Here is a 137,286-nt window from a genome sequence, read left to right as displayed (position 1 = left end):
TGCTTCGGTTTTCTCATTTGTAAAATAGGGATGATAATAATAGAACAGTGCCTGGCACATAATAAGCACTATACAAGTGCTGGCTGCTGTTGCTATTATTATTTTTTTTCATTTCTTGCCTCCTTTTGGCTGTTTCTGGCAGTCAGTGAGTCTTAGTAAAGGAGGCCCTTCTGTAGCAGTGTCCTGGGGTCTGGCCTCCAGTGTTCTGGAAGCAGGATTCCAGCTTCCTGCTGGCCCAGAGACATCAGTAGTGGTGAAAGTGTTGGAAACAGCTTCTGAAGTGCAGCTTCTTGATGCCTGGACTGAAGCCTCAGGGACATGTCAATCCTCACATTCACAGCTACAGAGGCAGTAGTCCCCTTGCTGGTCAGTCCCATACAGTCTGGAGGTATGAATCTATAGCTCTGAATCATATACACCAATATTACCTCAATAACAAATAAATAAAATAAAAAATAAAGGCCTCCCTGGTGGTGCAGTGGGGAAAGACTCAGCACATCAGGCTATCACCAGCCACTGCAGCGCAGGTCCAATCCCCGGCCAGGGAGCTACCCACATGGCGCAGCAGACCCTTCCTGTCTCGCCCGCTGCTCCCCTCAGAAGTGCATTTCAGTCAGTCTGCCTGTTCTGTCCCCACTCTGTCTCTGCTGAATCTTCTCACTCTCCCCACCCGCTCCTGCTCCACTGGCCTACACCCCAGTTTTATATTCATAAATAAATCTTAAAATAAAATAAAAAATAAAAACACCAAGAGGGCTTTCTGTTTCCTGCACTGGACCCTGACAGACACAGTTTGTAGCCTGAGGGGCGTTAAGCTGTTGATGCTGGAGGTAAGAAAAAAGGCGGCAGGAATGGCGATGGAGTCTGGTGAGCATGGTGGGGCTAACTGCATGGGTGTTGGATCTTGGAGTTGATGGAAATGGTGATAACGACCATGTCTGGTGGTGGAGGTAGGTGGCAACAAGAGTTCTTGGGTACAAGTAATAGAATCTAACTCTAGCTGATATAAGAAAACAAGGAAGATATTGAGGCACGCCCAGACAGACACAGACTGTAGATTCAGGCTCAGAAAAAAGGACAAAGGCCCAGGCAGTGACATCTTGGCACAGACCAAGCCCCATCACAAGGCACCCAGACCAGACTGGCACATCAGACCCGCACTGCCCTGGCTGCTGAAGGCCCCTTTCTCACTGAGTCGGCGCCCTCCAGTCTTTGCATCACTCACTCAAGATTCAAAGCCGTGGGCTGACGTCTGCCAGGCCGTGTCCAGGCCATGTCCAGGCCCAACCTTCCTCTTCTTCACGAGGCATCTGTGGCCCCTCCAGCTTCTATAATAGTGAGGGGGCCACGATGTCCACCCAGCATCCCCTGTGGGGGCTTCCCCATAAAGAGAAAGGAGGTTTGACAGCAGGGCAGCTCAAAAATAACGAGTCCACTCAGTAAGGAAGCCTGGTGGGTGGGGTGGAACTAAGAAGCTGAGGGGAGATGCTGCCTTCTTTATTAAAACCAAACCAAGGTTGGGAATCCCCGGTGGCGCAGCGGTTGAGCGCTGGGTTGCGAAGCTGCCCGCGGCCTCTGCAGCACCGGTTCGATCCCCGGCTGCTCCCCGGCCACCGGAGGAGGATCCCACATGGCGCGCAGACCTCTCCTGCCGCCCGCTGCTCCCCTCAGCAGTGTACTTCGGTCCTTCTGCCTGCTCTGCTCCCTGCTCTGGCTCTGGTGAATTCTCTCACCCTCCTGCGCTTCTGACTGTACCCAGTGCATGTATAAATAAATAAATAAATAAATAAATAAATAAATAAATAATAAAAAAAAAACAAACCAAGGTTGGGCCTCCCCGGTGGCACAGCGGTTGAGCGGTTGAGCGGTTGAGCGCTGGGTTGCGAAACTGCCCGCAGCCTCTGCAGCGCCGGTTCGATCCCCGGCTGCTCCCCGGCTGCTCCCACATGGCACGCAGACCTCTCCTGCCGCCCGCTGCTCCCCTCAGCAGTGTACTTCGGTCCTTCTGCCTGCTCTGCTCCCCGCTCTGGCTCTGGTGAATTCTCTCACCCTCCCGCGCTTCTGACTGTACCCAGTGCTTGTATAAATAAATAAATAAATCTTAAAAAAAAAAAAAAACAAGGTTAGAGGCAGCTAGAACTTCCAATCTGGGCCACACCCAAGTCCCTCACAGTCACCCACTAAGTTCTGCTGCCATCACACCAGGCACCCCCGTGGGGCACTGGGCCATCCTTCATACCCTGGCGAAGTGCAGGCGGGACATGGCCCCCTCCCTTTACAGCTTGATGTGGAGAGGAAACCAGTCCGCCACATGCAAACAAGGGTCGGTGGCGGCCCAGGGAGAGCAAAGGGGATATAACATAGACACTTAGTATTTATTCCATATCACTTCTTTGGCACCAACCAGGTACCAGAGACTGCAGGGAATGAGGTCCCTACCCCATGGAGCTCACAGTCAAGGGGGAAGACAGTCTAATGTGTAACACTGAGTAGACAAAGGGCTGCAGGAGGAGATGGAGAGGAATTGGGGTCCCCTCTAAGGGGAAGATCAGGGAAGATCCCTTGGAGCTAAAGTTGGGAGGATGAGCAACCAGACATGAGGCGATGGGGGCAATTGTGGGCCCCAAGATCCAGAGGCAGGAACAAGTTTGTGTGCTTGGAAATAAGCTGGGAGGAGGAGGTGAGGCTAAATCAGCAGATAAAGTCCTTTGATAAGAGGCCACTCATCCCCAGGAATGAATCAGGAAGAAGATGTGAGGGCTCCTATTTCCTCAGTGAGGTACAGGGGGAGGAGAGGTGGCAGGACAGATGTGCAGTGGGCTACCATGGCAGGTTTTCAGAATCCTGGAGAGAAGCACTATACAGGCCCCAGGGCATCCAGATCCTAATGGCACCTCCTGGCCATTTCCTTAAGGGGACAGAGGCAATCCCTTGACCGGCCCCTCCCCTGTCACTGACAATCACAACACCAGCTACAGCCACCAGCCAAATCACAGTCACCTTCACACTAACAGGCACCGGGAGAGGACAGGAAGCCCTTGAGATCACCCTGACCTTGCAAGCCAGCCGCTTCGGGGTCCTGTGGAAGATGAGGACACTGTCCCGGGACAGAGTCACTGGCTTGCTCCTCCAGGCTTAAGAGACTACTCGGAGTCAGTCCCCATCTCTGCACACACTGACATCACAGGGGTAGCTTGAATCAGCCATGGTAGAGGACTTTTGGATATTTTTCCCAGCAAGTCAGTTTACTGTCATAACCTCTCGACAGGGTCCTGAGGACAGTTAGAGACCATGACACCCACCACTTGCCTCTGTAAACTCCTGAGCCTGGAGCGGGACCAGCCGTAGGCGGCCACCCATGTCCACAGTCCCACCAGGGAGTCTGGAAGACTTGTGGGTAGAGATGGGAGGGTCACTTCTGCTTAAGACACACCCGATGGTGGGCCGAGACCCTGGGCATTAGCTCAGGAACATCACCTTCTCCCAGAGCTGCTGCTCCAGTCCAGGAGCCTGAGGCCTGTGGGCTCCCAGCCGCGCTGCCTGACTCAGAATGTTAGGCTGGGTCTGGGGAGGAACCTAGGGCTGCTTCTCCCTGTTCCCCATCCCAGGACAAGCCCTGACCTTGGTCATAAACTGGGCCTGCGCCAGGTGACAAAGATCTCCACCCAGGCCCAGACAGAGCCCCACCCTGGTTCCTGCCAAGGCCACAGAAAACTACCTCCATGTGCACCTGACAGGCCTGCTCAGTCCCAGAATTTTCAGGAAGCCTGGCACTGGAGGCCAGCGGGGAGCAGCCCTGGAATGGGGATGGCTCAGCACCTTTCACCTGTGCTATCTAGACTTCAGCCTCCTGCCTGGGAAGCAAAATTGTGAAAAACCAAATTAAAACCCACCACCATCTCCTTACTGTATAACACACCTTTGTCTTAGTAATTAAAGCCTAAAGGCAAATGATATTTTCTAAGACCCCACCCCCAATCCCTCTTGCCCCTACTGGGCTCCCTCTTTGATTTGGAGGACTCTTGCCCTAAACCCTTCCTTCCCACGGTCCCCAAACACAGGCCTCAGGTCCCCAGGAGGAGAGGGAGCTAGAACCTTCATCGGAGAACCTAGGAGGTAGAAGCGTGTCTTCACCTGCCTTCTGAGAAGACCACCCCCTTCTCTGGGCTCAGTTTCCCCACGGAAGAGTGATGGATTGAGCCTTCCAGCTCTAATATTCAAAGCTCAGGACCCTGGGGGGAGAGGAGCCAATGGACTATGGCTGAGGATTATGGGGGTTTTACTGGTAGGTATGTGAACCTAAATCATATACAGTATCACCTTAATAAAAACATTACCTTAAAAACATTACCAACATTACCTTAATGAAAAATAATACAATTAAAAGAGAAAAAAAAAAAACAAAGTTAAGGATCCTTATAGGAACTTAGGGTCCCCTGTTTAAGGACCGGCAGGCCCAGGAGATCCAGGAAACTTCCTAAAACACTTACGGGAGAACAGGTTCAAGTCCTAGGTGTCTTCTTCACCTGGTACCTTGCTCTAGTGATTTGGTCTGAGTCTCAGTTTTCTCATTTTGTCAAATGACAATAATACCAAGTTTGTGAGGATCAAGTGAAAAGGAAACCAGAAGGCCACTTGCTATTGCTGTTAAGGGTTAATGGTTTGCCTTCCAGCAGAACAGAACCCAGGGGCTGGGTCAGGCCCACCTAGCTCTAGGTAGGAGCTCTCAGAGGCTCCCCAGGACCCACAACCCCGCTCTGCAGAACCATCTGAGCCCTACATTCCCCTGTGCCTGGCCTCCGCGGGTGGCCCTTGCCGCCACAGGGTTGGAAAATCTCCCTCACCTGCCATTTCAGAATGGCTGGCTTTAGAGCAGAAACAGCCTTGGGGACCCCGGGATCCTATCCCTGTATGGTGGCCCAGACAGGAAAAAGGTTTGCCCCAGGGGGGCCCAAAGCTGGACCTCAAACCAGAGCCTCCCCTTTCTACCTGGGGCCTCTAGCATGTCAGCAGGCCCTGGCCAGGAGTCCGGGTGACAGGCACCCTGCAGGGCGTCCCTCCACATCCTCACCCTCCCGAGGCAGGGCCCCAGACCAGCACCCGCAGGCCAGCGCCCCTCGACTCCAGCTACGACAGGAGGCCGTCTTAGTGCCTAAAGGTGCCTGTCGGCCTGTCGGCCGGCCCCCAACTAAGAGGGTTTCTCCAGGGCAGGGAACAGCGGGGACTCTCCGGGGCCCCCAACATAGGGCAGGGTAGGAGGAGGAGCCGGAGAAAGGGAGGTGCGGGCGGGCGCGCGGGAGAGGCCGGCGCTGGGATTCACCAGACCGCGCGGCGCGAGGGAGGGTGGGGCCGCCAGGGAGGGGCCCGCAGGCCCCGCCCCTCCCGGGAATTGACGTGCGAGGGGCGGGGCCTCCCTCCCTCCCCTCCCCTCCCCTCCCCTGCCCTGCCCTCCCCTCCCCTCCCCTCCCCCGCGGCCCGCTGCCCCCGACGGGCTGGCTCCTCCCGTGGGAACTGCTGCCTCCGCAGTGGGCGCCCGGCCACGTGGGTGCCAGGAATGGGGCCGGGCGGCAGCCGGCGCTGTGCCGGGCCGCGGTGCCGGCGGGCGGGGACAGGGCTGCCCCTTGCTTGGGCCTGAGGAGGTGGCTCTGGGCCAAGGGCCCCACGGGGAGGGCAGGTCGTGGGCCAGGAGCTGACGCCTTCTCCCGCCTGCGGAGCAGCCGAGGGCTACACCGGGGAGCCGGTTAGAGCAGCAGACTCGGGGATCCTTCCCCGGACCTGCTGATTCAGAATCTGAGGTTCCCAAGTGACCCCTGGGCACCTTCCAATTCAAGAAGCAGTTCTGTTAGGTCGGGGTGTGTATTTACAGGTTTGAAAAGAAAGAGCTAGATTGATTACCTTCCTCACATTTCTTCTTTACGTTTCAGTCAGGACATTGTCTTGATTTTTTTTCCAGCTAGGTGTGTATAAATAGGATATATTATCAATGAATTGTTTCAAGGAAGAGGCATTGCAAGATATTTGCTAATAAAAGGGGGCTGGGACAGCAGTGTACTTAGGTCCATCTGCCTGTTCTACTCCCCCTCTGGCTCTGGTGAATTCTCTCACCCTCCAGCGCTTCTGACTGTACCCAGTGCTTGTGTAAATAAATAAATAAATAAATAAAACTTTTTTTTTTTAAAGGGGGGGGGCTGGTAGGGCAGGCAACTAATTCCAGTTTTCAGTCAGCAGCATCAGCCCTGTGAAGACAAATGGGAGTGGCAGCCCTTGAACACAGCAGAGACACGCCTCCCGCCTTTCTGAGCCTCGGTTTACTCACCCGCAAAATGGGCATCATCATCAGTGGTCCTTCCCCACCGGATTGGACAGGGTGAAATGAGCTGCCAGGCACCTGAGGCAGTGAGGTAGAGTGCCCTGCCCACAGCCCTGCCTTCTGGTGCCTCTCCCTGCCCTTCCAGACCCAGCTCTCAGCCTCCTGGTTCTCTTTCAGGGCCTGGTCTTCCTCTATGATCTCACTCTTCTTCCCCCTCCCCCAAAGGAAGAACTCTGTTCCTAATTAGCACTGTTCCTGGGGAGACCAAGCACACCCTGAGTGCTGCCCACACTTGGGCTTCTTTGCCAGCCCAAAGAGGAGGTGATATTGCCCCAATGAACAGATGAGCAAATGGAGGCCCAGCGAAGGGTGCTGAGCCAATGAGAAGAGCACACAGCCAATAAGAGGCCAAAACATAGTCATACTTTTGGCTCTCACTACACTGGCTTCCTTGGCTGGGGCAACAGGAACCAACTTTCAGTGACCTTGGGGAGAACTCAGTTCAAAGTTCCACCTGGGAGATCTGGCTGTGGCCACTGGGCACCACTCCCTGCAAGCTGGATTCTAGAAGAGTGCCCCCCCTTCCCTTCCTCAAGCACCCCGTCACTGAGTCCATGAATATTATTGAGCACTGAATAATTTTCAGCATGGTTCTGGAGCTGGGGTGCACAAAAAAACAAAAATAGACAAAAATTCCTGCTTTTTTGACTACTGTTCCAACAGGTATCACATAAATTAATAAATACATACACAGCAGGACATATGGGTGGTGTCTGTACTCTGCAGATAGAGGCTACAGGACTCGTGACAAATTGGATGTGGGGTGTGAGAGGAAAAGGAGTGAAAAATGGCTCCAGGTTTTCAGCCAAAGAACTGGAAGTTGCCACGTGCTGTAGGGAGAACAACTCAGCTCAAGGGCTCAGCTTTGGACCCGTGAATTGAGAAGACTACAGACACAAGACACATAGTAGCAGTGCAGCATAAACTAGATGTAGGGTTCCGGCAAGAGCTCTGGAGTGGAATCATAAATGTGGGGTTTGCCAGATGGTGTTTAAAGCTTGAATCTGGCTGAGTTCACCAAAGAAGTGAAAAGGGAAGCAGAACAGGGAGTGAGTCCTGGGCATGTCACTCTTTAGAGATCGAGCATCTGGAGAAGAGATCACAAAACAGCAGTCAGTGACAGAGAAGAAAAATCAGGACAGTAAATTATCTTAGAGTCATGTGAAGAAAGGATTTCAAGGAGAAGGGAATGCTCAGGCAATTTACATATCTAGTAAAATATGAGGATTAAGAATTGACCATTAGAATGAGAGAAAATTTTGCAAATTATACATCCCATAAGGTACTTGTATCTGGAATATATAAAGTATTCTTAGAATTCAACAATAACTTAGAAAACAACAAAATGTTTGAATATGGGCCTCCATGGTGGTGCAGGGGTTATGTCTCAGCACTATAAAGCACTGCAGCACGAGTTTGATCCCTGGCTGGCCAGGGAGGTGACCCACATGGCGCAGCAGACCTCTCCTGTCTTGCCTACTGTTTCCCTCAGCAGTGTATTTCAGTAGATCCACCTGTTCTGCTCCCCGCTCTGCCTCTGGTGAATCCCCTCACCCCCTGCACCACTGGCCTACACCCCAACACTTACATAAATAAATCTTAAAAAAAAACAAAATGTTTAAATAGGCAAAAGATTTGAATAGACATTTCTCCATAGATACAGATGGCCAATAAGCTCACGCAAAGATGTTCACCATCATTAGCCATCAGAGAAATCCAAATCAAACCACAATGTGATACCACTTCAGACCCACAAAGATAGCTACAATAAAAAGACTGATAATAATAAGTGTTGATGATGATGTGGAGAAACTGCTAGTAAGAATGTAAAACAGAGGGCCTCCCCTGGTGGCGTAGGCGGTTGAGTACTGAAGCAGCGCTGTGAAGCTGTCCGCAGCCTCTGCAGCTCGGGTTCGTTTCCAGTCAGCCAGGGAGATTCCCACATGGTGCGGCAGACCTCTCCTGTCTCACCCACTGCTCCCCTCAGCAGTGTATTTCGTCAGTCTGCTTGTTCTGCTCCCAGCTCTTTCTCTGGTGGATCCTCTCACCCTCCCGTGCATCTGGCCTGTACCCTGGTTCTTGTATGCATGAATAAATAAATCTTAAAAAAAAAAAAGGAATGTAAAATGGTGCTAATAAGAATGAAAAGCAGTCTGAGATTTCCTCAAAATTATTATATGACCGACAATTCACGTGTAAGTATAAGGCCAAGAGAAATGCAAACATATGTGTAGAGAAAAACATACAATTCCAAGAGTGAGCCCTAATGAACTCTGGGTGATTATGACATGCCATAATTATATGGATTATATTGATAATGGGAAAGACTATTCATTTGTGGGGGCAGAGAGCATGTGGGAAATATCTGTATCTTCCCTCCATTTATGCTATGAGCCTAAACAGCTCTTAAAAAGTAAAAAAAAAAAAAAAAAAAAAAAAAACTTTTACATGACTATTCATAGCAGCATTCATAATAACCAAAAAATAGAAACAACCAAATGTTTATCAACTGATGAGTGGACAAATAAAAAGCTGCTATATCTACATAGTATTATTAGGAAATAAAGAAAAAATGAAATGCTAATACAGGCTGAACATAGATGAACCTTGAAAACGTTATGCTAAAAGAAGGCAGTCACGGAAGACCACCTACTATATGATTCCATCTCTATGAGCGGTCCAGAATGGGCTGGGATTTGGTGCAGGAGGTGTTGGGAGGTTATGGAAGCTTCTAGTTTGCTTTTATCTTCTTAGTGAAGTAGGAGGAAGGTCCATCAGCTGAGAAGGGGATGGGGAGGAGCTGTCAGGGAGGGAGGAGAGAGGAGAGGGCATGAAGTGGTCCTCTGGACTGTCGGAAGCAAAAGTACTGGGCCTCTGGTAGGTTGCCAGACAGCACTGAGGGCCCCCTGGAGCGGGGTGGGAGTGCCCTTCAAGTGAGACCAGTCAGCAGGGCTGGGTCTCTCCTCCAGCTTCGTCAAGTGTGTGGGTGCAAGCACTGAGTTGGATTAACCAGGGTGTGGTTTGTCCAGGCGAATGCAATTTAACAAGAGGAGCAAGGGGGTTGAGGGTGTTTGCAAGAAAGTAATTACCAGGATGGTCCTGGGAATCTGAGCTGGTTAAGGAGGAAAGTCAGGACATGAAGAAGGTAAGGAACATTCGGAGGTAGGGGTCAGTGGAGTGAAGGCCCTGATGGGAGACAGGCTTCCAGAAGGAGTGAGCAGGAAGACAGGAGGTGGATCAGGAGGATGGGACACTTGATGTCGAAATTACTGAGGGTAGGGGTACAATTATTGGTAATGACAAGGTCCGGGAAATTACCTCGTCCTGAGGGGCTGAGGCAGGGTGGAGGACAAGAAGCTCAGGAGGAGGGGATGGGCGAGTCTCCGTCCTGGAGAGTAATCTGTGTGTAATTGAACAAATCAAGTCATCTTCAGAGGCAGAGCCTGAGTAGAGCGTGGGCCTGAGATTCAGCCAGACTGGGTGTGAAACCCCTTTCCCAGCTGGGGGGCCTCGGTACCAATTCGTTTACTTCTCTGAATCTCAGTTTCTTCTGGTGCAAAGTGAGAGATCACTTCTGTGTCAAAAGATGATGTTCTGAAATTTGAACGAGAAAGAATGGTTCCAGGCACAGGGTGTGCGGGAGGCAGGCAGTTCCCAGAAGGCTCTTTTCTGGAATGCCAGACCTGAGGAGGGGCCAGATAGGAATCAAGACTCTCCCCAGGACCCTTTTCCCTACCCACCACCTCAGATTATAGAAGGTGTAAACTGAAGAGCCTGACTCCTATTTTACTCCCATTTTACAGACAAGGTAACTGAGGCCCAGCTAGGGGAAGTGACTTATGTATGTCACAAGGACCCAATTATCATAGAAAGTTCCCTTTTAAAATCAACTGGAATTAAAATTAAGGTGGGGGATTTGACAGGGAAAAGGCTCATCAACAATATTTGAAAGTTGGTTGTACTCTTCAGGATATACCCCAGCTTGTCATTCCCCTCCATTTACTGGGACAATTAAAAGTTGGACTTTGTGAAATGAAAACCCTAAGTACACCTTGCTCTCTCTTTTCCTCTTCTTACACCCCCAAATCACACACACACACACCCCATTATCATCACAGTGATGTTCAGGTCCTGGGAGTGGGCAAATACTGGATCACGTGACAACAGAAGGGTGATTCATAAGGCATGCATTTGCTAATTGTTCTTCCCAACCCAGACAGAAGAAAGGAGAGAGGAAAGATCTTTAAGTTTCCTTTCCTAGAGAAATTGATTCAAGTGTGTGGGATGGGCACAGCACCAGGCTACCCCACAAGTCCTACCCCATATAGTTCCAGCCCTAGCCAGTTCCTTGGGGGTAAATCCCTCTTGCTATCTAGACCCCCATGTTCCCATCAATAAAGTGGAAGAAAGGTAAACAAAGGCCTTCAGGGCTCTAGGAATTCATGACCTGGCATCTTCTCTGTTGCCCTGGCTATTTAGGCACCAGAGAGGGAGAGAGCACAGAAGTGGATCCAGCAGATATGTTACCTCCTCAGGGAGGCCATCCATGATCACATCCATCTCTCCAGTCCCCATGCCCCGCCCACACAAATTCACACACACACACACACACACACTGCACGTTCTCTCATTACCCTGTTTGATTTTCTTCTTAACACTATCTGAAATGACTTATTTTCTTACTTGACCACTGTCTTCCTACACTAGAATGTCAGTTTTAGAAGGATAGGAACCTTGGGCCTCCCTGGTGGCGAAAGGGGTTAAGCACCGCACTATGAAGCAATCTGCAGTCTCTGCAGCACGAGTTCGATCCCCAGCTGGCCAGAGAGAAACCCACATGGCGCAGCAGACCTTTCCTGTCTCTCCCGCTGCTGCCCTCAGCAGTGTATTTCAGTCAGTCTGCCTGTTCTGCTCCCCGCTCTGTCTCTGGTGAATCCGCTCACCGCCCCCTCCCCTACATCTCTAGCCTGTACCCCAGCTCTTGTATGCATAAATAAATAAATCTTTAGAAAAAAAAAAAAGGGCAGGAACCTTGCCTATCCTCTCTCAGGGCCTAACCCAGCACCTGTACACACTACAGGTACTTGGTATCTGTGTGTTAATTGAAGAGTGACTGGGTCTTACAGATGGTGCCAGGGCAATGCCAGAGATGACTCGCTGATCTGATCCAACTCTTCTAAGAAGAGCAGCTGAAAAATCAGGCTCTGGAGTCAGGGATGTGTATCGAGTCCCATGCTGCCAATTAGTGATTGTATGACTGTAGGCATATCACTTGACCTTCATCTATAAATTGAAGATAATGATCTCACATCTTGATGTATATTTTTAGGAGTTAGAGGTCATGCATGTAAAGTAATCTGGTGCAAAGCAGGTATTCAGAAAATGTTGGTTTCCCTTTTTTTCCACCCTCTGCTGGGGCATGGAGGTAGTAGGTAAAGAGTTTGGAGATTCTGCCTAACCCAAAGGACATTTCTTATCTATTTCTTATCTTTCACAGTGCAACTGTGCAAGGGCAGTGCAAGGGACTTGCCCAAAGTCACACAGCCAGGCAGTGGAGTGCGCAGCTTTTCTGCTCCCCAGGGGCCAGAGGAAACCCACAGCCCCAGACAAGATGGAGGGATGGCACACTGGCAGGGTTGGCCTTCAGAATAAGGACAGGATTGTGCTTGATTTGGCCTCCAGAAAGAGGAAGTGACTTCTGGTCTGAGAGTGAGTCCTGGCTCTGTCAGAAGCAAGCCGTGACCTTGGAATGTAATTTACCACTTCTAAGTCTTGGTTTCCCCTTCTGCACGTTGGGCATATTACTCCTGGCCCAGCCTACCTGGGGGAAGGGGGGTAAGAGAATGAAGCCCAATTTGATATCTAGTTAGGAGAATGCTATTTAAGATAAAATATTGCAGTAATGAATCAGACTCCATTTCTAAAATTTTGCCACAAGCACATTAATTTAAAATCAGCAAAAACAAAAAACAAAAAGCCAGTAGGCTTCACCCTCTGGTTCTGTAAAGTAAAAGAGAAAAAAATATGTAAACATATTTTAAAAAAACAAAAATATTTTGCAAATTATGAATAATCAAATCAAATTTTTAAAATATTTATTGAGCATCTTCTGGGGAGGTGAGGAAACCAGCTCAGAGAGATCCAGTGATTGCCTGAGGGCACACAGGCCCTGAGCAGAGACTGGCAGGAGAGACTCAGGACAGATGCGCACGAAGCCCCCACCCGAACCCCCCAGGCCCCCCAGGGGCTGCGGAAGGGCCCCCGACGCCGGGGTCTACATTCTCCAGATCTAGGTTCCTTTCATCCTGTCCTTGTTCTGGAGGCCAGTCCTGCCTGTGGCCACCCCTCCATCCCTCCCCCGGCCTCATAAGGACCCCGGGCCCGAGCAAGCGCAGCGGAAGAAATCGCGTGACAGACCCACGGGCCAAGTTCGGCCCCGGGGCCCGCACGCAGCTCTCCCGCCGTGGGACCTCGAGGGCGTCACGCTCCCCGCCCCAAACGGGAACATCGGCGCTGGCCAGGCTGTACCCCGCCGCGGCCGACGGAGGGGCGCCCTGGAACGCGTTCCCTGCGGTGCGCACGGAGTTCGTACCGTCCTCGGGAGACCGCCGGGCGCGAGCGGGCGGCCGCGTGGGCTGGAGCAGGGGCGCGAGCTCTGGGGCTTCTGGAAAGAGCCGGAGGCCGGGCGAGCCTCGTGATCTTCGGGGCCAAAAGAAGAGGGGGGATCCTACACCTGCTTCGCGGGCCGACTCCGCTACAAAGTGCAGGTTGTTTCCTTCCGTCCTCCCTCCGGGGGGCGCCGGCCCTAGAGGTGCGCGGCCTCGGCCCGCGCGGGTCACGGAGAAGAGCGGCTCTTTGAAGGGCCCGGGAGGGAATTCCGTCTAAGGAGGTGGGCGGGGCAGGGGCGCGCCCCTCAGCCAATCAGAACTTCTCCGGCGACCCGTGTTGCACGTTCATGACTCTACTGACCAATGACAGGCGCGTCGGGCGGGCTCCCGCTGCGTGACAGCCGCCGAGACCAATGGGCAAGTCGCCCGCGGCCTATAAGAGTCCCCCGGGCCCGCGGCGCCCGGCTCTGGGGTCGGCCGGTCGTCGCGGGCGGAGGCGCGCCCTGGGTCCGCCGAGCCGTAGCTGCCGCCCCGTCGCTGCAGCCGTGCCCCGCGCCTCGGCCCCAGCCCCGGCGCTCTCCCTGCCCTCTTTCCCCTACCCACCCCCCGGTTTCTGCCGTCGGGGCCCCGGGGCCAGGCCAATGATGCCGTCGGAGAGCGGAGCGGAGAGGCCGGACCGCGCGGCTGTGCAGATGGGGAGCGCGGCAGCCTCGGCGGGGGCCACGGCGGCCCCGGCCGGCGGCGGCCCCGACCCAGAGGCCGCATCGGCATCCCCCGGACGGCACCTCAGTAGGCTGGGATGGCCACAGGTGAAGCGGCTGGACGCGCTCCTGAGCGAGCCCATTCCCATTCACGGGCGCGGCAACTTCCCCACCCTAAGCGTGCAGCCCCGGCAAATCGTGCAGGTGAGAAAGCGCCTGGCGCGGGTACAGGGCCCTTGTACTCTGAGCTTCTGGCTGGAAGGCGCTCGTATTCTGTTCGATTTGCTGGACAGCTAGGGACGACGGGGCTCGGGAATGGCACGCCCCGAAGGCGCACGCACATCGACGTGCGTTCCTCTACTCGAGGAGGAAGAGCAGAGCCCCTGCTCCCTGCACTGCAGTATCCCGCTCCACTGGGTTTTCCCATCCCTCGCCCCTGGGGGACCCTGATTCCACCCCCTCCGACCACTGGGGGGAGGGACAGAACTGGCTGCCTGTGAGAACTAAAGATGCCAGGCAGCCCTGGATGGGTAGGTGCGCATGTTTGGGTCCAAAATGGAAATTCAGAGAAATCCTGGCAAGATTCCTTCCCTCTCAGCTGGGAGGAGATTCATGAAGCCCCAGGCCAGAGCTCATGCTTGCACCCCAGAGGGCAACATCGGTGTCCAGTTTAGGTGTTTTTCTCCCGGAGACTGGAAATGAGGGCCAGCCAGGTCTCAGGCTCCAAGCCCCATCTCTCTCTACTTCGAAAACAAAGGAGTTCTGGCAGCCTCTCCCCTTCTCAGACTCTTTCCCTTTACCTGGCCCTCAGCCACCCTAAAATTACTCTTTCACGAGTGTAATCCAGGCACTGTCTGAAATACTAGAATATGGCATTTACTGTACCCGTATTATAGCTGGGAAAGTCGAGGCCCCGACAGGGACTGTGGGCTGTCTGAGAGGTAAAAATCAAACCTAGAAAATCTTGGGTCTGCAGGAGCGTGCTGCTGCAGGTTCAAGGTTCCCCACCCCTTACCCAGCTCCCAAGACTCAGCTACTAGTTCTTAAGGGAATCCTCTGATAGAAGAAGCAGAAAATTCAGTCACAACCCCTGTGCCTTCCCACCTGCTGATGGCCTTTCTGGGAAGGGGCCAGCCCAGCTATATGCAGCAGGCACTCTCCTGCCTCCTGCTGCCTTCTCTTCCAGCTTCCACACAGCGGGGAGGGGTGCTTGCTGGGGGATTATCTGGCCCTTCCTTCCAAGGAATGGGAGGAGGTGGGGGCAGATTCTCTAGCGCTGACTCACCCACAGCCCCAGTACTGCTCCATGAGGCATTCCTGGCCTGCTGCTGTCATGTAGTAATTAGGAAGCCAGTTGAGGCTTTTCTCCCCAAGACAGTCATGTCAACCTCAGGGCTCCACTTGCTGTACCTCCAAGACTGTGGTTCCTGGCATGGTCAAAGGGGTGGGGGGGACCAGTGGGAGAGTCCCCTGTGCAGGTACAAGGGGTGCCCTGGAAGGGAAGTTCCTGCCCGTCAGTAGGGTCCAAACTGCCTTTCTTGCCCCCCTGGGCCAAGCCCTGCTCAGGACACTAGGGGCACAGATGTGACATTTCGTCCCCCTGCCTTCCAGGTGCTTCCAGCCAGCAGGGAGACTGCCTGTCGATAGGAACTGACTTTATAATTTACCAGTAGTACAATGTCCCTCTAGACTAGGGTCAGAGATAATCCAGAACTGAAAGCCATGGATAGTGAGGGTGGGGGGTATGAGGGGCAGCAGAAGCTCCAGAGTTGGACTGGGAAGTGGGACATCTCGCTTTAGGGCCTGTTGTCAATGCCATTTGATGGGTCCAGGGTCCCCATCTGTTCAATAGACTGCTCTCTAACCCCTTTCTAGTTCTAGAATCTAAAGGAAACATGTATCTTCACCTGGCCTAGACAGTTGTCTGCACAGGGAAGAAAGTCTGTCCCCTGGCAGGATCTGCAGCAGGCAGCTTCACAGGCTTTGGGCTGTGTGTGTGAGTGTGCTTATGTGTGTGTGTGTGTGTGTGTGTGTGTGTGTGTGTTGGGGGGCAGAGATGGAAGCTGCTGGGACACTGGCTGTTAACTTTGGGCCTTTTGCCTGTGCAGAGTTGTCCCATAATTCAAGAATTGGAAATGTTCTCCTTTACCCCCACAGATCTAAGCTGCTAGAGATGCTGTTAGCTCTTGTTTCTGGGCCAGAGGGACCTAGTCTCCTACAGGTGGCTCCCCAGCCCATGGTTCCGGAAGACGTGGTTCTTACTAAGCCTGGCCACTTAGTGGCTATGTGATCCTGGACAAGTCCTTTGCTTTCTCTGCATCCAGAGAATTGAATCAGGCGATGTGGTCTCTCCAGCGGCAGCCAGTGTCACTGGCTGCACCCACAGTCTCCCTGCAGGTCTCAGCAGCAGCCTGGAGCAGAATGGTTCTGGGGAGGGACCTTAACACAGGGGTACAGCCACTGCCCCCTCCGTGGCTGGAAAGTCTGATTCAGGAGGCACCAAGTGGCTCTGCAGTCCTTGGGTGTGGCAGTATCTGGGGACTGCCTGCCAAGCTGGCTGTAGTCATACCTGGGAAAGAGACAACAGCCTCTGGCTGCCTGACACAGCTGGTCCTATGGCCTGACGCAGGCAGTTTAATGAGGGTACTGATTCCTACTCACCAAGCCAGATGCCATGCCCTGGGGTGGGCACTGAGTAAGGATCCATCAGCTCTAATGGGACTCGGAGAGGGGGTTAGTCTGCTCCGCAGGTCTGGCAGGGTCCTAGGGACAAGGTCTTGGGCTCACTTCTCTCCTGAGCTACCCAGGACCAGCGCAGCTGTTCAGGGTGTGGGTTAGAAGTCCCAGAGGCTGCACTGAAGCAACTGGCCCCTCACCTAGCACCTCCCCTGTCTGTCTGGCCAAGGCGTCCCCTAACCGCCACCTTCAGTTCTCCAACTACTCCCGTTCTGGGTGTCACTGACTGAAACTGTACAAGGAGAGAGGATTAAAACCTTGATTTCTTGTCTCTGCGACATTACCCTGGGACAATAATATGGTAGAAAGAAAAGAGATTTTGGAGTCAGCCATACCTAGATCTGAAACGCTGTCCCTCTGTACCCCCACACATCTAAGCTGCTAGAGAGGCTGTTGATTCTCCTTTCTGGGCCACAGGGACCCAGTCTCCTGTAGGCGGCCCCCCAGCCCATGGTTCTGGAAGACTTGGTTCTTACTAAGCCTGCCCACTTATTGGCCTTGTGAGCCTCAGTTTCCCCTTCTGTAACTTGGAGATCATAAAGAGGTAGCCACCATAGAGTCCGGTGAGACGGTCCTAAGAGGTGCCTGACCAAAATTCCTCTCCCCCCTAACAGTCCCCTTGTTCCTGATGGCCAGTTGCTTTCCCCCTGTTAGCCAGACCCTATCTTCCCCTAGTCAGGAGCCTCCTCCAGGAAGCCTTCCTTGAGGGAGCCGCCCGCCTCAGATTGCCCCACTGCGGCTTGCCTCCTCAGCACTTGGGTGCATTCTTTGCAGTAATTCCCCAGCAGGCGAGGAGGGCAGCCTGGCAGGGCGCTGACTTGGCAGCGAGGCGGGGCTGCAGAATCACCCAGGGGGAGGAATGCTGCCTGGGCACTTTCAGGGATGGTGTGGGGAGCACCAGGCTGGCTGGAAAAACCAAGTGTCCAGCCCAGCTCCTCACTTCTTCTCACCCCGGAGTGTCCTGGGCACAGGAAGATGCCTCTGGCTAAGGGAACAAGTTCCAGATAACTTACAGGCTTGCTGCCACTTTGCCTGTGTCGTCAGATGGAATCTGCCACATCTCTTCCCACTTGGCTTGGGAGGCGTCCTGGCATCCCGGCTCCTCCCTCACCCCAGCAGAAAGGGTCTGGGTTTAATGTGCAGCCCTGCTGTTTCCGAATGTCTTCCCCCCTGAAACCTGGGTGTTTTCCCACTGTAAACCCCAGTTTCCTCCTTTGTAAAATGATTGATATTTTCCTCCCCGGGTAATTGCAAAGATGAATGAAGAGGAATGTGTCATGCCTAGTCAAAAGAGCGTGCGTAGACTTGAGAATCCAGCTGACTTGGTTCTGCTCACAGTCTTGCTGCCCTCTGACCTTGGACATGTGTCCTAACCTCTGTGTGCCTCAAGTCCCCTGTGTTTAAATTAGATGATGGTACTCAGCACAGGGTGACTGTGAAGGTTAGCGTGGAATGCATGTGAACAGCCAGTTCCATTCCCAACACACTAAGCATCACGCCTGGCACAGACTGTCTCACTTACAGATTTTGAGAGGTGGAAGAGCCTAGTAGTAAAGACATGGACCCTGTCTGGGTTCAATTCTCTACATTTACCAGCAGTGTGACCTTGGGCTAGTCAGCTGGCCCTTCTCCACTTCTATTTCCCCATCTGTAAAGTGGGACCAATAGAACTTAGCCTCATAGGGTTATTGTGAGAATTATGTGAGTTTATATCTTAATGTCTCCAGTGCTTGCTTCAGGGCCTGGCCTTTAGTGAATTCTTTGTGTGTGTGTGTGTGTTTACTATCGTGTTTGTTTGTTTGTTTTAAGATTTATCTTATTTATGCATACAAGATCTGGGGTACAGGCCAGAGGTGTGGGGGGTGAGAGGATTCACCAGAGACAGAGTGGGGAACAGAACAGGCAGACTGACTGAAGTACACTGCTGAGGGGAGCAGCAGGCGAGAGAGGAGAGGTCTGTTGCGCCATGTGGGTAGCTCCCTGGCAGGCCGGGATCGAACTGGTGCTGCAGTGGCTGCCAGCAGCTTGCTAGCGCTGTCTTTAAGCCCTGCGCCACCAGGAAGGCCCCTGCTATGGTCATTGCTGATCCTTTGAGTCATTCCTCCACAAGGGCCATTCTCCAGATTAGGGGATGAGGCTTCTTTACAGAATTAAGTGACTTTCGAAAGTCCTTACTTATCCTCAACAGCCAGGAAGTGGTCCAAAGCCGTCCCCTCAACACCCTCAATCATAATGACCACCGTGACTCTTCCACGGAAGGGCGGGCCACCCGGGACCCAGACTGCTGACCCCTCTCCCTCCCGCCCGCAGGTGGTCCGCAGCAGCCTGGAGGAGCAGGGACTCCAAGTGCACGGGGTGCGGCTGCACGGCTCAGCTGCCAGCCACGTGCTGCACCCCGAGAGTGGCCTGGGCTACAAGGACCTGGATCTGGTGTTCCGGGTGGACCTGCGCAGCGAGGCGTCCTTCCAGCTGATCAAGGAGGTGGTGCTGGCCTGTCTGCTGGACTTCCTGCCCGCCGGGGTGAGGCGGGCCAAGATCACGCCGCTGACGCTCAAGGAGGCCTATGTGCAGAAGCTGGTCAAAGTGTGCACGGACACTGACCGCTGGAGCCTCATCTCGCTGTCCAACAAGAGCGGCAAGAACGTGGAGCTCAAGTTTGTGGACTCGGTCAGGCGCCAGTTCGAGTTCAGCGTAGACTCCTTCCAGATCCTGCTGGACTCCCTGCTGCTCTTTAACCACTGCTCGTCCACGCCCATGTCCGAGACCTTCCACCCCTCCGTGATCGGCGAGAGCCTGTACGGGGACTTCCACGAGGCCCTGCAGCACCTGCGCCACCGAGTCATCGCCACGCGCAGCCCCGAGGAGATCCGGGGCGGGGGTCTGCTCAAGTACTGCCACCTGCTCGTGCGGGGCTTCCGGCCGCGCGCGGGCACCGACGTGAGCGCCCTGCAGCGCTACATGTGCTCGCGCTTCTTCATCGACTTCCCGGACCTGGCGGAGCAGCGGCGCACGCTGGAGCGCTACCTGGAGGCCCACTTCAGCGGGGCCGACGCCGCCCGCCGCTACGCCTGCCTCGTGACGCTGCACCGGGTGGTCAACGAGAGCACCGTGTGCCTCATGAACCACGAGCGCCGCCAGACCCTGGACCTCATCGCCGCGCTGGCGCTCCAGGCGCTGGCCGAGCAGGGCCCGGCCGCCACCGCCGCCCTAGCCTGGCGCCCGCCCGACGGGGTGGTGCCTGCCACGGTCAGTTACTACGTGACCCCCGTGCAGCCTCTGCTGGCCCGGGCCCACTCCGCCTACCCCACCTGGCTGCCGTGCAACTGACTCGGACCCTGGCCAGTAGGGGCTGGGCCGCCCCAGAGCCTGTGGAGGTCTTGACAGGAGACAGCAGCCTGTGCGGGGTGGCCCAGCATGCCGCGAGCTGGGCCTCTGACTCAGACCCTGAGTGAGAGCCCTGCGGGCTCAAGGCCGAACTGGGTTCCTGACAGATGGACCCTTCACACATTTGGACTAGCATGATTGGGGGGGCGGGGGGCAGGGGCTATTTCTCTTGAGGGTCAGTTGCCTTCAGGAGGTAAAGCATTTTGGGGTGGTAGCCTCCATGCCTATGGTCTTGGTTGATTCCTGTGGCCTGAAAAGGCTCTTTTTGGCTAGGACCAACCTGTAGTGATCCCAGCCGCTCTGGGGGCCTGCAGGCCACACAGCCGCTAAGGTGTGGTTTGTTAAGGGAGCTACCCACTTTCAGTCTGGTTGGTCTGACCTGGCTAATCACTGAGAAGAGGGAAACTGAGGTATGACGCCGCTACCAGGACTGGGAGAGAGAAAAGTTGAATTCAGTCCCTGACTCCCTACTCGGAGCTGTCCGACCAGCAAGGGCAGGAGCCAAGCAGCCTGGGGCAGGTTCCGGACCATGCGCCTCCCTGTGTGTTGCTTCCTGCTGCCGGAAAGCTTGCTCTTCAGGGGATGCAGGCCTGATATGGGACCTCACTTGGACCAGGGGAGCCCTGACCCGTCTCCTTTTCCGTCCTAGATTTGTTACTATTTTGCACTCTTAGCACCTGCCAATAAAGATTGTCCACACTGAGTCGAGCACCAAGTTTTCTCCCTGGAGGACCTTCCCTGCCGTGGCAGCCGGCTGCCTCCCCAGCCTGAGTGTGGCTTGCACTATGGGAGGGGGGTTCTGGCTGCGGGGGTTGGGGAGAGGAGGTCTGAGTCCTTGACTGTGGCTGGGGGAAATCCCTCTCCTTCCCTCACTGTCAGTCCCAGCCTGAAATTGTGCTAAGAGCTCAGGTGCACACGTGTGACTCACACCTGCACGTCGCGTCCCTGGTTAAAGAGTATGTCAACTTTTTTTTAACCTGGAATCCTAATGACTGTGTACTTAGCCTCACATTTCAATGCTCAGGGCTGCTTGACCCCCAGCTCTGCCCAGCGTACCCCACGCATTCTCAGGAAGCAGGTACAGAACAAGCTGGGCTGGAGACCCCTCCAGGCAGGGGTCCGGGAGGGCCTCCCTCCCTCACCACCAAGTGCTGAGGGCACACTGGCTTGTTCTGAGCAGGTTCCCTAGAGGGCCAAAGGGTCTCCTTTCCCAGCCCGGCCGGGGGGAGGGCATGCCAGCTGTCTGGGAGTGAATGTCAGGGAGCTGTTCCCTCCGGGCATCAGCCAGTCATGGTCTTGGACGCTGCCCACTGTTTACCCAGCCTCTTTGATCCAAGGATTGCATAGCCCTTAACATATTCATCCTCATTAGGGGCCTCTGAAGTGGTAGCTTTGATGGGTCCAGCCAGGGTGGAAAAAACAAGGCCGCAGAGGAGGCCCCAGGTCGCCAGGTGAGTCCTACCACCTTACCTGCTCAGTGGGTCCCTGTGGGTGTCCCAGCCGCTACTGCTGCTGGCTTCAAAGTGACCAGAAGGTAAGTAGAAAGGCTTATCTTTGCCTGATGACCTAACACAGACCACCCAGGCCGTGCACACCCACCTAGGGTTCTGGAAAGGAACTAAGCTTGTCCCAGCTCCTGATTCAGACATGACGCAGTGCTCACCACATAAGCACACAGGCTTAGCTGGTTGGGTGAGGAGTGGGGTTCACCTGAAGGTGAGTGTTTAGAGGGTACGAATGTCAGAGGCCTGTGTGGGACATGTGTACACGCTGCCTCAGCCTGTGCCAGCTGCCCCTCTAAGAGCTGGGGAGACACCAGCAAACAGAAGACCAAGACAGCTGTCCTCATGAAGATTACATTCTAGTGGGACAGAGAAAAAATCAACCAGATAGCTCTTAGGTCAGCAATGCTGAAAAAGGTGTAGCAAAGGAGTCTAAGTGCTGGAGATTGCAGGACGTCAGGGTGGACTTCATTGAAAGGGCAACACTGGAACCAAGACTGCAAGGCAAGGAAAGCGAGGCACGTGGGTGTCTGAGGACAAAGCATCTGGCAGAGGGGAGGCGTCTTGCCGGGCACGGGTGCTGCAGCCAGCACCCACGGGCAGCAGAGGTGGAGACTGGGGGCAAGGATTTCCAAGACAGTAACCATTTCCGGAGTGCTCTGCTCTAGGCCAGGCGCTAAGTGCTTCCCTATCTGCATGTCTCATTTCATCCTCACCTGCCAGGAAGAGCAAAATTTTTTAATATTTTATATAATTCTTACATCATTTTTCATTTGGAGCAAGATATTTTAGACAAGGAAACAGAAGCCAGGAAAGTCAGAGGTTTGTCTGAGTCCAGAACCGTTGCTGTTAGCCCCGCACCATCCTGCCCCTACACGGTCACTGACTTCACATGGATGACACTCGACCGTCCTGTACATGTGTGACGGGGCAGGTGACAACTTGTCGTCTTGTGACATTTGCCACTGGGTATGGCCATGGCAGCATCGGGCAGGGTGCCAAGATGTACATTTTCTTGACGCGCACACGTCAGGAAAGCCATGGCTTGTGGGGACCGTGCCAGAGGCCTGTGGCAGCAGGCATGCCTGTGGGCGTGTGGGAGGGGGTGCAGGGTTTCCGGGCGTGAGAGAAACACTCAGTGGCTGGCATTGTTCCTCTGCTGGATAATTCCCGCAGCCATCTGAGAGGGCTAGCGAGGCAGGAATCAAGAACTGGGAATCCGAGCCAGACAGGGGAAGGCTAAGGGAGGAAAGCCCCAGTCCCACCCTTACGGGTGGGGGAGCCGAGAGGGAAGATGCATTGCTCTGATCTTCTGGGAACAAGATGCACCCCTGGGTTGTCCACTCCCATCCCACTCTCCACCCTTCTCCCAGCCCTGTGCCCTGGAGTGGCTGACTTTCATGGACTGGGCATCAATAGCACCCTTGTTCCCTGCCTTCCCTGTTGGGTTAGGCCAATGAGAGTCCCCAGAAGGTTGGAGAGAGGAGAATGGGGTGTTTATTCCCCTGCTCCCTCCCCACCAGGTTGCCATGGTTGGCTACATGTCTCAGAGGCCACGGATGCGTCAGGGGGCCCCTCCACTGCACTCTGAACTCCGAGTCACCAGCCCTGCTCGTTGTAAAAGCTCCTCACTGTGGCGAGCCCCTAGAACGGAACACCTCTTGTTAGTTTCTGCAGCCCAGCCCACAGCTTTGGAAACAGCCCCTTTCTGAAACTTCCCAGTGTGTCCTGTCTCCTGCCAGGGCCCGGACTGACAAACAGGCCCCTGCACACGGTGGACAGTGTCGGCGTAGTCCCCAACCTTCCTCCAGGGATCAGTTGTCATAACGAGCTCACCACCTCCTTGGGGGTGTCATCCAATCCCATCCCCTAGCTTCCTTATCACATCCTGAATCAGGAGGACTTCCTGGAGAGGGTGGGCTTGGAACCAGGTGAAGGGAGAAATCAGCCTGAAAATCGGTCAACAGGCCCGCAGTGCCAAAGAAAACTGCTCAAGGAACTGGCAACTTAAGAGTCTGACAGACACCAAGGAAGGGCAGCGAGGACACCTGCAAAGTAAACCTCAGAGCCGCACACAAGTATCTCACGTTGCTGAAATTTATTCCTCCTGAATGTACAATCCGGGGACTGACTCAGTGCACGTTCGTTTTGCGGAATTCTACAAGTTCTGGGCTGCGTGAGTAAATGTGCCCCCTTCCCTCTAGCGTCAGGATAGTTGAATAAATGTGCATCCTTTTTTCATTGAAAACTTAGCTTAGACTATGTTGCCACCACCTCTTCTCAAGAAAGGGGTCCCCCCAAAAGCTGGTCATCTTCCGGAGAGGCCACAGGCGCGCTCCCACACAGACGGCAAGGACAGCGCGCGAGGGACACGAGGGATTTCTCAGACCAGCGTTTTGCCCTCAAAGAGGACTCCCAGCGCTGTCAGACTGAGGGGATCCGGCTACCAAATGGGGGCGCCTGATGATGCTGTGATCGTGTAAGAATGATGGCTACATTTTTAGAAGAAATCCTTTGTTTTCACGTCGGCAAAGTAGGCTGCACCCCTAGATGATCTGACCGTCTCAGAACCTGCTGTGACACCGCACTTGAGAGCCAAAGTCCAATGTGACACATAGGAAGAAATTCATAGTACAGGCAGCTCCCCCAGAATCCAGGCCCCTGCCCCTGTAAAGCCAGGGGCTCCTGGGAAGTGAGGAGAGCGCCCAGTTGGTGCAGGGGCGACTGCAGAAATCTTCCTGAAAGGGGAACCCAGGGAAGAATCCAGGAGCGCAGGTCCGGGTAGAGGCTCCAGAAGCCGGAGAGGAGAAGCTGGAAAGGATCATTTCAAGAGCTTTAATCACCTCCTTCCCGCAGCCGCCCAGCCCCACCCAACTCTTCAATATCTCCCTCCTTAAGAGGGGCCTTGGAGGGGGTGGCGGCTCTCGGGGGAGCCAGAGGTTCCCTGGGGCCTCGGTGCTTGGCTGGGATCCCCACTGGTCTGAGCAGCTGGAATGGAATGTTCCTGGGATGAAAGGCCAGTCCCCTCCTCCACCTCTCTCCTTATGGGGCGCCCCAGGGCCTAGGGCAGGGGGAGAAGAGGGACGGGTTCTGGGACTCCTGATATGGTGATGCTTTGGAGGAGAAGGGAAGGCCCCTCGCTGGGGGCTCTGTCCCAGCAGTCCCTCCCAGAAACATGAGAAGTCTGCACTAGGTGCTCGGTACTTAGTGTGACTTCACATTTACTATTCGGAAGTTACCTCCCGCCTAGCTCCCTTAATACAAGAATTGGCTCAGAGAAAGGAAGCCGTTTGCCCCCCTCTCTCGGCTAAGAAGTCCAGGCCAGAACTGAGTCCCAGGAGTCTCCAAACCTGGGGCACTTGCTGCCCCATGACAGAGCCTGCCACCCTCCTCCTCCGCCACCCCAAGCAGGCCAGCTCAGGGGTGCAGGGAGGGGAGGCAGCCCTCTAGAGCAAGCCCAGGCCCGAAGCCGCCTTGGACTGCCCTTACAAGGCCAGGTGTGCTGACTCAGCCTGACTCATCCCCAAGAGCCCAGACAACCCAGATGGGGAGCCAGCCCCTGGGGTTGTGCCGACATTTTGGGGTGCTATCCCTCCAGCATCTCATTACATCCCTCCCCAGAACTAACAACCAACCAGGAGTCACTGTACCTAGACTTAAAGATGAGAGCCCAGAAATACCAGCACATGGAGCCTCATTAGCCCGATGAATGAAAAGCTACATACATAGTCTAAAGTCTACGAGATCCCCTCTGGCTGGTTCTATGTCCTTGGGCAGGATCCCTGCCCTCCCTGACCCTCGCTTTCCTCATCCCTGGGCATGGGGATACTAACGCTGGCTGTGCAGAGCAGCTGGGAGCACTGAAACAGATTATGGATGTAAAGTGTTTATTTAGTCCAGTGCCTGGTATAGAGGAGGTGGCTCGTATATTATTCCAGAGCCACTGATTCTCTCCCCCTATCACTCCTGGTCAGGGTGTATAAGAAATAGGTTGGGGAGGGCCACCCTGGTGGCGCAGGGGTTAAGTCCCAGGGCTATTGCCAGCCACTGTGGCACAGGTTTGCTCCCCCTGCCAGGGATGGTGCAGCAGGCCTCTCCTGACTCACCCGCTGCTCCCCTCAGCAGTGGATTTCAGTGGATCTGCTTGTTCTGTTCCCCACTCTGTCTCTGGTGAATCCTCTCACCCCCGGCACCTCTGGCCCACACCCCAGTTCTTGTATGCATAAATGCTCAAAAAAGATATATAGGCTGGGGATCTCACAGCTTTCTCAAACACCTATTCCCCTGCCCTGACTACAAAGCCAAGAGCCCCTCCTTCAGCTACCAGAAGCCAGGGTAGCGGGTTTTCCTCTGGGAGGTGGGCCTGTACAGACCGTGCGCTGCAGGCCTGCAGCATCTCACCATCAGACCACCTTGGTTCCCAGGACAGGGCGTTCTGTTAAATTATCACTGTTAGAAATCTGTGAGGCATGAACTGAAGATAACAGAAGCAACCACTTTCCAGGAATGTCTTTCCTGATGGACCTTTTCCCAGAGATTCAGGGCCCTCCCCAACCAAAGGGTCTCTCTACACTCCTCTAAGTGACCACTACCGCTGGACCCGTAAAGCTCAAGGTCCAGGAAGCCTATGCCACCCTGCACCCTACCGTGCAAGAGGCTGGTTGGGGCCAGGGACACTAGGGAACTGAACCAGCTCCAGGCCACACCCCCAAACCCGGGACATGGCCCCACACCGCCCTCTGGTGGCAGCACTCAGAGAAGCCCTCCCAAGGCCGGGACCAGCCAGAGAGGCACAGGGGAGCTCCCACAAGCCCCTGACTAGAAACCCCAACTCGCCTCCCAAGTCTCAGATCCTCTCATTTTCCATTTCTGAGGCCCCAAATTCACTACTGACCACCCATGTTCTCGAGATCCCCTATACTCTGCCCAGTTCCTTGGGATGGGTCCATCAAGCAAGTGTGTCTCTTTCCCAGGTGCTAGTTATTTGTCTTAAACAGTCCTCCCCAGAGGGTCCCCTGTGTTGGTGACCGCCAGGGGAGACTGCCCGGAGAAGGGCTGCAAGATACAGCCCTCAAAAGCAGAAACCCTCTGCTCAGGGATGTTATTGAGCCCCAGGACTGCAGTCAGCAATGCTGGCTAACTGGAGCAAATACAGCGTCCTGGAGAGGGCCTGGGGTGGGCCAGGCAGGTCTGGGGAGGGGGCTTTCACTACTGGGCTGACAGAAGTGGGCAGAACTTGAGCCAGGGACTGGGGTTCAAGTCACCAAGTGTCGCGTGGCCTGGCCTAAGGCCTTGGTGAGAAGCAGTGGGACATCTGGAAGTGGAGGGAGGGGACAGACCTGCCCCCCGAGGACACCAGGACCATCTCCATTCCCCCCAACATAGATGCACACAGCACCGTCTCCAGCAAAAGCCATCTCTAAGTCCCTACCACGCCCCTCCAAACCAGGACAGAGCTGATTACCAATAAATCCCAGAGAAAGGCAAGGCTGCGATGGCAGGAAGCACTTTACACCATTAGCTAAAAGCTTCTCTGGACCAAGTGCGCTTCCCCTGTGCAACCCAGAAAACAAACAGCCCTGGCGGCTGTCCAGCACTGCAGCCAGAGCGCCTCACTGCACCTCCAGGAAGCCCTTGTCCCCTCTGGGCCTCTAGACCGCAAATGACCCAAGTGGCTTCAGCAGCCTCTCCCTCCCTGGGAAGGCTAGAGGATGCCAGGGGTCTCCACTGCTCCTCCGGTGCCCGTGTTCTCTCACTCTGAGATGTCCTCCTGGACTTCTCTTTCCCAGCAAAGAATGGGTTGAGGAAGGCCAGGTGTTCACTGAGCAGCCAGTCCCAAATCTTGGCCCAGAGGGAGAGGAAAGGCGGTGGGACACGGCTCAGGGGAAAGCCCCTGGCTCTGCCTTTCAGGGTAGAGCAGGATTGTAGGATTAAACCAGATTCCCATGACTGCCATTCTCACCCCCTTCTCCCCACCCCAAGCCCACCCTGGGGAGGGACAGTTGTGTTCAGAGAGGGACTGAGGCCGCTGGCCCATGGAGGGGACAGAGTTGTTCTAGGGCACACAGCAGATGGCCGACACCCTCTCTAGCCCCTGCCTTTGGGCAGGGAAGGACACACGGTGTCCTGGGACACACATAGGCCAGAGGCCTAGTTCTGTCCCTCAATGGCATGTGACCTTGCCACGCGGAACTAAGGACTAGAACTCACCAGCAAAAGCAGTGGCTGTTTCTAGGTGTGACTTAAGAGAGTAAAACAATCTTCTGTGACTTATAGAGAAAGGACTCTTGCTCTGTCAACCTCAGCAAAGTGCTCCCTGGAGGTGAAGCACCCCCCACCTTCCCAGACTGCCAGTGAGGCTGCAGTGAACCCAGCCAGCAGATCTCATTTCAGATCTGGCCCTTTAAGGCCCCCCTCTCTAGAAGTCGATTACATACCTGCCCCCTTGGGGCCTGTTAAAGGATGTCACCTGGCTCCATCCCTGGCAGGGCCATCTCAGAGGTTGGGAGGGGCTGGCCCTAGGAGAGCAGGTAAGGCCTGACAGCCGCCAAACACCCCCCCTGCTTATCTGAATCAGGCTGAACTAGTAAAGCTGCCTGCGGTCACGAGAAAGATCTGTGCCCTAGGAGGGACCAAACTGGAACAAATCCTCAACCTCTCCGAGATTCCACCTCCCTAAATGGGGAAAGGGATCTCCGAAGAATCCAGTGGCACTTACTGTGCCAGCAGCCACCCATCCTGCACCCGCATTCCGTCCGCAGCAGGTATGGAGCCTGGCGGCAGACAGCAGAGCCTCAAGGGCAAGCATCGTCTTACAGCGCCACGAGACACCCCCCCACCCCGAAAAGCAGCAAGCGGGTGGGGAGGTGCTGAGTCAGCACCGCAGGCTCCACTGGCCAGAGTTTGCCGCTGGACCTCCTGGGATCTAAACACCCTCAATTTGTCCAACTTTATAATGGGGACTTGATGCTGCCCCCTCGCTCCCGGGCAGTCTGGAGAGGGCGCAGTGGAAATGGGCTTTAGCAGGGTCCCAGCAAAAGACTCCGGGCCCCAGGGAAGGGAGATTAGGGACCCCGCACCACCCCGCTCCGCACCCCTCCGACGCACCCGCCACGAAGACCGCACCTCAGCCTCCTTTACGGGGCCCCCCGGCCCCCGAGCGCGTCTCCCTGCGATCAGCCGGTCCATCCGCGTCCGCCATCCGTCGGTCGGCACCTCGGCGACGGCCCGGGGAGGGGGGGCGGCCGGGGACCCGCGGCCGAGGTCAGCGCTGCGGGGAGGCGGGGCCGCGGGGTGGGCTCCGGCGGAAGGGGGAGTCGGGCTCCGGGCCGTGGCCGCGCCGCAGGCGCCCGGCGCCCCAGGGCACGCAGCCACCCAGGCCGAGCGCCGAGGCGAGCAAGGCGGGCGGGCGGGCGCGGCGGCCGCGGCGCTGGCCCTTCTTGAGGCGCGAGCCGTGCGCCGCCAGGTACAGCTCGGCCTGCGCCACGCCGCCGCCCAGGCGGCCCAGGCTCTCGGCGCGGTGCGCCAGGCGCAGCTCGGCCGCCAGGAAGACGCGGTGCAGCTGCAGCACGCGGCTCTCCAGCTCCGACACCAGGCGCCGGCGGCCCTCCACCTCCAGCAGCCGCCGCCGCGCCTCCGCCAGCTCCAGCGCGCGGCCCCCCGCCCCCGCCGGCCCCGGGGCGCCGCCCGCCGGCCCCGCGCCCCCAGCGCCCCCGCTAGCGCCCGGGCGCCAGCGCTGCAGCTCCTGCCCCTCCGCCGAGCTCGCCGGCGCCGGGGCCGCCGCGGGCAGCGGCGAGGCCTGGGCGGGGCTGGGAGTCGAGGTCGGAGTTGGCGGCGCCGGCTCGGGGGAGGGCGCGGGGGAGGGCAGGGGCCCCCGGGGCGGCGGCGGCGGGGACCCGGGTTCCGCCGTGCCTTCCTGGGCCCCCGGGCCGCAGGCGCTGATGCGGCAGCCCGGCATCCCCCGCCCCCCCGGCGGTCTGCAGCGCGCGGTCTGCGGGGCCCGCGGGCCGCCCCCGCGCGGGGGAGGATGGACAGGGCGCGCGCGGAGAAGCGGCCGCAGCCCCCACGCCGGCGCCGCGCCGGGGCATTTATAGGGCGCGGGGCGGGGCGGAGGGCAGCACAGCCAATCAGAGGCCGGCGGTCCCGGCCCCGCCCCCGGCCCCGCCCTGCGGGGCGTTCCCAAGCCCCCGCCGGTCGCCGGTCCCTCGCCTGCCGGGCCCGCCTAAGGGCGTCGGGGCCCGTCCAGTCACCCCCGGATTTGGGGTGGGAAGGAGACCTCACCGCCTCTGGTCTGGCCAGAGCCCTGAGCAGGTGGCCCCCAGAAGGCAGGGCCTCCAGCCCCGCCTGCGCGCGGGTCTTGCCGGAGGCTGCGCTTTGAGGAGGGGAAGTCCAGGCTGGACTCTGGCGGCTGGACCCGGCGGGCGGAGGCTCCGGCCACCACGCGCGCCACGCCCGGCCGGCGTCCTGGCCGCAAGGCGGGCCCTCGCCAAGCTCCCTGCGGCAGACGAGGGGAAGGCGGAGTGTGACTGCGTGGGATCTGGCCAGGGGGGCCCTTCGCTTGCAGAACAGACCACGGTGCAGCTGCCAAGGCCGGCGCAGCTTTCACAGACCCCGCTGGCCCCCCCAGAGGAGCCCCCCCGGCCCTCTGTGCAAACTTCCCACGGCCCTGCCCCTGTTTGGTCCACCCAAAAGGTGTCCCCACACCTTTACAGGGAGGGGAGACAGACTCAGAGGGTGCAGTGGTGCTACGGTCACTCTGCTGGTGAGCGGCTGAAGCTGGACCCTAAATGGGACCAACTCGGCCATTCATGCCCGCCGTGGGCTCAGGCACGTGGGTCGCCATCCCGGCGGGAGCCTCCATGACCGGACTCCTGTCATCCCCGCAGGGTGATAGGGCTGGGCCTCGCCCTTTTCCCCCGGCGCAGAAGGGAACACACCTTGTCGTCCAAACCCTGGCCACACACCGCGGCCTGCCCTGCGCCGGGCAGGAGCATGGGCCGGAGGGCCAGGGCCGCTGAGCCGGACAGGCAAGACCTGCCGCTCGGCCAAAGTGCTGCGGGTGCGATGGGCGCCCTGCCCGGCCGGAGGAGGGCCCTGGCGAGGGCTGCGATCCCCTGCCCCACCCTGTTCTCCAAGCGCTTTCAGGAGCTTTAGCTTGAGTGATGGGGACTCGTGGGCGAGACAGCTCGGCTCCGAGAGGCAGCTCAGCAAGGAGTCAGAGAAGCAGGGGGGGGTCCATGAGGGGGCGCCAGACTCGGTAAAGAGGAAAAGGGGCGCGGGCGAGGGGAGGGTGTCGTGTCGGGGAGGGGCAGCGGAGGGTCGGGACGGGAGAGCCCACTGCAGGTGATCTGCTGGGGGCGGGGTTTAGAGGGGCGCCTTGGGCTAGAGCTGACTCCGAGGAGGGTGGGGGCTCAGGGAGGCAGGGGGTCTTACGGAGGATGACGGGCCCCGGAGTTGCCACGTTGCCCCCCACCAGGAGGAATGCACTGCTGAATGCGTCATCCCTTTAGAATGGTTTCGTTTGCGTCATCAAACTGTGTCTTTCTCTACGCAAAAGCCCCCCCCCCCCATCACAGCACCACCATCACCACTGTGATGAGATTGGCAGGTGATTTGTTTTCATCAGGCAGATCACTGCTTCCAACAACTTGTAGGGATGAATCAAGGAAAAGCAGGCCCGGATTTAACTGCCCTCACTCCCCACAGCAGCCAGCTCCAGGGAACCAGCCAGATCTGGGTCCAAATTCCACTCATACTGCCAAGCTGGGTGACCTTGGGCAAGCCATTTTTCTGAGTAGGCGATAACCTATTTATATCAAACGGGTGAATGTTCTCTGCCTTCTCGCAGCATCTCTAAGAGAGGGGCATCAGCAACCTTTTCTTCATGAGAAACCAGAGCCCAGAGAAGTGAAGAGGCTTGCCTAGGTCACACAGCAATAAATGGCCAAGAGTTCAAATACATATCGGGCCCACCCCAAAGTCATCGCTAGCCTATTCTCCAAAATGTGGCCTTTCCTACCCCCTGTGGCCTTCCCACAAGTCATAGACAAGTGTATTTGTTACTTATGGTCACTCCCCCTTGACTGGTTTTGCTTATCCTTAGAGTTCCCTGAAGTGAAGTTAGTCTGCCTGGCCCATGACATGAGGCACTCAAACACTGGCCTGAATTGAAAAATAATGCAAGGGTAGAGCTTGCTGGGAATAGAGAAGCCCCCTTCTCCATTCATTCATTGTTTATTTCACTCTTTCCACAAATTTGATCATTATCTCCTCTGCTGGGCTGGCTACTGCAGGTGCAGCAATGATGGGGGGGCCCACACTCAGGGAGCACACAGTCCACGGGGACACACAGGTGATGACAGTTCAGTGAGGTGTCTGCTGAGATGGGGGAACAGAGGCCATGGGGACACGGAGCAGCGACAGCCCAGCAGGGCAGGAGGGGCTCAGAGAGAGTTGCTGCAGATGCTATTTAAGCGGAGACCAGAAGCATGAATCCAAGCGGGTGGTGCGCAGATGGTGAGGGCAGAAGAGGGAGGGTTCAGGATGGGAACACCATGTACACAGGAGCAGAGGTGAGAGGGGGTTGGCATCTCCAGCTTCCTTCCTGGCTTCCTTAATGGCCCTAGCGAGCGCCACACCCCCGGAGTGGATGGGGTCACAGCCCGCCACCCCTGAGGGCACAGCCAGTCCAACACACACATTAGAGTTAAGGAATACATTTTCAAACAACAATGACTGTTGGTTTTTACTGATCTTCATAAAAGCTATTCATTCTTTCTCTTTTTAAAGATTTATTTATTTATTTATACAAGCACTGGGTACAGTCAGAAGTGCGGGAGGGTGAGAGAATTCACCGAGCCAGAGCGGGGAGCAGAGCAGGCAGACTAACGAAGCACACTGCTGAGGGGAGCAGCGGGCGGCAGGAGAGGTCTGCGCGCCAGAGGGACCCTCGCCTAGTGGCTGGGGATTGAACCGGTGCTGAGGAGACTGCGGGCAGCTTAGCAACCCAGCGCTCAACCACTGTGCCACGGGGGAGGCCCTACCAGCCCAGCAGGGAGGAAAGATGGAAAACAGCAAACATACTAAACACGTTTCAAAAAAGAAAAAGAGGGCCTCCCTGGTGGCGCAAGGGGTTAAGCACCACACTATGAAGCTATCCGCAGCCTCTGCAGCATGAGTTCAACCCCCAGGCTGGCCAGGGAGAAACCCACATGGCGAAGCAGACCTCTCCTGTCTCGCCTGCTGCTCCCCTCAGCAGTGTATTTCAGTCAGTCTGCCTGTTCTGTTCCCCACTCTGTCTCTGGTGAATCCTCTCACCCCCCAATCTCCCCATGCCCCAGCTTTTGTATGCATAAATAAATCTTTAAAAAAAAATCCTTCTAGGGCCTCCCCGGTGGCGCAGCGGTTGAGCGCTGGGTTGCGAAGCTGCCCACGGCCTCTGCGGCACCGGTTCGATCCCCGGCTGCTCCCCGGCCACCAGAGGAGGGTCCCACATGGCGCGCAGACCTCTCCTGCCGCCCGCTGCTCCCCTCAGCAGTGTACTTCAGTCCTTCTACCTGCTCTGCCCCCCGCTCTGGTGAATTCTCTCACCCTCCCGCGCTTCTGACTGTACCCAGTGCATGTATAAACAAAACAAACAAACAAACAAATAAATAAATAAAGCATGCCTCTATTAAAAAAAAAAAACCTTCTAAAAAAATAAAAGAAAAAAGAAAAAGAGATAATACGTAATTAGTACTTAAAATCTTGTGCTAAAAATCATCTGGAATTAGAGACTTGAGTCTGAATTAAAGCTCAGGCCCTTGCTGAACATGTAACCTGAGAAAGTCACTTCAAGTAAAATTAAAAAATAAAATTCTTTATTTCCTTTTTCAAAAAAAAAGTCACTTCAGGGTCTGAGGAATGAAACTTTCGATGACTATGGCAAAGTCAAGAACACAGATCAAGGCAGGGTTTTGTCCATGCTATCTCGAGCTGGTCATGTCTGTCTGTGGTCTAGTCAGAGACCTGAGAGAGACGAGGCAGCCGGGGGGCCGGGACGGACCTTGCTCCAGAGCCCTGTCCACTATGCACATGCCCCCCCAGGACAGCAGCCGGCGGAGACAGCCTCATGGAGGCCAGTGTAGCTGTGACCTCAAACAGGATGCCCTCCTTCGGCTGAGTGGGTGGGACCGGAGGTGAAAGCCAGAGGAGTCTGCCTGCATTCCAGCCTAGAAGATTCTCTGCCTCTGCTAAGAGATCCAGCCCCTCCCTTTCAGTCTCTTCCTGGCAACCTGGCCTGGCACCCTCTAGGATGTGATATCAGTTTAATAATTTAGCAGATGCAGACAAAGATAGCAGCTCTGAAAATAACCCAACTAGGCCCCAGCCTCCAACTCTTCTTTCCCCAGCAGACTCCCCTGTTCCCCCCAAGGTCTCTGGTTGCCCCCTGACACCTGTCAGTTCCCCTGCCTGCCAATGGGCCCCTGATAGGACACCTCCTTCTCCCCCTCCTCACCTCCTTTCTCCTTTTCATATTAAGAACTTTTATACTAATTAGTGCTTAAAAGAATCCTGTGCTAGAAGTCAGAACAGGTTTAATTCATTATGTGAACTTGAGCAAGCCCCTTCTCCACTCTAAGCCTCTGCTCCTTCATTTACAATGAGGCATCTGGATTCCTGAATGTGGCCTAAGCAAAATGCTTGTGGGGCGGGGAGGGCACACACTTGGGCAGGAGACGGGGACTGGCTGTCTTTCCCAGGAAGCCACAACAGCAGCACCAGCGCCATCTCTGTCAACGGCACACACCCTTCCTCCTGCTCCATCTGGAGAGCTCACAGGTTTTCTTTGTCTTTAATCGCTCTCGTGATGAAAATTTTGCCCTGGTTATTATTCCTAGAATAAAATGCTGTGACTTGTGTTTGCATAGATGTGGCAGGTGCCACGTGCTTTGGTGCTTCATCACATTTCTAACAAATGAAAATGTGACCTCCCTCTGGGAAGCCAGAAGAGTGGTCCCCCTCCCGCCTTAAGCTTTGCTAAAATCATCCCACCTCTGCAGGCCTCAGTCTTCACGTCTCTAAAATGGCCAGGTGTTAGGCCGGGACCAGATTAGATCCATGCTCTCTAGGCTGAAGCTCCCAACGGGCTAAACTCGCGTCCACTTACATGCACTCATTCACCGTGATGAAGCCCCGCACCACTGTGCCTTGGTCCCGGGGCCCAGCAGAGACTAGAAGGAGCACAGTCCTTGTTCCCACAGAGCTTGAAGTTCAGAAATCAAAACAATCCAACCCAAAGAAAGGCACGTGAAGGAATCTCAAGGTATCTAACTTTCCCTTAGGGCTCACACTGCCCCACAGTACTGATCCAGCGAGCTACCACTACTAGCATGCCCTGTCTGCAGAGGCGGAAACCGAAGGACAGAGTTAATGCGGTTGAGGTCACATGGTCAAAGAGGCATTAGGACTCAAGACCCAGGCAGTCGGCCTCCAGAAACTTTTCGACCAAGATGCCAGAGCGCTTCCCTCGAAATCACAAATGGAATAACCGGTGATGGGACAGAAAGCGGAGTCAGGGAGGGCTTCTCCTTGGGATATTTAAGCTGAGACCTGGGTGATGAGGCAGCTGTGTGGAATCGGGGAAAGATTTCCCAGCAAACAGTGCAAAGGCCCTGAGACAAAAGAAAAGCCCATATGTTCCAAAGCTGGTTAGTGATCAGGAGAACGGGGAGAGCGGAGGTCAGAGGAGCAGGCCTGGAAGCCAGCAGGAGTTTGGATTTTACTGTAGGTGCAGAGACAGCCTCTGAAAGGCTTAGGTGGGGCTCAACAGCACCTGACTTGTTTCTCAAAGAGTTCTGTTTGCAATATAGAAATGAATAGAACGGGAGCAAGAGAACCTGGGAGGGCAGTTAGGAGATTGCTGCAGTCCTCCAGCTGAGAGGAGGGAGCCTGACCAGGAGTAATGGCAAGAGGAGGGGTGGATTTCAGTTTTTTGGGAGGTGAGCTGACAACTCGTGCATGGATAAGTGTGGGGCCTAGGGGGTGCCCTCGGGTTTGTGACTGGAGCAGCAGAATGCACTGAGGCAGAGACTTGGCTCAAGGGTGCCTCAGAGACCAAGGAAGCAGCAGCTTTAGTGCAGAAATCAAGGTCAAGAGGTATTGTGGGGGTTTCCTAAATAATTACTTCATTACAAAAATCAAAGCAAAAGAGGTCTACAGTAATAGCCCATTATATTCTTTTTTTGGCCCAACTAAGAAATACACCTTGCAGGAGGGTGTACATTCCGTTTCAAAAGTGAAGATTATTTGAAATAACTGGCGCCAACCTAGCATGTAGATAATACGGTTCAAGTTACTGTGCCCTGGAAAATGAAAACCTACCCTGTGAAATCATGTTCTCATGTCTCAGTGAAAAGGAAATATTCAATTAAAAAAATAGGAAAAGGGGAATGTATTTCTGGTTATAGTTCTGGTTATATAGAGGATAAGTAGGTCGGAAAACATTGTTTTGGAAACTTTGCTTTTCTTCTCTACTTCCAGTGCACTGCTCATGGAATACTTTTGACATTTGTAGTCACCAAATGTGTTTTCCCACATCAGCCAAGGTGCAATTCAATTCTGAACTAACGAGTTAGCACAGATGTTAACCCACAGGGTAAGGGTTCCTCAACAAGAGACTGTCCCCCACTTCAGAAGCTGGTTGCAATTAACAAGTGTGTGGGTTACCCCCAATTTCTGTCCAACTTGGCTACAAATCAGAGGTTCCCATGACCTCCTCCTTGGATTCAATCTTCTGCCAGAACAGCTCACAGAACTCAGGAAAGCACATTTCCCAGGTTCCCATAGAATAAAAGATAAACGATACGGATGAACAGCCAGATGAAGAGATATATAAAGGTGAGATCTGGAAGGATCCCTGGTGCAGGCATTTCTCTCCATGGAACTGGGGTGCACGCCAACCTGGAGGCTCTCCACACCCCATACTCCTGGGCTTTTACAGTGACGTCACCACATCAGTGTGACTATCACTAACATCCTCACCCCTCCCCAGAAGACAGAGTGTGCGAGTGAAAATTTCAAGCTTATCTTAGTTTAGCCCTTCTTGCTACCAACCCCATCCTGAAGCTCTCCAGGAACCCAAGAGTCACCTGATTAGAAAAGTTGCTAAGACCCAGGAAACCCCAAGGGATTCAGGAGCCCTGTGTCAGGCACCAGGGCCAGAGACCAACTATTAGAACAAAAGTTGTTCCTGGTGATCCTACTGCTTAGGAAAATACAAGAGTTTTAGGACCTCTGTGCCAGGAACTGGGGGAGAGACCGATCTATTTTCTTCCATTTCACAACACATAATCAGATAAGCAGGTAGGTGTGTAACTACTTCTGGAGAGCCGTCCAGAGGTGCTTCTTCCATGCAAAGGAGCCAGGCTCAGAAGTGCCAGGGAGAAGCAATTCAGGTGGAAGGGACAGAAGTGCAGAAATCTTTTCAGAAGACTTGGAGGCCTTTGGGAACAGGAGAAAGGTATATGAAGTTGGAAGAAAAATAGCTGGAAGGTAGAATGAGTTAGGATAAAACCACAGAAAGAGGGTTCCATTTCCAGCAAGAGGACAGAAGAGAGAGAAGTGCTTTCCCGTTCGTAGCCCTCAAGAAGAGAGAAATTGTAAAAATTGTCTTCTTTGAAGCATTAGTTGTGCAACCAACCCAGGCCAGGTAGGTTCACTGTTGCTTCTTTCAGATGAAAAGAGAATTTTGGAGGCCTCGGTACCATTTTACAGGCCTTCAATGCTGAGTCAGGGGGCAGACCAACAGGTGGAGAGACAGCAGCCCACCCCACTAGTCTCAGAGTGAAGCCCCCCACCATGCCAGCAGGGAGGAGCCCTTTTTATCCCTGGCTCCCCAGCCCAGGTGTCTGTATTTACATATGCTGACAGCCCGGTGCTCTGGCTTCTCAGTCCACACCTGTAATCAAAGGCACCCATGCCACGTGCCCTTCTTGCCCCTTGCCCACGCCTCTTGGCCTCAGGCATCCCTTCTGCAACCTAGGAGGAATGTAAGACCACAGGTGGTAGCGGCAGCAGCCAGCAGGGTAGAGCCTGATTTAACTCCACTTTTCCTACAAACATCAATAGGTATAAAGTAAGGAAAATACTGCTGACTACAAAGTAAGGAAAAGAAGCTAAGCCAGAAAGAACAAGGACAATTCCTCAGGAGTAAACGCCCTGTGCCAGCTGTTTGCCCTGGAGGCAATGGTTGAGCTCCAAGGCCTAGACCAGTCAAAATTTTACTTAAGATATTTTATAATGGAACCCAGTACAAGGCTTCATAAGCAATACACACCCTAACTGTCACCAGTGCTGATATTTTCTGACCCTACTCTTCCCTGTGCTGTCTGATTTCTCTAAAAAACTACTTGCGATCCCTGGAAAGGAGTCCCAGGAGTTACAGAGTGTTCTCTGGCGGGCCTCCCCTGGTGGCACAGCGCTTGAGCTCTGGGCTGCGAGGCTGCCCGAGCCTCTCCAGTGCCGATGCCGCAGCCTCTGCAGTGCAGGTTCGTTCCCTGGTCGCCGGCAAGGGTCCCACAAAAAACAACAACAACAACAGAGTGTTCTCTGGGGCAGGGGAAGCCATGTGGCAGTGAAATTGCAAGTAGCAATCAGGTAGCATTTACAAGAAGGGATCATTTGTGGCTCCAGCATTTTGCTGGATTTTTTCCTTTTCTTGGGAGTTCAATATCGGCCATGTCGGGTTTAAAGTGTGTATTAGATCGACGAGGAGTTTCACGTGGGCAGCTGAATTTGGGCGTGTGGAGCTCAGGGCAGAGGATTGGCTGCTGGTGTGAATGTGGAATCATTACCCACAGGCGAGACTTAACTGGATGAGATAACCATGGGGTGACGGGGGCAAACAGGGGGCCGAGGATGGTGCTCCAGCACCCACATGTCCACAGCCCATGAGAAAAGTGCCCCCATCTCCGCCCTTATCTTACTCCTCTGCTTCATCCTGTGTCGGAAGATGCAGTCGAGGAGCCTTAGACCAAAGTTTTTTTGGGGGTGGTACACGGGTGAGCTGCTGGGGTGGGGGCTGTTAGCTCCAGCTGAATCTAATTCCTAACTGACACAGAAAGAAAACTGAGAAACCCCTGGCAAGATTTTTCAAGGGATAAAAAGGAGGTGGCAAAAATAAAGTTAGGCTTGACGAATAGGACTGCAGAGATTTAAAAGAAAATCTATTTTCCTTTTTTAAAGAATGAAAATAAAAGCACCCACCACTAGTCTAATGGGACATTCCAGTCCATCTGTGAAGGCCTCTGTGAGGCCCCCTCTGCTGCCATCCCCTTTCCTCACCCTTCCAGAGAAAAGTACCCTGAAAATGATGTTCATCATCCCTTAATGATTAATGGTGTTGGCACCTGCAGCAGAGATTGAAAAGAAAATAGGACGAACAGATGAAAACTTTGACAAATTTAAAACAAAGCTAAAATGAAGTATAATAAATAAAAACACCCCTGGAAAAATTAAAATGTTTATCAAAAACAGCCAAGGACAGTATTAGAAAGATTACAGAACAATATTACCTAAGAATATAGATGCAAATGTCTTAAATAAAATATTAGCAAGATAAATTTAGCAGTCTACTTAAAAGATAATAAATATAGCATGACCAAGCTGAGTTTATTCTAGGCTGATTTAATATCAGAAAATCCTTTAGTGTTAATCACATCAATTCGTTAGAGGGACAAAAAACATCTCAATTTCACAAAAACTCATTTGCTAATTCAACAATCTTAATTTTTTCTGCTATATAAAAATCCTTAGCAAAATTAGCTAACCTGGGCCTCCCCAGTGGCGCAGCGGTTGAGCGCTGGGTTGCGAAGCTGCCCGCAGCCTCTGCAGCGCCGGTTCGATCCCCGGCTGCTCCCCGGCCACCAGAGGAGGGTCCCACATGGCGCGCAGACCTCTCCTGCTGCCCGCTGCTCCCCTCAGCTGTGTATTTCGTCACTCTGCTTGTTCTGCTCCCCGCTCTGGCTCTGGTGAATTCTCTCACCCTCCCGCGCTTCTGACTGTACCCAGTGCTTGTATAAATACATAAAAATAAATCTTTAAAAAAAAAAAAAAAACTAGCTAACCTGATAAAACACTCCCTTCTGGGAGAGGGAGTATCACATATATTTGGAATTAAGCAAGGAAATTCTCACGTCTCCCCCATTTATTTACTCCATCATTCCTGATTTTAAAAGAAATTGATATATTTTGTGGGTCCTGGGGACTGTGCTTCCTGTGTCCAAGGGATAAATCAGTCCGAACAACCAACACCATTAATCATTAAGGGATGATGAACATCATTTTCAGGGTACTTTTCTCTGGAAGGGAGAGGAAAGGGGATGGCAGCAGAGGGGGCCACACAGAGGCCTTCACAGACGGACTGGAATGTCCCATTAGACTAGTGGCGGGTGCTTTTATTTTCATTCTTTCAGTAGTATCGTATATGCTCTTTATATGTGTGGATAAAACATATACACGTATACTTAGCAGCTGTAGAGGTCTGGAAGACACAGTGCAGGTTTTCTAGAATCCCATGCAGACCGGGTAAAGGAGGAGTCAGAGTCCTTAGTGGGTTTTTGGCAGGTCTTTTATTGGGGTTCACCAGGCATATGGCAGGCAGGGGTGCTGGGGGGCCGGGAGGCTGGCAGTCCTCTCAGGCCCCAGCAAGTCTTCACTCTCTCTGGGCTTTCTGGCCTTCTCTGCTTCTGCTTCTTTGTTTCTCTCTCGGCTTCTCTCCGGCTTCTGCTTTGGCTTCTCTTTCGACTTCTGCTGCTGCTGGTGTCCCCGTGACGCCACCCGTAAAAGCAGTCTCAGCCCAGGTGAATCCCATCTACCTCTGCCCACACCCTACTCCAGGTGCCCGCCATCAGGCATGCATTCAGGACCGCAAGGATCCATCATCTCTCCTGATGGCGGGAGGGCAGAAAAGCCTGACCTTTTTCCTTACCCTATGGCAGTGTACTTTATTTCTTTAAAGATGTATTTATGTATGCATACAAGAGCTGGGGTACAGGCCGGAGATGGGGGTGGCGGGGAGAGAATTCACCAGAGACAGAGTGGGGAACAGAACAGGTCGACTGACTGAAACACACCACTGAGGGGAGCAGTGGGGAGACAGGAGAGGGCTGCTGCACCTTGTGGGTTGCTCCCTGGCTGGCTGGGGATCAAATTCAGGCCGCAGCTTTGAGACTTAACCCCTAGGCCACCAGGGAGGCCCAGAGTATCTGTAAAAGGGCTTATTTCAGCTGAACTTTGGTGGCAAATAACTAAAGCCTGCTGGGAACAAGACTTCAAAAATATGACTGGAGACGACAGTCCAGGGTGATTTTTGCTGGCTACTAGCAGGGTCTCTGGAACCAGAAGGAGCTTACAGCTCCCCTTAAAATTGAAGGTGTTTATGCTCAAGGTGAAACTAAATCCTATCGAGGCAAGAGATGTTCTTATCTGCACAAAACAAAGAGCAGCACCGTGACTCCTTGTGGCAATGGAATAAAACCAGAGTCCTCTGGGAAAAGGTGACATGTGCCCATGGAAACAGTGGCGCGTTTGCAATAAAGCCACCTTCCTGCTAAGCCCCAGGACACAGAATCCACACAATACTGTCCCCAGAGAGGATTTAAACTTATTGAAAAGTCAGAAAAGAAAGGTAGATTTGTTCTCTCATAAATACATAAAAAAATGAGCCTATTTCTTGTCTAGCTGAATGTGCGCGCCTGTTTCATACCCCCTGCTTCTGACCTTCTTCTCCCTTCTGTCTCTGGACTCTCTTGGTCTGTCTCCACCTCCCTCTCCAGGTCTTTCTCTGGGTTTGCCTCCCCCCACCCCCACCTCTTCCCTCCCTCCTGCCTTGGCTGCCTGCTCGCCTGGCTGCAGAACACTTGGCTTCCAAGAAGATGCTTTCGTTGAGTGCATCAGAAGCCAGGGCCTGCCCTCTCCGGCTCCAGCTCCTTCCATCCTACCCTCCCACCCCCAGCCCTTCCAGTATCTGGCGCCTGGACTCAGCAGCGGCCCCCAGGGTCACCCCCATACAAGCTGGGAGGAAGAAACACCAGGGCCCTGGCCGCTGGGTCAGATGTGGGCTCCCTCTCGCTCAGCGGGCTCATGGATTATCGAGGCCCTGTGGCTCTACCCGGTGGAGCACGGGAAACCTCAGCACTAGCCGAGAAAAGCGGGACAGGCTCAAGGTCACTCGGGCTGAGGCTGAGCTGTGCCGAACTCAGTCCTTTCACAGACGCTCCTAGTCAAGCCTCCGACCCCACCCTGGGCTGGGTGCTGGGAATTCAAGGACCAACCAGACCAGACTTTGCCCACCGGGGGCTCCTGCCTGGGGCAAGGAAAGCAGCCATCAGAGTTGCCCAGACAACCTTCTGAATTGGCTCAGGGGGTGCTCCTAGCTGGGGCTCTGCTGTGCAACCCTCCCGGACTGGGCAGGTTCATTGCTGATTCAGGCAGACTAAAGACAATTTTGGAGTTTCTCTCACATGAATTTATGCTGAATCAGGGGAGCAGACATACAGATCTGCAGGCAGGGAGGCAGCAACTGAGCCCCCTAACTCCCGCGAATCTCCCACTTTATCCCCCGCTTCTTGGCCCAGGTATCCACGTGCACCAGGAATCGCAGGTGCCCATGCCCTGCGCTCGCGCTCCAGGCACTTTTTGCATTAACACCACAGCATGTGAAGGTAATGCAACCTGGGAGGAAAGCAAGGCCACAGGGGGCGGTTGTAGAGACTGGCGGCAGCAGGCAAAAAAGAGCCTTCTGTTCCTTAAGGAGTACCCACATTCCTTCCAGGCTCTCTGGGAAGAATTCACAGGGCAGGGGATGTTGGCTGCGGGGGGGGGGGGGGGGGGGGGGGGGAGAGCAAGAACACGGGGGTGGTGTTGAGAGGCCAGAGCTATGAGAGACCTGGAGACAGCATCACCCATGTTGTGTGCCTGCCAGAATGTGTATGTGTGTGTGTGTGTGTGTGTGTGTGTGTGTGTGTGAGGGTAGGCGAGACCATGGTTGGCTGAATACGTGAAAATTACTGACATGGAAACTAAAGGCCAGAGAGGCCAAGGCACTTGCCCAGCTCACAAAGCCAGCAGGTGGTAAAGACAAGATTTGAACTGGATCCAGCTTGATACCAGGGGCAGAGGCCCCCCCTTCAGGGCCCGCTGCTTACCTGCCGTGTGACCTTCACTAAGGCTGGTGCCCTCTTGGGCCTCATTTCCTCATTGATCAGTGGAGTTGTATGAAGGGAACTGGATGAAGTTTCTTTCACACAAGGTCTCTGCGGAGAATAAATACTTCTACTAGAGCTTGGAACCAAACTCAGGACCCAGAAAGTGGCCCCTGCCTCAACCTGGCACAGGACAGGTGTTCAGCCTGGAGGGAGTCAACACCACACTAGGAAAAGCCAGAGAGGCCCAGAATTCCCCAGTGTCAGGTGAACCTGGGGTCTCCCACCCAATAGTTCAATCCAGAATCCCAGAAGTCCCTTGGAGTTCTGAGCCACAACTGCCCTCTAAGCACATCAATGGTTCAATCCAGGCCTCAGTTCACCTGCCTTTCACTCCCCAGGATAACTCCCAGGCCTCCCTGTTTATCTCCATCTTTGGAACACACCATCTTTTGTCCAAATAAGGAAAGGGGAGAGGCAACTCAAAATGACCTGGCCCAGGACCTCCCTGGTGGTGCAGGTGGTTAAGAGCAGCGCTGTGAAGCTATCCGCAGCCTCTGTCATGCGAGTTCAACCCCAGCCAGCTGGGGACATACCCACATGGCATGGCAGACCTCTCCTGTCTTGCCCACTGCTCCCCTCAGCAGTGCACTTCAGCAGATCCGCCTGTTCTGCTCCCCATTCTGTCTCTGATGAATCCTCTTGACCTCCCTCACATCTGGCCTGTACCCCGGTTTCTGAGCTGACCAATCAGAGGAGACAGCCTCAACTCCCACATTCCAATTCTGTTTATCCCCCACCATTCTGTTTCCTTCCACTGGGTAGGATTCCCTGTCAGTTGGTTCTACTCCATCTATTCCATTCAGAATTCCAGAAAATTCTATCTGGGGAACTAGGGAAAGGCAGCTTGGTGTTGATTACAGGAGGGAATTCATTTTTTAAAAAGATTTTATTTATTTATGCATACAAGAGCTGGGGTGTAAGCCAGAGGTGTGGGGGCAGGGTGAAAGGATTCACCAGAGACAGAATGGGGAGCAGAACAGGCAGAGGGACCAAAAACTCTGCTGAGGGGAGCAGCGGGCGAGTCAGGAGAGGTCTGCTGCACCATGTGGGTCAGCTCCCTGGCTGGGGATGGAACTAAAGCTGCAGTGACTGCCCATAGCTTCACTGTGCTGAGAGTTAACCCCTTGCACCAGCAGGGAGGCCCCAGGAGGGAATTCTTAAGAGGAGAATCCCTCATTCAGCTGGGGCCTGGGGCAACCTCATGGGTCCAGTTACTGAGGTCTCCAGAGGAACCACTGCAAAGTGCTCAGGCACTGAACAAAATGAACGTGAGCTCGGTTCTGGGCTCTGCCGCATACTAGTTGTGTGACCTTGAGCAAGTTGCTTAAATCTCTGATCCTCTGTCTTCTGAACTGTAAAATTGGGATTTGTGATCTATTCACTGAGTTGTGAGGATTAAAAAGGAATAAGGCACATAATAGGCTCAATACATGGTGGGTGGTCAAGACCAGCACCCTGTCATTTGTTTGTTCTCAGAAGCAGTGATCTTGCTCGGGATTCCTTGTCCCAGAAGGGGTGAAAAATAAAACTGTCATCTACTTAGCACCTACCGTGAAACTATTACTAGTTCCACTTTACAAATGTGGTGTCTGAGGAACAGACAAGTTCAATTACTTGAAGTGGTAGAACTGGGGCACATTTTCATACCTTGGGACTCCCAAGTTCACACTCTGAACCACTGTACTATCCCGCCTCACATTAAACCCATTTTCAGATAAGAAATGCTGAAGTTGGGCCTGCCTGGTGACGCAAGGGGTTAAGACGCAACCTATGAAGCTATCAGCAGCTGCTGCGACACAAGTTCAATCCTTGGTCGGGGAGCTACCCACATGGCACAGCAGACCTCTCCTGACTCACCCACTGCTCCCCTCACCAGTGTATTTCAGTCAGTCTGCCTGTTCTGCTCCCCACCCTGTCTGTGGTGAATCCTTTCACACACACACCCCACACCTCTGGCCTGTACCACAGTTCCTGTATGCATTAATAAATAAATCCTTTTTAAAAATGCTTAAGTTCAAAGGGGTTAAATTCACACTACACAGAACAGGGGTGCACCTACGACTCCACATCAGCCAAATGATGCCCAAGTTCCTGCAATTTCCACTGTTGTGTGCTGCCCCCTAGTGCCCTTACAGGAGAAGCACATGAAAGGCAAGCAGCAGCCAATGAAAGAGGCTGGAGACCCACAAGCCCCAGACCCACTCCTCCTCCCCAAGGCCAAAGCAGCAGGCCTTGCAGCTTCTGTGATTGGCATCCACATATACAACTGTGATAGTTCTTGACTAACTCACAAATCTGCAAATTTAACAGGTGTATAACATCCAGTTTATACCCCAAATCTCCAGTCATCTCCATCCAACCCAGTTGCATAAGCCAGAAACCCAGTCATCCTTGACACCTCCTTCTTCCCCCAACTCTGTTACCACCCCAGGAACCTGAATGGTGACAGAGGAAGGAGACCAGAAAAATAAAAGTTGAATAGAGCAGAACAACAGCAGTTGGATGGCGAGGACCAGGACAATGGCCCCAGGTCATGGCCAAGAGGCAGAGCTGAGCTCAGGTGGCTTTGGCTAGGAAGGCAGGTCTCACTACCTAGACAGAAAACCAGATACAACTTTAAGGACTGGGACAAGGGCACAGTAAGGAGCCCTGCACTGGGAGCCAGAAGGCCAGGATTCCTGCCCTGCACCTCTACTCCGTCACATTTTGCCTTCCACAAATGACCTAACCTTGATATGCCTCAGTTTCCCCATCTCTAACATGCATAGAACAATGCCTACCTGTAGGGCTTTGGTAAGGATCAACTAAAAAGGTGAACTGCACAAGAGAGGTGGGTTATTGCCTGGAAAATTCACTCTCGTCGACTTCTCTTTCCTTTGTCATGTCAAATTCTGGGCCAATAAGTATACCTGAATTTGTTTTCAAGAGTGTCATGATTTGGGGCCTCCCTGTTGATGTAGGGCTTGAGTCTCAGCGCTATCACACTATCACACTATCACTGCTGCAGCCTGAGATCGATCCCCAGCCAGGGAGCTGACCCACATGGCGCAGCAGACCTCTCCTGTCTTGCCCACTGCTCCCCTCAGCAGAGGATCTCAGTAGATCTGCCTGTTCTTCTCCCTGCTCTGTCTCTGGTGAATCCTCTCACCCACCTGCACCTCTGGCCTACACCCCAACTCTTATGTATTTTTTATTTTTAAAGATTTATTTATTTATGCATACAAGAACTGGGGTGTAGGCCAGAGGTGTGGGGGGTGAGAAGATTCACCAGAGACAGAGTGGGGAGCAGAACAGGTAGATTGACTGAAATACACAGGTGAGGGGAGCAGCAGGCGAGACAGGAGAGGTCTGATGCACCATGTGTGTTGCAACCTGGCCGGCTGGGAGATCAAACTCTTGCTGCAAAGGCTGTGGATAGCTTCACAGTGCTGTGCTTAACTCCTTGCACCACCAGGGAGGCCCAACCCCAACTCTTGTATGAATAAATAAATCTTTTTATAAAAAAAAGTATCATAATTTGGGCCTCCCCGGTGGCACAGCGGTTGAGCACTGGGTTGCGAAGCTGCCCGCAGCCTTTGCAGTGTCTGTTTGATCCCCGGCCGCTCCCCGGCCACCAGAGGAGGGTCCCACATGGCACACAGACCCCTTCTGCCGCCCGCTGCTCCCCTCAGCAGTGTACTTTGGTCCTTCTGCCTGCTCCTCTCCCTGCTCTGGCTCTGGTGAATTCTCTCACCCTCCTGCACTTCTGACTGTACCCAGTGCTTGTATAAATAAATAAATCTTAAAAAAAAAAGTATCATAATTTGAGTTTTTTTATTATGGTAAAATATATATATATATAAATACAAAATTTGCCATTTAACCATTTTTATTTTTAAGGATTTATTTTTATTTATTTATGCATATAAAAACTGGGATGTAGGCCAGAGGTGCAGAGGATGAGAAGATTAACCAGAGTGGGGAGCAATACAGGTAGATCCACTGATATACACTGTTGAGGGGAGCAGCAGGTTGTGAGACAGGAGTGGTCTTCAGCTGTCATACTCTTACTTATTAATCTACTGCATTTTAGATACAACAGAAGCAGGATTTGTGTAGTGTGCTCCTGTACATTTGCAGCTAAACATGTTCTGGAAAAGATACAACTGCGGAGACAGAAAAAGACCAGTGGTTGTCAAAGGCTGAAGTCGGGGGGAGGGACTGATGACTGAGGGGTTTAGAGGAATTTTGGGGGGTGATGGAACTGATCTATGTCTTGATTGTGGTGGTAGTTACATGCATTTTCCAAAACTCATAGAACTGTACACTAAAGGGTGAATTTTACTGTATGTAGCTTTTCAGTAGGAGTTTAGTCTGGACCCTGCAGTTGCTCCCTAAAAGTCACTTTTTACTGGGACTGTCATTGTTATTAAGTTGTTATTAAGGGGATCAGGCTAGTCTGAGACCTGACTTTTTTGTTTCCCAGTGAAGCTGCCTCTTACAAAGACACATGGGATATGGTGATCATGGCGCATTTTGGCCACCTGCCCTGATTCCAGATACTTCTTTCAGGACTACATAGGTGACCCCCACTCCTCCATGTACTTCCAGAGCAGAGGTACTTCACCTGCAGATTTCCTGCCCGTCCCACAACAGAAAACAGGAACCCACCAGATGGGCCATCAGGGCAAAGGGAGAAATTCCAGCCCAGTCTGGCATTCAAGAGATTATTAGCTGAGCACCTAGCATATGCCAGGCCCTGCGTTGGGCACCAGGAGCCTAGCGCTGTTCTCGGGAAAGAGACAGAGACAAGAAAATAACAGTGTGTTGAGTGTTGGGATAAAGAAGTACGGGGAAACGTATAAATCACACGGCCGAGAGGTCCGGGAAGGCAGCAGACATGGCTTGGAGCGGGGCCTGTGAGGTCCAGGAAAGCGCTCGGCCGGCGCTCAGGGGCCGCTGGGGCCACAGGCCCACTCAGCAGATCCGCAGACACCGCCTCCGTCCCCCCTCCCCGCCAGGCTTCGCTTACCCGGACTAGGCCCCGGGTGACTCCCCGGCGCGGGCCCGTCCGCCCAGCCCCGGGGCGGGGCCTCGGCCCAGGTGCGCGGCGGCTTCGCGGAGGCAGGAAGTGTGTCCCCAGCGGCGGCCCGTGCGGCGCTCCCGCGAGACGCTCACCTGCGCCCCAGGTGAGCGGCGAGGGGGGCGGGGGAGGGGCCGAGCCGGAGGCGGCTCACCTGGCGGGACAGGTAAGCCCCGCGCGGGCCGAGGGGGCGCGAACCAGGGCGGCGCCAGCGTGGAGAGACCCTCGAGGCAACGCCCGGGCGGGGGAGCGGCCCGGGACAGGCTCCTCGGGGCCACCCTCCCACTTCCGGGGTGCGCGGGCCGGGCCGGGGAGCGGCCGAGCGGGCGCCTGGGTCGCGCGGGCAGAGTTGGGTGAGGGGTGGCCGGGTTTACGCGCGGGGCTGCGGCGAGAGCGGTGCTCGCCCCCGGGGCGGCGTCGGGACGGGAGGGGGCGGTGCTCGCCCGGGGACTGGTGTCAGGCGGGAGGGAGGCTGGGTCCGCCCGCGGGCGGAGGGCCCCAGCAGCTGGAGAGGTGTGCCCGCCCCGAGGGCACTGCTGCTGTCGAGGCTGTGCTAGTCCGACGGGCAGTACCAGGATCTGGGGCGCCCTTGTCCCGGGACTAGGTGCCCGCGGATGCGGGAGTCGCGGGCTGAGCCTTTGGGCCAGATGAAGGGTGCGCGGATGCCTGGTGCTGGGGTCGACGTCTGTTTCTTGGGCAGGACTGGGGCGCCCCTCCCGGCCCGGCAGTGGGGCAGAGGCTGGCGCGGCCCGATCTGTCTTGGGGACTGCGGGAGGAGAGGGTCGCGTGGAGACAGGCCCCTGAGTGCCCGTGGAGCTAGACCCCCCGCGCTGGGGGTGACCGAAAATGCAGCCCCTCCCGGATGCCAGTCATCAGGGATGTCTCAGTTAGTCCTCCTGGTGGCCCACGAAGACACTACTCTCTCCCCTTGTTCTAGATGAGAAAATTGAGGCCAAGAATCTTGCCCAGGCAAGTGGGGAGTGAGCTTCCCTCACAGAACCAAAGGAGCGCTAGGGCTTGGGAGGCAGGATGCAGGAGATATAACTTGTACAAAACGGGCTTAGGATGATTTTAGGAGGGTTCAGGACCAAGAAGAGAGGGAAACTAAGACTAGGCACAGTCCTTACCCCAGTTCTTGTGCTCTTTCCCTATCCCGCCCCTATTCAAAATGTGTGGCACCTGCAAAGCATGTGGGCTCTGGAGTCTGGGGACCACAGTTCAAATCCTCCTCCATCCCTTTCCAGCCAGGTGTCTCTTTCACCTCTGAGCTTCCACACACCTGATATGAGAGGGAGCTATAATACCTGCAGGGCAATGTGAGTGCTGAATAAAGGGCAAGTCCCCTTGGGCTGGAGCCTGTTTCTTGCCCATTCACGTCTGTTCCCCCAGCATTTAGCACAGTGTGATTGGGGGAGGTGGGGAGGGGGTGGTAGGTGTTCAGTAAATGTCTGTTGGATGGATTTAATAAATAGTGAATCCTGAAGCCTTGGAGGTGGGGGAAGAGAGTGACCCAGACCATCATCAGTAAACCCTTGATGCTCTTACAAACCCATTACCCCAGAATTCAGAGTGGTTGAAACGGTACAGATGTGGTCATCTTCTCATCTAAGACCTGAGACTGGAAGGCTCAGGGCTGCCTGTGTGGGCACTTGGGCACTGGCTTGTCCATGGAGCGGGCAGAGCCACTTTCACTGCCCTGTTCTCCCAAGTAACCAATGGGATGGGGTAGCAAAAAGGAGTCTGGGCCAGACGCTTGGGTCCAAGCAGATGTGTGGCTACTTATTTATCCTCTCTGTCTCAATATAGTAATGATAACAATTATACCTACCAATAGGGCTGTGAGAAGTAATTGATTTAATGCAAGTCACCACAAATCAACTCTCACTAAAGTGCAAACTCCTGAGTTTAGGGAATTTGGTCTGTTTTACCACTGTGTCCATAGAATTTAGAGCAGTATCTGGCACACAGTAGGCCCTCAGTAAATGTTTGTTAATTGAGTGAATGAATGAATCCATATCCATCCCAGTACTCAAACCAAGGCTAAGAATTTCACCACTTGTCTCTCCGGGTTGTTAACGATTTTAAAGTCACATCTTACAATTTCACTTTTCACTTTCTTCCCCCACCCCAGACTACTGCTCCCCCAGTCCAGTCACACTAGAGCCTAAGTCCTTTCTCCTTTTCCTCAAAAGCCCTAGTTGTACTATGTGTCAGTCCCCAAAAGCATTTCTTGTACCTAATCCTGTTCCGGACACTGAGGCAGAAGGAATCAGACAGCGTCCCTGTCCCTCGGGACCATACATACTCCTCTTCAAACAATGGGCTCAAAGCCGACTCAGCTGACAGAAAGCCCAGAGAAGAATGTGGGGCTCCCATTAACTTGGGTTCCGGAGGGTGCTTGGCGAAGGAGTGGGGGCATGGGCTGAAGGGTTGTAGGAGTAAAGAACTGTAGCCTTCTCCGCACCATTCCCATGGCTGATAGTCCCTGCCTCCCTTTTTGTCTTTCTCTGTTTACATATGCCTTCTGGTTTCCTGTGACCCTTTTGACATTAGTTTACAGACATCATGCTCCGTAACCCCTAAATGCTGTTATATATTTCCTAAGAATAAGAATATTATTTTACATAACTATAGTAATCAAATTCAGGAAAGTTAACATTGACCTAATACTATTAAATATAGTCTATTTTCATATTTCACCAGTTATCTCTTTTATCCAATTTCCAATTTTCTCTCTTGATCCATGTAGTTGTCATGTCCATCAACATGGGTTTACTTTGCCTGATGCTTCCTCATGATTATATTCAGGTTGGGCATTTTTTGTCAGGACTACTTTGTAAGTCATGTGACCCTCCTTACAGTCCTCCATTGTAGCAGGAGGCATGGATGTTGGTTTGCCCCATTATTTGATATTAACTTTGATCATATGATTAAGGTGGTGTCTGCCAGATTCTCCAGATTTTTTTTTTAAGTTCTCACTGGCTGCTACAAGAAGAATGGAATGGAGCTAGCCAAAATGGGAGTCTTGATAGTATCTGAGTGAGAGGTGATGGTAGCCTTGTTTAGGGAGATGACATTGATTTGCCTGCGGCATGTTGCCTATTAGAGCCAAAACCGGAACTGGAACACAGACATCTGCTATCTAGCCCCAGATTCCTTGCCCATCGCCAATTCTGAGAACCCAGTGCCATCAGGGATAAAGAAGTAAGGAATCAGGTACTCCCTGGTGGTGCAAGGGGTTAAGAAGCAACCCATGAAACTATCCGCAGCCACTGCAGCACAAGTTCAATCCCCGGCCAGGGAGCTGCCCTCATGGTGCAGCAGACCTCTCTTATCTCTCCAGCTGCTCCCCTCAGCAGTGGATTTCAGTAGATCTGCCTGTTCTGCTCCCCACTCTGTCTCTGGTGAATCCTCTCACCTCCCCACACCACTGGCCTGTACCCCAGTTCTTGTATGCATAAATAAATATTTTTTTAAAAAACTACAAAAAAAAAGAGAAGGAATCAATGTCTCAGAAAGCCCAGGCTAATCCTAGTTGCTGCCCAGTAAACCCTACACATGATAAGGATCCTCCTAAATACATCACTAGACAATGTTCCCTAATTCCTCAGGCAGTTATTTCCTCCCATAAAGCCTCATTTATCCATCTTAAGAACTTTTAAACATCTTTTCCCTACAAAAGCATGTGGAAATCACAAGGGCAGGGTCTATAATTCATTCATCTTTGGCCTACAATACCTAACACAGAACCAGGCTCAGTGCTTATGGAATGGAGTCTTAGCTCTGAGCCTACTAGCAACCCAGCTAAAAAGGGAAAGATGCTATATTTTGTGGCCCAGCTTTTTTGTCTAATCAAAGGCAGCAAAAAGTACTTAGTGTTAAATGCTGCTAGAAGAGCAAACTTGAGCTGGACTGAAATATTTTTTTTTAAGATTTATTTATTTGTAAAATCTTATAAAGCAATGGGTACAGTCAGAAGCACAGGAGGGTGAGAGAATTCACCAGAGCCAGAGGGGAGAGCAGAGCAGGCAGAAGGACCGAAGTACACTGCTGAGGGGAGCAGCGGGCGGCAGGAGAGGTCTGCGCGCCATGTGGGACCCTCGCCTGGCGGCTGGCACTGCAGAGGCTGCGGGCAGCTTCACAACCCAGTGCTCAACCTCTGCGCCACCAGGGAGGCCCTGGACTGAAATATTGACAGCGAGCTGTTACACTTCCATGTCAGTTCTGAAGGGAGGGGCTGGAGAAGGGATGGGGGCAATGTGGTAAAGATCAAGTTCTGTAGCGAGTCACATGGAAGGAAGGACATTTGTTGAGCAGCCTCCTAGGCTCTGTGCTGGCTGGGCTTGCCAACAGTGGGAAGAAACTGGGGGAGACCATTGCCCAGAAGCAGGATCCCAGGACATATGTTTGTATATCTGTTGCAGAATATATATCCAGAAGTGGAATTGCTGGCTCATATGGTAAGTCTACATTTTTCAGAGGGGTCGCCACGCTGTATTCCTCAGCAGCCGCTCCATTTTACATTCCCACTGGCTGCGCACCAGGGCCCCAACTTCCCCACATCCTCACCAACACTTGCTATTGCCTGCTTTTTCAAGAGTAGCCATCCCAGATGTTGACGTGTAGGTTAGACCCAGAGAGAACTTCCTCTTCGGGGAGCAGAGGAGCACTAGATGAGGGTTGTGGGCACTCTTGGGCCAGTCCACACCACAAACTGCTTAGAAACCAGAGCCTGAAGCTCCTCGGTCAGTGCAGGAGCTTGCCTCGCCCCTGACCCTGACTCCTCCTCGGCCTCTCACCCTCAGGTGCTGGCTGCAGCAAACCATGAGATGAGCCATGCCCCGCCCTGGACACCCCCGCCCATCATCTGGGCCCCCACGCTTGGGACCCTGGGAGCGTCCATCAGAGCTATGTCTGGAGACATATGAGGAGCCATCCCGGCACCCACCAAGCCGCCGCACCCGTAAAGCAGACCCCAAGGACCCTGGCCACCATGGGCCTGAGAGCCTTACCTTCATCTCTGGCTCTGCTGAGCCAGCCACTGAGCCCCCAGCCTGCTGCCTGCTCTGGCGACCCTGGGTGTGGGACTGGTGCCGGGCTGCCTTCTGCTTCCGCCGCTGCCGGGATTGCCTCCAGCGCTGCGGAGCTTGTGTTCGGGGCTGCAGCCCCTGTTTGTCTGCCGGGGACTCCACTGAGGGGGCTACAGAAGCCAGCTGGGCCAAAGAGCACAATGGAGTGCCTCCCAGCCCCGATCGGGCACCCCCTAGTCGGCGGGACGGCACGAGGCTCAAATCAAACATGGGCAGCAGTTTCAGCTACCCTGATGTCAAGCTCAAAGGCATCCCAGTGTACCCCTACCGCAGCACCACCTCCCCAGCCCCCGATGTGGACTCCTGCTGCAAGGAGCCACTGGCAGAGGCCCCACCCATGCGGCACAGCCTGCCTAGCACCCTTGCCAGCAGCCCCCGGGGCTCTGAGGAGTACTACTCCTTCCACGAGTCGGACCTGGACCTGCCCGAGATAGGCAGCGGCTCCATGTCGAGCCGAGAGATCGACGTGCTCATCTTTAAGAAGCTAACGGAGCTGTTCAGCGTGCATCAGATCGACGAGCTGGCCAAGTGCACGTCAGACACGGTGTTCCTAGAGAAGACCAGCAAGATCTCCGACCTTATCAGCAGCATCACCCAGGATTACCATCTAGATGAGCAGGATGCCGAGGGGCGCCTGGTGCGTGGCATCATTCGCATCAGTACCCGAAAGAGCCGCGCCCGTCCGCAGACCACAGAGGGGCGCTCCTCCCGGGCGGCCGCCCTTACTGCTGCTGCCCCGGACAGTGGCCATGAGACCATGGTGGGCTCAGGGCTAAGCCAGGATGGTAGGTGGGGACCCGGGACTGAGGGGCAGAATGGAGGAGGCTCTGGCCAAGGGAGGGTTGCAATGCAGTCTTGGGCCACTGTGGGGCCACCCCTGAACCATTCCCTGCTCTCTCCTTTGTCCACTTCTCTGCATCCCTTAAGGGGCCCCAACTCCTGCTACCACCTGCCTGCTACCACCTGCCTTCTTGGTTAATAGGACCCAGGAACCCATATGAATTTTGACCCCTGACCTGTCCTGATCTAACCAGAAGTCTCACCCACCCTCGTACATGTACATGCATGCACGCGCCTGGTTTTTTGTTTTTCTTTAACCTTATTTCTCTAGTCCTCATTGGGCTGGGAGCAGAGTGAGGAAGTTTGAAAGGATATGATAATGACGTTGCTCCATGTTCTTTCCCTAGAACTGACAGTGCAGATCTCCCAGGAGACGACTGCAGATGCCATCGCCCGGAAGCTGAGGCCTTATGGAACGCCAGGTTTGGTCTTGACTTGATGAGTGCAGAGCGGAGAGACTATCCTAGGGGCCCCCCTTTGCCTCTATGCCTCCCAGGGTGGGTGAGAAAGGGCTCACAAAGGAACAAGAGGCCTGAGCAGCCACAAATCACCCCAATCTTGCAAACTGACTTAAAGGGTTTCAGGGGGGTGCCCCAGGACTAGAGGGCCACGTGTCCAGAACAAGCTAGCTGCAAGTGATGGGGACCCCAACCTGTAAGCCAGGTCCTGGGAAGGAAAGCAGAGGAAAGGCGGCCAGCCCTCTGGTGCTGCAGGCACCCCACGTGGCTTCTACAGCCGTCATCTTGGTCTTCAAGATGACCCCTGGGAATAGGTCATTGCAGTGAAGCTGGGGCTCTGAGGTCAAGAAATGCACAAGTGGGTCACCCAACCAGGATCAGACTAACCCAACTCCAACCCCCCTCTGCCCTGCCCACGCACCTGGAGGATCTCCTCCCTCTCTCAGCCTGTCCCCTCCTCCCTTCCCCCTCAGGATACCCGGCCAGCCACGACTCATCCTTCCAGGGCACTGACACAGACTCATCGGGGGCACCTCTGCTCCAGGTGTACTGCTGACCCCCACTGGGCCCAGAGGCCCCTACCCTTCTGAGAGCACAGAATGAAGAGGGGGACCAGGATTCCCTTTGTGGGGGGCAGGACCATGAACCCTGAAGCAGTGCCCACTCTGGCTCCTCCTGCCTTGGCTGACTGGTCCCTGGACCACGTGCATTTCACTGGGCCACAGTGCCCGCATCCCCATGGACCTCCAATTGCCTGACCCTTCCTGCCCTGGTCACCAGGCCATATGGGGCACGAAAAGCAAAGACTTAGGAGCTACCTTCTGGATCGTATCCTGACTCTACCCCCTGAGGCACTACCTGAACCCATCATACAAAACTCGTCTTCAGTGGGTTGGGTTGGGGGACAGGCAGTGGGCAGGGCCCACTCCACATCATGTTGCTGAGCAGTTGGGTTCCTGGCTGATGTTCTACATGTTAACATGATCGTGTTACAAGTACAAAGTTAATGGGTCCCCCTGGTCGTCTCTGCCGTGACACTGTCCTTTCTGTCCCATTTACCTGAGTGCTGTTCAGAGTTGGAGCCAGGATGGAGCATCAGCCTGGATTTGTGTCCACCTCTTGGAGTCAGTATTCTGAGATAGCTCAAGGCATCATCTACCTAACCAAGTTCCAGTAAGTGGTCATGGTAGCAGTACTTCTGGGCAGGCTAGTCTGGACTACCTGCCCAACCAACTTTCTAGTGACAGATCAATTTGCTTCTGGCCACCTGAAGTGTCCCCCAAATCCCTGAGCATTTATCAGCCCCCACCCACCCCCAGAATGCCATCCCTACCACCAACCTGGTGCTGATGAATCATAGCTACACCGCTCTTTTTGGCCTCGCTGGCAACCTGGAGTGAGGCTGTGCTTTTGCAGGGGCAGCTGGGGCTCAGAGGTGTCGCAACTCAGTGAGTTCTGCTGCTAGTAACTGCCTCCACCTGGGAGCTGGCTTTTTGGCAGCTTTGACCCCAAGCTGGCAAGCTGATCTACTTGGGATGTAGGAGCCCAACTGGGTTCAGGCTCCTGATTACTCCCCACAGAAAGGGTGTTAGTACTTTCACAGTGAGGGCAGAGCAGGCCCTCAAGCCCATTCTCAACTGAAGAAGCCAGCAGGTACCCAGAACCAGCCTGTACCCCCCCTCCCCAGCAGCCCCATAGCCCTTTGCAAAGTTCTTTGGGAAGCAACTAGTCAGCTGCCCTTGTCTGGCCAGCTTCCTATCAGACACAGAATTGTCCCTTGGGGCTATAACCTCAAGGCCAAGTTCCAGTTGATAAAACTGGCCTCTCTCCTTAGGCTCTGCTGTCTCATCCAGGTCAAGGCCGTGCCAAGATAAAAGTGACCACAGGGTGCTGGAGCCCAGAGCTAGCACTGGACAGCACAGAACAGTGGTCCCTCCACCCTAGCCATGACCATAAGGACCACTTTCCCAGCTCAGTCTTGGGAACTACTACTGGCATTCCTTGAAAAAAAGGTTTATGGAGTTTGGACAAAGCTGGATATTGCCTAGTCTCTAAGTCCTTAACAAGCTATTCTGAAATACCAAAAGTACATGTTGTATTCCAGAAAATTCAGGGATCACTCACAACTTAAACAAGATTCTTGCCGTTACCATAACCTCTGTTGCCCCTGCACTGGTAAGCACTACCCTCTGGCCAAAGTGGGCCAGGGCTGGATTTGGACAAAGACGAGCAGCTCCTCAGCCCTAGCACTCCCCAGAGGCTGACTGAGAAATGCTACAGTCTGCAGAGGCCCAGGTCAGACTCACAAACAGAGACACAAGCTGGACTTTATCCTCCTGGCCAGAACCATGTAGCAGCCTGGCCAGTCCCCCTAGTCTTTGCTATTCTTGATCCCTAAAACAAGTATGTAGTTTTAGAAACACTTGGGGATGAAGGACAAATGTGCTGTAGGGGATGAAAATGGAACCAGCAAGTCCAGCTGGTCTTAAATTTTTCTGAGTCACGGACCCCTTCAAGATTCTGCCATATGTTCTAGAGCCAGAAAAACTCACCTTTGCTCAGAATCCTATGCAGACCAAAAGGCTTGTTTTAATCCTCCCTTTAAGTAATGAGACACTGAGCCCAACAGAGGAGCAAAGATGTGCCCTCGGTCACATGGCAGAACAGGAGTGAGAAGCCCAGCTCCCAGCTGAGGAAGAGAGGACAGCAGTGGGATTGGGTAAATAGTTTTAATGTGTAACAGCAGGCCAACTGGGGAGGACAAGACCACCCCAAAGCCCCAGTCCTTCTCCCATGATGCCCTGGGACCTATGTGCCTGGGCCAGTCCCATACCTGCCCCAATCCTGAGGTCCCCCAGGTTCCAGGGACGTGTGAGGAAGCAAAGTGGATGGAGGCTCAGCCCTACAAATTCAAGAGGCAAACAGGCTAGTTGAATTTGGCCTTGGAAAAATCCATCTCTGGATGCTGATCCATGAACCTAGAGAGGGAAAGTAGAAAACAGGTGAAACAGGCTGACGCCTTCTCCCCTACCCCATATCTGGGAGTAATCTTTGCAGGACCCTGAGCCACTTGGAGCCAGGACAGCATGGGCCGGGTCCCTGAGCCTGGAGCCCATGTGAGCCGGGGCTGAGAGCTGAGCACCAGCACAGCTCTGTGTTCCTGGAGGTGGCAATGACTGCCAGTCACCCCTTCCTACCCGAGGTGGCCTTGGCCTCAAGATGACCTCAAGCGAGTGATTAGGGTAGGTGAGCCAAGGCTGTAAAGCCATAAACACTGTCTCATCTTAGAAGGGCAGGGCGGCGCCTGCATCCTGCTCAATGACCCACTGAGTTGCTATCACCAGGTCCAAGCCCGCAGACACCCACCTCCCCAAACCCCACGTCTGAATTGCTTACTTCTTCAGAATCTCCTGTTTCTTCTGCTCGTCCGACGTGGGCAGCCCCATGGACTTCTGTCTCTGGTCGTACATCATCTTTTCCACCATGCTGCGGGTCTCGCTGTCCAGGTCTGACAGCTGGGGGCAGGCAGTGAACGGGATGGGTGAGGCTCTGGGGTGAGCCAGGGCCCTCACTCCCAGCTGAAGACCCCCAGGACTCACCTTGGAATTCTCAGGATTGATCTTCTTGGTATTGATCTCGGGGTCGCTGGACACCAAGCGGCTCCACCACTCCATCTTGTTGATCTGTGGGAACACCAGGGGTGGGAGGTGGCCTCCTGACCCTTCCAGACCCAACTCTCTCCCCCATCCACATCCTGCCCCTGGGACCCAGAGGCAAGCCTGGGCTGGGACCAGAGGTGCAGGTGGGCAAGACTCTGCTCGACCCAGCAGCCAGGGGAGACAGAGCCAGTTACAAGAGGAAGAATATAGCGCAGAGGGAGATATTAACCCAGGGTGAAGGGAAAGACACACATGGCTGGATTTTTAGGGGCCAGATGAAGAAAGAGGGGAGGACATTCACAGAGGAGGAAAACAAGTGCAAGGGGAAAGAGGGGTGCAAGGCAGCAACGGCCAGTTGGGTGGGCCGGACAGGGACTCATGTGCCATGGAAGTTCTCCTCGCACCCCTGGTACAGACTCGAGACCCCCTTTATTTATTGGTGCCTGCGCCCCACCTCCATAAGGAGAGTGAAGGGGAAAACATAGGCTCCCTGGGGCCTGTTTTCTGCACTGCTGGCTGCTCTCATAGCACTGAACAGCCCTACACAGAGCAGCGTCCGCGTGTCTGCTGAACTGACACACACGCACCAACGGACGTGGCTCTGGACCAAAGACTCTTTCAATCCCGACACCACCCCTTGTGAGGAGGAGCCCAGGCAGATTTCTCAGTGGCCCTTTTCCTGACTCAACATGTATCAGGCCTTCTTTCGGTCTTGTTGGAGGATTAAATGAGTTATATCCAGCAGCCCCCAGCAGTCCCTGAGGGAATGAGCAGATGCCTGCCCACACCACCCCCTCTTCGCCCCCCCCCCCCCCGGAAGCCGCATCTCTTGTACCTTCTCTATTTTTTTTTTTAATTTTTAAAAAAGATTTATTTATTTATTTATACATGCACTGGGTACAGTCAGAAGCGCGGGAGGGTGAGAGAATCCACCAGAGCCAGAGCGGGGAGCAGAGCAGGCAGAAGGACCGAAGTACACTGCCAAGGGGCGCAGTGGGCAGCAGGAGAGGTCTGCACGCCATGCGGGACCCTCCTCCAGTGGCCGGGGAGCAGCCGGGGATTGAACCGGCGCTGCAGAGGCTGCGGGCAGCTTCGCAACCCAGCACTCAACCGCTGCGCCACCGGGGAGGCCCTCTCGTACCTTCTCTAAATGCACCGTTACCACCTTGCCATCCTCGATGAGCCACGAGCTCTCCTCCACTTTCACCTCATTGTACAGCTCCCCATCGATGATGGCCGGCTGCCCCCTGAGCCCCACCCGGAGGTGCCGCCGCTGGATGTCCACCACCACGTCCTTCCCCTTCAGCCGGAAGTTCACTCGGAAGGGCACTGCCAGCTGCATGGGACAGGGCAGTCAGGAAGGGCCTAGGGCCACCCAGGATGCTCCCCAACCTCCACCCCGGCCCTGCCACTCACGTCCAGCTCTGACAGCGTCTGGGTCCAGCGGTAATTGGGCAGGTCAGCCCCGTTGCCAAGGTTGGGCTTCAGTTTCCCTTTGTCCTTCTCATCCTCCTCTTCCTCGTCCTCCTCAGCCTCCTGCTCAGTCAGGGGTTCTCAGTTACTTACTTGACACAGACTGAACACCACCGGGCCAGGCCCAGAGATGGCATTGGACCCAGTGGCAAATGAAACAGGCCCGGTCTCTGCCCACTGGGAGCCAGTGGTCAAACCTGGTCTGACCACCCCCCCGAGTGCTCACTGTCTACCATGTGACAAAGGACACTGTTGGGGGTCAGTGACAGTCAGAAAAGGACCCACGGGACCCAGATGGGGGTCCAAGTCAGGGAAGCTGGGAAGCCAGTGTGACAAGGTGACCAGGGAGTGAGGCTGTTCTTAAATAAAACCAGGCAGACAATGATCGATATCCTTTTTCTGTGTCTGCAGGGTTGAGACTCCCAGTCTCAGACCAGAACCTATGGAAAGTCAAATCAATGTCCCCAGGATTGTTGGGAAGCTGGACTGGAGTTAGTGGGGGGTACACTTGAGGGTCACATAGCCCAGATGTGTGAGAAAGACCTATACGCCCCCGCACCCCCACCCTAGATCCAGGCATTGCCCTCTCTGGCTCCTGGACTTTCCTGCCAAGGCTTAAAGTCAGTCAGTTTTGTTTTTAAACCCAGACCCTCTGTCCCAATGCCTCTGATTGGGATCCTAAAATAGGAGGAGGATGGCCAAAGCCGAGGAAAACATTCCAGAGAAAGGCAAGGCTGGAGAGGCACCAGAAGCCCTCGAGCTTCTGCACTCCATCTCACCTGCTTCCCTGGCGAGCCAAGACTGCCATTCTTGAGCTGGGTCTCAGGATTTTCTGCATCCTTTTTCTGTGGCAAAGGACACAGCAGTTGGCAAGAGGGTCCTCACATCCCAGTGCCAGAGGGGATGAGGCAGGCGAGGGCTGCGACCCACTCTTACCTGGTCAATCTCCAGCTGCAGTCTCTCTGCCTCCTCATCAGTCAGCTCCTTGATCTGCGGCCCAGAGGTCTCTGACTTGGCCTCCTTGGCCAGCCTGGCTGCCCGCTCTGCCTTCTCCCGCCGCTCAGTCTCCTGCCGAGCTCTCTTCTCCCTCCGGGCCTTCTGTGCCAGCTGATTGTGGTGGTTGAAGGTCTGTGTGATCAGCTGGGGAAGGAAAAGAAGGTAATGAGACATCAGGGCAAGCAAGGGACAGTGCCCCAAAGCCAGGAGTCAGTCCCATCTCTACCTCCTGGGTACCTGGGCAAGGCAATAGCCTCAGAGCCTCAGTCTCCCCATCTGTAAAATGGAGCGAATCTGCACCTGCTCATGTGTGTTGTAATGAGTACCCCTGCAAAACACCTGCGCCCAATAAAGAGCAGTTACTTTTTAAAAATACTGTCTAATGATTAAGAGCATGGACACTGAAGTTGGATAACCTGAGTTCTGGCTACTGTATTTTTGACAAACTGTTTAACATGTACGAGTTTCACATTCCTCACTGGTGAGGCTGAATCCCTACTCAGGTTACTGTGCAGATCAGATGTAAGAGACCCGCAGACCCTGCAGTACAGTGCCAGCCCTCAGAAGAAAGCTCTAGGCTCAGCACCGCGGAGAAGCCTCTCCGAGCTTTAGGCCCACACTGGCCTGCTGGTCTCGCTTACCCGCTGTACAGTCTCCAGGATGAGCCCCAGCTGGGCAGCACTGTCCACCACCCAGAACGGCCACAGTAGCAGGATGCAAGAGGGAGCTTTCCTGAGGGAAGAGGCTAGTTTCTTCCTCTCCCCAGCTTGCAAGCTATCAATTTCAAATCCCTTCTCTACCACAATACCTTGCCAACATACTTCCCACCTACATCCTGCTAGCTAGTCTCCCTGCCACACAAGGAGTACCCTTCACACGTGCCACCTGGCACTATCTGGCTGTGGCCGTGGACAAGTGAACAACTTTGACTCTAAGCTCAGATTCCTCATCTGTCACAAGCAACTATGTCAGGACTGACGAAGTCAGCAAAGCCCACCCCATGTCAGCTAGGGGCTGGGGAAGCACCACCTCTGCCATGAAAAGTGAGAGAAGGTTCCACTTCACTTCTAGACCAGCTCTCAGGGTGTGATTCCCTGACCTGCAGCATCAGCGTCACCCAGAATTTGGTAGAAATGCTGTACCTCAGGCCCTACTGCAGACCTCCTGAGTCAGAAATCCTGGAGTGCAGGGCAGCATCTGTATTTTTAACAAGTCCTGGCCAATTCTCATGCTCAGTTGAGCCACCCCTAAGTTCACCTGCGTGACCCAGAGGTCATCTCTCTGCCTCTATTTTAATATTTCTAAAAGCAGTCTCGCACAAGCCGTTCTCTGCCTACACTGTCCTTGTCCCCCAACCCCCAGTTCATTAGCAAACTCCTACTCACCCCCCAGGACCATGAAGTGTCTCCTGAGTTTGGTCTCTGCTACTTCGGCAGCCCAGGCACGAGCTAAGAGACACGACTGTGCCGATCCATACACCCTGGGGCCTCTCAGGGTACCCACCGCGAGATCAGTAGTCAGTAACCCACATGTCAAGCATCTCTGAGCCAGAGGAAGAGGTCTGAAAGAGCTTGAGGGACCGACGTAAGGCTCAGGGTCACCGAGTCACCATGGGCACCCAGACCCAGGGTCCTGCCAAATGCCCTGTGGTTTCTCGTTCATCTGGTGGCAATTCCTCGCACCACCCCCACACCTCCAGCCCCATGCCACACTGCAGTATCTCCATTCTCTGCAAGGCTAAAGGGCACCAAAAGCACTCCCTAAACCAAATGGCTTAACAGGACGTGGTATAAGTGTGGAAGAAATGAAATGAGCCATTCTGGACTGAGCCAACACATGAAGGCCATTCTGGTATTGACAGAAATCAGTCAAGAGACAATTACGCCAGCGAGACTGTTCCACCAGAGGGCTTTGGTCCCAAGTTCCTAATCGGAGAGACCTTGAACTCAAGCCATTTGCCAACCAGCGCCGAGGGGTGGTGGTAGCAGGGCCCTCTCCTTTCAGGTCGTTCAGTGATGTCACATACCATTCATCCTGTTCCTTCCCAGCTCCCAGAGGTAAGGTGAGGGCAGAGTCAAGGCCAATCACCTCGGCCTCTGGCCCAGCCTCCTATTCTCCTCCCATCAGCTTTACCCAGGCCCAGTCTTGGCAAAGACACTTGGTGCTGTCTAGTCCACCCGCAGGAGCCAACTAGCATGCTCAGCGTCAAATCTTGACACACCCTTCAGAACCACAGCCTGGCAGAGTGGGCAAGGGAGGAGGAAAGCAGAGCCACTGCTAGGAGACCGGTCCCACACCCTGAGTGGCATACCTGGAAACAAGCTTCCCCTGACCTCTGCTGGGTCACAAGGGAGTAAAGAGTGGTCCCACCAGCCTGGCCAGGGATACCCTGATAGATATTTAAGCCTAATCCAAAACATGAGCCCTGAATCTGACCATGGGGAGGGAGACACGTCCCCCAACTCTAAGGGAGATGACACACTCCTCTTCTAAAGCCCCATGTAAATGGAATTATACAATATGTGCTCGTATACTTTTTTGGGTAACAAAACGCAAGGCTTCATCTTTTTTTTTTTGGTATCTGAGCAGTGTTCCATTCTGTATATACACCAAATCTCATCCACTCATCTGTCCTTGGGCACTCAGGGTGTTTCCCTAGCTTGACTATTGCAAGCAGTTTTGCAATGAGCAGGAGTACACACAGACCTTCAAGTTAGTGTCTCTATCCCTGAATACTTAGGGATGGAATTGTTGGACCACATGGTAGATCTATTTTTAATATTTTGCAAAACGTCCATACCCTTTTCCATGGAGGTCAGATGAGCTCACATTCCTCCTGTTGTGGAGCTCCTTTTTCTACACACGCCACCAACACTTGTTGCTTCTGGTCTTTTTTTTTTAACTTCACTCTTCTTATATGGCACTTTCTCTCCTTGCCTGCCCAAGGACACCTGGGCTGCTCCTACCTGCTGGCTATTGTGAATAGTGCTATGACACGAACAAACCTCTCTTCAATTCTTCTGGATATATACCCAGAAGTGGGAGGGCTGGATCACATGGCAGCTCTATTTTCAATTGTTTTGAGAACGTACCATACTGTTCCCAGAGGCCCACCAACCGTGCACAAGGGCTTCCACTTCTCTACATCCTCGCAATACTTTTTGGTTTGTTTGTTTGTTTGTTTGTTTTGACAGAAGCCACCCTAATGGGTATGAGGGTATGATACGGTTTTGATGTGCATTTCTCTGATGGCTAGTGAAGCTGAGTATCTTTTATAATTAAAAGTTTTTAAAGGGCCTCCCCGGTGGCGCAGCGGTTGAGCGCTGGGTTGCGAAGCTGCCCGCAGCCTCTGCAGTGCCAGTTCGATCCCCGGCTGCTCCCCGGCCACCAGAGGAGGGTCCCACATGGCGCGCAGACCTCTCCTGCCGCCCACTGCTCCCCTCAACAGTGTACTTCGGTCCTTCTGCATGTTCTGCTCCCTGCTCTGGCTCTGGTGAATTCTCTCATCCTCCCCGCACTTCTGACTGTACCCAGTGCTTGTATAAATAAATAAATAAATCTTTTAAAAAAAAAAAAAACTATTAAAAAAGTTTTTAAAGAGCTTACAATAATTCATTTTTACCAGCAATGTCTGCAAAGTACTCCTTTCCACAGCCCTATAAACAATTGAAAATGTTGATAGAGGGGCCTCGATGGTGGCCTAGCAGTTAAATCTCAGCACTGTGACTGCTGCAGCCTGAGTTCGATCCCCAATCAAGGAGCTAAACCACATGGCGCAGCAGACCTCTCCTGTCTCACCTGCTGCTCCCCTCAGCAGTGTATTTCAGTAGATTCACCTGTTCTGCTCCCCACTGTCTCTGGTGAATCTACTCACCCCCTCAACCCCTGCATCTCTGGCCTACACCCCACCAGTTGTTCTACAAACACAAAAAAAAGCTGACAGGAAGAAAAGTGAATCTCACGGTTCTTTTAACTTCCATTTCCTTGACCATTAACGAATTTGAGCATCTTTTCACATGCTCTGTGCATCTGTCCTTGGAACTGCCCATTTTTGTGTTTTCCTTATCAATGTACAAGAATTCCTGCATATTAAATTAGCTATTAAATCCTATCTGTCTTCTGCATTGCACATGTTTTCCAAATCTACTGCTTTTCAATTGACTTTATTATGTCAAGTCTCTTTTGCCAAACACAAATTTTCAATGTTTGAAATAGCTATCATTTTTTTAAACAGCGTCTAAGTTTCTAATCTTGCATGGCCTCCCCAGACTAGCTTTCCTCACAAGACTCTTCTTGATACACAATTTATTTTTTACCTGAATAAAACAGATGGTACAATCTTGTTTTTTTTTAATAGAAAAATAACATATCAACTGACTAAGCCATCTTTTGCCGACTAAACTGAATTACCTCCTAGATACATATTACACCCTCAAAAACACTAGACTTTTTCTGAGCACTTCACTGGCTACTGACTCTTCCCATGTCGATGCCACATTGTCTTTCTGAGCATTATAGCTTTACACAAATCTTACCCACAATTCCTAGTCCGAAAGCTATCAAAAGTAAAAGTCTTTCTGTTAAGTTTGTGGCAGGAAGGTATCTGCAACCCTAAGGGGTTTAGAAAAGGCCTGTGAACTTGCCTCCTCACACACCAGCCACTTCTTATCCTCACAACAACCATATGAGCTAACGGTTATTACCCCTTCACTCATGAGAAAAATCTGGCTGAAAGACAGTGGTTCATCCAAGGCACACTGTCAAGTGAAGAGAACAGGACAGACTTTTCACCTCTGTGCTCAGGGAAAGGATGTGACTGGTGGTCCTGCCCATAATAGGTGCTCAAAACAAAGGAGTTACTGTGTTACAACTGGAAGCCAGGCGTAAAGGCTAGACAGGTCCTGCCTGACTGAATCTTCCCAACCTCTGGTGAAGAGCTGACCCTGAGGAAACAAAGAGCCAAGGAGCAGGACAAGGATTTCTAAGTGAGCACCAGCAGCCATCCACCACGTGGCACTTATCACCGCCCCAGTGACAAGGCTGAGGATCCCTGTATCGTCACTCCCTTCTTCCAGCTACTTCTCACTCATCCACCATACCTCGAGCATCACTTCCTCATAAAGGAAGCTCCTTGAACTCCCAACCTACGGAAGTCCCCACTTTATGCTCTCAGAGCTCCTGCTCTACCACCCACCACTTCTTCATTGCCTGTCTGTTGTTGTGGGGGAGAGGCCTACCATGTAATATCTATGAAGGCAAAAGACTATGTCTGAATTACCTCTGTAGCCCCAAAGGGTTTGGCACGGCATTTAATCCAGGCAAAGGGTTAAGTGGTCAACAAATGCAGTTGAAAAAATGCGTGAGTGCTGTTACAGTAAGGCAGTCCAGCCCCCAGAAAAATGGGAGATGCTAGTGATAAATCAGAATGAACATTTGAGCCAGAGGGTCCTACAGGGCCGCGAGCCCACCTTCCACTTTACAGATGTGAAGACTGAAAGGACCAGAGAACTAATGGAAGATAACCAAGTCCTGTAGCACCACCAAGAACCCGGGTCCCTGCGTGTTATGGAAGAGTAGCCTGGGCCTTCAAGGCACAGCAGAGAAATGCAAACTCATGAGAACCATGAATTCCCAGAAAGTTTGCAAAATGTCTCCTTACTGTGTCTCAAGTTTAAGTGAAAACAATTATCAAGATTATAAAAATTATAGTTCAGTGAAGTGATTTACTGATTTTATAGTTTCATGATTTACCAATCTTCAAAATGTTATACAACCTAAGGAATCAGAAGTTCAAGGTGTCAGAACCAATTCCAAATATTTGAACTTTGGATCACAACATCTGGGAAATCTAGGACTGGCTGGCTTTGAGTTTTCCTAAATTTCTGTGTTTTAAGCACCATTTTGAACATTCGCCCATTCTTATCTCCCAGTTAAGTAATTAGACAAAATATCCTCAATGGAAAAGGAACCAATAAGCATGGTGCCGGGGCAGAAGGCAAGTCCAACCTTGGCTATCCCACAACTCAGCTCAAGACTTTGTGCCAAGCATCAAACACCCCGAGCCAATTTCCTGGCTTATAAAATGACAGTAGTAGTGGGGCTTCCCCGGTGGCGCAGCGGTTGAGCGCTGGGTTGCGAAGCTGCCCACAGCCTCTGCAGTGCCGGTTCAATCCCCGGCTGCTCCCCGGACACCGGAGGAGGCTCCCACATGGCACACAGACCTCTCCTGCCGCCCGCTGCTCCCCTCAGCAGTGTACTTCGGTCCTTCTGCCTGCTCTGCTCCCGGCTCTGGCTCTGGTGAATTCTCTCACCCTCCCGCGCTTCTGACTGTACCCAGTGCTTGTATAAATAAATAAATCTTAAAAAAAAAAAAAAAATGACAGTAGTGGGGCCTCCCTGGTGGCGCAAGGGATTAAGTCATAGCACTATGAAGCAATCCGCAGCCACTGCAGCACGAGTTCCATCCCCAGCCAGGGTGGTGACCCATAAGGCATGGTAGACCCTCCTGTCTTGCCCGCTTCTCCCCTCAGCAGTGTATTCCAGTCAATCCACCTGTTCTGTTCCCCACTCTGTCTCTGGTGAATCCTCTCACCCCCCGCATCTCTGGCCTATGCCCCAGTTCTTGTATGCATAAATAAATCTTTAATAAAAAAATGGTGACAGTAACACCAGCCACTCTCAACTGCTAAAGGATCATGGGAGACTGGCAGAAGCACCTGGCAAACAGAGGGGCTTCAATCAATGACAGCTGGATTCCCAACCCCACCCATTGACCTTGGCATCTCACTTTTGCTGAAATCCTATTAGTGTGCTAAAGGCAGGCCACGTGAGCTTTTGATAATGAAGAAACAGAGCTGCCCAAAGGACAGCGGTCCCCAACACTCACCTTCTCTGCCATCCCCTCTTCTCCTCCAACGAAAAAGTCTGTTTTGCGTCGAAGAAAACTGAAGAAAGTATTCACAAGCTGGAAGACAGGAAACTCAAGATGTGATGGTGCCACTCTGAGAGCCCCTCACCTACACAGAAGTCAACTCCCTTAGTCTAGACAGAATCTGGGACTTGACTATTTCATTCCTAAGCCTCCCAACTGAGGAGATGCCCTCTCAACAGGCCCTGCCTTAGTGACTTGTGCCAGGATGCCTGACCTTACCTTACCCAGATCAGCTGAAGGTAGATTTCTCACTTCTCGTGGGTATGTGTACATGCCTGGGTACAGCTTTCCTCTGCACACTGATACCAAAAGCCCATCCCAGAGTAGCACTGGTGGAGTTGGTGAGGCAGAGCTGGGTAAGACCAACCTGGGGTTTCCTGAGGTACCAGTGTAGCCATGAGGTCAAGAGCATGGGCTTGAATATTAGACTGTAACCTTAGGGACGTTTCTTAGGTATAGCAACAGACCTTTAGGGACCTTTCAAGGACCTGAGCGGTGTTTGTCTCAAAGCAAGACATCTGGCAGAGCATGAGCTCCTCACAAGTAGACACCAAGAACCATGGCTTATTCTGTCTGACATCCAGCACTAAGTGTCTGACATCCAGCACTAAGTCACACTTTTAAATGTAACGATCTAGTGGTAACACGGGATTGGCACCTATAAGCCCTTTTATATATTCTAAATCCAACACCAGAACTTATCTCCATGGCTTGGACTCCCATTTCTAAACACGTTTTCAATTCACCAAAACTGAACTCACTCCTAAATCCAGTTTGTGTCAACAATTTAGGGGGAAGGAAGAGAGCCTTTTCACACTTGCAAATCAGTAACTTGCGCCCTACCTCAAAGGGCTTGGGAGTCCTTGGTTACCACAAGCACCTAAAGAATAGGAATGGAAAGTTCAGTGAAGACTTGTCTCCAGTGAAACAACGGGCAATGGACTGCAGAAAGCACACTGGCCTAGCAGTCTGGTGGCATCCAGGTCAGGAGCCTGTTGGATGGTCTTGGGTGATCTCTATCCCTCTGTGGCCCTTGGCCTGCTTAATAGAAGAGCTCTGGACTGATCTTAACAGGCTCTTCCTACTCTAATTTTCCATATTTCTGCTCCAAACTCCAGAATCTACTGGTTGGTCCTTGGAGTTCCGACACTATGTGTTATTTGGGTCTTGTCACCACACATGAGCTACACTTGTGAAAAGTTCTTTTGTAAGTGTCACCATGACAACGACAGGTTTCTGCTCACGACTGTATCTCCAGGACCCAGTCCAGTGAGTGTGTGACACACATTAATCACCCAACGAATATTTGTTGGATAAACATGCCTGATTACTGAAAATTCTTCATGTCCTTCACTTCAAGACCCTACAGAGATTGAGATAAAAGGATGCTTAGCTCTGTCTCAGAGACAAGGAGACTGAGGTTTGGAGACAGATAAGGTCCCAAGTTGGTAGGTGGTGGACACCAGTAGTGAACACAGTTCTCCTATTTAAGGCCTAAAAAGACCACGTGCTAACTTCGCCCTGCCGCCTTCAGCCCTCACCCCACCCCGCACACATTGAGCAGCTCATCCCAAGTCTTCGCAGATGCAAATCACTACGTTTCGATTCAAGGAACCTAGGGGTGCACCCTAAGGGACGCTCTTCGGGGGCGACTATCAAAAGCGAAACAGGGAAGGTAGTGCTGAGTCTACGGCAGAAGTCAGGGGTGCAGGCAGAGATCCCAAGGCCCTGGGAGACTTGGGGCGGGATCAGGGATGCTGGAGTTGCTGAAATAGAGTGAGCGAGGCACGCCGGGGGCCCCAGATCGATACTAAGGGAGCGAGACGCACCGCGGGGCGTCCGGGCCGGAAGCGGGGGCGCGGTGAGGACGGAGGGGGCCCAGAGGCCCGAGAGGCCCGGGGTGGCTCTCCACCCTCGCAGGCAGGGAAGGGCAGAGGGAACGCGGCTCTGGGCGCCCGGGGGGCGGGCGCCGCTGGACCAGGCCGGGCCTGCGCCGCGCGGGCCGTTACCTCCTGCACGCCGCCCTCGTGCTGCTGCGCCATGGCCAGCAACATGCCGTCGAACCGCTCCTCCTCCTGCTCTCCGCCCATCGCGCCGGCCCCGGGCTACGCTCGCAGGTCAGAGCTCCGCACCCGCGCCCCGCGCTCGCCCCGCCGCTGCGGCTTGCGTGCGGCCCAACGGCTCCAGCCCTCCGCCTTCCGCAGCGGAGCCGGAAACACGCACGCGCCCGCGCCCGCCCTCTCCGCCCGCCCCCGGCCCGGCTCGCGGCCATTGACCGCGCGGCACTCAGCCCGCCTCGCCAGCCATTGGCCGGCACGCTGCGCCAATCAGCAAGCGGGTCCCTGAGGCGGTGGGCGGGGCCGGAGGCCCTGGAGTTTGGCGTGAGTTGCTATGGTCACCAGAAGCCTTGGAGCCTTCCAGAAAGCTCTGAGCTCAACTGGGTGGGGGTTAAAAAGAGACGAACTTTTCTTTCCCCCTTGGGGGTGCCGTCCCAGCTTGTAAAACAGGGGCACCGAAAGCGTCCTTACTCATCTCGTCCGTTCCTCCCACTGGGGAACTGAGACCCTGAATGGCGAAGGGCCTTGCCCAAGAGAGAGGCTACTTGCGGCACGTCTCAGACTGGACCCTCGCAGGCCTCGTGGGCGTAGACCGTGTAGTCGCCCGCCTCCCGGGCGTAGCTCTGTGTTTGGGCTAACGCTCTTCTGTTACAGTCCAGAAATGGGGGCCTCCCCGGTGGCGCAGCGGTTGAGCGCTGGGTTGCGAAGCTGCCCGCGGCCTCTGCGGCGCCGGCTCGATCCCCGGCTGCTCCCCGGCCACTGGAGGAGGGTCCCACATGGCGCGCAGACCTCTCCTGCCGCCCGCTGCTCCCCTCAGCAGTGTACCTCGGTCCTTCTGTCTGCTCTGCTCCCCGCTCTGGCTCTGGTGAATTCTCTCACCCTCCCGCGCTTCTGACTGTACCCAGTGCATGTATAAACAAAACAAACAAACAAATAAATAAAGCATGCCTCTATCAAAAAAAAAAAAAAAAATACAGTCCAGAAATGCTTAATTTTTGTGCAGGAGAACCCCCACGCTGTCATTTTGCACGGGACCCCGTAGCTTAGGTACTGAGTGCTGTATGACACCTTCACTCCTGTTAATGTGGAGAGCGGATCCCAGCCGCTCCACTTTTGTAGTGAATTTCATCATCCTAGTCTTTTCAGGAATTCTTCCCCTAATTTTTTTTTTTTTTTGACATACATCACAAATTTCTTCTGGCACATTCCATTCAACTTTCAAACACTTTTTAATGTCATCTCTTTCTCTTTTTTACTATCCTGTGACTGTGCTTTCTTCTTCCACTACCCCAGTTTTCAGTTCTTATTCACAGCAAAACTTGCTATACTTGTTTCTCCACTTCCTCACTTTCCATCTCTCAATTTAGTCCAGTTAGTCTTTTCTTAAAAGACTCTAACCAGGTTACAATTGTTATAGAGCAACCCCGATATTGAACGGGTTCCTGCCTGTGGGTCCTCACCCGTGCGCTTAAAAGGGACATCCTTTTCCCCCTAACACAATGACCTACACAGTCCTCACTGTGGCAAAAATACAGGAACTGGGAGAGCCTAAGAGAGGCTTATGAAGCTTGATCTTCAGGGTCTGGCACTTGTCCAAGGCACTGGGAGAGGCCCCAGGAATGTCTTGGTGGGGTCTTCGTATGTATCTCTCTCCATGTTTGTTTGTTTTTTTAAAAAATATTTATTTTTTATTTATACAATAGCTGGGGTACAAGCCAGAGGTGCAGGAGGGTGAGAGGATTCACCAGAGACAGAGTGGGGAGCAGAACAAGAGGATCTACTGAAATCCACCTGCTGAAGGGAGCAGCAGGCAAGACGGGAAAGGTCTGCCGCGCCATGTGGGAATCTCCCCGGATGGCCAGGAATCGAAACTACACTGCAGGAGCTGTGGACAGCTTCACAGCACTGTGCTCAACCCACTGTGCCACCAGGGAGGCCCTCTCTCCATGTTTTTTTTTTAACTTGTACATTTTTTTTAAAGATTTATTTATTTACGCATACAAGAACTGGGGTACAGGCCAGAGGTGTGGGGGTAAGAGGATTCACCAGAGATATAGTCGGGAACAGAACAGGCGGATCTACTGAAATCCACTGCTGAGAGGAGCAGCGGGCAAGACAGGAGAGGTCTGCTGCGCCATGTGGGTAGCTCCCTGGCTGGGCATTGAACTCATGCTGCAGTGGCTGCAAACAGCTTCATAGGTTGCACCTTAACCTCTTGCACCACCAGGGAGGCCCTTAATTTGTACATTTTTTAAACTATGATGGGTTAAGACACTGTTTCTTCCCACTCTATCCTACTTCCCCTCACATAAGATGATGCCAGAGAGGTTAAAAGAACTGTGGGGTCCAGCTAAGAAGTTGAGTTGGGGACATAATTGGTTTGGATTTGCTGGGATATAGTTAAGTGGTGTGCCGTCACTACTGTGTATAGTTAAGTCATCATGAGCTGCCTTGGTGTAGGAAGAGCTTCCAATAATTCTCCCACACTCACTGCCTCATGACTCTCCTTGTGCAGGTCAGAGGTCGAATCCCAATTTGCATGACTCTTAACATACCTAGGAGTATGTGGGGATGGTGGAGGAGAAACAAGGATAGGTGTGAAACAAGAATCAAATTTGTGCAAAAGACTTTTTCAGTCACCACATATAAATTGTCATTTCATAGGCCTCCCTGGTGGCGCAAGGGGTTGAGCACCTCACTGTGAGGCAATCCGCAGCCTCTGCAGTGTGAGTTCGATCCCCAGCCAGCCAGGGAGCAATCCACATGGTGAAGCAGTCCTCTGCTGTCTTGCCTGCTGCTCCCCTCAGCAGTGTATTTCGGTCAGTCTGCCTGTTCTGTTCCCCTCTGGCTCTGGTGAATCCTCTCACCCCCCACACCTCTGGCCTGTACCCCAGTTCTTATATGCATACATAAATAAATCTTTTTTTTTTTTTTTAAAGAAAGTTATCTGGACTGTACTTGCGACCTTTTGGTATTTGTGGTTTCCAAATAAATATCACCCGCATGTGAAGAGGCCAGAAAAGTATGCAGCTAAAATATGTAGGTAAATATTTTCAGGCAATTGATCAATAAAATATTTTCAGGCAACTGATCAATATTTTGCTGTTCTCTGGGTTTGTGATGTTTATGTTTTCTGTCAGATATTTTATTTAGTCATTTGTAGGAGTGATTAGTTTCCTCACTTAAAAATTTATTCTCATACCTGATTTTCTTTTCTTTTCTTAACGAGGACCCTCCAAGTTATATAAGCTTGATATCCATTTCTGGGTTTTCTTGACACCCTTTTAAAGATGAGGATACTGAGGCACAGCAAAGTAAAGTGACTTACCCAAGGCTGCTTGTCTAAGTGATGAAGCAGGTTTGGACACAGGCAATCTGACTTCACAGCCTCCTTTGAAGGGACACTGTGATAATTCAGTGAGATAAAAGGACATGAAACAAATGTTATAAATGGCAAAATTAAGATGATTCATAATTAAATGAAAGGTGGGTGCCTGTTCATCTGCTGGGGCTCAGTTCCTTAGGCAGAAGGAAGCAAGAAGCAGGGCTCCCCTATTATGTGCCAGGAACAGCTTGGAATTTGACAGCCAGGACCTCACTTTGTCCTCACAGCAGTCATTTGGGTAGGCATTATTGTCCCAAATGAAGTTCCTGGGGCCCACAGAGGCTTGGGGATCAACCGGAGAGTGATGGAGCCAGAAGCAGATGCCAAGGATGGTGATGGCCACCCAAGAGGGTGCTAGCACAAGGCTCATATGGCTGAGCCTACGAAGGCCCAGGGACATGGCATAGCCAGGACCTTCCCATCTGCTCTCACAACCCAGCCCCACGGTCTGGTACAGTGGAGCCATGTGGCTGGTAGCAGAACAAGATCTATGCCCGGATCATAAAAGGGCAACATCTGCAGGCTGCAGCAAGGTGGGAGTCCAGGTAGCCAGCAGCTCTGGCAAACTTAGGCCACACAGCTCTGGCTACAAAATTGGGCTGGTGGGTCCAGAATAAGCAAGGGGTTTGGAGTCAGGCAGGTCTGGGCTCTCTCTCTTCTTAGCGGTATGACCTTGGGCAAATCACTTCACCTCTTTGACTCTCAAAAGAATCTTGTCTCAGGGAGCTCTGAACATCAGAGTGGAAAGTGCCTGGCACACAGTAGTTATTCAATAAACAGCAGTCCTACTTTGTCATCATTCTGTGAGAGGTTCTCAATAGATATGGTCTGTCAGGAGCTCTGGGCTGTAGAGCAAGAGTTCTTAAGGATATTATTTCTTCAGGGTCCCCCAGAAATGGAGTCAGAAAGGGGACTTCTTAGAGGTGGTGGGAAAAGTCCTCCCAGCTCCTCAGGGAGCCTGTTCCTTACCGACTACAGGAGCAGGGCCCCAAGGTTAGGCAAACAAGCCAGTGATAAGGCACTTCCAGGTTGGGCCCTGTGTTCAAGGCTCATCCCACTCTGGAGCTGGCTTCCCGTTTAGCGAAAGTCCCACTCCTATGCACGTGCAAGACAGCACCAGTAGGGACACCTGCCACAACCGCCTGCTGATTGTGCACCTGAGGCCTTGGTGCCCTGGTACAGCCTGGGTTAATGACCCTGTTTATCCGCTTGAGTCATCCGATAAGGGCTAACCAGGCCAGCAGGTAGGCGGCCCGTGCCCTGCACCAACTTACTTCATTGACTGAAGCGCTATCAGCGCCACGTGGAGCTCCCAAGGCCCCTTCCCCCCACTTCCCTTCCAGTCCAGCCAGGATCAGTGTGTGTTTCTTTTTCTTTTTTTTTTTCAATGAACATGACTTCTAGAGTCAAGGTTGTTGGTAGTTCCCCCATCCCCCCAAGCCGGGATATAAATAGCACCCACAGCACAGAGCAGAGGGCCAGAGAGCAAGAGCAAGGAGGAAGGAGCAGATCCTGTCATGAGCTCCAGCCAGCCAGCAGCCTGCCCATGCCGGGGTGCTTCAGGTCGCCCAGCCATTCTATATGCACTTCTGAGGCCCAGCCTTGGGGCCAGGCCTCCTGGGCCCCCAGCCCGAAGCCACTGCCTATGCAAGCAGCACCGGCCGGTCCAGCTGTGCGCTCCCCATCGCACCTGCCGGGAGGCCTTGGATGTTCTGACCAAGATGGTGGTCTTCCTCAGGAACCTGCCGTCCTTCTGCCAGTTGCCCCCCCAGGATCAACGGCGGCTACTGCAGGGCTGCTGGGGCCCCCTCTTCTTGCTTGGGTTGGCACAAGACACTGTGACCTTCGAGGTGGCCGAGGCCCCAGTTCCCAGCATACTCAAAAAGATCCTGCTGCAGGAGCCCAACGGCAGTGCAGACAGAGGCCAGACGCAAGACCAGCCCCAGCCCTCACTGGCTGCGGTGCAGTGGCTTCAGTGCTGCCTGGAGTCCTTCTGGAGCCTGGAACTGAGCCCCAAGGAATACGCCTACCTAAAAGAAACCATCCTCTTCAACCCTGGTGAGCTCCTGGATGGGGGCCAAAGCTGGAGGGAGGCAGGGCCCTGCTGGGGAAGGCACTATCTAAGGACTTAAATCTGTTATCGTACTAAGTCCTTATTTTCATCAAGTAATCATCTCACAAAAGAGGCTCAGAGAGGCTAAGAGACTTGTTGAAGGTCACACAGCCAGGTAGAGGCAGGGCAGGAATGGGGACTCAGGTCTCTTCACTCCAGAGACTGACCCTTGACACTCTACCCATGAAACATGCTCTAACCCTCAGGGAAGGTGGGAGGGGGAGGGGAGGGAGGCAGGCCTAGCTGTACCTCAGTCCCAAGTAACACCCTGTGAGTTCAGAAAGCACCTAGAGAAGAGGAATGAAAACAAGAGGGCATGGCAGAGGAGGGGGGAGAAGTCTTTGTGAAATTCAGCCAGGAGACCAACAGATGGACACGGTGGGCTTTATAATCCCGAGAGCATCTGAGACGAGGATTCCCTGCCAAAAGGCGTTCATGGGATGTGTGAATTAGAGCAATTAATTATAATAACAAATGAATATTCATATTAGACTTACCATATGTTAGTCCAGTGCTAACAGTTTTATATATACTACCTTACTGAACCCATTGAAACCTCAGAACAAGCCTGAAATTATTAAGTGGTATTATTATTTTATTATGGCATTATTAAGTACTATTATTTTAAGTGGTCCTGCTATTGTCTCTTCTGAGAGGTACTATTATTATCCCCATTTTACAGACAAGGAAACTGAGGCACAGAAATTAAGTAACTTGCCCAAGATATGCAGCTAATAAGTAACAGTCTGGGATTCACACCAGCCTGGCTTTTACCATCACTCTATACTGCTTCTCCATAAATGGACAAATGAATAAAATGATAAATAAGCGGAGGAGGAAGTAATGGAGCCTCAGAGGCTGAGCAGCAGCTTTGGGTCATGGGCCAGCACATCTATGGTATTTGGGAGTGGGGTGCTCACCAGTCCTCTTTGCTCTCTCTGCCCGCAGATGAGCCAGGCCTTCACGCTTCCTCCCACATCAGGCACCTGCAGCAGGAGGCTCACCAGGTGCTGTGTGAGGTCCTGGAGCCCTGGTGGCCAGCAGGCCAAAGCCGCTTGGCGCATGTCCTCCTCATGACCTCTACCCTCAAGTCCATTCAGCCCAGCCTGCTGGTGGATCTCTTCTTTCGCCCTATCATTGGAGACATTGACATCGGCAATCTCCTCGAGGACATGCTTTGGCTTGGACACATGCACCCAAGCAGAGACCAGGCATAGGCTGGACAGACCTGGACAGCGCTGATCCAGCCTGGCTGTCCCCCCGAGATGCCCCTACCCTCCCAGAGGTGGCCGGTCTGTTCAGACAGTACACAGCTGCCCAGGAGCAAGCGGGGCTCAGGGGCGCGAACTCAACCACACCTCATCTTGGCCAAGCTGTCTGGCTGACTCTGGGGCCTCCAGAGCCTCTAGACCAAGACTCCTGCCCCTCCTGGGACAGGGATGGATGGAGTAACTGTTCATGGGGCCAGGAATCCTACTGACTTTGTACAGACTGACTTAAGTTATTGGTTTTTGTAATAAAAGGTGCAACACCCTCAGAGTCTGACACTGTGGTGTGTGCATATGGAAGGGACCGTCTCTCCTCTGGGGCCCTGCCCGAGCAAAGGGAGCCCAAGAGGAAGAAACCATGATATGTGGGAAGCCAGCCAGCAGGGCACTGGGATGTTAATTTTCCAGTGAAATGGTGGTTTCACTTCTGGGGAAGAGATCTATTTTGCCTGGGTCGGAATCCAGGGGCATGATCAGTTCAGGAACTCCTCACCTCCTTGCCTTTATCTTTTTTTTTTAAGATTTATTTTTACTTATTTATGCATACAAGAACTGGGGTGTAGACCAGAGGTGTGGAGAGTGAGAGGATTCACCAGAGACAGAGTGGGGAGCAGAACAGGTGGAGCTACTGAAAGACACTGTGAAGGGAGCAGCGGGCAAGAGAGGAGAGGTCTGCTGCGCCATGTGGGTAGCTCTCTGGTCGGGGATCAAACTCTTGCCGCATTGGCTGGTGATAGCTTGATAGCGCTGAGACTTGACTCCTGTGCCAGCAGGGAGGCCCTCCTTGCTTTTATCTATCTCACTGTCCCCAAACCCCCCACCGGTCCCTCCCCTTGATTCCTGCCCCCTACAGGCTCATTTTAACTCCATGAAAGTGGGCTCACAGCCAACAAAGAAATCCAAGCTGCCTGTGCCCAAACTGGAACAGACAAGGTCACTGGAATTTCTCCAATTTCTTTCACTTCTCCCCGGACTGCAGCCAGCAGAAGAGGAGAGTCGTTGTTCTCAATAGGAGGGGGCGAGGGCACCCAGGGCTGGCCTGGCAACTGTTTGGAGGCCAAGGTCAGCCCTAGGCGTAGCTGCCGCGCCAGCTGTTAGAATCTGAAACGTGTCCTTGACAGTTGTTCCCAGCTACCACCTGAGCGCTCTGGTGTTCCCTTCCGCTGCTCCTCTGCCCTGGCCCTTCTCCTGGAGCTCTAGAGGCAACGCCTGGCCTAGTGGTGGCCTCTGTGACTGCACCATTCCCTGCCAGGCTTGTGTGTGTTTGCACTGGTGGATGTCTGTGCCCTGCTGTTAAATATTTTGCATCTCACCCAGGTCAGGGTGACTGACCGCAGGGTGGGCAGGAGAGAATGATAACAACACACATGCCCATAGGACCCCCTTTAGGCCTCCTCCTTTCTCCAGCAATAAGGTCTGACCCAACCAGGCCCCACCCCCCTTCACCACCACAGTTTGGATTGTTCTCACGGGGGCCAAGTTAATTATTGCTTACAAGAGGTCATTCACTCAGGGACAACTGTCCAGGAGTCATCATTCAGACAGCTCCGAGGCCCCCAGGACCAGGACCACAGCTGAACTAGTCAAGGGTCCATTATGGGCACCCAGTGCCAGCCAGCAGCAAGGCACCCTCGTCCATCCCGCACCCGCTCACCGCTCAGATACCAGAATGAGACGAAGTGCAGCTCAGACCCCATGATAAAGACAGGTGCACTTTGGGCCTGCAACTTTCTCTCCCACACATGAAGGTGCACAACTCTGAAAGGCACACAAAGACCCATAAAACACCCTCCATCCTGCCCCCACACAGCTCAGGAGTGCACTGCCCAGACACGCTCACTCAGCGACCTCCACAGACCCAAACACACAACAGAGACAAGCACCCACCCAGGGTACACACCGCCTCCACCCTGCACCTGAGAGAGGGGCCCAGCCCAGAGGCACTCTCACACCAGCAAGCTCTTCACCCTCTGGGTGTCGCAGTGAAAGAAAAGTGGCCCCAACACAGGCAGTTCAGTGTCTTCAGGGTCAACCCAGAGCCTGCAAATCCAGCCAAACTACCCTGCCTGGCATTCAGGGCCACAACTAACCAATCACCCCCTTTTCTCATGGTGACCCCAACATCCATCCCTGTGCTATAACTCCCCTCAGCCAGGACCTAATCAAATCCCCAAATAGAAGTATCCTTTAGAACCCAGATCAAGTGTTGCCTCCCCTCATCTCCTCCCAGTTCCCCAGACCTCCCAGACCCAGGCCGCAGGCCCCCAGGCACCTCTCCCTGGCCTGCCCTTGCCAGGCCCTGGCACACAATGCTCCATCTCACCTTGCAGACATGACACCACTGCTGTGAGTAACATAAGCCTGGTCTCCCACAGGAGACAAATCCAGCAGATTTGGGGATTTGGGATCATTCTACCTTTTATGTCCTTTCACTCCCTTCCTCAGTAGTTAACTGCTGCATCTCTCTGAACCCCAGGCTGAGTCTTCCAGCCTTCACCCCTCCCTTCTTCAATACCGAACAGCTTCAACCCTTAAAAAGCTCCTCTCCACTCCCACGCCAGCCTTTCTCTCTCAGCTTAGCAAATGTTTCCATCATCCAAATAGCTTCTCTTATCAGCCTACCTTGCTCCTACCGTGCTTCTCCTCCACGTGGTTGGGAGTGACACTTCCATCTGTTTCTCTTGGGTCACTCTATGCCTTACCTGCAAGCCTCTGCAAAGAACATAAAGACAAATAGAACAAAACAAAGGAGAGAATTGTAGTCCAATGTCATAAAGGCAATAGTGCTTTCTCCATGCAGTCTTCCCCAAGGCGTAGCTTTGAATATCCACTACCAAAGCCTTAGGAGTGGAACCTGTGTCTCTGGGAAAAAGAGGAAACAGACTCAAGGTCTGAACAGACTGTGGCCTGTCCAGGGACTTGAACTCAGGCTTGTATGACTTTGGTGGCTGGGTTCTCTGGACTGGAGTGAGTCTCAACCAAGATCAGGGTGTCTGGAGCAAGCTCTGCCACTGAGACTGACCATTTACCCTCTCAGCCATGACCCTTGTCCTCAGGCCCAGCCAGAGATGACTCAGGAAAGCATGACTGTGGCACTGGGTCAGCCTCAGGTATCATTTTATTATCATAACTATCTCTACTTTCATTAGCTAATTCATTGCTTATTAAGCAGTCAGGCCACTGACTTGCGTGCAGACACATCCTGTCCTTGGGGAAGTCACATATCCTAAAACCTGTGATGCCGCAAAAGCCAGTGGCCACTATCCATCCATCCATTTAGTCCCTCATTCAACATCTCTCTTGCTCTCCACTAGCACCAGACCCTGCACTAGATGCCAGGTCAGAGATATGGGGCACAGAATAAAAAGCTGTGACCCCTGAATTCATTGAACATCCTCTCTATGGCAGAGAGAGACATATGAGTAATTACAATATAGCATGGCCTGAGCAGAGAGAGAGGGATGTACAACAGGAGCTAAGAAGAGAGTGCTTAAATCTGTGGTGATGGGAAAATACTATACCCAAGTGGTAAAGGGGTTTGGGAATAGGGGTTTGCCATGCAAGTCAGGGGATGGGCATTCCAGACAAAGGGGGTAATGGGGGTGAAAACACAGAGGTACCAGAGAGCAAGGGTGCTCAGCTAATGAGTGATCTGGGGCAACTGGAGCCCAGGGCTGCAACATATGGACAGAAGTGGACAGGGACAATGTCACAGAAAAAGGCAGCAGAAAAAGACGTTCCCAATAAAACTGATGGAGACCACGGGCAAGGTCTCAGGTAACAAAGTTAACAAAGGGGACTTCCTGTTCCTCACCGGTCATTCGGGGAAGATATTAAACACCTTAAGGATCATGTCATTTAATTTTCCCAATACCTTTGTGCTGTAAGTACTATCCTTATCTCCATTTCATAAAGAAAAAACCAAGGCACAAAAAGGTTAAGTAACTTGCTCAAGGTTACACAGTTAACACATAGCAGAGTCAAGATTTGATTTAGGAGGTCTGGATTTAGGGCCTCTGCTCTTAAATACTATGCTTTCTTGTATTTTTAAAGACCAAGGATCGCGCCTCCCCTGGTGGCGCAGTGGTTGAACGCTGGGCTGTAAAGCTGCCTGCAGCCTCGGCAGCGCCGGTTCGATCCCCGGCTGATCCCCGGCCACCAGAGGAGGGCCCCACATGGCCCGCAGACCTCTCCTGCCGCCCGCTGCTCCCCTCAGCAGTGTACTTCGGTCCGTCTGCCTGCTCTGCTCCCTGCTCTGGCTCTGTATGTATAAACCAACAAATAAATAAATAAATCTTTAAAAAATAAAAAAATAAAAAGCTTTAAACAAAATAAGGTCAGGGATGATTACCTGGAGGGCAAATAATAGCATCTAGACTCCCTCCCACCCTCATCTTTCTATAAGGTAAAGCAAGAGTGAAAACCTATTCTTAGCTACCTTTGGGTTTAAGTTTTTGATGAAAAATGTGGGCTGTGTGTTCTCTCCCTGGACAGAGTCCCAGCCACGCTGTGCAGCCCGTCCTCGTGTAGTGCCAGGAATACTCATTCTGTCAAAGACGATATACTAACACCATAGCAGGTCTTTTTTTTTTTTTTCCCCTAAAGATTTATTTATTTATACAAGAACGGGGTAGAGGCCAGATGCGCGGGAGGGTGAGAGGATTCACCAGAGCCAGAGCGGGGAGCAGAACAGGCAGACTGACGAAGCACACTGCTGAGGGGAGCAGCGGGCGGCAGGAGAGGTCTGCGCGCCATGTGGGACCCTCGCCCCGCGGCCGGGGATCGAACCTGCGCTGCAGAGGCTGAGGGCGGCTTCACAGTGCGGCGCTCAACCACCTGCGCCACCAGGGAGTCCCAGGAGGTCTTTTTCTTAATGATTTTGGTAGTTCACCAATATGTTTTGGAAGAGTAAATAGATAAACAACTTAAAAGGTTCTCAACTGAAGAACTGAGGTTTGAGAGATCCCATCAACTAAAACTCTTAAAAATTGCCTTTCCAGCAAGCTTCTAATGTGATCCTCAATAAGGCCTCAAAAATGTTCCGTAAGCCCATTTCTCAGCCATCATCGTCGGCCGTCCTCTGTGGAAACGTAGGAGAAGGACTTCTCAGCACCTTCCCGCTCAGAGTTTTACAGCCACAAACCAAGCGGCGGCCTCACAGGCGCACAGTATCGCAACGCGAAAGCCCGAGCGCTTCTGGCGATATTCTCGCGAGAGTTGGTTCCAGCCGATCATGTGACGACCCATCATGGCGGCGCCCAGCGAGGCGGAGGAAGAAGCGGTAGTTTATTTAATAGTTGGTGGTATCCCCTCTGGATTGCGCTCAGCCCAGCTGCGGAGCTACTTTAGTCAGTTTCGGGAACAGCGCGACTGTGGCTTCCTCTGTTTCCACTACCGGCATCGGCCTGAGCGAGCTCCTCCCCAGGCTGCTCCCCACTCTTCCATAACTCCTGACGGCCAAGTTCTCGGCCAAACTTCAGTAACCGATGCTCCTGCTGTTTCCACTCGGGATTCTGCCCCTGCCCAGACCCGCACTTGTTGCTGCGTCATCTCGGTACGGGGGGCGGCTCAAGCCCAGAGGTTTCTTCGTATGTATTCGGGCCGCCGGTGGTTGGATCCTCAGGGGATTTGGTTGCCTGGCCGCTGTTTCATCCGCAGACTTCGGCTACCTACTGAGCCTTCAGGTACGAGTGGGAAAGATAATAGATTGACCCCAAAACAAAGGTAACTTTCCTGAGGGGTGGTGAGGGTTAGTCAGGTATCTGATTACGACTTTGTAGACGTTTAAGTAATTCCTGGACAGAGAGCATCAGGCTCAACTGCACGTTAGTTTAACGTATGGTTGAAAAACCTGAAAGAATCCTGTTCGAATGATCCTGTATTTCCCGATTTGTTAGGACTCCTTGGAGATCCATTTCTTTATCTGAGGGGTTCATTTTTCCGACACAGGAGGAAAAAAGAAAGTCAGATTTCTTACTGTCTTTTTGTCTTTCTTCCATTGCACTCTTCCTGCTACCTACTCGACCCTCTTTTGGCAAGATGCAAATGAAGAGACGCGTCTTTTCTTTCTCAGGATACCTCCTTTTCTCCCATTTCACATTTCACCTCTCAAATCTGTTATAGGACAGGGAGAGGGGCAGCCCAAACCCCGCAAACCTGCCTATTCTAAATGGGTTCTGCCATCCGCCGCATCAACACAAAACATAGGAGACTTTAATGGGAAGGAACTTTAATAAAACTAGGAAACAATACAGGTAAGGCAAAGAGTCTGGTTTCTAAATAAAGCACCCACAGCTACCCGTCCCCTCGTGGGTAAAAGTCCATCCATATGGGATCGGCCCAGAGCAAGGCCCCAAAGCCTGCCACAAGTCTAAAGCATCTTCCAGTGGGGACCCACAGAAAAGGGTCAGAAACTACCAGACAAGCCCGGAAGGAAAAGAGCAAAATCAACATCAAGATAAAAGCTGTCGGGCCTCCCGGGTGGCACAGCGGTTGATCGCTGGGTTGCGATGCTGCCCGCAGCTGGTTCGATTCTCAGCTGCTCCCTGGCCACTGGAGGAGGATCCCACATGGCGCGCAGACCTCTCCTGCCGCCCGCTGCTCCCCTCAGCAGTGTACTTCGGTCCTTCTGCCTGCTCTGCAACCCACTCTGGCTCTGGTGAATTTTCTCACCCTCCCACGCTTCTGACTGTACCCAGTGCTTGTATAAATAAAAAAATAAATCTTTAAAAAAAAAAAAGATAAAAGCTGTCATTGTCTCCTCCCCATGGGTCTCACCCACATCTGTGTCACCCAGTCCATGACCAAAAGACAAGCGCAGTTTCTTCACGTGTCTCTAGGCTCCATGCGCCTCCTCCAGGTCTCCTGGCTCCATCCTGCTTCCTTCCTCAGTCTCCTCTGCCGCTTCTCCTCTTCCTGCTCAGCTCCACCCTCCCTTGGGTGCGGCAGGGAACCTGGAACTTTCCCCTTTCCTGGGGACCACCCTGTTACAATTTCACATTATCTATCACTTTGATAGATAACAGGAAACATCGTAGTGTCATCCAATTCACTCATGCTGTTATAGAGCGGCCCCGATATTGAACGGGTTCCTGGCTGTGGGTCCACACCTGCGCGCTTAAAAGGGACTTATTAATACTCCACTACTGGCACACACAAAAGGTTAATAAAAGGTTTATTTACAAGGGAAAAGGAAATAAGGAAAATGTACAACTCAGGGAGAAAATAGGGAAATAAAGTCTTTTTTTTTTTTCTATATTTTTGCACTACTTTTTTTTTTTTAATAGAGGCATGTTTTATTTATTTGTTTGTTTGTTTGTACATGCACTGGGTACAGTCAGAAGTGCGGGAGGGTGAGAGAATTCACCAGAGCCAGAGCAGGGAGCAGAGCAGGCAGAAGGACCGAAGTACACTGCTGAGGGGAGCAGCGGGCGGCAGGAGAGGTCTGCGCGCCATGTGGGACCCTCCTCCGGTGGCCGGGGAGCAGCCAGGGATCGAACCGGCGCCGCAGAGGCCGCGGGCAGCTTTGCAAGCCAGCGCTCAACCGCTGCGCCACCGGGGAGGCCCGGGAAATAAAGTCTTTAATGCGTCCTACCCGATCCGACAACCTGGAAACCCCAAATCACTCTCAGAGCTGGCCAGATGCTGCTAGCTGGTGGAAAGCCAAAATGGGGGACCCCCCAAAGCCCACGTGTCTGCCTTTTATATCAACCTGGCCTTTCTAAGCCTTTCTAAGCTTAACCCCACCCTCAGTTCCCAGCTACCTTCCCTTTGGTGGGGATGGGATTTGGAGTTCCCAGTGTCTTTGGCTTTGGCCTGGGGTGGGGGTGGAGTCCACAAAGCCTGTATGGAATTAGCTTTAGGACATCCTTTTCCCCCTAACAATTCGACAAATGCTTATGTTGATAGATCTAGTGTGACTCTCACTCCTATACAGAAAACAGTTGGACACAATCTGTTCAGAATCCAAAGAGGAAGACAATTTTGAAAAAGTAATTGTCACAGAGACACCATTCTATTTTTGTCCTGAAGAATTTTCATTCAATTATGTATACATAACAGAAAATAAAACTTTTCCACAAATATTCTCAAGGCTTACAATTATCCAAAAATGACAAAAGTAAAAGCAGGAAAAATGGTAAACAAATGGCAGGTAAATCAATTTGATTCTGCTCTTAAAAAGATTTTAAAAATCAGATAATTTAGTTCAAAACGTGCATTAAATGACAACTGCTGGTGTATTTACTTGATTAGAAATGAAGACCAATAATATAATAAAGCCCTGTGAGCACATTTATCTGGAACACTCCCCTCAGTGTGTGTACGCTAAAACGTAGTGATGCCATTCTAATTGTTAACATTACTGAGCACTTCCTGTGTACAGGGCTCTGTTCTAAGCCTTTCATTTTCATATTGACTCCTCACAACAATCCTACATGGTAGGAGGTATTATTACTCATTTTATAGGTGAGGAAACTGAGGGATGCCCAGAGTTACAGAGCTAGTCAGTAGCAGAATAACAATACAAACCTAGGGAGATTTTGCTGCAGGGTCTGTGCTCTTTATCACCAAGTCCTGTGAGATGATAAAGAAGGGAGAAAAGAATTTCCTAGAGGGATCAGAAAATGTGGCTTTTCATTTGGATCTTAACAGATAAACAAAAGTTTGTAGGAAAGAGTGGTGTTTAAAGTAAATGGATCTGCAAAGACAAAAACATGTGCAAGCCTGTGAAACTTTTGGGCATGTTAAACTGTTTGGTATGGTTGGAGCACATGGCAGGATGGTATGTGTGGGGTGCAGGTTGGTGGCAGTTGAGAACAAAAAAGTCAGCTAGAACCAGATCTGAAAGAAGCTTGTATGCTTACTGTGCTTATGAGAAATGGCATGAAAATATTAGGTGGTTCTGATCAGAGAATGGAGGAAGGGACTCTGGAGAAGTTTGCAAGGGAGGAACAGGCTAAAGGATTTATACCTTGACTGATTGCTGGCTCAAGTGTTGCTGAAGGCTTATAGGTTTCAAGAGCTATTCTTTTCCCTCTGTCCCAAGGTTCGGGCTCCTTTCCCTTCAAGACACGGAAGGAGCAGCAGAGTCGGAAAGCCAACGATGAAGCCTTCACTCTGGCCGACCTGAGGCAATTGCCAGAGCTCAACCCACCAGTGCTGATGCCCAATGGGAATGTGGGGACTCCCTTAAGGGTCTTTTTGGAGTTAATTCGGGCCTGCCGCTTACCCCCTCGGATCATCACTCAGCTGCAGCTCCAGTTTCCCAAGACAGGTTCCTCCAGGCGCTATGGCAATGTACCCTTCAAGTATGAGGAATCCGAGACTGTGGAGCAGGAAGAGCATGTGTACACGGCCGAGGGCGAGGAAATACCCCAGGGAAGCAGCCTGGCAGATACACCAGCCAGCCCCTGTGGAGAGCCGGAGGAGACAGAGGAGAAGGAGGAGGAAGAGTCGTGGCTCTCAGATGACGTGAGTGCAGTAAACCACCCTGTTCTGTTGGCAGCGCAGAGGCCAGGGCATTCGTAATTCCACTCTCCAATTGTATAAGAGTTCTCAACCTGAGGCCCTGAGGAGGGTTCCAAGGAATGACAATTCCCTGAATATAAAACTGTATTTGCACATGCAGATACACATTTCTTTTTTTTTTTTTTTTTTTTTTTTTTTAATAGAGGCATGTTTTATTTATTTATTTATTTGTTTGTTTGTTTTGTTTATACATGCACTGGGTACAGTCAGAAGCGCGGGAGGGTGAGAGAATTCGCCAGAGCGGGGAGCAGAGCAGGCAGAAGGACCGAAGTACACTGCTGAGGGGAGCAGCGGGCGGCAGGAGAGGTCTGCGCGCCATGCGGGACCCTCCTCTGGTGGCCGGGGAGCAGCCGGGGATCGAACCGGCGCCGCAGAGGCCGCGGGCAGCCTCGCAACCCAGCGCTCAACCGCTGCGCCACCGGGGAGGCCCCAGATACACATTTCTTTGGGGAGAAGGGCCAGAAGATTCTTAAAGGGGTCTTGTTTTTATTGCCTCAGAAGGAATATGGGGTTCCTTTTCATAGATGACAAACTAGTGACCAAGATTTCTAAGGAAGCAGAGGCAGCCTGGTTGTAACCCAGTTCCCTTTGGTGCTTGTATGCCCTGAGTGCTTTCATTATGTGGCTAAGAAGTTGCCTTTGTTTTCTCAAGTCTGAGTCACCTTGAGTCTGTGGATTAAGCACTAACTTTATCAATGAAAGGGACATTTCTTCTACTTCCCTCTCCAAACATACTTGTTCATCCATAAAATCAGAAGAGGTGTGATTTGTTGGGAAAACTATGTATACTCTGGGTAAAATGCAATTCACCCATGTCTTCAAAGCTCCCAGGCCAGGTTGCTAACACATCTGGACCACATGCTGAGTGTGGTATCATCGGGACTTTTCTCCAACACCTGCTCTGTAGCCGTGATTCCTGAGGCCTCACTGAGTTAAACCAGGCCAGGAGCACCCAGGGATTCAAGCTAAGAGTCATCCTATCATTCCACAAGTCCAGTCAGTTATAAAACAGGGTTGCTCAGGATTCTAAAGACACCTGAGACCCATCTTCTTCCTCAGAGCTGAAAAATCTCCCTGAGGAGAGAGGACCAGCATCTGGAGAAGGCTGCATGGTGTGGTGACTTGGGTTTGGATGTTGGCTCTATCAGTCCTTGGTGTCTGTCTTGGGAAGATTAATCCTTTGAATCCAGGTTCCTTCATCCGTAGAATGGGAGTAATGGTACTTACCACACAGGGGAGTGGGGCTAATTAAAGAGCTAAGTTATGAGAAAGGCCTGATGAAGTGTTCTTTTCCCTTTTTGCTTTGTGATAATGTATAACTCACGTTAGCATACCTCTCAGGACGATGACCGGGGTGAGGAATGGGAACGGCATGAAGCACTGCACGAGGACGTGACCCGGCAGGAGCGCACCTCTGAGCGGCTCTTTGAGGAGGAGATCGAGCTCAAGTGGGAGAAGGGTGGCTCTGGCCTGGTGTTCTACACGGATGCCCAGTTCTGGCAGGAGGAGGAAGGAGGTATGCTAATGTGAGTGGTCCCCCTGCATTCACTTGGGGGCTCACTTGGGGCTCTTGGTTCCATGCAGTGGATTCCCTGGCAGCAGGCCCAAGCAAAGGGCCAGAGAAGAGGCTTATGTGGATTGCACATGAAAGATCAATTCCCGTTTTAGGGGTGGAGGAGATTAGATGGAGAGAAACTGCTCTCCTCACACCCCTCCCAGAGGAGAGATTTCAAAATACAATTAAAAAACCCCAAGTTCTAGAACAAATGTGTAACTCTAGCTCTGACTCTCCACATGGCTGAGACCTTAACTCTGCTTGATGCTTTTATGTCCCTGCAGATTTTGATGAACAGACAGCTGATGACTGGGACGTGGACATGAGTGTGTACTACGACAGAGGTACTGGGCCAGGGCTGCAGTAATGAGGGATGGAACTAGTGCCCTGGTCTGGTTACCAGACCTGCTGAGCAGAGGCTGAGATGGGACCAGTTCCCTTAAGTAGCCCGCTGAGAGTGTTCCTGTCTTACAATGTCTCTAGGTGAGTTCCCTCAGTGCAGGTAGTAGGCAGAGCCTTTTTCTTTCATTGTGGAGGAGGAAGGACCTGTGCAGACAGCTCTCAGGGCACTCGTTCTGACAGGCAGGCCCTAGTTGATTGGGAGAGTCAGGAGTTACAGCTTCAGTTGAGTTGATTCTGGAGTCAAAAATTACTTGCTTGTGATGGAGGTGGGAGGCGGAGAAGACCTAATTCGGTCTCTAGTGGGTCAGCTCTTTCGCTTTCCTGCAACAGAGTTTCCTCATGTGTGAGATGGGAGAGCCAGGGTTCCTACTCTTGGTGAATTCCCAGTCTAATGAGAGATAATAATAAGGCAACAGAAGATACTTCAGTCAATTTTGTAAGAGGTCCTAGACACCTGAATTGCCCCTTCTGCTGAGATCCTTCTGCAAACTTGGCTCTGGTTCTTCAGATGGTGGAGACAAGGATGCCCGAGACTCTGTCCAGATGCGCCTGGAACAGAGACTCCGTGATGGCCGGGAGGATGGCTCTGTGATCGAACGCCAGGTGGGCACCTTTGAGCGCCACACCAAGGTGAGCACTGTGCCCAGCCCATTGATCCCTCCTTTCCTTCTCTAACCTCATCTCCCCTGCCCCCCACCTCCAGGAGCCCCATCTCTTGAATCTCTCTATTGCCTCTGCAGGGCATCGGGAGGAAGGTGATGGAGCGGCAGGGATGGGCTGAGGGCCAGGGCTTGGGCAGCCAGTGTTCAGGGGTGCCGGAGGCCCTGGATAGTGATGGCCAGCACCCCAGATGCAAGCGTGGACTGGGGTGAGTGTGGTTGGGGGACCTCCCTAGCAGGCCCAAGTAGCCTTTTAGCTGTGCCCTGGTTTTCTCCTTCCCTCTGGTAGTGGGATGGGTGCTGGAGGCTCGCAGGGGATAGAGCAAAGCAGAGTTAGAAGGAAAAATTAGGTCTAGTACTTTCTTCTTTTTTTTTTTTTTTTAAATGTAGATTGAATGATTGACTTTATTGTCAAGATAGCCCCAATGTTTTTTTTCTTTCAATCTTGAGTGAAGTCACCGTCATCCTCCCCCTTGGGACTTCCATGGGTTCTTCTTCTTTTTTTTTTTTTTTTAATAGAGGCATGTTTTTATTTATTTATTTGTTTGTTTGTTTTGTTTATACATGCACTGGGTACAGTCAGAAGCGTGGGAGGGTGAGAGAATTCACCAGAGCCAGAGCAGGGAGCAGAGCAGGCAGAAGGACCGAAGTACACTGCTGAGGGGAGCAGCGGGCAGCAGGAGAGGTCTGTGCACCATGCGGGACCCTCCTCCAGTGGCCGGGGAGCAGCTGGGTATTGAACCGTTGCTGCAGAGGCCGCAGGCAGCTTCGCAACCCAGCGCTCAACCACTGCGCCACCGGGGAGGCCCCTTTTTTCTTCTTTGACAAGCTCTAAGACTTGATAGGATCATTGACCTACTGGGGACATCATTCCCCCTGGTGTGAGGAGTTTGGACTTGATTGCTGTTAGCCTCACTGTAAGTTCAGCATCATGCCAGTTGTACTGAACTTTGTGTACTGTTTACAATGAAAGCGGTGTGTGAGGGCCCCGGAAGCTGGAGCTGTTAACCATAAGGGGGCTACAGAGCAGAGATCCGGACTTTTAAAGGCTCTGACTTTGGGACAAACCAGATATGCAGTAGCTTCTTAGTAGCTCTTTCCCTTTCCTCTCCTAACCCCTTATTGGGATTAGAGAGAACAGGCCTCTTCATTGAGACCCTTTTTTAATCCAGGTACCATGGAGAGAAGCTGCAGCCATTTGGGCAGCTGAAGAGGCCCCGACCAACTGGCCTGGGGCTCATCTCCACTATCTATGATGAGCCCCTACCCCAGGACCAGGGGGAGTCGCTGCTGCGCCGCCAGCCTCCCACTAGCATGAAGTTTCGGACAGATGTGGCTTTTGTGAGGGGGTGCAGCACCTCAGAGCCTGAGTGATAGGCTTGAGGGTTTCTCAGGCAGCATCGCTAACTGCAGAGCCGCGGCCCTCCGCCCCGGCCTATCTTCCATGGACGCATAAAGGAGTCTGGGAGCAGCAATCCCTGTGGCTTGTTTACGGTGCTTTGTTCTGAACTTGCCATCCAGTTCTCTACCTCCAGGACATTTTTACAAGAAGTCCCCTCCGCTCCCCTTTGATATTAGGGTTTAAGCCCCTCTCCTCCTTGGTCTTCTAACCTTAGTCCCAGTTTGGCCTGGCTCATCCAGCCCCCGCAGTACCTTGGAAAGCTGAAGTGACTGGGGTTATCAGCACAGCCTTCTCTGGGGGGGTGGTAAGGAGAGGAATCTACGAAGGTCAGAAGAGAGAAAAGGACCTGGAGGAGACGACTCGCGGCTCCGGCTGAGCCGGCCTCGGGGCGGGCCCGCCACTGCCCCGCCCGCCGCCGGCTGGTGTCTGGCTGCGGAGGGTCCGCGGGAGGCGGCCCAGGTCTGCGGCCTAACGGGAGAATAAACAAGTTTTTTACGGGATTTTCGTTCTCTTCTAACTCGGGGCTGGAGGCGGGCGTCCGAGGCCCCGGCCGGAGCAGCGGCGCGCGCGGCCACGCCCTCGCCGTGGGGCGGGACTTCCCCGCGCGCCCGGAAGCCGGGGTGGCCGGCGGCGCTCGGCGAGCTCGGCCCTGGCGGCGTCGGGGCCCCTGCTGGGCCCGTTCGGTGACCCCCAGCGTCGCCCTGCGTGTCGGGGGGCTTCCGCCCTTGACGCGACTCGGACGCGGCCGCCCGCCCTGCCTTCCTGCCGCATCCACCTGCCCCGCGGACAGCGCGCCGTCCATGGCGGGGGCCGCCCCGACCACGGCCTTCGGGCAGGCGGTGATCGGCCCGCCGGGCTCGGGGAAGACCACGTACTGCTCGGGCATGAGCGAATTCCTGCGCGCTCTGGGCCGGCGCGTGGCGGTGGTGAACCTGGACCCGGCCAACGAGGGGCTGCCGTACGAGTGCGCCGTGGACGTGAGCGAGCTGGTGGGGCTGGGCGACGTGATGGACGCGCTGCGGCTGGGCCCCAACGGCGGCCTGCTCTACTGCATGGAGTACCTGGAGGCCAACCTGGACTGGCTGCGTGCCAAGCTCGAGCCCCTCCGCGGTCACTACTTCCTGTTCGACTGCCCGGGCCAGGTGGAACTCTGCACGCACCACGGCGCTCTGCGCAATATCTTCTCCCAGATGGCGCAGTGGGACCTCAGGGTGCGTCTCGGGTTGGGGCAGGCCCATTTTGCAGATGGAGAAACTGAGACTGGGAAGAGGACGTATGCCACGCCCCAAGTCACACAGCCTGGTAGGGCTTGAGGCGCTTTGGAGTGAAACAGGCGTGAGTTCAAATTCTGACTCTGCCTATGACTTGCTGTGTGGTCCTGGGTAAGTCACTTTGTCTCTCTGAACCTCAGTTTTTTCATCTGTAAAATGGATGTATTAGTACCAACTTGGGATTACTGGAAGTATGGAAGGGGTTATGCGGAAAGTGGCGTGGTGACTGTTGTGAACTGGTGACAACAAAAAGTGACAGAGTAGAGCCAGATGCAGCAGGAAGTGAACTAGTCACTGAGAGACTTAGTGCAGTGTCTTGTAAGAAAAAAATGCCCTGTATCTCTTGAGAGAAGGAAATGAGTGTGGCTATTAGAATGAAACAGAACCAAGAGGAAACTAATGGGGGAGGCTTGTCCTCTTCCCTCAGGCATCATGAGTGATGGGGGAGATATAGACCTTGGTGTTCCCTCTTTCTCCAGACCACATTCATACTGCTTCTTCCTCCCCTCCCAGCTGACTGCTGTCCATCTAGTGGATTCTCACTATTGCACAGACCCAGCCAAGTTCATTTCGGTACTGTGTACCTCTCTGGCCACCATGCTGCATGTGGAGCTGCCCCACGTCAACCTCCTCTCCAAGATGGACCTCATTGAGCACTATGGGAAGCTGGGTAAGAACGCTTGTTCTGAACAGGCAAGGAGTAGAGGAGCTGCTGGGCCAGAGTGAAGTGGAGGCACCAGCTGAAGGACACTGCCTCCTGGGACCTTGCATAGCCTGGTGATAGTATGCACAGCAGGTCATGGACCCTGCCCGTTTATTTTAAAGATTTATTTATTTATGCATATAAGAGCTGGGGTGTAGGCCAGAGGTGCGGGAGGGTGAGAGGATTCACCAGAGACAGTGGGGAACAGAACAGGCAGATGTACTGAAATGCACTGCTAAGGGGAGCAGCAGGCAAGTCAGGAGAGGTCTGCTGCACCGAGTGGGTCACCTCCCTGGCCAGGGATCAAACTCGTGCTGGAGTGGCTACAGATAGCTTCGTAGTGCTGAGACTTAACCCCTTGCGCCACCAAGGAGGCCCCAGCCTATTTATTTTAAGCCAGTCCGTGCTAGATACTGTTCTGGGTTTGGGGGACAAGAGGGATGTGGATAGCGATAATGTACTGTACAGGAACTAGTGATGAGACTGAGTGGCTGGGAGTGAGAATGAGCAGTGCTATCTGGACTGAGGCCTGAATGGTGAGAAGGAGCCAAGCAAGGAAGAGCTAGTCTAGGAAAAGAGGCCAGTAGTGAAGGCTCTTAAGGAAAGAGTTTTTTGCATTCATGGAAAAGAAGTGGGAGAAGCCTAGGGGAGCTGAGCAAGTGGTTGTCAGAAGAAACGATGTCAGAGATGTGGTCAGGGACCAGAACCTGTGCTGTTTGTTTGATTTTTTTTTTCTCTTTTTTGACTCCTTTTTCCCCATGTATTATCTAAACACAGAGGAAAGCCATTGATGAATATTAAGAATAAATACAATAAGCTGAAAAGGCTATTCTGGCTGCTTTGTGGAGAATGAATTGAAAGGGACAAGAATGAAAACAGATCCTTTAGGTTTTTGCAGCACCCCAGTCAGTGGGAATGAAGTAGATAGATTCAAACTTACTCAAGAAATAGGGCCTCCCCGGTGGCGCAGCGGTTGAGCGCTGGGTTGTGAAGCTGCCCGCGGCTCGCCGGTTCGATCCCCAGCTGCTCCCCAGCCACCGGAGGAGGGTCCCACATGGCGCGCAGACCTCTCCTGACGCCCGCTGCTCCCCTCAGCAGTGTACTTCGGTCCTTCTGCCTGCTCTGCTCCCTGCTCTGGCTCTGGTGAATTCTCTCACCCTCCCGCACTTCTGACTGTACCCAGTGCTTGTATAAATAAATAAATAAATCTTTAAAAAAAAAAAAAAAAAGAAATAGTTCATGGATTAGACATGAAAACAGAGAAATAGGGCCTCCCTGGTGGTGCAGCACTTAAAGTCTCAGCACTATGAAGATATCCGTAGCCACTGCAGCATGAGTTTGATCCCTGGCTAGGGATCTACCCACACGGTGCAGCAGACCTCTCCTGTCTCACCCGCTGCTCCCCTCAGCAGTGTATTTTAGTCAATCCACCTGTCGGCTCCCCACTCTGTCTCTGGTGAATCCTCTCATCTCCTGCACCTCTGGCCTACACCCCAGCTCTTGTATGCATAAATAAATAAAATAAATCTTTAAGAAAAAGAAAATAGAAAACAGAGGAATTAAGGATGACTCTCAGCTTTCTAGCTGGGCCAGTACACCAATAGGGTGCCATTTATCAAAGAGGGAAGACTGAGGGAGAAGCAGAATGGCATGAGGCAGAGGAGTTGCCCAGGGGCCCTATGACTAGCATGTTCTTTCCTGCAGAATTTGTGTTCTGCTGAGCTTGGGGGCTTCAGTTCCTGAAATAGCATCTCCAGCCAGAGGGAACCTAAAACAACTGAAATTTCCATCAGTGAGAAGGAGGGGAAGTTGTCTAAAGGATAACTGTCTGGCTGCCAGTCAGGACTGGAGGGATGTCAGCTCCTTGGAGGGGACATCTTAGCCCAGAGTCTTGGTTCTTGCCTTTGCAAATCCAGAAACCCTATTTTTCTACACCCAGATTTTCAGTTCTCCTAACCCTCTCTCCCTTCTCACAGCCTCCAGCCCAGGTGGCTACATGGTGATCCTTAACCTTTCTAGCTCTGACTCTTGCCTGCCATCCTCATTTGTGCAAACCAGATGAGGCAGTTTAGGCCTAGAGATATTACATGAATAGCCCAAGGTCGCTGACACAGCTGATAAGTTAGCTGTGATGAAATCCAAACCCAAGTGTATCTGGCTACTGGTTCTTAGTTCTTGATGAAAAATGTACCTGTCAGACAATGGAAAAAGTTTCTTGGACCACACCCTCCACACCCTCAGTGCTCATGAGGTCTGGATGGGTGCCTCCTCCAGGAACTCAGCACCGACCCCACCCAGGCTATGACAAATGTATTATAATACAAGGGTTTGTTTTCTACTTTTTGTGGCTTTTGAACTTTTCTACCACCCAGGTTCAGAGAGTTGGGGCAAAACAAAGGAATGTGACTTATCTTCAGAAGAGTCCTATTTGTTCCAGGACATTTTTCATGTAGACACAGAAACATCAGTTTCTAATTAGAGCTGACTGGAATGCAGAGTGTGAGGAATGAGTTGATCAGTCTCTGACAGCCTTACTCCCTCACCTCACTTTGGGACAGACCCGCTGAGTGAGCAGCTTAAGTTTTCTAGACAGAAATGGATAGTGCAGAGAGGCCCTTTTTCCTTATAGTAGGAAGTTGGTATTCATAAAACTGAGTCAGGTACTCCGAGACATCTAGTCTGGTTTCCTCATCCAACATTAAGAAGGAACTGACCCAGAAACCCAGAAAGGGAGAGTGATTTACCCAAGAGGTAACCCTGCTAGAATGCAGCATTCATTCAATTCAATCAGCATTTACAGAATCCTGTAGTGGGGGAGAGGGTACACTGACTGAGAGCTTCCTGACGCAGGGATCAAGCACTGTTCATGCTGTGGGTTTGGTATTGTTATTACTATCTTGGTGAAGCGCTGCTCTGTACAGTCACTGGGATTTAGAGCATTCAGTCCTCACAAGTTCCATGAGGTGGGTGCCAGAGTAAACGGCAGAGCCAGCAAGCGATACCAAGTATTTTCTTCTTCGTAACTTCATTTCACTGCCTCAACAAACATTTGTTTAATGAATGAGTGAATGAAGGCAAAGGAAGAAAGTATGTATGATCCCTGGCTTCATGTCTTTGGCCTGATGCCAGATGCTCCTAAATACTAGCTTCTCTCCTTAGCCTTCAACCTGGATTACTATACAGAGGTCCTGGACCTCTCCTACCTGCTCGACCACCTAGCTTCTGATCCTTTCTTCCGCCACTACCGCCAGCTCAATGAGAAACTGGTGCAGCTCATCGAAGACTACAGTTTGGTGTCCTTCGTCCCTCTTAACATCCAGGTACTGGGGACTATGGGGCCTCTTCCCTTGGCCACAGGCTCTGGCAGTGCCTGTGACCTCACCACATGGAGGGTGCAGGAAACTTTCAGGACTCTGGTTTTGTCCTAGGTCTGATTATCATTTGGTCCCCTTGGTCCTGGGACCAGGGGCAGTGATGGGCAGGATTCCAGTAAAGAGGATGAACCAAATTTTGGCCATATCTATTCTGTATCACTGGGTTCTCTCAGTGTGAAAATGGATGACTTCAGAGTCACCAACAACGGACTTGACCAAGACCAGGGATAAGATTCAGACTTCTTCAAGATGAGCAATTGCTGTTAACTTTACAAAGTAACACCCTTGTGCCTCTTACCTTGCACCCTGCAAAGATAACCTGGGAGGCACACGTGCATATAAGATTCCTTTCTGCAGTAGATAGAGCTGGAGAAATTTGTCTCTCTCTTCTTTGTGCCACACTTTCTCCTCTAAATGAGGAGGTGAAGGGCCTCCCCGGTGGCGCAGCGGTTGAGCGCTGGGTTGCGAAGCTGCCCGCGGCCTCTGCAGCGCCAGTTCGATCCCCGGCTGCTCCCCGGCCACCACAGGAGGGTCCCACATGGTGCGCAGACCTCTCCTGCCGCCCGCTGCTCCCCTCAGCAGTGTCCTTCGGTCCTTCTGCCTGCTCTGCTCCCCGCTCTGGCTCTGGTGAATTCTCTCACCCTCCCGCGCTTCTGACTGTACCCAGTGCATGTATAAACAAAACAAACAACCAAATAAATATAAATTAAAAAAAAAAAAAAAAAAAAAAAGCATGTCTCTAAAAAAAAAAAAAAAAAATGAGGAGGTGAAGCCTATGTTAAACATGACAACTGCCGCTTGTTGAAGGCTTTCTCTCCCAGGCCCTGTGCTGAGGACTATGCTACATTATTTTGATCTTTCTCATCATGTGAGGATGAACTGTTATCCCTGTTAAGTAGATGAACAGATATTTATCAGATGCTTATTATTAGCTAAGTATATGCCGGGCACTGGAGATACCTCAACAAACAAGCCCCTAATCTCAGGGGTGCATAGTCAAGTAGAGGAGACAGGTCAGTTTATAGGTGTTATAAGATGGTAGGATCAAAGCTATGGTAGGGATAAATCCTGGGGACTGGGTGTGCACAGAGGAACTTACCTGTTTCATTTGGGTGTGTTCATGGTCAGGAAAAGTGGGACGTAGCCGGGCCTCTGGGGACTTGTAGAACTGCTCCAGGCCACGGAAAGCTGCATGGAGATCAAGGGAGTGTTTGGAGATTGCAAGCAGTTTGGTACAACCTCAGTTCCACACACTTCTGTTTCTCTCCTCCCCACCCAGGACAAGGAGAGTATTCAGCGAGTCCTGCAAGCTGTGGATAAAGCCAATGGCTACTGTTTCGGGGTCCAAGAGCAGCGAAGCCTGGAAGCCATGATGTCTGCCGCCATGGGAGCTGACTTCCATTTCTCCTCGTATCCTTGTTCTCTAGCCTCAACCCCTTCTTAGCCACAGCCAAGAAGGGAGACAGGGCCCTGAAGTGGCCACATCTACCCTTGTAGGTGACTGGTTTTGTGTTGACCAATTGGATTTCATGGTGACTGTCTTTCATTTGCAAAGGCTGGTCCCTGAGAAGGCTTCAGGATTGGTTGTACATGAGGACAAGCGAGGATATTGATCTGAAGGAAGAACTAATACAGAGGCCCAAAGATGAAAAGGCAGGTGCTTGGTAGAGGTGGAAGGGTTCGGCTTGCCTGGTAGCTTGAGTGTGAAGAAGACAAGGAGATACAGGGGTTCCAGGAGGGCAGTGCTGGTGGTGGAGGACTTGGGTGCCTTGTGAGGGAGTGTGGACTTTAACTCTTGAGTGGGCAGTGGGAACTAGCATAGTCACAGACATTTAATGAGCACCTACTGCATGCCAGGTGCCATGCCAGGCCATGTTTTCATTGTGTTTCTTAATCCTCACAATACCGTTTTACAGACGAGGGAAAGAGCTGATGAGATCAGGATTTGAGCCCCTGCAGTCTGACTCCAGAGAGTGTGCGTACACAGCTGGAGGGTTAGCGCACTCTGGTCCTTTGATCCATAGCAGTGTGGGGAAGAGGCAAATGGGGGAGCATCTGCAGCTAGAGGCTTTGAGGGGCTTCTCAAACCCAAGTGTTCCCTGTTATCTGAAGCTATAATTATGAAGAAGGTGGGGAGGGGACAGAAGGGAATCTGCCAGACAGGTTGACGGTGGCATCCATAACAGCTCCTTCCCAGGCCTGTTGTCCATCGCGGCCTATGCTATTTGCCTTGACACCCCTCCCTCAGCACCCTGGGCATCCAGGAGAAGTACCTGGCTCCCTCAGACCAGTCAGTGGAGCAGGAAACCATGCAGTTATAGCAACAATCTGGGCTCTGGAGAGCCAGACACGTAACCTAGCACCGGGGGAAGTGACCACTCCCAGTGAGCAGCGGACAGCTTGGCAGGCACAGATCCAAGGACAAGTCCTTTCAGCCAGAACTGAGAAGCTGGCAAAGGGAGACTCAGCCCTGCCAAGGACATCTAGCCAAAAGGCAGACATGGTGCCCAATAGAGCACCCATCGTCCTCCATGCTTACAAGCTCTGGGCACTACCACCGGGAATGCAGCACCGGCCCCTCCCTGGCAGTGATGGACTGTACTACAATACGAGGGTTTATTTTCTGTTTTTTGTGGCTTCTAAACTTCCTTCTACCACCCAGACCCAGGGATTTGGGGCAGAACAAGGGACTGCCACCTTACCTGGTCCACGTTTTCCCCAAAGTGCAGAAGCATACTGGGGGATGGACAGTCTCCAGTCATGTGCTTTTGTTCATCTCCAATTTTAACAGTGAGCCTTAAATTTGAATTTTCACAGGCAACACTTCTTAGCTAGATTTCATTTTAAAATATTTTCATTGTATTGCATGGTTTTATTCTGTTTTGGGCAAATGTTAACTAGTTTTTCATTTATGGCAGTGATTAAAATTTCACTTTAAAATGAAAACTGGCATTTGCTTCCTTTGCTTTTGCAGCTAGTTGAATGCAATTCATATTTTCAACCAATAGGTGGCATCCCAGGCTTTTAAAAAAATATTTTTTGCATTTGTAGCCTTGGGGCAGAAAGGGACAGATGGTGATTGTGCCAAAAGTCTTACTTGTAGACACTCGGTCCTGTTAACACACGTGAAGGGCTTGACATTTTACAAAGTGCTTCCATGCACATGGTCCTCATGTGGTTCTCACAGCTAACTCTGGAAAGAGGGACAAAATGGGGATGTTACTGAACCCATTTTACAGAGAGGAAACCACAGATAAAGAGTTTGAACTTTGATTCTCTCATGGTCCACTTTACTGACTTCTTTAATTGTGAATACTTACCAGTGAAATGTCAAGGCCCCACAGGGGTTGTAGCCAATCAGGAGACAGAGTGTAGATACTTATCGAGAATTACTAAATCACAAATCAGAGGGAAGAGAGATCACTGTGGGCTTGGGCTCTTGGAGGATTCAGTTTAAAAAAATCTCTTCCGAAGTGGCTTTGCCCTTGATCTTAGCCAAAAGGCCGAGAAGCGATCCGAAGTGGCTTTGCAGTGGGGCCTTTCCCTTTCCAGTTTTGGCAGCCACAGCATAAGACAGAAGAGGAAGGGGCTATGAGGAGGCAGCTGTGGCTGGAACAATATGAAAGCCGGCAACCTCCCCTCCCACGCCTGACCATAGAGGGGATAATAACCAGGTGTTGCTTCCCCAGCCTCTTTCATGTGAGGAGTTCAAAGCATCTCACCCTTATTAACACCCTGCACAGTAGGTGGGGAGTATCAACAGAGCTAGCCAGGGAAACTGAGGGCAGGAGGCACAGCCTAAGGCTGGCTGTGAGTCACCTGTGGGGCTTGGCGCCCAGGTGCTGGACAAATTCCTCATCAGTTAGGATGTGAGGGTGGGTGCTGTGTTTTTGAAAATAGCCAGAGCTGTGGTCATGGGTTTTGATGCTTACCCCATCACAGAGGCTCCAGTGCTCACCAAAGCAAACCAGCTGGCAGGGAGGCGTCATTTAGAACTTTATGGTCTCACATCCAAGCACCCTCAGCATTACTCCTTTGCAGTCCTTAGTAGAGAAGGGGGGAAATAATCCAAATCTTTATCTTCAGGCCTTGGTGTCACAGCAGGGGTGCATTCTCTAGTGACAGCAAGATGATGCTTCCCCTGCATGGTGGGAGGGTACAGCACCATGCAGAAAAGAGACTAGGTGACTTGTGGGTAAGAGAATGACTGTTCTCCAATATGCCTGACATGTGGTAACCTTTGTAAGAATTTTTTATTTTTCCTTTCCTGATTAAAAACACAAAACTAGGGCCTCCCTGGTGGCGCAGCGGTTGAGCGCTGGGCTGTGAAGCTGCCAGCAGCTTCTGCAGCGCCAGTTCGATCCCCAGCTGCTCCCCAGCTGCTCCCCGGCCACCGGAGGAGGCTCCCACATGGCGCGCAGACCTCTCCTGCCTCCCGCTGCTGCCCTCAGCAGTGTACTTCGGTCCTTCTGCCTGCTCTGCTCCCCGCTCTGGCTCTGGTGAATTCTCTCACCCTCCTGCGCTTCTGACTGTACCCAGTGCTTGTATAAATAAATAAATAAATAAATAAATAAATAAATAAATAAATCTATTGTCTTAATAAATAAATAAATAAATACACAAAACTAAAGAAAACATGGAAAATGAAAACAAGCCACCCATAATCCCATAACAGGAAAATTATATATAATACATTTATTATTTAAATATATCTTGTGTGTTTTCCTTCAGTCATTTTTCTATACATGCAGGGAAGCTATACCATTTATCTAAGTGGAGTATGTTATAACTGCTTTGTAACCTGCTTTTTTTAGTTAACACTCATGTAATTAAAAATATAAAGACCTTTTTAATGTCTGCGTGATAATCTGTGGTATGTTGATAACACTGTTTACTTAACCAGACTCCCAACTTTTTGCTATTGTAAATAGTGCCATGATTAACATCTTTGTACCCAAATCTTTGTCTGAGTCTCTAATTTTTAGCTTATGATAAAATCCTGAAAATAAAGTAGACATGTTCGGGTTCTGGATTCATATTGTCAAAATGTCTTCCAGAAAAGTGCCATTTTACATCTCATGGATACTGTCTGACAGGGTTCTCACATCCAGAACTCACTTCTCACTTCTGAAAACCTTCTGGAGGAAGAAAACATCTGAGGCCGAGGCTTTTCTCTGGCCAATGGCATTAGGATACATGCATTTTCTAGCTCTCAATGGGGAATCCCAACAACTGGGGGCCACAGGTTATCGGAAAGGCTTCCACTCCAGACAAAGAGGCTTAGGAGTGAGAGTGTCACCCTAAAGCCCAGAGTTGAATATCCATTCTGTTCTGAGCTGCTTCTGAATTAGCAAACTGGGCAGCCACATTGGCTGCGAACAAGAAGCCTGAACCCATTAGGGTCTATGGAAAGGAGGCAAGACTAATCTTAAAGATGCTCTGTCCTTTCTCAAGGTTCCTGAGGGGGGAGTGGAGTAACTACAGCCTGATGTCAGCACTACTAAGGTGCACCCTGTCTTAGAAAACAGTACAAGCCCAACTGCCCCAGAATTCTGGAGGGAAAATTTCTAGCAAACAAGTAGCTCCTCTCCCTTGCCCTCCCTTTTCTTCTCTATTTCCTTTAGCTGTGGAGCCTTACCCAGCCTGTGCAGGTCTGCCCACCTCTTCTCCCTGTTCCCTTTAGAAGGATTAGTTCCAAATTAGCACACACCTCAACATCAGCATCAGACTGCTGAGGATAGGGGAAGCTGTGTGCCTCACTCCAACCCATTGTGTCCACCATTTCCAACCTCTGAGCCAACTTCAGGCAATCCCAGAAGTCTAGCTAGCCAGGTAGGCTAAGATTGAGGGGCTGGGCTGGGCTGGGCATTTGAGTATTGGCAAAATGCTTTGGATTAGAACACACAGCAAATTCTAAATTTTTTTCCCTACCCATCCAAACCCCTGAAGCAGTTGTAGAGGAGGGAGATGACAGGCCCCTTCAAAAATCACCTCAAACAAAATAGCAGTGTGCTTGCTGCACAAATTCAATTCCCCTTCACACTGGACGTTCCCTCTTCCTCTCTACCAGTCCTGGAGTCTCCACTGTGCACTGTGGAATCGGAAACAACAAAGGAGGAATATCGGGCACAGATAAGGTTTTTCCCAACTCACAAGTCATGCCAGGGTCACATGATCTCTTCCGGTCTAAAATCTGCCCCTCTCCAAAGGGGACAAGTCCGATAAGAAAATTTCAGGTTAACTTTATTCTGGAGAATTAAAATGTGCCTTTTTTCCTTCTTTCCTGCCTTCTCTTTTAACAAATATTTATGGAATACCATAATCTGATATATTATATGCTGTACCTAGCCACAGATTAAAGACTCCATGCTTTTTCTGAGTCTAGGATTTTCCTCTTTTATCTCCAGACAAAGAGTTAAATTTCCCAGAGAGCAGTAAGGAGATTGGGTGGAGATGAGATGAATCAGCTTCTGACACCCCCAGGGTGACATACCTGTCTGCTGCCCCCACAGACATTCCTGGCTGCTGACTCATTGGGCAGGTGGAGCTAAGGGGGTTCTGTGAGGTCACCCTCCAAACAGCAGGGATAGGAGACAGAGCAGACCCCGTGAACAGGGTGAATAATTGAAAAGAAACAAAGCGGGGTAGGGGGGGCCTCCCTGGTGGCTCACGGGGTCAAGACACAACCTATGAAGCTGTCCGCAGCCCCTGCAGCACAAGTTTGATCTCCTCCCTGCAACCCCCGAGCCTCCATCCCCCACACCCCCGCCCCTCTGCAGCCAGGGAGCAACCCTTATAGCAGGAGACCTCTCCTGCCTCACCTGCTGCTCCCCTTAGCAGTGTACTTCCATCAATCTGCCTGTTCTGTTCCCCAATCTGTCTCTGGTGAATCCTCTCAATGCCCCCTACCCCCACCTCCGGCCCCGCACCTCTGGCCTGTACCCCAGGTCTTGTATGCATAAGAAAATCAATTAAAAAAAAAAAAAAGAAACAAAGGATGTAACCAGATTAAGGAAAACTAAACTTGGTGAACCAGCCAAGAAACTGGTTTTGTTGTTTTTTCAATTAAGACAGTTCCTTTGTGCGGGGCCCTGGGGTGGCATTAAATTGATAGCAGAGTAAGAAGGTCTTGATTCTTAGAAAGTCCAAGATAGAGCAGAACAGCATAGCATAATGTGGCTCTTTTCAAACTTATTTTTAAGTCATGAAACTCCAATACACAAAACAGACATATGTGTGGCTATTTTAACCCAAGTGTGTGGAAACAGGGGAAACCCTGACTGCTGGGCTCTTGCCCAGTGGCAGCTTCTGGGGAACCCTCTGAACAGTCAGAAAGCAGCTGCTGTATTTTAAAAGCATGGGCTTTGGAGTTAGACCCTGTTTAACTCCCCTGACACATAACTAGTTGTATAACCTTGGTTATTATTAGGGTAATTTTTTTTTTTTAAGCTGCTTTGAGCACTGGCTTCTTCACATGCAAAACAAAGATGGTAATATGCACTGCTGTGAGGATTAAGGAATGGAACTGCCTAGCACATAGTGGTTGTGCCAGCTGCTATTGTTACTGTTCTGTTCTCGAGTAAGAAGCCAGAGTGGGGCACTGTTGGTCAGAGAGCAATGTTGGTGTAAGCATCTGAAATCAGTTTTCCTAAAAAGGCATCAGTCATTTGGACTCTGTGTGTGTGTGTGTGTGTGTGTGTGTGTGCACGCGCGCCTTGCCTTTCTGGAAGGAGCCACAGTGGCCTGTCTGATCCCAATGCCTTGGCCTCCCTAGGGTGCCTGGTTGGTTTTTACAAGATACCTTAACCCCGGCGCTCTGCCTTCCATCACCCACTACTATGGGTCTACAGAGCTAAATTGGACATTGCTATCTGAAGAAGCTATATGTGAGAGAGAAGAGAAAAACTTTCTCTAGAAAATTTAGGTAACAAATTTTTCCCATGCCTCCCAAATCCTTGGGAGAGGAAGAACTTTGCAAGCCCCAGATCTCCATTTCCTGGGGGATAATGTGGCAGTGCAGAAAGGATGGGGCTAGAGTAACTCAAATCTTTATGAATTTAATCTCTGTCTAGACAGCCCTCCCTCAATTCAACCAACTGCATTTCCATTTCTACCATAGAGGACCTGGCCCTAAACCTGGTTTCCAAGCATGAAGTTTTAAAACTAGGTCTTGAACACAAAACCTTGCTGGAGACGTGTAGGAGAAAAGGAATAATGGGACAATTTATCATTCTTAGGGAGCTCTCTGAGGAGATAAATACACCAGGATCTAGCTGGAAACCCAGTGGGAATCAAGTAGACAGGAACTCATGATTGAATAAATGGACCTATACAGATGTAGGAGGTGACAGAACAGATAACAGATTTGCCCTCAGGAAATGTGTTAAAGGGAAAGGGAAGGTGGCTAGTGAAGTTTTGACCTAAAGATGGACTTTGAAATTTGGTTAAAAGAACATTATCAAGGGGCCTCCCTGGTGGTGCAAGGGGTTAAGCACAGTACTGTGAAGCTATCCGCAGCCTCTTTAGCAAGAGTTCGATCCCAGGCTCCGCCAGGGAGCAACCCACATGGTGCTCCTGTCTCGCCTGCTACTCCCCTCAGCAGTGTATTTCAGTCAGTCTGCCTGTTCTGTTCCCCACTCTGTCTCTGGTGAATCCTCTCTCCCCCCACACCTCTGGCCTGTACCCCAGCTCTTGTAGGCATAAATAAATAAATCTTTTAAAAAAAAAAGCTCAAGTGGAGGGGACAGCGGGAAAGGGGGAGTGGCCACCATGAAATTTCCAGCACAACTTGGCATTTTGGCATTTTCACCTACTTTGCCCTCTGGACTGGTATTTTTTTTATAAAGATTTATTTATGCCTACAAGAGCTGGGCTGTAGGCTAGAGGTGTGGGGGTGAGAGGATTCACCAGAGACAGAGCCGGAGCAGAACAGGTGGATCTACTGAAACACACTGCTGAGGGGAGCAGCGGGTGAGGCAGGAGAGGTCTGCTGGGCTATGTGGGTCAGCTCCCTGGAGGAGCCTGGGATGGAACTCATGCTGCAGTGGCTGGCAACAGCCTAATAGTGCTGTCTTTGACCCTTGCACCACCAAGGAGGCCCCTGGACTGGTATTTTTTTTCTTTTTTTTTTTTTTTGTGGGACCCTCGCCGGTGGCCAGGGATCAAACCGGCGCTGCAGAAGCTGCAGGCAGCCTCGCAACCCAGCGCTCAACTGCTGCACCACCAGGGGAGGCCCATGGACTGGTATTTTTAAGAGATATAATTCATATACCATGGAATTCATCTTTCTAAAATACAAAGTCCAGTGTTCTTCAGTATTCACAAAATTGTGTAACTATCACAATTTATTTATTTATCTATTTATTTATTTTCAAAGATTTATTTATTTTTATACAAGAGCTGGGGTACAGGCCAGAGGTAGGGGTGTGTGTGTGTGTATGTGTGTGTGTGAGAGAGAGAGAGAGAGAGAGAGACAGAGACAGAGAGAGGATTCACCAGAGACAGAGCAGGGAGCAGAACAGGCAGAAGGACCGAAATACACTGCTGAGGGGAGCAGCAGGCGAGAGAGGAGCAGTCTGCTGAGCCATGTGGGATTCTCCTGGGATGGAACCCGCACTGCAGAGGCTGCGGACAGCTTCACAGCGCTGCCCTCAACCGGCTGCGCCACAGGGGAGACCCAACTATCACCACAATTTAAATCCAGAGCATGTCAACGTTCCCCAAGAAACTTCACACCCAAAAGCAGTTGGACTGAAATATACATGTCATTGACAAAGGAGGCCTGGGGCCCTCTGACTAGCGCTGGCTGCTAAGCCAGCTCACACCCTCGCCATCTCCTTCAACACCGTCACCTCTTGGGTAGCTCCTTTCCTTCCCTTGAAAGGGTAACCAGGAGTGGTGTGGAGGGAGTAGGCAAGTTGCAGCCTACGAGAAAAGGAGAAAGAAGTTCCTTTCCCAGGACCTACCCTATTAAGAGAAAGTCACCAGACCTGTCTGGTCAGAGAAACCGGGTCACCTCCAGAGCTGAGGGGGAGTCACTAGCCCCGGCCCAGAGTTTCTGCCTGGTTGGGAACCTTGAAACTTAACACACTTCCAACAAAGGAGGGGAGAAAAAGGGGGGGCGGCCCCCACAGTTCATCAGAGTGGCCCTGCCAGCTTCCCCTACAGACACAGGGGCTCTGACAAGAGCGTGTCAACTTGGGTGCCCGGAGTGTGGCCACGCTTGAACTGGGGGGCCCCTGAGGGGGCTGCGGGCGGCGGAGTGAGCCGAGGCCAGGCCGGCTTCTCAGGTGGCCGGCCCAGGCAGGAGCGCTGCTCCTCAGTAGGGGCCCGACTGGTCATTCTGCTTTGGGCACAGAAATGTCGGCGGAGTCCTTGACCACCGACGCTGGGAGGGCTCCTAACAGCTAAGAACATTTCGGGGGCGACTTTACCTGCACTTATTTTCTCAAATTTCACCACCACTCTTAAGAAGCAGGGACTGTTTTTCAAATCTCCAGTGAGGTAAGAGCCTTGGTCGCGGAGGGCAGGGCGTCAACCCCAGGTCTCCCGGCCACCGCCCCGGGCCGGCCGGCGGAGCTCGGTGCGCGCGCTCCGGGCGCCCTTTCCCCGCGCCCGCGCCCGCCGGCCGGGTCCCGGCCCCGCCTGCAGGAGCCGATGACTCAAAGGGCCGGAACGGCTTTTTCCGCGCGGGCCCGCCCCGCGCCGCTGCTCTGAGGATGCTGAGCTCCCGGGCCGGGCGGGCAGCAACTTGCAGGAGCGAAACCCGCGAAGCGCCGCCCTGGCACTCTGCGGGCGGCGGGGCCCCTCAGACTCGCTGCGCGTCGCGGCGCCGGCGGGGCCACTCGGGCGGCGGGAAGACGCGTCTTGCGCCTTCGCCGCTCACCCCCCATTGGCCAGTCAGGCGTTAGGGGCGGGACCCTGAGCAGAACCCTCCCGTGATTGGAGAACCTCAGCTTCGGGCCCGCCCCTAGCCCCCGGCTCTGAAGCCGCGACCCAGCCGGGCAGCCGCAGGCCTCGGCGTGTTGCTGCCTGGAGCGGAGGCGGCGAGCTCTGCCCCCCTCCACTGGCCTGCGCTCCCAGTGGCGCTTCCAACCAGCTTGCGCCTCTTCTCGGAAAGCGGGGAGAGAGGGTGTGTCTCAGATCTGAGCTCGGTCTCCCTTCTCGAAGATCTGAGCACCCGATGGGACTGTTACCCACTTTCAAATCTGGGGCGCCCAGTGCTGCTTGCTATGACGTATCCCTGAGGCGCTGTCCTCAGATCTCACACTTGAGGCTTAACTGGTTTCCTGTGTCCTCAGATTTGAGCTCTTCCGTCTCTGGCCCCATGAATCTGGCCACAGCTGGCCCAGGAGCCTCAAAACCGCCTTTGCATCACCTGACCCTCTCAGGACCAGACTAAAGTGTTTGGGGCCACCCTGAGAGAGCTGAATCCCCAGCCTCTGACCTGGAGTTACCAGCCCCAGAGTCTTGCCTGTGGGCCGCCGCCTGGTAGGTCAGGCCCCTAAATCAGAGGTCCAAAGTCAGGTTCTCTGTAGAACCTACGCCAGTCCCAGTTCCAGCCCTCAGCCAATAACTAGAAAAGACAGGCGTGTCACAGGGGAACTTTATTGAGAGGAAACATGGTCACACCCAGCAGACATACTTTCCCTCTTATTCTGGGTCTTATTCTCACACAGACACCCACACACCCACCCACACACACACACACACACACACACACACACACACACACACACACACACACATCTCCAGCCTTGGCCACACAGTCCGCATCAGACACAAGGGTGGGACCCTCCTCAATTCTTAAGATCCAGAGGCAGCAGGGGCAGGAGGGAATCAAGAGCAGGGAAGAAGTGGCCTGGTTTACAGGTGGGGTCTCGAAGAAGGGGGTGCAGAGAGCAGGGCTGTGGGATGACCAGTGGTTAGGAGCACCCGACAGCTGCACGAACAGTGGGCTCCCCTGGCTCCAGGTGGCCACAGCTCTGCTGGTCCCGTCGCAGGGATCTTTTCTGAGCTGGAGCAGAGCACACAAGGAGAAAGGTCGGGTCTCCCACCCCATACAAGTCCTCTCTGCTGGGGGTGGGGGACTGGAGAGGGCAGGGCGGGGAGGGTAGCAGGCCTGCCTCAGCTCTGGGGCTCCTCAGGAGCCTCGCCCCCCTCTTCCCCGGTGTTGTCGGCCGTCCACAGCGTCAGGTTGTCTCGGAGCAGCTGCATGATGAGGGTGCTGTCTTTGTAGGAATCCTCGCTGAGGGTGTGCAGGTCAGCCATGGCCTCGTCGAAGGTGGTCTTGGCCAGCGAGATGGCCTCCTCGGGACAGTTGGCGATCTCGTAGTGGAAGACGGAAAAGTTCAGGGCCAGGCCCAGGCGGATGGGGTTGGTGGGCGGCATCTCTTTCTTGCTGATGTCCATGGCCTCCTGGTAGGCCGACCGGGCTGAGTCGATGATGCGCTTCTTGTCGTCCCCGGTGGCCACTTCGGCCAGGTAGCGGTAGTAGTCGCCCTTCATTTTCAGGTAGAAGACCCGGCTCTCGGCATCCCCGGCCTCCTTGATGAGGTGGGTGTCCAGCAGGCCCAGCACGGTGTCACACACGCCCCGGAGCTCAGTCTCCACCTTCTCCCTGTACTGTTGTACCTCCGGGCCCTTCTCCTCCGAGCCCTCCTCATTGCTCTTCTGCTCAATACTGGACAGCACCCTCCAGGCAGCCCTCTGGCCGCCCACCACATTCTTGTAGGCCACGGAGAGCAGGTTTCGCTCTTCACAGGAGAGCTCCTCACCCTTTTCCACGGCGCTCTTCATGAAGGCGGCCATGTCCTCATAGCGTTCAGCCTGCTCTGCCAACTTGGCCTTCTGGATCAGACTGGCTCTCTCCATGGCTCTGGGGACAGGTAGGCAGTGGGGTACTGGCTGCCTCAGGACCAGTGCTGGACTCTGCACCTCTCCTGCTCTCTGCCTGCCTTTTGGCTGGAAGGCCTGGCCCTGAGAGGGGTGGGGAGGGGCGGAGGGCGGGCCTGGAGCCTGGGACCTGCCCCCATCTACTATTCTCCCCACACCCTTTCCGGCTCTTCCTTAAAGGTAAAAGGGCCTGGACATGGGGGGGTGAGTCATCGGGACAGTCAGCAGGAGAAATCCGGGCGTTGGCCCCACCTGTACAGGCAGCTCTCCAAGCTCCAGATTGCCCCCTCTTGTGCTCAGCCCCATTACATGGGTGCCCACGTTAGGAAGCTGGCCCAGATTCTGAAATCAGATCCTCACGGTGTCCTTCCAGGGGCTCGGGATGACTTCAGCTCAGGCAGAGCCCATAAAACCAGGTGCAAGAGGAGGGGTTCCAAATCCTGCCAGGTACATCCCCTGGCTTCGTGCAGGTGAGATCATTCGTGTCTAGGTAGGGATACATGGTTTTCTCAGCACTTTCATATCCATGATCTAATTTCACCCCTGGTCTGTCTCTGTGGGGCGGGCAGGATGATGACTATTACTCCCACTTGGGAGATGGAGATACTGAGGCTGAGAGGAGTGAGACTTACTTGGAGTCACAGCTACTAAGTCACCTCGTTCTTCTTGCTTTGGCTTCCCTTCCTTCAAAGCCTCTGAGCAGTGAGCTGCACACACTCTTTCAAAAATGAGATCCAAGCTTCTTCCAGAGTCTACCTGAAGTGATGCCCCTGCCTGGTCCTCGCCGCCCCCCCTCAGGATCCTGTCCCCCTCTGAGCTCCCAGAATGCACAGGTGGCAGCTTTTAGGGTGCCACTTAATGAGGAGTTTAACGAGCGGCCTGTGACGCTCCAGCCCAGCCTTTGTAATTAGTCACCCAGTAGGTTTGTCGGACACCTTCCCCGTTGCAGCACAATTTTCCCTTTCAAGTTGGTGGCCTGTTGCCACTTGTTTGAGGACTTACCCTCTGGCTCGCCACACCAGGTCACCTGCCCTTTCCAAGCCACCTGCTGTCCTGTATCAGTGGGGCTCACAAAGGGTGGGGGCCCAGCTTGCTGGCTGGCCCACTTTCCTGCCTGACTCAGCCCGCCCTCTGTCAGAGGCTGGGAAGCAGGCCACTTGGTGCTCAGCCCAGTTTGGTTCCCCAGGGGGGACGCTAGCAACCTGGGGAGAGAATCAGGACCAAGAAAAAGGAGGTAGTGTTGACACATACTATTTTGTTTTATGGGGCAGAATCCCAGCTGAGTGCTGCCTCCCCCAGGCTGCCTCTCAGAAGTTTCCCTGTCTTTCCCTTTGACCATGGCCCCACCCCTGACCCCAGCAGAGGCCTCTGAGATGGAGACTCCTCTGTAAGGAACCTCTGTCCCTGTTCACTTGGGTTATCCTGTGTCAGCCAAGAGTTTCCCCTAAAGGCGTTGGCTCTGTGCCTGTGAGGATGGGTTCCTGCCTATCTGCCCCTCTCCTAGCAAAGCCCAGATGGGGCTGAGGGGTGGGGCTCCGCTCCCTAGGTTCTAGATAGCTTAATCCTCGAGCCAGGACCTTTTCACAGACCTGTCCCTCCTTTGGTTCTTCTCGGTATCTGGACACCTACCCTCCTCTCCTGGAAGGAGGCCTAGGTCAGACACTGAGGCCCAAAGATGAGACCTGCCTCTTCAAAGGAAGAGTAGGGACAAGTGTAGGCTGATGCTACAGGCTGATGCTTCCTTTCCAAGGAAGAAGGCATTTTAGGCTTGATGCCCCCAAGTTTTTGCTCAAACTAGATCACAGACACTGACATGACGGGAAGGAAACGCACTTAGGTACCAGCTTACAGAGCCGATCTTTAGGTAGTGGGATTCCAAGTGATTTGTTTTTCCTTTTCCTTTTCCTGTGAGGTTATCAGCGGCCAGTGTGTATTTTTTTCTATGAGGGACAGAACGGCTCACTATCTGAAATCAGACTGCCTGGGTTCAACTCTTACAGTGTGCTTGGCCTTGGTTAAGTGACAACCACTATGAGCTTTCCTCAGTATAAAATGGCCTGGTGGTACTAGGGGTTAAGCTTCAGCACTATGAAACTATCCGCAGCCACTGCAGCACGAGTCCCATCCCCGGCCAGGGAGCCACCCACATGGCGCAGCAGACCTCTCCTGTCTCACCCGCTACTCCCCTCAGCAGTGTATTTCGTCAGTCTGCCTGTTCTGTTCCCTGCTCTGTCTCTGGTGAGTCCTCTCACACCCCACCCTCAGCCCCCTGCACCTCTGGCCTATTCCCCAGCTCTTGAATGCATATATAAATAAATCTTTAACGTGGGACCTGTTGTGAGGATTGAGTTGATAGAAAGCACTTAGTAGACTGCATGGTGATTGTTACGTGGAAAGTTCAACCAACTGTATTAATAATAAACATATACACTCAAAGCACGAGCAGTGCTAGGTTCTATGAAATGAGGAAGGCCCTGAGCCGGCCCCTGCCCATCTGGGTGTCCTCCTCTTCCCTCCCTAACAATGCTGGGTCAGATGCACTTGCTCAGCACTGCCTCCTCCCTCCCATCTTGGACATTTTTCTGATCCACAAAGCCCCTGGGCTCTCAAGGACCTTCCCCTGTACTAGTCACCCAGCCCAGGCGTTCCCAAGTCCTGTGAGCAAGCTGGAGATCCCAGAAACCTAGAAGACAGGGTCTGGCAGGCCCCGGCACTTTGGAGCTTCTGTTTCTAGGGAAGGAACACTCTCGTCCTGATGCTCAGGGACGGGAGGCCTGGTGGTGTCTCACCACCCCAGCGACATGCCCTGGGCAAGGCCCTGAGCAAGGGAAAGGAAGTCCCTTCACTCCAGCCCCTCCCCTGCTGAAGATCAGGGGTGAATCTGGGAGCCAGGCTGCCTGACACCTCCTGCCCGCTCTGGCCTGTCGATCCTGAGTCAGTTCCTGTCTCAGGTTCCTCCTTTTGCCTCCAGGCCTCCATTTCCCAAGTCCAGGAGCCCAGGCAGGCAGGAGGCAGCAGGCCCTGGCAGGGCATGGAGTTCTACAGCCAGCTACCTGAGTCAGCAGGAGAGGAGCTGGGGCTGCAGCCTAAAGGGGCTTTTCCTCAGCCTGCCTGCTTGCTCCCCACCCTTCCACATAGCATCTATCCCAGCAGTGGGCTCAAGGTCTCTGGCACCATAGCTAGCCAAGCCTCCTTCGCTGGTAATGACAGGCTTAGAGAGTTGTGTGAAGGCAGAGACCAGGTGTTATCTGTCTCAGCTGAGAACAGGGGACAGAGCTCTGATTGCAGCAGGGGGACCTCTGGTTAGACTCCAGGAAGAACTTCCCAGGAACTGTTTCAGTCTTGGAATGAGTACATTAAACAGGTGCCTAGTAGACATCATGAAATCTTCTCCCCCTGGTTCTTTGTGAACAAAAGTTCAGTTATCCAGCCAACAGCTCACTCTACTAGTTGCCTTTGGGAAGGGACATTAGGTTACTTTTAACTGACTCAGCTATTCTGAGTCTTTTTCTCCCCAAGGCACTGCTGTTTAGTGTATCCCACATCTTCTAGGCTAGTCCAGTCTAGGGCATAGAGGAGAATTTTGGGGAAGAAAAGGGAATGAGATCAGGGTGTAGTCTGCGTCCCAGCTCTGTTAGAAGGCCGTGAGCAGGTCCCTTCCTGCCTCTGGGTCTGTTTCCCCTCTGGTACAGCAAGTAAGCTAGCACAGATTATGACATCCTCTAATTGTAGGGTTTCTCCCCCCTCCTCCCCAAGCTCTCCTCCTGAAAGAGTGACATTCACTGCCTGGGTAGCACAGAAGGGTCAGAGGTCAGGGCAGAGATCAAATCCTGGATTCTCTGCTTTGCCAGGTGGGAGATCCTGGGCAAGTCCTGTACCTTCCAAGCTGCAGCTCTCTCCTCTGTGCAAAGGCTGACATCACCTCATAGGCGAGGAAATGGGCCTGGCACCTGGCAAGCCTTCGATATATGGCCGCTATAATTATGTTTTCCCACTCAGCACACTGTGTGTGACTTGACGAGGGGCTCAGTTCAAGGGTATGATAGTCCCACATAGAAGTGAAACCCTGTCTCTGCCTGGGCTGGGACCTTTTCAGAGATCAGCTAAGGCCTGAATATCTCTGGAGGGCTCTGGAGGGCTCTGAGGACGCTGGCTACTCTTCCTGTGTTTTTCCTGGCCTAGTCATTCCTATGCCTCTTCTGCAACCTCCAGAACCACACTAACCAGCCAGAGGGAAGCTGGACTCAAAGGGAAGCTAGAGGTTCCCCTGCACACCCATGGTAGGGCCCAACCCCCAGACCCTGAAGTAAAGGTGGACCAAAGAGCCAAGAGTATGGCAAGAAGAGGGGAATCTTTATTTTGGTTAAAAAAGGTACAGGGCAGCAGACAAGCATCCCCCAGCTGTAGGTCCAGTCTAGTTTCCTTTAGTCTCTCCAATGTTCTGGAGCTAACTCAGTCCCTCAGTGCCTGGAGCAAAGGCAGCAAGCATCTCCCTTGCGTCCTACCTACTCCAGGTGGTGGGGGTGGAGGGGCCGTGGGAACCGTGTCAAGCTGGTTGCACTTAGAACAGTCACCCAACTTGTTCAGCGGCGTCATCAACCATCAACACCAGACAGCTCCTGAAGAAACCTGCTCAGCTCGACTGTGGCTAGGCCTGATAGGGGGGAGGGGGGGGCAAGCTGCAAGGCAAGATTCCTAAGGAGTCTTGACACTTTACAGATCTGGGGAAGGGGGAGTAGGTGGAGCTGGGGAGGGCGAGTTCAGCGTAGTGTCACGGCACGCGCTGACAGCTGCATTATGGCTTACTACACTCAGGCCGGTGTGAAGTAGGGCAGAGAGGCCGGCTCCTGCCCCGTTGGGGGCCCTGGAGAGCACACGTGTGGGGCAGGTTTGGGGGCAGACCCTGTAGGCACAGATGGTGGCAGGTGAGCCACGGGTTAGGCAGGTGGAGGTGCCGGGTGCCTGGCTCCCCCCAGGCCACTCCTGGAGAGGCAGAGAGCAGAGGTCCTCAGGAGGTCCTTAAGCCCCCGAACACACTGGAGATCCCGGCATGACAGCAGAGGAGGAGAAGAGAGAGGGTTAGCAGGATTGAGAGTAGGGAGGAGGCCTGCAGGGGTGCGAGCAGGGACAAGTGATGCCCTGGCACCTGCCTCTTCCCCACAGAAGGGCCAAGGCTCAGGCAGAAGGCAATGAAGCAGGAAAGTAGGCAGGTGAGAGAAAGCTCAGCAGGGACGGAAAGGCAGGACACGAGTGTTAGTGCGCCAGGCCCCTGCCCCGCAGGACACCACCAGAACAGGCCCGAGCACCTCGGAGCAGGTGGGCCATCCTCTCCCAGCCTCACCCTTCACCTTCTGCTCCGGCTGGAGAGCCACTCTACTTTCTCTGTCCAGAGTGGCCGGGCTCTTCGCCTGCCCCCACGCCCCATCCTTCTGCTCAGGGGGAACCCAGAGGGTCCTGCCACGGCCAGCACACATACCACACCACACACCAGACAGATGAATGGCTCCACGGGTGGGTGAGGCATGCGATGAGGATGAGATGGCGTGTGAGGGGAGTGGCAGTGCTGGCCGACAGGGGAGATACGGTCTTACCAGCTAACCCTCTGTCAAGAGGCCTGTTAGCTCCCCTCAGGCTGTGCAGGAGATGGCAAAATCCTGACAGGTGTCCTCCTGGGGGGAGATACCAGAGAGGCGGGCCATGTTATGAACTGTGTGGCCGGGCCCTGCTGCCCAGGTGGGTGGGGGCCATGGTGGCTCCGGCTGTCAAACTAGAATCTACTGTCTCATCAACACTTTCTTAGTTGAACAGTCACTGGGGGTCAGAGTAGAAAGGCAGCAGGGAAGAAGTTGGGGTCTCCAAGCCCCTGAGGCAGGGGAAGGTAAAGAGAATGAAGAGGAGACAGGATGGCCTCTTCTCACAACTGAGGGGCCCAGCCGCAGTCCCCTCGGCTCTGCTGCCAGCAGGTGGACTGCCAGCAGACGAGAACTGGCCAGATGGCTGCCTGCTTTCTCTCTGCCTTCCCAGAAAAGACCGCGCGGGGTGAGAGAACAGGCTGCTAGCTGGGCCTCAGCAAAGGAAGAGCAAAAAACAAAACAAAACAAAAACAGAGCAAATCAACTCTTAAAAATGAAAGTTTTATTACAAGCAGAAACAAAGAATACTGGCTTAAATAAAAGTCAGGTGGGAGTCCCCTCCTCTTGCCACTTTCCTCCTCTCCCCCAGGGCCACTGCAGCATCCCCCAGCCCCAGCCCCTAAGGCTGGGGTGAAGCTGTTTCTCCCCGAGGGGGCCCTCTGTGGCGGCCACTTCTCAATTCTTTGTGACCCTCTAGTCTCTGGAACAAGGAAGCGCAACATGCAGAGACTTCCTATGTCACTTCCCAAGGGCTTCGGTCCACTTGAGAGCCAGGGAGGGGGATGGAGGACAATTTTCTATCATTCTGATAATTGTAGCTCCCAGCAGATGAGGGTCATCCTCTGAGTTTCTGGCCCCGATGTAGGCCAGTCTTCACTCATGGCCCACCCAGCCCCTTCTTCCTTTCCTCCGGAGGGAGGCTGCCAGTGGCAGACACTGCCAGTCCTCTAGCCCTGGCACCAGGCCCCGTGCTTAGAGCTCGGAGGAGGAACGGGGCTTGTAGGGTGGCAGCCGCTCCCCAGCAGCCATTACCCCATCCACCCCGCCCAGCCTCGGCCTGTCTGGGCAGGTCCCAGTTGGAAGCCTAACCTGGGGGCTAGGTGGCAGGAGGTGGCGAGTCCCCAGCCACTGGTTGTCTGAAGTTCGAGGAGGAAAAGACAGGGTGGGGGCGAGCCACAGCAGGAGCTCAGCCATTTCTCGTGACCAATGCACATGCTCCCTGTCCCCACAGCGCAGGCTACTCCTGCTGCTGACACCCAGGGGGATGGCGGGGAGGGGACAGCCCAGGGGATGTGGGGAAGTGGGAGCCAGTCACATTCGCACATGGGCACACGAACACACTCTCACGCACAGCCAGAAGGTCTCTAATAATTAACTTATTAAAACCAACTTGCCTTCTGGAAACACTCACCCTGGCACTACAAATAGCAACGTGACTTTTTTTTTTCCTTCTTCCATTTAAAAAATGCTATGTAAAAAAGAGGTCTATAAAATTGTGCAAAATACCCAGCATTAATAAACCCGTTTCAAGTATTGCCAGTATATGCATAACCCTAACCCATCCCCAGACCTGGCTTGGGAGAGGTGGGGGGTCAGGCTGAGATCCCATAGAGAACCTTCCATGGGCAGAGAGAGGGCCAGGCCTCACCTCCTAGAGTGCCACCCAGGAATCAGGCAGAGGCTGAGTCTGGGGATCCTGGCTGGCTGGTCTGGCTTCCTCGGATACAGGCTGCTCCCCCCACCCCACCCCCACCTCTGCTTCTCGCCCTGGAACTCCAGGTCTACCCTATTGGACAACTCCAGACGAAAACAAACAACAGAAATCTAAAAAACGGAAGAACAAATGATGACCATCATAAAAAGGATGGAGCCCACAAACCAAAGCAGCACACGGGGGCACCCGCTCCCACAGCCTGCTGTCTAGAGCTGACTGCTCACTGGTCCTGCTTCGCCTCGGGACCCTGGCTCGGCAGGGCCCAGCAGCTCCCCTCACTGGGAGATGCCACACTCAGTCCACCCCTCACTCACACAGGGCTCACGTGACACAGCAGACCCCTGGTGTGGTTCCCCTGGGTGGGCTCAAGGCTTTGGCCTCTTTCTTATCACTCTTGCCACTTATCAGCGGAGAGGATCTAGGGCCTAAGGTTTTGGGAACCTGGGTTTGGGGAGCAGAGGATACAGCCACAGAACAGGGTGAGAAAAGCCACGCAGGGTGGGAAATAAATACGAAAAGACTGGAGTCTTTGGCAGCTCTGCATCCCTCAGGTGGCATGAGGAGGTTCCCAGCAGGTGAGTGCGCAGGGGCGGACCGGCCAGCGGGTGGCAAGGACTGAGCCTGGATCAGGGGTGGCCTCCTACCATGCTGGCGTCGGGCTTGGCTCCGAAGGTGGGCTCGTCACTTCTGATGGGCGAGGGCAACATGGTGTCGGACTGCACAAATCCCCTCCGGTCAATCAGGCTTCCAGTCACAAAGGGGGAGAACATGTGAGGGCCCTGCCCGACACCAGAGTCCCAGGCTGGGGGCTGGTTGGCAGAGTCCATCCCCAGCCAGGACCCAGCCCTAGAGAGGTGAGGCAAGGGAGCTGTGCTCCATTTGGGAGCTCAAGGTCCTCCCCTTCCTGAAGGGTCCTCTCTACACTACGGACTTTCAGCCACAGGATTTGTTTACTGTTAACTCAAACTGGCCCACCTTTTTTTCTGGTTGCAGATAACGGGAAAGGCAAGGATGAAAGGGCCTCTGGAAATAGTGAAATTCCCACTGCCCTGACCCCAGGGGCAGGATGAGTGACAAGCATATCGGGCAGCGACATGGGAAGTCTTGTTCCTGCAGTGTCCACTGCAATTTAACTCCAGTTCTGGCGCTCTGGCGCCTCCTGGTGTCGGGACAGAGGGGGCAGCGGAATATGTAATCCTCTTTATATTTTGAACTTTTTTCTACAATGAGCATGTGATTAAAATTTCTAACTCACCACAGAATCCCTTTCCACAAAAAGTGTCCTGAATACATTCAGCAGGGGGTGGTGGACAGAGAGGGCGCTTGTGGCGTGGGGACTGGTCTGCTGATGTCCAGAACTTTTGAGAAGTGTGGCTGGGGTGGGCCCTGTACCCTCTCCTCTGTACCCACTGGCTTACCTGGGAGGTAGGGGGCCACAGAGCACAGCGCAGCAGTTGGTGATAACACTTTTATGGCTGTAGGGATTGACGGAGGTCTCACCGCCCCTCTTGCTGGACCATGAGCCTTTGATCTGCAAGCAGGAAGGAGGTCTGAGTCAGGTACTGCCTGCAATGTACTTTTCTACAAGGGGAGCCTAGAGGTGGGGAAACCCAACACATTCTGAAGCCAGTTCTGACTAGTCTATTGCAGGGGACATGTCTTTAACCGAGGAAATAGCTGAGCCAGAAGTCTCCAAAGGAAACTCTTTGGGTGCACCCTCCCATCTCTGGCCAGCCACCTGGCAGGGAGGGTGGTCCAAGGGCAGGGGCTCAGACCTGGCTGTGAACCCTGAGTCTTGCATGACCCTGGACAAATCAATACTTCTCTGAATTTCAATCCTTGTTTGAAAAAGAGGACCTTGGTAGCAATGCCAGAGCGGAAGGTGGGATCTGTCCATCTGCAGCTCTGCGAAGTGGCTGCTGCAGGCACTGAGTTTAGCACCTTCTGATCCAGAGTTTTCCAAGCCTTTTTGGCCCCAACACTGCTTTCTGCTTAGCCTCTAGTATCCTCCTGCATAGCTAGCACCCAGGACCCCACCAGGGAACGAAGGGCTGCCCCAGCCTTACTCACATCTTCATTGGTTGTCAGGTTGGAGGCGACGAGGTAAGTGTGAAACCCTGAGAGGCCCAAGATGGACCAGATGGAGAAGAAGCAGATCACCAACTCCAGCACGGTGAGCACAGTCAAGGACCCACATGGGGATCAGAGCAGGAGTCTCCTCCCATGCCCGGGGGCGCATGACACACCGGTCTAGCGCCTATCTTCTGGGGAGCTGTTTCCCCAGGAAGGAAGGAAGTTCGTACCCTGCCTGTGACCCCAGCATCACTTCTCAATAGGATCACTCCCTGGGCCCCAAGGAGGGCTCAGGAACCCCCTCAAGAGTAGGATGAGGGGCCTCCCGGTGGCACAGCAGTTGAGCGCTGGGCTGCGAAGCTTCCTGCGCCTCTGTAGCGCCGGTTCAATCCCTGGCTGCCGGCAAGGGTCCCACAAGGTGTGTGGACCTCTCCTGCCATGCCCACTACTCCCCTCAGCAGTGTATTTCATCAGTCTGCCTGTTCTGTTCCCCGCTCTGGCTATGGTGGATTCTCTCACCCTCCCGCGTTTCTGACTGTACCCAGTGCTTGTATAAAGAAATAAATCTTAAAAAAAAAAAAAAAAAAAAAAAAGAGTAGGATGAGCCCGGGGTGACGGATGGTAGGGTTCTAAGCACCAAGATCAACACAGACGTGCTCCAGAGAGTGTGCGACATAAGGGAAGCCACAGCCTCCGAGAGTCCGTTTAGGATCAGCTCTAACCTGAACATGACCAGAAGCAGCGTGTATAGGGGATTCATTTCTACACCACTCCCCAGTGTTCACAGGATGAGGTAAGGGGACCCACCCCAGTGAAGGGGCCTCAGTCTCCCCTGAGGTGACCACTAGCTGACAAAGGATATCTCGCTGGTGTCTCCTTCAGAGTGGCGAGGAAGTTGCTTCCCTGAGAGCCTGGGGAGGAAGACACATTAGAGGGCATGCTCAGAGATGGCAACCACCGCCTCCTGACCTTGGTGAGGTCACTGGCCGGGCACCCTCCTCTCCACCCCACCCCGCCCCCACCCTCAACTCACGCAGCGTCAGGTGGGTGACCACGCAGGCGAAGATGAAGGCCGTCAGGAAGGAGAGGGAGAGAATAAACGCGTAGAAGAAGCGGTAGTTCCGTCTCCCCACACAGTTGCCCACCCAGGGGCAGTGATGGTCAAACCGTTCTGACAAGGGTGAGAGGACATGGTGAGTGCGGCCTCGCCTGCCACCAGCACAGATGCTTACAGGCCTCACACCACAGCTGGTGCCCTCCTCCCTCCTCCACTCTCCGCTCTCAGTTCCTCGGACACAGCCTGCTCCGGTCCTTCGCTGATGGCTCCCACTGCCTGCACATTCCTCCCTCACTCTTCACCATCTCAGCCTCAAAGCCCTTTCTTTATGTCTCCTCCAATCCAGTCTAGGTGGGACCCCTATTATCTACCTGTGTTCGCTGGTCACTTATCTTCTGTGGCACTTTGCCTGTGCGTGTATTTATTTATAATTATTGGACTGATCAGTTACTCCTGCTCAATTGTAAGCTCCATGTGGGGGCCTCTTTTGGCTTCACAGTGAATCAATCCTGGGGTCCAGCAGATACCCAGAAGATCCCAGTGAGCATTTGCTGCCTGGCCTATGATCCAGGCCACAGCCTAACACTAGAGGTGCAGGGAGGGGCTGAGCCACTATGTAACTCATCAGCTGTCATCGGAGGCCCAGTCAGAGGGATGCGCTCGCATTAGCATGCTGTCCCTGAGGGTAGAACCAACCATGCCATGCTGGGAGGAAAGTGCCCTGTGGGAATGCGGCTCACAAGTCCACTGCAGGCCTTGAGCTGAAGCTAGTACCCTCTGCAGGGGGTGGGTGGGGCAGACTCTCAGGATGAACAACGCCCACTGAGTCACCCACTCTCTGCTGCTGGCGTCATGGGGTGTTCCTCACTCTGCTCGGGGAGTGCTGAATGAGCACGATGAGCTCACTGCCCTGGGGAAGGTGCACAGTCACCATGGCTCAGTTCACCTGGGTCCCTGCGCAGTTTCCCTCTCAACACGTTCCCAGGGGCACACTCTCGGTCCCCATCAGAGCTGCCTAACCTCTGGAGAGCGGAGAAAGGGGACAAAACAGCCTCTGGTTCCCCAGCAACCACTGCAGTTATGGTTCAGGAGCTACATCCTCTCCACCTCATGAGCTCCAACTCCTTTGACCAGCAACTTGTCCCTTCCCGAACTCGAAATCGAATCAACATTTCAGTATTGCTTTTCCTGAGTCCCTGCATAGTAAATATTCTCTTTCTGGCCCAAACTGAAGGAGAATGTTACTGCTCTGGTCTCTGCTTCCTTGGAACCTGGGCCTGCTAAGGACTGGGCTGGGGGGTCTCCCAAGGCCCTCTGTGTCTGCCTCCTACTTCAGAGCTGGGAGAAGGAGTCCACCAGTCCTAGGCTGAAACACACCACTGGTCACGTCCAGAATAAGCCCTCCCTATGGCCTCTACTCAGAATACTTCTCTCCTGCCTCCAGGACTCCAGTTCTCTCAGGATCCCCACACGTTCCCTGCTACCTCGCACTCACCCACACAGTTGTCACAGACACTGCAGTGTGAGGTCCGCGGGGGCCGAAACATCTTGCAGGTGAAGCAGTACTTCAGCTTCACCATCTGCCCGTTGATCATCACCTCCCGGGTCCGAGGAGGTGGCCGGTACGTGGAACTTCCTGTGTTGTCTGAGAGCAGGAGGAGAGAAAGATTTGGGTGTCCAAGCAGCCCAGATTGAGGTACCCCAGCAGGGGGAAGCCACTGCCATCTGGCTGAGACAAGAGAAGACTTGGGGAAAGTGTTTCTGGGCATGAAAATTGAGGTAAGATGCTAGCCTGGGCCTCCCTGACAGCACAGGGTTAAGGTCTCAGTGCTATCAAGCTATTGCCTGCCACTGCGGCCTGAGGTCGATCCCCGGTGAGGGAGCTAACTAACCCACATGGCGCAGCAGACCTTTTTCCTCTCTTGCCCACTTCTCCCTTCAGCAGTGTATTTCAGTAGATCCACCTGTTCTGCTCCCCACTCTGCCTCTGGTGAATCCTCTCACCCTCCGTACCTCTGGCCTATGCCCCAGTTCTTCTATGCATAAATAAATAAAAATAAATCTTTAAAAATAAAAAAATATGTTGGCCTAAGATCGGGACCAATTTTAAGAGCTGCTGTGACTTACTGGGATTTGCTGTGTATCTGTGCTAAAGCTTCACATACCTACTCACACGCCCTTCGCCTTCCACAGCTCTGAGAAGGGCTGCCAGAGCAGGAGACTCCAGGCAGGCTTAGTGAGGTTTATCTGCAGCTAATTAAGCCTGGCACTGGTTTCAGATTCTAGGAGGTTCAGGAGACCAAACGAACAAAGTAAATAAAGCCACAAGGAAATAATTAGCTCCAGAACGTGGGCCATCTACAACATCACAAGTCTGATCTTTAGCAAGTCTCGGTCCCTTACAAAAAGAGAGATTGTTCTAAGTTAAAAGAGATGTTTAACTTAGATGTAACACATGGTCTGAGATTGGATCCTGTTTCAAAAAACAAAACACAGCAACAAAAGTAATTTGGAGGGCAACTGGAGAAATGTGACTATAGATTAGAAATGATAGAACTACTCATTTCCCAAGGCGTGAAAATGGAGCTGTAGTTACGCAGAAGACTGTCCTTATATATATGTTTTTAATTAATGAGGTACTATTGTTTTCCATCACTGTTAACATTCTGACAATACAGGACTGCTCCCCTCAGGTGTGGTCATCGTAGCTCTTGCACCACCAAAGCACCCAGTCCTCTGCATGGTCCAATGTGTTCTCCACGCCCCTTCTCATCCCTCTTCCTCTCCCCTCCCTCTTGGATGCCTCAGGTCTCTGGTCAGCTTTTAAGGATAGGATTTATGGTCTGTCTTTGTTTGACTATTTGGTTTCTCTATAGTCCACATGTAAGTAAAACCACCTGGCATTTCTCTCTCTCCTGATTTATTTTTTTTTAGATTATCTATTTATTTATTTATCTATTTTATTTACTTATACATGCACTGGGTACAGTTAGAAGCGCAGGAGGGTGAGAGAATTCACCAGAACCAGAGCGGGAAGCAGAGCAGGCAGAAGGACCAAAGTACACTGCTGAGGGGAGCAGCGGGCGGCAGGAGAGGTCTGCGCGCCATGTGGGACCCTCCTCTGGTGGCCGGGGAGCAGCCGGGGATTGAACCGGTGCTGCAGAGGATGCGGGCAGCTTCGCAACCCAGCGCTCAACCGCTGCGCCACCGGGGAGGCCCTCTCCTGATTTATTTTACTGAGCATAATCCCTTCCAGCTCCATCCATGCTGCCACAAATGTTATGAGTTTATCATTTCTGATTGCTGAGTAATATTCTACTGTGTATGTACCACATTTTCTTGATCCAGTCATCTGTTTATGGTCTATCCTTGGATTTTGTTTTTTGTTTTATGTATACAAGAACTGGGGTACAGGTCAGAGGTGTGGCAGAGGTGATGGTGAGAGGATTCACCAGAGACAGAGTAAGGAACAGAACAGATAGATTGACTAAAATACACTGCTGAAGGAAGCAGCAGGTGTGACAGGAGAGGTCTGCTCCCTGGCCAGAAATCGAACTCGTGCTGCAGTAGTTGTGGATAGTTTCATAGGTTGCATCTTAACCCCTTCCGCCACCAGGGGGGCCCTGTCCTTAGATTTTGAAGCCACATGTTTTAGTACTAATGGGTAAAGTATCTGCTGAGGGGGAGCAGCAGGCAAGACAGACATCTATGATGTCTATTATTTACTATGAAATCGTTTATTAAGAAATATTTATACGACACAAGTAAGATACACTAATAACTATTAAATATAGATGGTGAACAAAAAGGAATTTGTGATTCTTCCAATTTTCCTATATGTTTGAAACTTTTCATAAGAAAAAAAGAAATATAGATAAACCACATTCATAAATTAGAAGATTCAATATAAGAAAAGGATTTATTCCCCCTAATCTGTACAATCAACATAATCCCAATTGGGTTTTTTTGGTCTAGGTGGAAAGTGACAAACTCATTCTAAAATTCATATGAAATGCAAGAATAGCCTAGGCACTCTTTTTTTTTTAAAAGATTTATTTATTTATACAAGAACTGGGGTACAGTCAGAGGTGCGAGAGGGTGAGGGGATTCACCAGAGACACAGCGGGGAGCAGAATAGGCAGACAGACCAAAGACACTGCTAAGCGGAGCAGCAGGCGCAACTGGTGAGGTCTCCACACCACGTGGGTTTCTCCCTGGCCGGCCGGGAATTGAACCCGCACAGCAGAGGCTGTGGACAGCTTCACAGCATGGCACTCAACCTGCTGTGCCACCAGGGAGGCCCACTCTTGAAGAAGAAAGCAGGGCACTCTAAGACTTAGGATAAAGCTGCAGTACTCAAAACAACATGATTTAGACACCAGGGACAAAGAGTGCCCAGGACTGACTCAACATGTATGTGATCATGTGGTTCATTTATGACAAAGGTGACTGCTGAGATGCCATGAAGATGGTCCTCGTCCAATAAGTGGTGCTGGATCCACTGGATACACAATTGGGGAAAGATATATTTGCAAGCCTGCTGCCCAATAAACACAAGTTTAATTACAGACAGACTGCAGCTCTAAATGCAAAATTGGATAAAAAATATATGAGGATGATTTAATGACTCTGGAATGGACAGTTCTCTTAATTTCTTAAACAACATACAGGGCATTCCTGGTGGCACAAGGCATTAAGTCACAGCACTATGAAGCTATCCGCAGCCACTGCAGCATGAGTTCAAGCCCCAGCCAGGGAGGTGACCCACATGGCGCAGCACACCTCTTCTGTCTCGCCTGCTGCTCCCCCTCAGCAGTGTATTTCAGTAGATCTGCCTAATCCTCTCACCGCCCCCCACCCCCACACCTCTGGCCTACACCCCAGTTCTTGTATGCATAAATAAATAAACCTTTAAAAAAAAAGCAACATACATAGGAGCTAACCATAAAAAAGCAATTGGATAAACTGTATTCGATGAGAATTAAGAACTTTTGTTTATCTCAAGATCATTAAAAGGATATAAAGACAATCTTCTGAGTAGAAGATATTTATAATATATCTGTCTGACAAGGGACAAAGGATTTGTAGTCAGACTACCAAAAGAATGCTCCTAAATCTGTAAGAAAAGGTGGCTAAAATCAAATGTGGACAAAAGATTCCAACACCCATTTCACAAGAGAGGCTGTCCAAAGAGGCCGATAAACACGTGAAAAAGTACTTAACACTCATTAGTCATCAAAGAAATGCAAACTGAAACTGCAATATGCTACCCACTACATAACGCACCAGACTGGCTAAAACAAAAAAATTAAAAATATCAAATGTTGGCAAAAATGTAAAGCAACTAGAAAAGTCCTATGACGACTCTGGAAAGCTGTTCAGCACTCACTCCTGAAGCTCATCACCACATGTGCCTCGCCAGCAACCCCACTTCCAGGCACTTTCCCCACAGCAATGTGCCTGTGCCCCAGCAGACACGTCCGAGAATGCTCACAGTGACGGTGCCCATGACAGCCAATATCTGGAACTACCCAGATGCCCATCCACAGTAGACTAGATTTTAAAATATCATGTATCCACACAATGGAACTTTCTACAGCCATGCAAATGGAGGAGCCACAACTGCTCACAGTCATATCAGTGGCTCTCAGCACAGCGTCAAGAGGAGAAACCACAGACAGAAGGACACAAAACGTGCAACCAGGTAAAAGCCATATATGGTATTGGCAGTGAGGACCTCAGGACCATGGCTGCCCTTGGAGGGAGACAGTGTTAGAAAGGGGAGCAAGGGGTGCTGCTGGGGTGTGGCACGTACTCTTTCTTCACCTGGTGCTGGTCACACGTGCCTGTTTAGTTTGTGAACATTCAACAAACAGAACATGTGTGCTTTGTGCACTCTGGTTAAGTCTGTTATATTTCAGCAAAAACATAAGAAAAAGAAAGGTTCTGATAACTTGTGTGAAGTCACATAGCTGGTACATCGCTGAAGTAGGATCCAAGGCCTAACAGTGGCAAAGCCACAGCTGAACCCACTGAGCCTCTCTGTACCCCAGGCCAGCGAGGACCTAAGTCCCCAGAAAAGCCACTCCTGCCCAGACAAAATCCCAGCAGTCACCGGAGCAGCCTGTGATCCACACCATTGCTTCATTGGATCCATTCCCTAGATGACATCTCCAGTTTGGCCACTTGCCTCCAACGATTATTCACGTAACGCCTGTCACATGCCAGGCGCTATTCCGGGCACCTGGCATCCAGGCAGTGTGGCAAGCAGACTCCGGCTGCACATTTCCAGCTACCCAACAGATTTCTGCAAAGCTGTTTCACCACCACCTCAAACATGGCGTGTTTAAGATGGAACTAGACACCTGAACATCTCCTTGAACCAGCAAGGTGGGAAGGGCAGGGGTTCGAGGCCAACGAACACACTTGAAACCCTGCTTTGCCACTGACTGGTTGGTTGTACTCACGGAATTCTCTGAGCCTCCTGCTCACCTTTGCAAGGGGACTAGCGTGGAGGACGGCACGTGACTCCCGGCCCTGCCTCCTCACTGGGCTTCTCCTGATGAGACTATCTGCTAGATGCCCGTGATAAATCGTCCTCCTCCCCTACCCCCTTGCCTCGGTTTCCCCAATCACGGACATGGAGTAACAACAGCACCCACCTGCTGGGTTGCTAGGAGGATTAACTGAGTAAATAAATGAGAAATGGCACAAAGCAAACATGTAAGAAGTGGGCACTGCTACCCTGAGCTCACAGAAAGAAGGCGAGGGGGAAGCGAACACTGCGCTCACGCTGGCTGTATGCGAGCACTCTGCACACAGGCCTCCCCAATCCTGATAACGAAGGTTATTAATAGCATCTCCTGTAACAGCTAAGGAGACGTCACAGAGGTTAAGTAACTTGCCTATGGCCAGAGAGCTGATGGGCAACAAACCAGGAAGTGACCCCAAGTTTCCAAAGCTTGGGCTTGAGGTCTTCTGGTAAGCAACGAGGTGCCACAATGAGTGCTCCTCACCCCTGCATGCTTCCTTATTTCTGCACAAGTCAAGAGCTGGGAGGAACCTCAAAGAGCACATAACACAGCTCCTGGCACATGCCAGATACCCCAATGTCCCTTAGCTGACAGCCTCTGTTCTAACCCCTTCAGTTCATAAATAATAAAAGAGGGCCAGAGAGGTGAGGGGTTTGCCCAGGGCCACAGTCAGCCGGTGGCAGACAGTGGAACCCAGGGTGGGGCGTGTTTGCAAATCCATCCCTCTCCCCGTCCCTGCCCCACCAGCTGCCAGGTCTGGTCCTCTTCTTCCTCCCTAACCCTTCAGCCTCACTCCTAATACCCCAACCCCAGCCAGGCTGTATCTGGGAACAGGCGTCCTCAGATGACTCCCTGTTTCCAGCGCCTCCCTGCCTTTCAACTCCTGTTGCACAAACTCCCACATTCTCTAAACAACGCCTTTCCAGGATTATCCCAGCTCAAAACTCACTGGACTCCCCGAAAAAAACGTGTGGTACAAACTCTCATTCTGCTTTCTGGGCCCCCCACAACTGGGCCAATCTGCATCCCTACTCTTCTCCCACCCTCCCCATGAAACCCTGGAGCCTCGGGCTTCCTGCCTCCTCCCACTATGCCCAAACCCCTCTCTTCTCTTCTCTCACCAGGACTCACTGAGCCCGGTCTGGTCCCCAGCAGCTCCTTTGACCACTCCCACCTTGCTGTGCACCCTGTCTGGTGAGTTGTGATGGCACAGCTGTGTGTACGCTGCCTCGCCAGAGCAGGCGCTGACGAGTAAATAGGTGTAAATAGTTCCAGGTCTCTGACCTACAAGGCAGCAGACAGGACAGAAAATGTGCTTTGGACTCAGCAGGCCCGGAGTTCAAATCCAGCCCCTTCCATTTGAGTGGCGCCCCGGGAGAAGTCACCAACCTGTGGGGGCCTACAGCTGCATCTCTAAGAGCAGGTGACAAGCTCACATTAAGGCTGGCACTGGTAGCTGTTCCCTCGAGGGGCAGCAAGGCACTGGCTCCAGAGCCTAAGAACTCTGGGCTCAAGTCCTAGTTTTGCTCCCTACTTCTACTTACAGAAGTCCTTCCAGGAACTCTGAGCCTGGTTTACTCCTCTGAAAAAAGGAGATAAGATAGTCTCAACCTCACAGGTTTCTCGTGAGAGCTGAAGGGGATGCTGGAGGGCGGCCCCAAGCCATTCCCGGGAGCTTACAACTCTCTAGCCCTTTCCGAGCTGTGGCGCCTACTCCAAACCCAATCCTGCCCCATAGGCCTCAGGGTCCCCACTCCTGCTCCCAATGTCTCTGAGGCCTAGGCACTGGTCCAACCACTTATGAGCTGTGTAATGGGTCAAGTCACTCGACTTCCCTGTGCTCTCATCTGCTAAAAAGTAAGATGGGGCATAATTATGTGCACACCCTAGTGTTGTTGGGGCGGGGGAAGGGGATTATGAGAGTTCATCAAGTAGTTTTAGCAAATTGTATAGCATCTAGCTAAAGCTTAATAAATATCAGCCATTATTACTGTTGTTATTATTTCCATGAAATATTACATTCCAAACAATTGATTTACAAAGAAATCTTCAGAACAAACCCACCTGTGAGTGAGGAACAGTCACAGGCCCGCTTGGGACGAAGAGAAAAGTTTCTAAACTCCTAAGTGAGTCCCAAAAGCCTCTCTGCCAAGGCAGGGAGGAGACTCCCCTCAGTAAGTTCTGGTCTCTGCAGCCAGGCTCTCTCCTTTCCAGAAATCTGGGGAAGGGGAAGAGAAGCTCCGCACACCCAACTTCCTTCTGGCGCCAAGAGATGGAAGTAGAGCAGAGAAGGTGCCAGCCTGGAGCAAGGGTGCTGCACGAGTCACTGACTGCAGGGCCCTAAGTAAGCCGGGTCAAAGGGAGCTTTGTGGGGATGTGGAACCCTACTCGGGGCCGGGGGAGACAAGCAGCTGTCCCAGTGTCGACCAATCACTACCTGGGACTCAGACTCAAAACCCTACTACCTAAGCAGCTCCTTAGCACCGGAGCAAGTCCATGCCTGATGATGAGGCTCACATCTCTTAAGTTGCAGTTGAGAAAAACAACTTTCTAGTGTACCGACATTCCTGTCTCACTTGAAACAGAAAGAACAAATGCTCTGGGCAGGGCCAGGGGCCATGCCACATTTTGCAGACGAGAAAATTGACTTCCCTCCAATCGTAGACAGTGGGGCTGAATTAGAATCCTTGTCTTCCAAGCGTTCACTTGATCAGTCTTTCAAACACACACTGTTCGAGGCCTGGGGGTGGCCAGAGGGGGACAAGTAAGGAACAAGCACGTATAAATGAGTCAGACACACTTGCTTTGTTCATCAGGTTCAGAAAATACCTGCTGAAGAAATGATGGAAGAAGGAATGATAATGAGATGCTGCCCCTGCCCTAAGGGGGTCTAAGACTTACCCCTGGACTCTTTCTGCTTCAGGCTTTTCCCCAGGAAGTCAAAGGTGCCCTCATGCTGGTGATGTCCTCCCACCACCTTCCAGATGGGAAACCAACCCCCTGGCATGGTGGTAATGAGGGCAAAGGCTCCTCCTCACTGCATACCTGTGACTCTCCTACATCTCTCTCCTAACCAAGGGAATGCTATGAATGGCTTCACCCCACTAGAGCCTCAAAGTTGGGGATGAAGCCCAGCAGTGGGCCTGGAAGCCCCCGGAGTTGGCCATAAGCTGTTCAGGGGGCTGTAGTGAGGGCAGGCTGCAGGTCTACCCACACCCCTGGACCCCGACTACGGCCCTCTGCCATGGAGAAGGCCACTGGTCTCCCCTGCTTCCAGGCTGGCTCAAGGTCAGCCACAGTGGCCAAGCTCTTGAGTGCTGGGTCATTGTAATCCTCACCATTTCTGCTCATTGCAAGGATTGGGGAGCCCTTACCACAGACAGGCTTAGCGGTGAGCCTGGGCGTACAGGAAGAGCTCGGCGTGAGGGCAGAGTGAGCGGATAACAAGAATGGGAAAGTGGGTAGTTACAGAGGCTGAGTAAGGCTGTAAGTCAAGGGTGGTAACTGGGCCAGCGAGCGCTCATTTGCAGCCTGGCCCCATCATGTGTTAGCCTGTGACTTTGAGGAAGCAGCTCAACCTCTGAGCCCGTTTCCTCACTGGATAATCAAATCAACCTGGTGAGATGATGCTACAAATGAGCGCGACCTAATGCAGAGGTCTAGCCCACAGCCAGTCACTGGTGTATTACTATGTCTAAACTCACCACCACGGGAACACGGGGGGAGATGTGGGATGGGGGCGGGAGGCAGCATTCAAGGAGGAACTAAAGACAAGCAGCAGCGAGGCTGGACTCCGTTCCCCAGGAGAGGCGCCAGGCAGGGCAGTAGAGGGGACTGGGTGGACACAGGCACAAAGGCATCCAGCGCTGGGGAGCAGAGGAGTGGTAGAGGTGCAGGAAGGGTGGGCTGGAGCTGGCCTAGGTCCTGCAGGTATGTGCACTTCAGGGAGGAGTTTCTGGGCAAATGGGAAATGATGCTTCCTGACCAAGACACTAAGCAACATTGAATCATTTTCTGAGAAAGTTATTCCCTTTCCAACTTCCTTTCCAGTTTCTGACTCCCTCAAGGGGAAAGTCTCGACATTTAATGCCTAATGCCTGCCACCCTCATAGGCCTCATGGTGACTATTTCTGGCAGTCAACTGTAACCACCAAGAATCCTGTAACATTGCTTTTGTGATTATCTTTTATTCAGAACAAGTGGCTTTCTGCCTACAGGGGTGAAATAAATTTCTCTTGTAAAATGCATTTAAAAGTGAGCTACTGGGCCTCCCCAGTGGTGCAGCGGTTGAGCGCTGGGTTGCGAAGCTGCCTGCAGCCTCTGCAGTGCCGGTTCGATCCCCGGCTGCTCCCCGGCCACCGGAGGAGGGTCCCGCATGGCGTGCAGACCTCTCCTGCCGCCCGCTGCTCCCCTCAGCAGTGTACTTCGGTCCTTCTGCCTGCTCTGCTCCCCGCTCTGGCTCTGGTGAATTCTCTCACCCTCCCACGCTTCTGACTGTACCCAGTGCTTGTATAAATAAATAAATAAATCTAAAAAAAAAAAAAAAAGTGAGCTACTTAGGGCCTCCCTGGTGGCGCAAGGGGTTACATCTCAGCACTATGAAGCTGTCACCAGCCACTGCAAAACTAGTCGATCCCGGCCAGGGCTTTCCAGAGCCTACCCACATAGCGTAGCAGACCTCTTCTGTCTCACCCGCTTGCTCCCCTCAGCAGTGTATTTAAGTCAGTCTGCCTGTTCTGTTTCCCATTCTTGCTGGTGAATCCTCTCACACCCCGCACTTCTGGCCTGTACCCCAGTTCTTGTATGCATAAATAAACCTTTAAATAAAAAAGAAAGTATGTCTCACCCAGATTGGAAGCCTCCTGACTTCATCCTAAAATCCAACTCCAGTTCGTTTGAGAATTCAAAGGTCCCAAAGATGCCACAACGCAGGCTTGGCAACATTTCTCACGTGGAAGTCTCTGACCTGACATTCAGGGCCTTATAAGACAGACTCTACCCCACCATAATTTTCCAAATTCTCTGAAGCACTTGTGTTCCACAAAACTTGGCCTGCACGGGGTCCCATGCTTGGCCCCCACCCGCACCCCATTCTGTCCTCTCCTCTGTTCACCTGCCCAGAGGTCTTCCTTCACACACCTTCCTGCGCCTGAACTCTACCCAAACTTTACAGTTTGCCTCAAGGCACCTCTTCAGGAAGCCTCTCGATAGCCTCCAGGCAGAACATATTCCTGGTTTCTCTGATCCTCTTCCAAAGCCTGGTCTCACACCTGTGGCAACTGGTCAGACCTTCCACTTTGGACTGAGCAAGCCTGGAAACCACCAGAAGACATGGTTTACATCAGATTCATTTCTGGCCCCTTTCCTCTTCCTGCCGCAGTCAGGAGTCTACAGACGGAATTATCACACAAGAGGAAAAAACCCATAATGCCAACTGAGAGAAGCTCTGAGTCTCTCTCCAGCAGTCACCCAGGAAAGCCAGGAGGACTCCACAGAGGTGCGTCCATTTGGCCAATGTCCTGAGTCTTCCATGTGGAGGACAAGGTGTATAAACACTCACAATCCAGGAAAGGCTGTGGGACCTGCCTGGCAAATATGTAACGCCCACCAAGCCGCACTGGGCCAAGAGGAAGGGCAAGGCGCTCTGGGCGCATGCCATGGGAGGTCTGGTCCAACTGGGGTCACCAGGGCTTTCCAGCGCCTAGGACACTTGAGGTGAGACAAGGATGAAGACAGTGCCGCCACACGAGGCTGGGCATGTGTCCGTGCCACCTCCTCAGAGGAGAGAGCGGGGGCTTGGGAGGCAAGGCGCACATTCCATTGTTACTCCCTGCCTCAGTTTCCACGTCGGCACAACAGACTATTGTGAGGATTTGGTGGGGAACGGGTGGAAGGTACTCAGCACACAGTCAAGTGCTCCCCAGACCTGGGAGATTACAGCTTCGGGAGGCAGAGGATTGCAGGTAGCCAGATAGTAATCCTGCCGCACAATTATCTCTCACGGGAGCCTACTGCTGCATCTCCCCCGAGGTCGGAAGGAAGGGTCAGACTGAGGGGCTGTGACGGAGCAGAATCCAGGAGGCCAAGTGGCCCAGTGGTGTGAGGAGGAAGGAAACTGATTGTAGGCGAGAAAGACAGCACCAAGGGTGTGGCCGAGAGTCGGCGGGGACAGAGAAAGGGGACAGAGGACAGACAGAGAATGAGGACCTCGTCTCCCCGCCTGCCTGCTTCTGGAGCTGCTCCAGGGCACTCGTGGCATACCTTCCAGCGGGCATGCAGCAGGGCTTGACATTTATAGGCCACAGGTCTCTTCCGTGCCAGCTGGGTATTTAAAAGTCTGTCTGAAAGCCACCCTATTAAGGGAACGAGCCAACCACGAACAGGAAACCCCTGAGGTGTGCAAATACCCACGTCACTTCTCAGAAGGAAGGAGTTGGGGTGGAGCAAGCTGAGATTAAGGCCTGACCTTAGTGCCCAGCCATCAAGGGGAACCCACACAGCAGTCTGAGAGGAAGCATAAGTTCTTTCTGACCACCCTGACCTTCCTGCTGTTACTGTTTCCAGATCACAAAATAATGGGCTCCCTTGGACACAAGCGCCCTGGGACACATACTATTCAGGGCTCATCTCAAGTGCCACCTCCTCCTGGAGGCCTCCCTGGACCACCTAAACTAGCTTATCTCCCAGATGCTCACATGGCTCAACCTCTCATCTCTGCAGTTCTTTGCTGACGAGGCCTACCCTAAATACCCTATAAAATTATATCTTTTGGGCCTCCCTGGTGGCGTAGGGGTTAAAGACAGCGCTATCAAGCTACTGCTAGCCACTACAGCACGAGTTCAATCCCCAGCCGGCCAGGGAGCAACCAACAAGGTGCAGCAGACCTCTCCTGTCTTGCCCGCTGCTCCCCTCAGCAGTGTATTTCAGTTGATCTGCCTGTTCTGCTCCCCACTCTGTCTCTGGTGAATCCTCTCACCTCTCTTACCTCTCTGGCTTACACCCCAGTTCTTGTATGCATAAATACATAAATCTTTTTTTAAAAAAAAATCGTATCTCTTCACCCCAGGTCTCATCTTCCCTCGCTGCTCTCCTCTTGCCTGTCTGACATCCTAGTTGTTTGTTTGTTTACTATCTTTTTCCTCCTGCTGGACTGTCAGCTACAAAAGAATAGAATCCAAAGGTCCCAAAGATGCCACTGTCAGATTTACTCATTGCTGAATCACCATCTAGAAAATCAGCATCTAGAAAAGTGCCAGGTGCATAATAGGGGCTCAAGAAATGCTTGATGAGTGAATGAATGTGAATGTTTAGTTTAAGAGCAGGGGCCCTAGTCAGACTGTCTTGGGTCTCACTCCAGCTCTTCCACTGTATGATCTTGGATGACTTTACTTAACTCACTGAGACTCAATTTAATTAAACAGTAAAAGAAAATGGTACCCACCTTCTAAGATTATCAAGGGATTAAGTAAGACCATGTATCTAATAAGGTTATGTGCCTGACCCCCCAGTAAGTTCTCAGTACTATTCTGACTGCCACCACAGCTTCGCTTGTTAGCATTTCCTGCTTGTTTATCATCTGTCTCCTCCACTCCAGTGTCAGCTCCACACACTTAGTTCTTAGCACAGTGTGGGAAGAGAAAATCAGGCCTCCTCTCAAGTCAAGGCATATGGAGCTGTGGGACACAGCTTTGGCTGGAGCAGAAACCTCACCGATCTGTTTCTCCAGGGCGGCTGCCTCACAGACAGTGGCCCGGGGCAGGATTCCAGGGTCGGTGAAACTTGTCTGCAGCAGGCAGCTCATGACGAAGAAGAAGAGGATGGCAGCAATGATGGGGATGGCAAGGGTCAGTTGGCGGGCCAGGAAGGGACAGCTAGAAAGAGAGAGGGAGAGAGAGATGAGCAGACATCCTGAGGGCTCCCTGGGACACAAGCCTACAGTACCAGTCAGGTGTGGTTAGCCTAGCAGCCACCACCACCAGGCCCTAAGCAGACATCACTCGCTGATCCTTGCACTTTGCCCACTTTCAGATGGCAGATCTGATCAATTGATCCCAGCACTCTGACCCCCGACACTGAGTTTACAGCCTCAGAATCCTCCTAAAGACAGAGCTTCAGGCAGCCACTACCAATTAACTGGACTGAACCATTTATGACAACGGTCACTCAATCATTCAGTCAGTCACTGTGCCACAGTTACTGAGGTCTCTGGGTCAGGTAATGCCCTCAATAGGCAGCAGGAGGGCCTCCCTGGTGGCGCAGGCGGTTGAGCGCCGCAATATGAAGGTGTCCGCAGCCTCTACAGCGCAGGTTCAATCCCAGCTGGCCGGCGAGAATCCCACATGGTGAAGCAGACCTCTCCTGTCTCACCCGCTGCTCCCCTCAGCAGTGTATTTCGTGAGTCTGCCTGTTCTGTTCCGTGCTCTGTCTCTGGTGAATCCTCTCACCCTCCCACGCATCTGGCCTGTACCCGGTTCTTGTATAAAAATAAATAAATCTTTTAAAAAAAAAAAGTACCATTAAAAAAAAAAAGGCAACAGGAATAGCAGTAAATAGAACAAGAGCCTTCTGCTCCCTCAATGAGGCTCATGGTCTAGTGGGGCAAAGAGATGTAAACAGAGAATTGCCACATAGCCTTTGAGTGTTCTGGTGGGCGAGGGAAGAGCAGAACAGTCAGGAGAGGCTTGCTGAAGGGCGTAATGAGTACTCGGCCAGATCTGAACAATGCATAAGGCCAGCCAGGTGGAGGGCAGTGGGGCAAAGAGGGTGGTGGTTCAGCCCCTGCCACTGTCACCCAATGGCTGGCCCCCCAAGTCAGCCTATCAGTGCCTGACCCTAGCTGGCTCAGAGACCAGTGCACAGGTCTGACTTTGAGGCCCACCCAGACTATTAACCACCCTCCTATACTGCTTTCCCTCCTAGAACCAGAGTGGCACCTGAGAGGGCCAAGAGCTGCCATTTGGGAGGTGACCAGCCACCAGGAGCTCTGAATTAGGTGAGGTTCCAGGAGGGGCACTTAGAGGCTGTTTCTGGAGCCTCCATCATCAGAGGTTCTGGCCTCCAGACGTGTCCTTCCTTTGAGAAGCAGGTTGCCACGGCCAAGAACTCCAAGTGGGCCATGTTGTGCTCCACACATCTCAGTGCTTCCTGGGTTTGAGCCCCACACAGGCCCTCCACATCACCCACATGGCAACTTAAGTCAGTTCACGTACAACCAGACTTCTTGGGGATGAAGAAAACTTGAAACCTGAGACATCCTCTGAAGTACCAAGTCCTAGCCCCCGGATTTTAGTGAAGGGGACTTCAAGGCCCACAGCCAGATCCCAGGTCACCCCGCCAACCAGACAGGACTGAGGTATGCAGGTTTCCAGCAAACGCTGTCCATTCATTCAACAAATATTTACTGTATTGAGCACCGCTGACATACCAGGCCCTGTTCGAGGTACTGAGGATACAACAGCAAGGAGAATAAAGGCCTCCTTTCTCATGGAGAAAGTAGGCAAGAAGCCTACTTGTACAAAGAGTACAAGTATCGTACTTATGTGAGGTGGTGGCAAGAGTTCAAAGAATGGTAAGTCAGGGGGGGCAGGGTTAAGAGGAAGGAAAGTGGCTAGCTAGTTATAGCACAGGTCAGGGAAGGATGGAGAAAGTGAGGCTATGCAAAGGAAAGGTACAAGCAATACAGGGCCCCGAGGCAGGAGTGTGCAAGGAGGCCAATGCTCCCGGAGGGGAATGCACAGGGGGTTGGTGGAAGGCGACAGAGACAGAGAGGAGGCTCTTTAGCAGGGTCCGGCTCTCATGGGGTTGGATCCAGACCTGACTTAAATTAAAGGGACACTCTGGCTGCTGGGTGGAGGTGGGAAGAGGAGCAGAAGCTAGAAGCCCTACACAAAACCCACCAAATCAAACAATGAAACAAGACCTTTCACAGCAGCACATGCCCTGGAGCGCCACCTCTCCCCTCCCCCAGAGTAACGGGAGATTATGAGCGCCCTTCACCCCCAGCACGCCTCACACCAGTCCAAATCCAGGTGAGCTCTCAACCCAAACCCAAACCCTTCTGCCAACTCCACCACCCCCTGAGGAGGAGCTGAGGCAAAGGCAAGATGATTCACAAGCTCTCCCCAAATCTAGAAATCCTCGCTTCCTCCCCCTCTGGGGACAAATCTGTCACTTAGACCAGAGGCGGTCCTGCTTCTGGACTGACTGACTCTCACATGGCAGGGTCATGGGAGGCCACCACGGGCAGCACTGTTTTCTCTTGCCCGGGCTGCTGGCTTGGCTGCAAGGACCTGCCCGGAGCACCTGGAAAAGGCTCTTTAAAAACACCCACTCGGGCAGGCCCACGGAGGGGGATCTGAAACTCAGCTCATGCTGGGACAAGGGGGCTCCCCAGAACTTCTGCTTATCAAATTATCACATAACTTCTCATCTATCCTGAGAAGCTAGTTTGTAGGAAGTCCTCACCTTGACTCAAGGGGAAACCCAGGGCTGTTGACCCATGATCTGGCAACAGGAAAGGTTACCTGGGGGCTGGGGCTTTTGTGGCAGCCTTAGGGAGACCTTGGGAAGCGTCTCTTGGGGAAGACCACAGGAGCAAGAGCCAGCAATGAGTGCCTGCCACTGGCTCGGAGTGCACAAGTATGAATCCTTGCCACCCTTCTGACAACCTCAGGGCTTGGGCGCTATACAAAACCCATCTCAAAGATGAGGAAGCGGGAGCTCTGAGAGGTGATGTGACTGCCCCACGGGGTGGTGAAGCTGGGACTGGAACCACATCCATAGGTACCAGAAATGGAGTTCTTAACCATGCAGTAAAATTTAGGGAGACAGGATCGCTGGGAGGGCGGCGGGTGCAGTCTGGAGTGGGTGTGGAACATGCACGTGTGAGCGCACATGAGGGATCACTAGCAGGAGACTCAGGCAGGGACCAAGGGTAGAGCAGGAAACTTCCAACACAAATACATGGCCCTGGAAAGGTGACAGGCACCGCACGGCCTCCTGCATCCATATGGAGATGCTATGTGAGCCGCTGCTGGGTCACTGAGGATATGAAGAGGTCAGAAGCCCGCGGGGGCCAGCATGAGCTGTCCCATGAAAGCACTCTGGGCGCTCTTGAGAAATAAGGCACTGCAGCGCTCCAGCCACAGGATGGCCAGAGGGATGCTCGGGGATGCTGAGAAGGGAAAGAGCCGGGAGGGCAGGCAGAGGGAAGCGGGGGCTCGACTGTCTGGGGCAGCGGCGGGGGGCAGGAAGTGTGCTGGAGAGGAAGTCCTACAGTCCACAGTGTTTGAGGGCGATTGCCTAAAGGCCTGCGGTGACAACAACTGAGGGGAAAGTAACGGGGAGTGTCTGAGAGTAGAGAGATGACCAAGGGGACCCTAGAGGAGTAGGGCAGCGGCCAGGAGACCTGCAGTGGGGAGCACAGAGCTAAAGGACATAGACGAAATTCAGGAGTTGTCTGAAAAGGATATGAAGTAGGCTCAAGGGATGAGAAAGAACCTGGGGGCCCGCGGGGTGCACCAGAGATGGCGAGGGGGCGTGAGTGAGGACGAGGAGACCGTTCAAGGCGCCGCGGAATCCTGGGGCAGATTCCGGGAGGGCGGGTCCGGCGGGAGCGGGCGGCGTTCTGGAGAGCGCAGGGGCTGGCGAAGGCGGGGTGCCGGCGAGGACCGGGGAGGGCGCCGGCTAGGAGGCCCGGAGGGGGCCAGGCGCGACGGACACGAGATGCGGGGAGACTGGCGAGGCCGGGGGCATGTCTGGGAGGCCCAGGAGGGCGCAGGTCCAGAAGCGGCGGGGAGCGGAGGGTGCCCGGCAGGTGCGGGGTGGGGTGGGGCGCAGGGGGGCAGGGAGGCGCCGAGCACGGCGCCCTGCAAGGGGCCGCAGGGGTGCAATGCCTGGGCCGGGAGCGAGGGCGCCGGCAGGGGCGGGGGATGGGCCGCGGGGGGCCGGCGCGCCCGGGACTCACTCGAAGACGAAGAAGAGGACGGTGGTGGTGAGGATGAGCAGCAGCGTGAGCGCGAAGACGCCGCCGTGGCCGGCCAGCATGAGGCGGCCGCCGCAGTAGAAGCGGTTGCGGCCCGGGAACACCTCCCACTTGCGCTGCGGCCGGCGGCCGAGGCTCCCGCTGCCGCTGCCGCTCCAGCGCGGCGCCCCGGGGGAGGCGGGCGGCGGGGGCCCGGGGCCCGGGCCGGGGGGCGCGGCGGGCCCGGGCCGGCGCGCCCCGGGGGAGGCGGGCGGCGGGGCGGCCCCGGGGCTGATCTGCTGGTACTCGCAGTCCTTCATGCGGCCGGCCGCGGCCCTGGCTCCGCGCCCCGCGGGCCGCCGCTCCGCTCCGGGACCCGGCCGAGCAGCGGAGGCGGCGGCGCGCTCGGCGCGCGCTCGCTCGCTCGCAGGGGCGGCCCCGCCGCCGCCCCGCCCCGCCGCCGCCCCGCCCCGCCCCCGCCCGCGCGGCCTCCCGCCGCAGCGCCCCCTCCGCCGGGGTCCGGCATGGCGCCCCGCCCCGGCCCCGGCCCCGGCCCCGGCCCGCGCCCTCGGCGCACGGGAGGGCAGCGGCCGAGCGGACGCGCGCGCCGGGCTCGGCTCGTCTGCAAGCAAATCACTGCGGTCGGGC

At 53.0% G+C, this 137,286-nt stretch overlaps 9 protein-coding genes and 1 long non-coding RNA gene across 13 annotated transcripts; 5 read left to right on the top strand and 5 right to left on the bottom strand.

Annotated features, from left to right (window-relative positions):
* The first annotated feature begins 13,619 nt into the window (after positions 1 to 13,619).
* On the top strand, positions 13,620 to 19,756 carry TENT5B (terminal nucleotidyltransferase 5B). The gene is made up of 2 exons (XM_037500355.1): positions 13,620 to 13,883; positions 18,726 to 19,756. The coding sequence occupies exons 1-2, from the start codon at positions 13,620 to 13,622 to the stop codon at positions 19,740 to 19,742; spliced, it is 1,281 nt and encodes a 426-aa protein (XP_037356252.1). The 3' UTR covers positions 19,743 to 19,756.
* Positions 19,757 to 28,565: 8,809 nt separating this feature from the next.
* On the bottom strand, positions 28,566 to 29,258 carry TRNP1 (TMF1 regulated nuclear protein 1). Its single transcript, XM_037500179.1, has one exon. The coding sequence runs from the start codon at positions 29,256 to 29,258 to the stop codon at positions 28,566 to 28,568; it is 693 nt and encodes a 230-aa protein (XP_037356076.1).
* An 18,458-nt stretch (positions 29,259 to 47,716) lies between these two features.
* KDF1 (keratinocyte differentiation factor 1) lies at positions 47,717 to 55,088 on the top strand. Of its 2 annotated transcripts, none has more exons than XM_054691800.1 (4): positions 47,717 to 47,774; positions 52,414 to 53,483; positions 53,886 to 53,960; positions 54,470 to 55,088. In XM_054691800.1, exons 2-4 carry the CDS (start codon positions 52,445 to 52,447, stop codon positions 54,550 to 54,552), a joined length of 1,197 nt encoding a protein of 398 aa, XP_054547775.1. In that variant the 5' UTR covers positions 47,717 to 47,774; positions 52,414 to 52,444; the 3' UTR covers positions 54,553 to 55,088. The 2 variants fall into 2 exon arrangements, with proteins under 2 accessions (XP_054547775.1, XP_037356945.1); XM_037501048.2 differs by lacking the exon at positions 47,717 to 47,774 and adding an exon at positions 52,050 to 52,068.
* Positions 55,089 to 56,712: 1,624 nt separating this feature from the next.
* On the bottom strand, positions 56,713 to 69,267 carry NUDC (nuclear distribution C, dynein complex regulator). Of its 2 annotated transcripts, none has more exons than XM_037501049.2 (9): positions 69,065 to 69,267; positions 67,011 to 67,088; positions 60,065 to 60,268; positions 59,908 to 59,973; positions 59,072 to 59,191; positions 58,797 to 58,991; positions 57,596 to 57,679; positions 57,393 to 57,511; positions 56,713 to 56,974 (listed from the first exon to the last, which is right to left on the bottom strand). In XM_037501049.2, the coding sequence occupies exons 1-9, from the start codon at positions 69,143 to 69,145 to the stop codon at positions 56,923 to 56,925; spliced, it is 999 nt and encodes a 332-aa protein (XP_037356946.1). In that variant the 5' UTR covers positions 69,146 to 69,267; the 3' UTR covers positions 56,713 to 56,922. The 2 variants fall into 2 exon arrangements, with proteins under 2 accessions (XP_037356946.1, XP_054547776.1); XM_054691801.1 differs by lacking the exon at positions 69,065 to 69,267 and adding an exon at positions 67,275 to 67,694.
* A 4,705-nt stretch (positions 69,268 to 73,972) lies between these two features.
* Positions 73,973 to 76,142, top strand: NR0B2 (nuclear receptor subfamily 0 group B member 2). Its single transcript, XM_037501051.2, has 2 exons — positions 73,973 to 74,555; positions 75,559 to 76,142. Exons 1-2 carry the CDS (start codon positions 74,015 to 74,017, stop codon positions 75,825 to 75,827), a joined length of 810 nt encoding a protein of 269 aa, XP_037356948.1. The 5' UTR covers positions 73,973 to 74,014; the 3' UTR covers positions 75,828 to 76,142.
* Positions 76,143 to 81,097: 4,955 nt separating this feature from the next.
* Positions 81,098 to 89,806, top strand: GPATCH3 (G-patch domain containing 3). Of its 2 annotated transcripts, none has more exons than XM_037501047.1 (7): positions 81,098 to 81,562; positions 84,925 to 85,349; positions 86,748 to 86,922; positions 87,246 to 87,305; positions 87,872 to 87,993; positions 88,104 to 88,231; positions 89,195 to 89,806. In XM_037501047.1, the coding sequence occupies exons 1-7, from the start codon at positions 81,127 to 81,129 to the stop codon at positions 89,394 to 89,396; spliced, it is 1,548 nt and encodes a 515-aa protein (XP_037356944.1). In that variant the 5' UTR covers positions 81,098 to 81,126; the 3' UTR covers positions 89,397 to 89,806. The 2 variants fall into 2 exon arrangements, with proteins under 2 accessions (XP_037356944.1, XP_037356942.1); XM_037501045.2 differs by having other exon boundaries at positions 81,114 to 81,562; positions 86,736 to 86,922.
* A 354-nt stretch (positions 89,807 to 90,160) lies between these two features.
* GPN2 (GPN-loop GTPase 2) lies at positions 90,161 to 99,244 on the top strand. Its single transcript, XM_037501050.2, has 5 exons — positions 90,161 to 90,635; positions 91,209 to 91,365; positions 94,558 to 94,718; positions 96,052 to 96,182; positions 97,021 to 99,244. The coding sequence occupies exons 1-5, from the start codon at positions 90,225 to 90,227 to the stop codon at positions 97,091 to 97,093; spliced, it is 933 nt and encodes a 310-aa protein (XP_037356947.1). The 5' UTR covers positions 90,161 to 90,224; the 3' UTR covers positions 97,094 to 99,244.
* Positions 95,851 to 105,317, bottom strand: LOC119237073 (uncharacterized). The gene is made up of 4 exons (XR_005123187.2): positions 105,206 to 105,317; positions 98,705 to 98,815; positions 97,870 to 97,965; positions 95,851 to 95,960 (listed from the first exon to the last, which is right to left on the bottom strand). It is a non-coding gene; the product is annotated as an uncharacterized LOC119237073 (long non-coding RNA).
* A 1,045-nt stretch (positions 105,318 to 106,362) lies between these two features.
* Positions 106,363 to 107,678, bottom strand: SFN (stratifin). The gene has a single exon (XM_037499906.1). The coding sequence runs from the start codon at positions 107,643 to 107,645 to the stop codon at positions 106,899 to 106,901; it is 747 nt and encodes a 248-aa protein (XP_037355803.1). The 5' UTR covers positions 107,646 to 107,678; the 3' UTR covers positions 106,363 to 106,898.
* Positions 107,679 to 112,448: 4,770 nt separating this feature from the next.
* On the bottom strand, positions 112,449 to 136,958 carry ZDHHC18 (zinc finger DHHC-type palmitoyltransferase 18). Its single transcript, XM_037501420.2, has 8 exons — positions 136,642 to 136,958; positions 132,387 to 132,547; positions 119,639 to 119,788; positions 118,120 to 118,257; positions 117,949 to 117,997; positions 117,084 to 117,186; positions 116,432 to 116,544; positions 112,449 to 115,757 (listed from the first exon to the last, which is right to left on the bottom strand). The coding sequence occupies exons 1-8, from the start codon at positions 136,956 to 136,958 to the stop codon at positions 115,640 to 115,642; spliced, it is 1,149 nt and encodes a 382-aa protein (XP_037357317.1). The 3' UTR covers positions 112,449 to 115,639.
* Positions 136,959 to 137,286: the final 328 nt, after the last annotated feature.

Source organism: Talpa occidentalis, unplaced genomic scaffold, assembly GCF_014898055.3.
Source record: "Talpa occidentalis isolate TD23 unplaced genomic scaffold, MPIMG_talOcc4v2.1 talOcc4.9, whole genome shotgun sequence".
NCBI classification, from domain to species: Eukaryota; Metazoa; Chordata; class Mammalia; order Eulipotyphla; family Talpidae; genus Talpa; species Talpa occidentalis.
Note: the sequence above shows the minus strand (reverse complement) of the source record. Positions and strands in the feature narration are given on the sequence as shown.

What these genes read in the sequence shown, in the direction of transcription:
- TENT5B (XM_037500355.1), top strand. Translation starts at nt 13,620, where the DNA reads ATGATGCCGTCGGAGAGCGGAGCGGAGAGGCCGGACCGCGCGGCTGTG. An exon ending in AGCCCCGGCAAATCGTGCAG is followed by an intron (nt 13,884 to 18,725) that starts GTGAGAAAGCGC and finishes TCCCGCCCGCAG; the next exon opens with GTGGTCCGCAGCAGCCTGGA.
- TRNP1 (XM_037500179.1), bottom strand. Translation starts at nt 29,258, where the DNA reads ATGCCGGGCTGCCGCATCAGCGCCTGCGGCCCGGGGGCCCAGGAAGGC.
- KDF1 (XM_054691800.1), top strand. Translation starts at nt 52,445, where the DNA reads ATGCCCCGCCCTGGACACCCCCGCCCATCATCTGGGCCCCCACGCTTG. An exon ending in CTCAGGGCTAAGCCAGGATG is followed by an intron (nt 53,484 to 53,885) that starts GTAGGTGGGGAC and finishes TTCTTTCCCTAG; the next exon opens with AACTGACAGTGCAGATCTCC. An exon ending in GAGGCCTTATGGAACGCCAG is followed by an intron (nt 53,961 to 54,469) that starts GTTTGGTCTTGA and finishes CTTCCCCCTCAG; the next exon opens with GATACCCGGCCAGCCACGAC.
- NUDC (XM_037501049.2), bottom strand. Translation starts at nt 69,145, where the DNA reads ATGGGCGGAGAGCAGGAGGAGGAGCGGTTCGACGGCATGTTGCTGGCC. An exon ending in TTGGCTCGCCAGGGAAGCAG is followed by an intron (nt 59,192 to 59,907) that starts GTGAGATGGAGT and finishes CTGACTGAGCAG; the next exon opens with GAGGCTGAGGAGGACGAGGA. An exon ending in AGACGCTGTCAGAGCTGGAC is followed by an intron (nt 58,992 to 59,071) that starts GTGAGTGGCAGG and finishes TGTCCCATGCAG; the next exon opens with CTGGCAGTGCCCTTCCGAGT.
- NR0B2 (XM_037501051.2), top strand. Translation starts at nt 74,015, where the DNA reads ATGAGCTCCAGCCAGCCAGCAGCCTGCCCATGCCGGGGTGCTTCAGGT. An exon ending in AACCATCCTCTTCAACCCTG is followed by an intron (nt 74,556 to 75,558) that starts GTGAGCTCCTGG and finishes CTCTGCCCGCAG; the next exon opens with ATGAGCCAGGCCTTCACGCT.
- GPATCH3 (XM_037501045.2), top strand. Translation starts at nt 81,127, where the DNA reads ATGGCGGCGCCCAGCGAGGCGGAGGAAGAAGCGGTAGTTTATTTAATA. An exon ending in GCTACCTACTGAGCCTTCAG is followed by an intron (nt 81,563 to 84,924) that starts GTACGAGTGGGA and finishes CTCTGTCCCAAG; the next exon opens with GTTCGGGCTCCTTTCCCTTC. An exon ending in CCTTTGAGCGCCACACCAAG is followed by an intron (nt 87,994 to 88,103) that starts GTGAGCACTGTG and finishes TTGCCTCTGCAG; the next exon opens with GGCATCGGGAGGAAGGTGAT.
- GPN2 (XM_037501050.2), top strand. Translation starts at nt 90,225, where the DNA reads ATGGCGGGGGCCGCCCCGACCACGGCCTTCGGGCAGGCGGTGATCGGC. An exon ending in TGGCGCAGTGGGACCTCAGG is followed by an intron (nt 90,636 to 91,208) that starts GTGCGTCTCGGG and finishes CTCCCCTCCCAG; the next exon opens with CTGACTGCTGTCCATCTAGT. An exon ending in TGAGCACTATGGGAAGCTGG is followed by an intron (nt 91,366 to 94,557) that starts GTAAGAACGCTT and finishes TTCTCTCCTTAG; the next exon opens with CCTTCAACCTGGATTACTAT.
- SFN (XM_037499906.1), bottom strand. Translation starts at nt 107,645, where the DNA reads ATGGAGAGAGCCAGTCTGATCCAGAAGGCCAAGTTGGCAGAGCAGGCT.
- ZDHHC18 (XM_037501420.2), bottom strand. Translation starts at nt 136,958, where the DNA reads ATGAAGGACTGCGAGTACCAGCAGATCAGCCCCGGGGCCGCCCCGCCG. An exon ending in GGTCACCCACCTGACGCTGC is followed by an intron (nt 117,998 to 118,119) that starts GTGAGTTGAGGG and finishes CTTCCTCCCCAG; the next exon opens with GCTCTCAGGGAAGCAACTTC. An exon ending in TGTGGCCCCCTACCTCCCAG is followed by an intron (nt 115,758 to 116,431) that starts GTAAGCCAGTGG and finishes TGTGACTGGAAG; the next exon opens with CCTGATTGACCGGAGGGGAT.